A 142,248-nucleotide genomic window follows, 5' to 3' on the forward strand; every position below is an offset into this window, starting at 1 on the left:
AAAAACTGAAGAAACAAAACAGCAGCAGATTCACAGAACCCAGGAATGGACTAACAGTTACCAAGGAGAAAGGGACTGGGGAGGATGGCTTGGAAGGGAGGGACAAGGGGGAAAAAGGAGCATTACGATTAGCACACATAATGTAGCTGGGGGGTGTGATATGGGAAAGGCAGCATATGCAGTGAAGACAGTGTCTTGCTGTGCTGATGGACAGTGACCAATAAGGGGATATGTGAGGGGGACTTGATATTAGGGGGATTCCAGTGACCATAATGTTGTTCAAATAATTGTACATTAAAAATACCAAAATAAAGTTTTATAAAAGTAAATAAATAAAAATTTTTTTAAAATTCTCAATGTGGAGGTGGAGCCAAGAAGGCGGTGTGAGTAGAGCAGTGGAAATCTCCTCCCAAAAACACATAGAGCTATGAAAATATAACAAACAAAACTCTTCCTAAAATAGAGACCAGAGGACACAGGACAACATCCAGACCACATCCACACCTGCAAGAACCCAGCACCTTGCAAAGGGGGTAAGATACAAGCCCCGGCCCGGCGGGACCCAAGTGCCCCTCCCCCAGCTCCTGGAGGGTGGAAAGAAACCCGAGCAGTTTTTTTTTTTTTTTGGCGAGTGCTTTTTGGAAGCCTTAAAGGGACAGGGACCCCGTTGCTAGGGAGGCAGGGCGGAGGGACCGGTGAGCGGTGCCTGGGACCAGCGCCTGAGGACAAAGATCGCGCGTTTTTCCCTGCAGGACCGGTGGGCGGGTGCCTGAGACCGGCACCTGAGGACGGAGGAAATCGCGCGTTTTTCCCCCTTTTTTTTCTCTCTCTCTTTTTGGCGAGTGCTTTTTGGAAGCCTTAAAGGGACAGGGACCACATTGCTAGGGAGGCAGAGCAGCAGGACCAGTGAGGGGGTGCCTGGGACCAGCGCCTAAGGACAAAGATTACCGCGTGTCTTTCCCTACGGGACCGGTGGGCGGGTGCCTGAGACCGGTGTCTGAGGACAGAGGAAATCGTGCGTTTTTCCCCTATTTTTTTTTTCTCCTTTTGGCGAGTGCTTTTTGGAAGCCTTAAAGGGACAGGGACCCTGGTGCTAGGGAGGCAGAGCAGCAGGACCGGTGAGAGGGTGCCTGGGACCGGCACCTGAAGACAAAGAATATCGCGCATTTTTCCCTGCGGGACCGGTGGGCGGGTGCTTTTTGGAAGCCTTGAAGGGACAGGGACCCCGGTGCTAGGGAGGCAGGGCAGCAGGACCAGTGAGCAGGTGCCTGGGACCGGTGCCTGAGGAAAAAAAAAAATCGCGTGTTTTTTCCTTTTTTTTTTTTTTTTTTCTGTTCCCTCTCTCATTGTTGCTGTTGTTGTTTTGGTTTGGAGAGTGCTTTTTGTAAGTCTTAAAGGGGCAGGACAGGACACTTAGACCAGAGGCAGGGAATCTGGGGATCTCTGGGCACTCTAACCCTATGGGCAACAGGGAGCACAGAGGCCCCTTACGGAGAAAAATAACCTCCCAGCCGCTCCCCCTCCAACGGGGTTCCACCACTTTGGAGGAGCAGCCCCAGCCAGGCCACGCCCAGAGTAACAGTGGAGATAAACTCCATAGAAAACGGGCAGGTAGCAGAAGCCCTGTCTGCGCACAGCTGACAAGCATAAGCCACTAGAGGTCGCTATTCTCCCAGGAGAGGAAGGCCACAAACCAACAAGAAGGAAAGCTCTTCCAGCAGTCACTCGTACCAGCTCTGCAAACTATCTCTATCACCATGAAAAGGCAAAACTACAGGCAGACAAAGATCACAGAGACAACACCTGAGAAGGAGACAGACCTAACCAGTCCTCCTGAAAAAGAATTCAAAATAAAAATCATGAACATGCTGACAGAGATGCAGAGAAAAATGCAAGAGCAATGGGATGAGATGCAGAGAAAAATGCAAGAGCAATGGGATGAAGTCCGGAGGGAGATCACAGATGTCAGGAAGGAGATCACAGAAGTGAAACAATCCCTGGAAGGATTTATAAGCAGAATGGATAAGATGCAAGAGGCCATTGAAGGAATAGAAGCCAGAGAGCAGGAACGTATAGAAGCTGACATAGAGAGAGATAAAAGGATCTCCAGGAATGAAACAACACTAAGAGAACTATGTGACCAAACCAAAAGGAATAATATTCGTATTATAGGGGTACCAGAAGAAGAAGAAAGAGGAAAAGGGATAGAAAGTATCTTTGAAGAAATAATTGCTGAAAACTTCCCCAAACTGGGGGAGGAAATAATCGAACAGACCATGGAATTACACAGAACCCCCAACAGAAAGGATCCAAGGAGGACAATACCAAGACACATAGTAATTAAAATGGCAAGGATCAAGGACAAGGAAAGAGTTTTAAAGGCAGCTAGAGAGAAAAAGGTCACCTATAAAGGAAAACCCATCAGGCTAACATCAGACTTCTCAACAGAAACCCTACAGGCCAGAAGAGAATGGCATGATATACTTAATGCAATGAAACAGAAGGGCCTTGAACCAAGGATACTGTATGCAGCACGACTATCATTTAAATATGATGGCGGGATTAAACAATTCCCAGACAAGCAAAAGCTGAGGGATTTTGCTTCCCACAAACCACCTCTACAGGGCATCCTACAGGGACTGCTCTAGATGGGAGCACTCCTCAAAAGAACACAGAACAAAACACACAACATATGAAGAATGGAGGAGGAGGAATAAGAATGGAGAGAAGAAAAGAATCTCCAGACAGTGTATATAAGAGCTCAATAAGCGAGCTAAGTTAGGCAGTAAGATACTAAAGAAGCTAACCTTGAACCTTTGGTAACCACGAATCTAAAGTCTGCAATGGCAATAAGTACATGTCTCTCAATAGTCACCCTAAATGTAAATGGACTTAATGCACCAATCAAAAGACACAGAGTAATAGAATGGATAAAAAAGCAAGACCCATCTATATGCTGCTTACAAGAAACTCACCTTAAACCCAAAGACAAGCACAGACTAAAAGCCAAGGGATGGAAAAACATATTTCAGGCAAACAACAGTGAGAAGAAAGCAGGGGTTGCAGTACTAATATCAGACAAAATAGACTTCAAAACAAAGAAAGTAACAAGAGACAAAGAAGGATACTACATAATGATAAAGGGCTCAGTGCAACAAGAGGATATAACCATTCTAAAGATATATGCACCCAATACAGGAGCACCAGCATATGTGAAGCAAATACTAACAGAACTAAAGAGGGAAATAGACTGCAATGCATTCATTCTAGGAGACTTCAACACACCACTCACCCCAAAGGATAGATTCACCGGGCAGAAAATAAGTAAGGACACACAGGCACTGAACAACACACTAGAACAGATGGACCTAATAGACATCTATAGAACTCTACATCCAAAAGCAACAGGATATACATTCTTCTCAAGTGCACATGGAACATTCTCCAGAATAGACCACATACTAGCTCACAAAAAGAGCCTCAGTAAATTCCAAAATATTGAAATTCTACCAACCAATTTTTCAGACCACAAAGGTATAAAACTAGAAATAAATTCTACAAAGAAAACAAAAAGGCTCACAAACACATGGAGGCTTAACAACATGCTACTAAATAATCAATGGATCAATGAACAAATCAAAATAGAGATCAAGGAATATATAGAAACAAATGACAACAACAACACTAAGCCCCAACTTCTGTGGGACGCAGCGAAAGCAGTCTTAAGAGGAAAGTATATAGCAATCCAGGCACAGTTGAAGAAGGAAGAACAATCCCAAATGAATAGTCTAACATCACAATTATCAAAACTGGAAAAAGAAGAACAAATGAGGCCTAAAGTCAGCAGAAGGAGGGACATAACAAAGATCAGAGAAGAAATAAACAAAATTGAGAAGAATAAAACAATAGCAAAAATCAATGAAACCAAGAGCTGGTTCTTCGAGAAAATAAACAAAATAGATAAGCCTCTAGCCCAACTTATTAAGAGAAAAAGAGAATCAACACAAATCAACATAATCAGAAATGAGAATGGAAAAATCACGACAGACTCCACAGAAATACAAAGAATTATTAAAGACTACTATGAAAACCTATATGCCAACAAGCTGGAAAACCTAGAAGAAATGGACAACTTCCTAGAAAAATACAACCTCCCAAGACTGACCAAGGAAGAAACACAAAAGTTAAACAAACCAATTACAAGCAAAGAAATTGAAACGGTAATCAAAAAACTACCCAAGAACAAAACCCCGGGGCCAGACGGATTTACCTCGGAATTTTATCAGACACACAGAGAAGACATAATACCCATTCTCCTTAAAGTGTTCCAAAAAATAGAAGAAGAGGGAATACTCCCAAACTCATTCTATGAAGCCAACATTACCCTAATACCAAAAACAGGCAAAGACCCCACCAAAAAAGAAAATTACAGACCAATATCCCTGATGAATGTAGATGCAAAAATACTCAATAAAATATTAGCAAACAGAATTCAACAGTGTATCAAAAGGATCATACACCATGATCAAGTGGGATTCATCCCAGGGATGCAAGGATGGTACAACATTCAAAAATCCATCAACATCATCCACCACATCAACAAAAAGAAAGACAAAAACCACATGATCATCTCCATAGATGCTGAAAAAGCATTTGACAAAATTCAACATCCATTCATGATAAAAACTCTCAGCAAAATGGGAATAGAGGGCAAGTACCTCAACATAATAAAGGCCATATATGATAAACCCACAGCCAGCATTATACTGAACAGCGAGAAGCTGAAAGCATTTCCTCTGAGATCGGGAACCAGACAGGGATGTCCACTCTCCCCACTATTATTTAACATAGTACTGGAGGTCCTAGCCACGGCAATCAGACAAAACAAAGAAATACAAGGAATCCAGATTGGTAAAGAAGTTAAACTGTCACTATTTGCAGATGATATGATATTGTACATAAGAAACCCTAAAGACTCCACTCCAAAACTACTAGAACTGATATCGGAATACAGCAAAGTTGCAGGATACAAAATTAACACACAGAAATCTGTAGCTTTCCTATACACTAACAATGAATCAATAGAAAGAGAAACCAGGAAAACAATTCCATTCACCATTGCATCAAAAAGAATAAAATACCTAGGAATAAACCTAACCAAAGAAGTGAAAGACTTATACTCTGAAAACTAAAAGTCACTCTTAAGAGAAATTAAAGGGGACACTAATAAATGGAAACTCATCCCATGCTCATGGCTAGGAAGAATTAATGTCATCAAAATGGCCATCCTGCCCAAAGCAATATACAGATTTGATGCAATCCCTCTCAAATTACCAGCAACATTCTTCAATGAATTGGAACAAATAATTCAAAAATTCATATGGAAACACCAAAGACCCCGAATAGCCAAAGCAATCCTGAAAAAGAAGAATAAAGTAGGGGGGATCTCACTCCCCAACTTCAAGCTCTATTCAAAAGCCATAGTAATCAAGACAATTGGGTACTGGCACAAGAACAGAGCGACAGACCAGTGGAACAGATTAGAGACCCCAGAAATTAACCCAAACAAATATGGTCAATTAATATTTGATAAAGGAGCCAAGGACATACAATGGCAAAATGACAGTCTCTTCAACAGATTGTGTTGGCAAAACTGGACAGCTACATGTAGGAGAATGAAACTGGACCATTGTCTAACCCCATATACAAAGGTAAACTCAAAATGGATCAAAGACCTGAATGTAAGTCATGAAACCATTAAACTCTTGGAAAAAAACATAGGCAAAAACCTCTTAGACATAAACATGAGTGACCTCTTCTTGAACATATCTCCCCGGGCAAGGAAAACAACAGCAAAAATGAGTAAGTGGGACTACATTAAGCTGAAAAGCTTCTGTACAGCGAAAGACACCATCAATAGAACAAAAAGGAACCCTACAGTATGGGAGAATATATTTGAAAATGACAGATCCAATAAAGGCTTGACGTCCAGAATATATAAAGAGCTCACACGCCTCAACAAACAAGAAACAAATAACCCAATTAAAAAATGGGCAGAGGAACTAACAGACAGTTCTCTAAAAAAGAAATACAGATGGCCAAGAGACACATGAAAAGATGCTCCACATCGCTAATTATCAGAGAAATGCAAATTAAAACTACAATGAGGTATCACCTCACACCAGTAAGGATGGCTGCCATCCAAAAGACAAACAACAACAAATGTTGGCGAGGCTGTGGAGAAAGGGGAACCCTCCTACACTGCTGGTGGGAATGTAAATTAGTTCAACCATTGTGGAAAGCAGTTTGGAGGTTCATCAAAATGCTCAAAACCGATCTACCATTTGACCCAGGAATTCCACTCCTAGGAATTTACCCTAAGAACACAGCAATCAAGTTTGAGAAAGACAGATGCACCCCTATGTTTATCACAGCACTATTTACAATAGCCAAGAATTGGAAGCAACCTAAATGTCCATCGGTAGATGAATGGATAAAGAAGATGTGGTACATATACACAATGGAATACTACTCAGCCATAAGAAGTGGAAAAATCCAACCATTTGCAGCAACATGGATGGAGCTGGAGAGTATTATGCTCAGTGAAATAAGCCAAGCGGAGAAAGAGAAATACCAAATGATTTCACTCATCTGAGGAGTATAAGAACAAAGGAAAAACTGAAGGAACAAAACAGCAGCGGAATTACAGAACCCAAAAATGGACTAACAGGTACCAAAGGGAAAGGAACTGGGGAGGATGGGTGGGCAGGGAGGGATAAGGTCGGGGGGAGAAGAAGGGGGGTATTAAGATTAGCATGCATGGGGGGAGGGACAAAGGGGAGGTTGGGCTGCACAACACAGAGAGGACAAGTAGGGATTCTACAACATTTTGCTAAGCTGATGGACAGTAACCGTAATGTGGTTGTTAGGGGGGACCTGATATAGGGGAGAGCGTAGTAAACATAGTACTCTTCATGTAAGTGTAGATTAAAGATTAAAAAAAGAAAGAAAGAAAGAAAGAAAGAAAGAAAGAAAGAAAGAAAGAAAGAAAGAAAGAAAGAAAGAAAGAAAGAAAGAAAGAAAGAAAGAAAGAAAGAAAGAAAGAAAGAAAGAAAGAAAGAAAGAAAGAAAGAAAGAAAGAAAGAAAGAAAGAAAGAAAGAAAGAAAGAAAGAAAGAAAGAAAGAAAGAAAGAAAGAAAGAAAGAAAGAAAGAAAGAAAGAAAGAAAGAAAGAAAGAAAGAAAGAAAGAAAGAAAGAAAGAAAAGAAAGAAAGAAAAGGGGGATTACTCCTTGATAGGATAAAACTATTGGTAAATCAAAGATCAACGCATGCTTTAAATATCCTTAATGTTGATCACTTAAAGGGTGTCAGATGATCAGCTATGGAGGTACTCTTTTCTGATAATATTCCTTTCTCTTAATAATAAAAAAAAAAAAAAGCAGTCCCTGTGTGCTGACCTCCAATGAGTTCTGCACCGTGGTATAGAGGGCATGTCAAAGTGTGGGCAAAGGGTCTATTTGTTTCTATGCAGAAGATCAAGGCCTAGCTTGGATACCCAGAAAATGAACTAAGATATGATATGAGGAGGAGCTTCCGGCATCAGCACTCTCTGGAGGACTCGTGCCGGGGGATGATCATCAAAAAGCCTCAACAGGGATCCGGGTGATGCTGCGGTCGTGGCTGCGTCCACCCCACCGTTTCCTGGACTTGCCATTGGAATGAGGAGGGAGATGTCTAGGCTGGCATGTGCATACAGTGAGACAACGAATTTGACTGGATCTGTACTGTTGGAACTCAACCAGGAGTTGAGAGGGGTGCAAGGTGTAGCACTCCAAAATCTTATGACTATAGACTATCTACAGTTAAAAGGACATATGGGAGGTGAACAGATCCCAGAAATGGGCTGCTTTAATTTGTCTGATTTCTCTCAGACTGTTCAAGTATAGTTGGACAATATCCATCATATCATAGACAAATTTTCACAAATGCCTAGGGTGCCTAAATGGTTTTCTTGGCTTCACTGGAGATGGCTGGTAATTATAGATTTGCTTTGTTTATGTCACCGTATTCCTATTATGTTAATATGTGTGTGCAAATTAGTTAGTAGTTTAAAACCTATACATACTTAAGTTACTCTACAAGAAGATATGTCAAAGAAATAATCAATCCTCCCATGTTTTCTTCCATATGCTACCTCTATAGCTTTTCTTCTTCCTTCCTAATTACAACCCTTAAATAGAATTCGTGCCTCATATCGAAGTTACCGAGTATCATAATTCCTCCAGGTGGTAAAGATACCTCGAGACAAGTGCTGGGCATAGAAGCCACAGGGCATAAATCTGCAAAGAAGTAAAAAGCTAACCTTTTCAAACAATATGGCTTCTCTCTCACTTACCAACTTTACATTTCCCTGTATGGCCCCGGAAGATGACTGGTTAGCCAGAGACGGGTAAGATTCCTCAAGGGAGGAACAACCTAAGACAGGCACAGTCGCAGGGGGGCCATCAGGTGAGAAATTGGGGATCAACAGAGGTGAGGCTCAGAACCTCATCCCCCCTGCTTTGAGAGAAATCTTCTGCATCTGTGGATGGTTTATTACCCTTGTCTAGCTTGGATTAACACATAGTCTACAGGCACACACCTGATCATCTACAATTGCTCTCCTACAACACTAAACTATGTTTTCTACCTTTATCTTGCATCTAATTATTATTAAAAATAATAATAATAATAAAGGGAGAAATGTGGGATCAACATATAAATCAAGTATAAAAATCAAATGAATATTCATATTTGACCTGATTGTTTATAGTTCATAATGCGTGATCAAAACCGAAAGTTTCTGTGATGAATGCCCTTGTACTGTTCACCATGTAAGAATTTATTCACTATGTAAGAATTCGTTCACCATGTAAGAACTTGTTCGTTATGCTTCAGAAGATTGGAGACTGACGAGAGTTAGGCCTGAGATGGATTAATGATTGTACATTGAGCATTGACCCCCCTATACTGAACTTTATTGTTGTTAACAACCATTTGATCAATAAATATGAGAGATGCCCTCTCAAAAAAAAAAATTCTCAATGTGTTCTAACTTCTAAAACTGTGCTCATCACAAATGTGATATGTAGAACACAGGGCAGGGAGAAAGACTACAGGAATTCCTCCTTGACAAGAAGGAAGTGCCTCCGTGCAATGCTTCCTGGCCTTTATTTCATGAGCAGTACATTTGACTAATGATGGCTATGAGACTGAAGCACTTCTAGGGACTTTATGGACCTCAGCACAGATGTGAAGGATCCAAGCTATGTACGATGCAGGGGACAGCCACAGCCACCACATCACCCAGTGTATCCATCACATTTAAGAGCTGCCACCCAGCACATAGATTTGGGAAATTCATGTTAACACTGTTTAAGACTAGGATCAAATCATGTTGCACGACATCAGCAGAGCCTCTTGATTGTTTTATAATATATTCTACATTTATTGAGATCTGTTACTGCCCAGCACCACGCTAAGTGCTAGAGAAGTAAAGATGAATAAAATCCAGTCCTTGCTCTCCAGCAGTTCCCCCACTGACCTCTGCAGCAGCCTGGGGTGTCCTGAGCCACAGAACCCACTAGTGCAAATGGTACCTTTTGTATGATTAGGATGAGGAACCCTTTCTGGACAGATGTAGTCTGGTAGGCACACAGTCTAATGAACAGATCACAGCTGGCCATTGATCTTCTTTCTGCCCTTCAACCCTTGCACAGTGAACAACCTGTGCAACTCCTCCTGGTGGTCATAATGGGAGGCCAAATTTCAATAATGTCAAACATGTATTTTTGCTCTAATAGAATATGCATATTAACAATATCTATGAAATAAAACATGCCCTGAGAAGCAATGTGACAGTGGAGAGGGGAGTCAAGTGGCTATGAGAGGAAGCAAGAGATGTGAAATCTAGCCAAATTGGTGTTTATTGAAACATAAGAAAATGTAAGATGTGAGATACACAAGGGGATGTACTCAGAACAGCAGACTAATGTTAAAAGGAGACCAAGTGATAATGTGATAACAGTGGATGCTTTTATAGTCACTGAGAGACCCAGTTATACTGCAGCAGTAATTGCATTGTAATTATTCTTGACTCATTTTATCTGTTTTTAGTAATTTAATGCCACACACACACAAGAAAATTAGTAACATACACTCAAATTAAAAAGTTGGAAGCCACTAGTCTGGTGGGAAAGAGGTGTAGAAGGAAGGAATTACAGCTCCATGATTAAGTTCTTACTGGAAGCATGAAATTAATAGAAGCAAGGCACTTGGTTCTACCTAGAGAGGCCAAGGAGGGCTTCCCAAAGGAGGTGATAAATAAGTTTTGAAGATCAAGCAGGAGTTGTCACCCAAGCAGACAGGGTGAGAAAGGGTTCCAAGAAATGGGGACCACTTGTACAAATGTGTGGAAGAAACAACAAGTTTTATGTACTAACTGCAAACTGAGAAATGGCTAGAGAGGGAAAAGAGTGTCAAGAGTGATGGTGAAGCCAGCTGACAAGAGAGTGCTGAAGACATGACCCTGGTCAGATGCTTCCCCCCAGACTCAAACCCCCACCCAACCCCTGCAGAAAAGTAAATTATTCTGAAGAAACATAATGGAACTTTCTCTGGGGTAAGCAAAATGCTGCAAACCTTGATCTTTTAACTTAGGTGGAAAACACAAACCACTAGCTAAGCATTTTGCAGAAATATCAAGGACTAAGCTCTGCAGAATAGAAGCCTGTAGTCAAGATCAGTTCCCTGTTTTGTGCAACCCAATGCAAATGTGGGACCTCTTGTTCAAAAATTACTAAGAATTTCGAGAGGGCACCAGTCGAATGTTCAGTGAAGTGCAGGCCACTTTTAAGCACACAGGTTGCATAACCATGAAGCTAGTGCTCTAGTTGAGGGAGACTTTATTAGAGCATTTTACCTTATTGGAATTGGACTATTTCTTTGGGTATGAGAGAAAGATGCGGTGGGCGGAAGACTGAGAGGCTAATTCAAGGCATCAAAAACCTTTTCTAGCAGAACTTTCAAAATTTCACTAACAACAAGAATCTTGGATATTAGCAACCCTCCACAACCATATGATTTGAGAGTTCCCATTTATTGAAAAATGAATGCATATTTTACATTCTTTTTTTAACTGAGGTATAATTGACACCTAACATTATGTTACTTTCAAGTAAATGACCTAGTGATTCAATATTGCATATATTGCTAAATGATCACCACAATATGTCTTAATACCCATCACCTTACATAATCACAAAAAAAAATTTTTTTCTTGTGATGACAACTTGCAAGATCTCTCTTAGCAACTTTCAAATACGCAATATAGCATTATTAACTATAGTCACCATGCTGTCCATTACATGCCCAAGAGCTGGAACTTTCTACAGTTTGACCCCCTTCACCCATTTCTCCCACCCCCAGCCCCTGCCTCTGGTCACTACCAATCTGTTCTCTGTATCTAGAAGCTTGGTTTTTGGTTTTGGTTTTTTGGATTCTGCACATACATGAAATCGTATAGTATTTGTCTTTGTCTGCCTGACTTCTTTCATTTAGCATAATGCCCTCAAGTCCCACCCATGTTGTTGCAAATGGCAAGATTTCATTCTTTTCAATGGTAGCTGAAAAATATTCCATTGTGTGTGTGTGTGTGTGTGTGTGTCACATTTTCGTCTATTGATGGGACACTTAGGTAGCCTCCATATCTTGGCTATTATAAATAATGCTGCAATGAACATGGGCGGGGATGCATCTTTTTGAGTTAGTGTTTTTGTTTTCTTCAGATGAATACCTGGAAATAGAATTGCTGGGTAATACTGTATTTCTTTATTTATTTTCTGAGGAACCTCTGCACTGTTTTTCCACAGTGGCTGCACCAGGGTACGTTCCCACCAATAGGGCATGAGGGTTCCCTTTTCTCTACATCCTGCATTCTTCTTAATGACATATTCATGTTTATTTTAATAGGTGAGATGTTATTAATAAAAGGACTGGTTATGAGACAAATATGCAAAAATTGACATCTGTTGATGGAATCAAGACATCAAGACAGATTAGATACTGTAGGGGCCAAGAGCAGGCCACCCCAGGATGTGCCATTGTGACATGCAGGTTATTTCAGAATTGAAGACTATCAAGACCCAAAAGACTCAGAAAGAAGCTTTGACACCCCCACAACAGCATCAAAAGAATTTAGACAGAGGACCTGAGGACCTGCCAGGAAGAGAGCTGTCACCATAGCTGACTACATCATAATACAACCTAGTGGTGGTAGACAGGGAGGGATGTGCCAAAGTCTATTAAAATTCCTCTTTGTCCCATTGTTTCTGTGTGGTGTACCAAACATTTGTTTACCAAACACTTACTCTTTCATATTCCTGTGAGTTGCTTCCCTCTTCCTTTGAAGTCTCAAACCTCTACCCACTTCTCGGTTCAGGCGGACATACACACTTCAGTTTCCCTGACTGCCTTTGGAATCTATGTCTGTGGATTCCCTGCACATACATAACTAAACTTTATTTTTCTCTTTTTTCTATTAATCTATCTCATGTCAATTTGATTCTTAAACCAGCTAGAAGAACCTTGAAAGAGAGAGGAAAGTTCTTCCTCCCCAGCAATACCCACTTCTACATCCCCATCTACTCAAAGTCCCATGAAGTAACAGGAATAATATTTTGAAAAAGAAATATATCTATAAAGTTGCTGGAAATCAAGGAAGAATGCTACCTGAAGACTAAAAATACTGAGTTTTTTTTTTAAAGGTATAATTGGATCGATGAAGAAATAATATGAAAAAACCCTCAAGCCAAATGTGAGCTGGGGAAAAATGGTTCCTCAAGCTAGGAGTGGTCAAATCCACGTGGAGTAGAGCCTGCCGCCCTTGTCAGCATTATCAATTGGATGATTCAGAACAGCTGGGCCAGGAGGCCCGCCCATCCCATCATCAGTAAACAGGGAGCAGTTTGTACATAGGGCATTTCCCTGGGAAGCTGTCATCACTGCTCTCTAACGGGGAATTCTGACTCACCAATCCTGTGGGCTGGGCCAGTCAGCAGGGTTAGACCTCCAGTAATGTGGGTTCCTCTGTCTCCCCACATGGAGATACAAGGCCCCCAAAGGGACTTGCTATGCAGAGAACCCACCTGCACAGACACCTCCCCACAGTCACTGAGAGGACAACACATTTGGAACAGGCAACAAGGATTTCCATGGGAGCTGTGAGAACATACTGTGGTTAGATATCAGCCTATGTAAGAGCTAGTTTTTAGATATTTTTTAGACCATGCGGCTATGTAACTGATCAATTTATGAATATAGCATGAATGTTTGAAAAGAATGTAAACTCTCTGATAAGTCAGAATACTCCCTTGACTAATATATTAGTCCATACTTATTAGTTGTAGTACTCAAATCCTCTTCCGTGCTGTCTGATAAAAATATTATGTGAGCCACATCTGTTTTTTTAAATGTTCTAGCAATCACATTAAAATAAGCAAAAATAAACTGGTGAGATTAATTCTACTAGATTTTATTTATCTCAATATATATCTAAAATATTATCTTTTCAATATGCAATCAATATTTTTAAATGTTATGAGATATTTTACATTATTTTTCATGCCAAGTCTTTGATATCCGATGTGTGTTACAGCATGTCTCAGTTGGGGACCTGCCATATTATAGGTCTTCAGTAGCCTGCTGGCTTACCAACTATACTAGGGGGCATAAATTGGTGACTGAACTGGATAGTACAGATCTAAATCCTTGGTTATTTTTTGTCTACTTGAGCTGTCATTTTTGCTTTATACATTTTTTAAAATTGCACAAAGATTTGAAAGTTGACAAGAATAAAACAAAAAAACCTCTTGATGGACCATTAATTCTTTTGGGCTTTGAATTTTATTTTTTTTTAAATATTGGCATACCTGTTTTCTTGGTGTTAGCATTTCCTTGGCTAATACATCTTTTCCAAGCTTTTATTTTGCAACTTACTGGGTCTTGTATAACTGAATTTTGTTACCCAATATGAGAGTTGCTACCTGTCGATAAAGCAAAGTTTCCTATGGCCAGGATCCTCACCTGAACTTAAACTACTTGATGATGTAACTGGCCTGCTGCTAGGCTACTGCTTCCACACCTGCAGGCAATAAGCTATTACTGACTAAGTCACTATGTAAAGAGCTCTGCCCAGTGCTCTGGGCAGCGGCAGAGACAAAGGAGGATTACAGACCTGCAGACTGTTGGATGCAGATGTAATTCTAGTGCTCAACCTATCGCTGGGAGAACAAGCCAGGTAATGAACCCTTTCACCCCAAGAACATTCCATTGTCATTCCTTGGTCTCACTGAATGCATAGTGAACTTACCTGAGGCTAAAACCCATTGATAAGACACTACCTTTTAATGGAGATTTTAACCAAATCACATTAAATTGTGAACATTGGCATATTTGGACTTATTTTGTCCATATACCTGTATTGTCCACTTACTCTGCTTTCTTGCTGTTTCTTTTCTTTTTTCAATTCCTTACTTTTGTTGTATTGATCAAACTTTTAGGTATTGCCTTTCTTTTTTTCTTTTAGCAGTTTACAGTGTATATATCCTGTTGATGAAAAATTCATTAACATCACCTTAAAAATAAAGAGAATTTTGTTTGAGCAAGAATTTGGACCTAGACCCAGGAAGATAAAAGTCATGCAAAGGTTTTATATCTTGGAAGAGACAAGCAAGAGAGGACTTCACAGGGGTATACTTCATTTAAATAAGATATATTCTGCAAAGAAAAGGTGGGGCCAATACACATCCTCTTGGGCAACTGGATCTGGGAGAAAATTAAGAGGAAAGGTGAGCATTTTGCTTATCCTTTAATAGGAATGCAGATGCAAAGATGGTCTTTAGTTTTTCATGGGTGCCCATTTTGAGATTCCCAGAGTGAATGAAACCCTCAATATTTAGGCCTTAGAAATCTTTCTGGTGGTCTCCAGTATGGTGGTCAGTTTTTCTTTGTTTCAAAATCCTATTTCTTTTCTTCCAATATTTACCTTTAATTTTTTTCAGCAGATGAGAGCAGTTTTATTTCCAATGATGAGTGATTGTCAACTGATAACTACTTTATATTGTCCTTTTTGTTATTGTTACCTTTAATTTTCAACTAATTTTAAGTTACACAGATATTTTCTCCTTATGAAAACAAATATTATGGATTTTGGTAAAATTCCTCTTTGATGAGATTTGAAAAAAGATGGCGGTGTGAGAAGTGAGGCAGAAATCTCCTCCCCAAACCACATATAGTATGAAAATATAGCAAATACAACTATTCCTATAACAGTGATCAGAAATAAGATTGCACCAGCCAGTCTACATCTGAGAAAAGAGAACATCTCACAGAAATGATTAAAGTAATAAAGCTGCAACCCGGCAGGACCCAAGCACTTTTCCCCACCCCAACTCACTGGTGGGAAGAAGAGAAACAGAGAGGTGAGGTAGTAGAAGGCCAGGACTGCTAAATTCCTAGCCCTAGAAATCTACCCTAGGAGCACAAACCCACATTGCATGGTGCTCTGGAGACTAGAGGGGCTGAAAAACAAAGTCAGAGACTGAGATTCGAGCCACTTGTGGAGAACAGGTTTCCACAACTGGCTGCTCTGGGACAAGAAAGGCAGGTGCTTTGAAAGACTTCCCAACAGTGAGAGGGCTGCTAAAGGGGCAAGGATTACACAGAGCTTGCTTCTCCAGAGAAGGAACAGGTGGACAAAGTCATCCTGGCACACTCAGCCCAGGAGGTTGGGAACTTACAGGAGCTTCAGGAGCTCCATCTCCCTGGCTGGCAAAGCAGCCCCAAGGGCCCCACCACCATGATAAGCAGCCTGCCACTCCTTCCTCCCAGCCAGCACCTGCATGCAAACCTGCTGCTCCCACCATCATGCCAGGCCAGCTGGAGGGCAGCCCCAACTACAGCAATTACAGCAGCTTCACACGAAGGCTTCTTCTTGCATGCAGTTCACTGGCCCTGACAGCAGAAGCAGGCACTGCAGCCAGGAAGCAGGAAAGAGCTCTGTCCTCCTGGCAAGCACTGGTGAGGCTTGCCTGTGACCCCCACCATTGCTACAGGGCAGCAGGAGGGCAGCCCCACATATGGCAGCTTGGGGGCTTAATGAAGAGGCTGCTCCCTGCATGCAGCCCACTTGCTCTTAAAGCAGAGGTGGGAATTGTGGCCAGGAAGCACAAAAGAGCTCTCTCCTTAGGATAGGCACCAGCACTGCTCACCTGTGACTGCCATCACTCAAGTTGCTGAGCAGCTCTGAAAAGCAGAGATTCTGGGCACTAGAGAATGCTGCCTACACAAACCTAATATTTCTCAGTATCCAATAAGATTACGAAAAGGCAGAAGAACCTTGTTCAATCCAAAATCACTCAAGTACCAGAAAGAGGGCTCAGTGAAATTGAAATCACCAATCTTTCTGAAAAAGAATTCAAAATAAAAGTCATAATCATGCTAAAGGAGCTACAGAAAAATATTCAAGAGCTAAGGGATGACTTTAGGAGGGAGATAGACACCTTGAAAAATACAGAAGCTAAAATGAGACATACAATGGAAGGATTGAAAAGCAGATTATATAAGGTAGAGGAGATGATAAATGGAATAGAAATTAGAGAACAGGAATATAAAGAAGCTGAGGCAAAAGAGTAAAAATGATCTCTAGGAATGAAATAATATTAAGAGAACTGAGTGACCAATCCAAATGGAACAATATTCTCATTATAGGGGTAACAAAAGAAGAAGAGAGAGAAAAGGGGATAGAAAGTGTGTTTGAAGAAATAATTGCTGAAAACTTCCCCAATCTAGGGAAGGAAATAGTCTCTCAGGCCATGGAAGTGCTCAAATCTGCCAACACAAGGGACCCAAGGAAGACAACACCAAGACATATAATAATTTAAATGACAAAGATCAAAGACAAGGACACCGTATCAAAAGCAGCCAGAGAGAGAAAAAAATCACCTACAAAGGAAAACCTATTAGGCTATCATCAGACTTCTCAGTAGAAACTTTACAGGCTGGAAGGGAGTGTCATGATATATTTAATGCAATGAAACAGAAGGGCCATGAACCAAGTCTACCCAGCAATATTGTCACTTAAATTTGAAGGAGGGATTAAACAATTTCCAGATAAGCAAAAGTTGAGAGAATTTACCTCCCACAAACCATCTCAACTGTGTATTTTAAAGGCACTGCTCTAGATGGAAGTGCTCCTAAAGCTAAATAGCTGTCACCAAAGAAAATAAAACCACAGCAAAGGAAATAGACCAATTAATTACTAACCAAATGCAAAATTAAATAAGCTACCCACAAAGTCAGTCAATGGATACACAAAGAGTATAGAATATGACACCTAACATATAAAAAGTGGAGGAGGAAGAAAAAGAAGGGATAAAAAAAGAATCTTCAGATTGTGTTTATAATAGTGTAATAAGCAAGTTATGTTAGACTGTTAGATAGTAAAGAAGCTGCCCTTGAACTTTTGCTAACCATGAATCCAAAGCCTGCAATGGCAATAAGTACATATCTATCAACAATCACCCTAAATGTAAATGGACTGAATGCACCAATCAAAAGACATAGAGCTACAGAATGGATAAAAAAGCAAGACCCATCTATATGCTGCCTACAGGAGACTCACTTCAAACCCAAAGACAAACACAGACTAAAAGTGAAGAGATGGGAAAAGATATTTCATGCAAATGATAGGGAGAAAAAAGCAAGAGTTGCAATACTTGTATCAGATAAAATAGACTTCAAAACAAAGAAAATAACAAGAGATGAAGAAGAACATTATATAATGATAAAGGGGTCAGTCCAACAAGAGGATATAACCATTATAAATATCTATGCACCCAACACAGGAGCACCCAAATATGTGAAACAAGTGCTAACAGAATTAAAGGGGGAAATAGAATGCAATGCATTCATTTTAGGAGACTTAAACACACCACTCACTCCAAAGGACAGATCAACCAGACAGAAATAAGTAAGGACACAGAGGCACTACACAACACATTAGAATAGATGGACCTAACAGAACACTCCACCCAAAAGCTGCAGGATACACATTCATCTCAAGTGCACATGGAACATTTTCCAGAATGGATCACATAGTGGACCACAAAAAGAGCCACAGTTAATTCATAAGGACTGAAACTGTATCAACCAGCTTCTCAGACCACCAAGGTATGAAACTAGAAATAAATTATGCAAAAAAACACAAAAAGCCCACAAACACATGGAAGCTTAACAACATGCTCCAAAATAATCAATGAATCAATGACCAAATTAAAACAGACATCAAGCACTATATGGAGACAAATGAAAATAGCTGAATGCTCCAACCTTTGTGGGACACAGCAAAGGCAGTTCTAAGAGGAAGTATATAGCAATTCAGGCCTATTTAAAGAAGAAAGAACAATCCCTAATGAACAGTCTAAATTCACAATTAATGGAACTGGAAAAAGAAGAACAAATGAGGCCCAATGCCAGTAGAAGGAGGGACATAATAAAGATCAGAGAAGAAATAAATAAAATTGACAAGAATAAAACAATAGGAAGAATTAAGGAAACCAAGAGCTGGTTCTTTGAGAAAATTAACAAAATAGATAAACCCCTAGCCAGACTTTTCAAGAAAAAAGTCTACACACATAAACAGAATCAGAAATGAGAAAGGAAAAAATCACAATAGACCCCACAGAAATACAAAGAATTATTAGAGAATACTATGAAAATTTATATGCTAACAAATTGGATAATCTAGGAGAATGGACAACTTTCTAGAAAAATAAAACCTTCCAAGAGTGACCCAGGAAGAAACAGAAAACCTGAACAGACCAATTACCAGCAACGAAATTGAATCAGTAATCAAAAACTATCCAAGAACAAAATTTCCAGGGAAGATGGCTTCACTGATGAATTTTATTTGACATTTAAAGAAGACAATACCCATCCTCCTTAAAGTTTTCCAAAAAGTAGAAGAGGAGAGAATACTTCCGAACTCATTCTATGAGGCCAGCATCACTCTAATACCAAAACTAGACAAAGACACCACAAAAAAAACTACAGACTAATATTCCTGATGAACTTAGATGCAAAAATACTCAACAAAATATTATCAAACTCAATTCAAAAATACATCAAAAAGATTACATCAAGTGAGATTTATTCCAGAGATGCAAGGATGGAACAATATTTGAAAATCCATCAACATCATCTACTACATCAATAAAAAGAGGGACAAAAATCACATGATCATCTCCATAGATGCTGAAAAAGCATTTGACAAAATTCAACATCCATTCATGATAAAAACTCTCAACAAAATGGGTATAGAGGGCAAGTACCTCAACATAATAAAGGTCATATATGACAAACCCACAGCCAACATCATACTTAACAGTGAAAAGCTGAAAGGTTTTCCCGTAAGATCAGAAACAAGACAAGGATACCCATGCTCCCCACTTTTATCTAACGTAGTACTGGAGGTCCTAGCCATGGCAATCAGACAACACAAAGAAATAAAAGGCATCCAGATTGGCAAGGAACAAGTTAAACTGTGACTGCTTGCAGATAACATTATATTGTACATAAAAAACCTAAATAATCCACTCCAAAACTACTAGAACTAATATCTGAATTCATCAAAGTCTCAGGATGCAAAATTAATACACAGAAATCTGTTGCATTCCTATACACTAATGATGAACTAGCAGAAAGAGAAATCAGGGAAACAATTCATTCACAATTGCATCAAAAAGAATAAAATACCTAGGAATAAACTTAACCAAGGAAGTGAAAGACCTATACTCTGAAAACTCTTGAGAGAAATTAAAGAAGACACTAATAAAAGGAAATACATCCCATGTTCATGTTAAAAAGAATTAGTATTGTCAAAATGGCCATCATGCCTAAAGCAATCTACAGATTCAATGCAATCCCTTTCAAAATACCAACAGCATTCTTCAACAAACTAGAACAAATAGTTCTAAAATTCATATGGAACTACAAAAGACCCTGAATAACCAAAACAATTCTTAGAAGGAAGAATAAAGCTGTGGGGATTATGTTCCCCCAACTTCAAGCTCTACTGCAAAGCCACAGTAATCAAGACAGTTTTGGTACTGGCACAAGAACAGAGCCATAGATCAACAGAATAGAATAGAGAGCCCAGACAAAAACGCACACATATATGGTCAATTAATATATGATAAAGGAGACATGGACATACAATGACAGCCTCTTCAACAACTGGTGTTGGCAAAACTGGACAGCTATGTATAAGAGAATGAAACTGGATTACTGTCTAACTCCATACACAAAAGTAAACTTGAAATGGATCAAAGACCTGAATGTAAGTCATGAAACCATAAAACTCTTAGGAGAAAACATAGATAAAATTCTCTTGAATATAGACATGAACAACTTTTTCATGAACATATCTCCTCAGGCAAGGGAAACAAAAGCAAAAATTAACAAGTGAGACTACAAACTAAAAAGCTTCTGTACAGCAAAGGACACCATCAATAGAACAAAATGACATCCTACAGTATGGGAGAATATATTCATAAATGACATATCCAATAAGGGGTTAACATCCAAAATATATAAAGAGCTCACATGCCTCAACACCCAAAAAGCAAATAACCCAATTAAAAAATGGGCACAGGATTGAACAGACACTTCTCCAAAGAAGAAATTCAGATGGCCAACAGGCACATGAAAAGATGCTCCACATCGCTAATCATCAGAGAAATGCAAATTAAAACCATAATGAGATATCACCTCACACCAGTTAGGATGGCCAACATCCACAAGACAAGCAACAACAAATGCTGGCGAAGATGCAGAGAAAGGAGAACCCTCCTACACTGCTGGTGGAAATGTAAATTAGTTCAACCATTGTGGAAAGCAGTATGGAGGTTCCTCAAAAAACTAAAAATAGAAATACCATTTGACCCAGGAATTCCACTCCTAGGAATTTACCCTAAGGGAAAGGATCACAGATTCAAAAAGACATATGCAACCCTATGTTTATCACAGCACTGTTTACAATACCCAAGACATGAACGCAACCTAAGTGTACATCTTTAGATGAATGGATAAAGAAGATGTGGTACATATACACAATGGAATATTATTCAGCCATAAGAAGAAAACAGTCCTACCATTTACAACAACATGGATGGAGCTAGAGGGTATTATGCTCAGTGAAATAGGCCATGTGGAGAAAGACAAGTATCAAATGATTTCACTTAACTGTGGAGTATAAGAACAAAGCAAAAACTGAAGGAACAAAACAGCAGCAGACTCATAGAACCCAAGAAGGGACTAGAGGTTACCAAAGGGAATGGGGTGGGGAAGGTGGGTTGGAAGGGAGGGAATAAGGGTATTAAGGGGTATTTTGATTAGCACACATAATATAGGGAGGGCCTGGGGAAGGCAGTTTAGCACAAAGAAGACAAGTAGTGACTCTGTAGCCTCTTACTATGCTGATGGACAGTGATTGTTATGGGTTATGTGGTGGGGACTTGATAATAGGGAGAAATGTAGTAACCACAATGTTGCTCATGTGAAACCTGAGCATAAGATTGTATATCAATGATAACTTAATAAAAATGTTTCAAAAAACAATGAATAAAATGAAAAGTCTTCCCCCTCCCCACAAAAAATTCCTGTTTGACTGTGTCTTGCCAATGGGTTTAAGCCCTGGGCAAGTTCACTATGGATTCAGTGAGACAAAGTAATGAAAATGGAACATTTTGGGGGTAAAAAGGTTTATACCTGGCTTTATTCTCCTATCAGTAGGTCTAGCACTAGAATCACATCTGCTTCCAACAGTCCACAGGTCCATAATCCACTTCCATCTCTGCCTCCACCCAGAGCACTGGACAGAGCTCTTTATACAGTGACTCAGTCAGTAATAGCTCATTGCCTAGGGTGTGGAAGCAGTAGCCTAGCAGGAGGCCAGTTACATAATCGAGTAGGTTAGGTTCAGGTGAGGATCCTGGCCATAGGAACTTTCATTTTCCTCACAGACTGTCTCCCCAATATATTCAAGTTTGAAGCATACTCTTCCAACTTTTTCTATGAATTATATGTGTATATATTTGTATGTGTGTGTGTCTATCCACACACACAAAACATGGTATTTTCTGCTTCCGTTTTTAACAACTTATCATGAAGAAATAGTTAAATAAGGAAGGAGAGATATATGTGAAAAAATGTTTCAAAACCATATCGGAAATATTTTTTTTAATTGAAAGCATCTTAAATATCCACCAATAGGGGATTAGTTAAATAAGCTTTGGTACATCCACATATTATACCAAAAATGATGTAATGTATTCTCAAATCCATTGACATAAAATGATGACTAGAAATATTCTAAAATGAAATAAATCAGGTTACAAACATATACAACTGAAAGAGTATTCATCAAAATAATACAGACATTATTTCCGATGACTAAGATTTCAGGTAATTTTACAGTCTTCTTTAATATTTCATATTGATCGAATTTTCTACAATGAGCATATATAAATCTGTCTTGCCAATGGGTTTCAGCCCCGGACAAATTCACTAAGGATTCAATGAGACCAAAAAATGACAATGGAACGTTCTTGCGGTGAAAAGGTTTATACCCAACTTTATTCCCACAGTGGCAGGTCAATCACTAGAATCCCGTCCACTCAGAGTGAGTCTCTCATCTGGGCCTCTCTACCCACATGCAGCCGTCTCAGTCTCTGTCCTCTGTGCTGCCACCACTCCAGTCTTGTCTCAGATCTCCTGCAGCCAAACCACCCTGTCGCCCAGAGCACTGGGCGGAGCTCTTTATATAGAGTCAATAGTAATGTATTGCCCACACAGTGTGTAGTGGGCTAGCCAACCACGGCCAGGTAAGAATCCTGGTCATAGGAACCTTCACTTTATTCACAAAATCTTATACTTTTGTAATTAAAAACCTTATTACCTTATTCCCAAAAAAATAAATCCCAGCATAGATGCTCCAGGAACATTCACCCTGTTTATCCAAAGGCTTCCTATCCTTCCCAGCATGTGACCTTGAATTTAAGTGTATTTAAATATCATTTTGCATCTTATTATATATTTGCTCAGCTGTCTGTATTTATGTTTTCTGCACCCTAGTTGTGTTTTTCTATGTTTTGCCTTAAATAATATTCTACTGGGAAAGAACCGGGCTGTAAAGTCCTTCACATAGAATACCGGGAGCATGACAAGCAGTTGGATATCTGAGCGATTCTTTAAAACTGTTAATGAAGATCAATAATTACTTTAACCACTAATTGGTGCAACTAATATTCTTGGTGTTATTGGAAGCATGCATTACAACAGTTTAAAAACTCCTACTTTTGGAGTAACATCTCTCTCATGGGAATTATACTTGAGATTGTGGTTCAATTCCACAATCTTTACCTCTAGGGAGCATTGCAAAAATGAGGACGCTCAGTGATTAAGTCCATAGTTAAATGCAGGTTGAATTCAAGCTATTCTAAATTATCAAAATTTACCACCTGGTCATCCCCAACTCCTTTTGGAAGAGGAAAAAATGCTGACCAGATGCTATTTAGCATAATTTTTCACATGGATGAAGAAACTAAGGCCAGTTTCCACTCTCCAAGAGAGTAGGAAGAATCTTGGGAGGAGTTTCTCCCCCCTGTAAAGATGGGGAACAAGCTGGGTCAGACAAGCTATGTGATGTGGAGGCAGAAGGAAATGCCTTCCACCTGGGTCTTTCTTTGTCCAAGAACACAGCTGTTTTTCCTGGGAATGGCTCAGAGCCCATCCCAAGAGCTCTTATCAGGATGCCATCAGGGTGGCAGCTTAACCAAGCAGGAATGTCAGTGAGGTGGCAGTAGAGGCTGTCAAGGGAATCTTGGCTTCCTTGCAGCCCTCCTAGGTAGCGACTGGAAATAATTGTTTTGAAAGACAGGCTTGTGCTCAGGGGATGGAGAAATCCAAATTTGACATTTCCTGGCCTATAAGAATTTACAGGGCAACCTGAATGCTAAGCTAAGCTAATATGCCATACCTCCTGAGGATGCCAACCATACCAGATCATACTCTTCAGTGTGTGGGGTGTGTATGTGTAATGTGTGTACCCATCCACCAAAAAAAAAAGGAGAGAGATTTTCTGAATGGCTATTGATACTGTTGCTGGGAAGCAAAGCTCTCAGGCCCTGTGCTGGCGTGGAGGCGATCCCATAAGACTTGCCCTGGACCTCCAGGTAACAGATGCAGGTCATTTTAGAGCCAAGAAGGAAATTTAAGGGTTATTAATATTATTTTTACATCTCTGAAGGAGTCTCTGAGACTTCCATCACTCCAGCATCCCCTGATGAAATCTCCCTCAGATGTAAGACAGGCAAACAGTGCTGGCGTGCACCCTGAAAGCAGCAGCAGGCCAGATGTGCTCCCGGCCTGGGTGAGGAGATAGGTCTCCAAACCCAGGACTCAAAACCTACCCTTCACAGTAGCTTCATGTTCAGGATCCCATTTTTTCCCAAATAAGAGACTCCTCTACCCATCTTGCAGATGCAGGAAATGAGGCCAAGACCCAGCAGCCACACCCAAGTGTCTGTGACTCAGCCAGTGCTAAGAGCTCAAGGAAAACTACTAAAAGGGGGGATCATGGCAGCAAGAGCTGCTCCGTGCACTGTCAGTTCAATCTCAGGGCGCCCAGCTTGACAAAGAAAGCCTAGCATTCCTCATGTGAATGCAGAATAACAATCAGAATGGAGGGCTTCCAGCTCACAGGTCATTGTCCTCAGCCCTCTAAGCCAAACCTGCATGTCCCTTCCACAGATGCTGGATTCTCAGCCTTCTCCCTGATCGTCTTTGAGTGGGCTCTGCAAGGTACAGTGGAAGAGATTAGTATCTTGTTAGTGGATCAGTGCTGGGTGAGAGCAGGGATCCATCCTTCCTAAAAGGTGAGGATAAAACAAAGGCCAGAATCCAGAAGCCCAGGAATTCCTACTCTAGGCGTGTGTGTTCTCATAGGTGCCACTAGCCACATGGAGCTGGTGAGCGCTGGAGATGTGCCAAGTGTGATTTTTATCTCAATTAAATTTAATTGGCTTATATTTAAATTTAAAAACTGATCACTGGATTCAGTTATTGGAAAACATAAGCATGTTTAATGTGTAAATCTACTTCAACAATCATAAATGTTATGAAATCGAGATACAGCTCAGATATTTCCAGTGAAAACTGAGTATCTGAACTCTGCTGTGCTGTGAGTGCAAAATACACACCAGAGTTGGCAGCAGGAAGAAAATGTAAAATATCTCATTAATATTTTTTATACTGATGCATGTTGAAATGGTCATATTTTAGATATATTGTGTTAAATAAAATGTATCATTAAAGTGAATTTTGCCTCTCTTTTTTTCTATATTTTAAAATGTAGCTACTGGGAAATTTTCAATTTCATATATTTCTGTTGGTTCTCTCGTCTAGATGGTGGATGTTATTAGGGATAGTGCTGAGAAGGCTGTTTGGTCCAGAGGTTCATTTATCATGTGTCTTCTCATGCTAAAACATCCCTCCAAAACGTTTTCCCACACTCCCTTCCCTCATGCTGGCTTGAATGTTAGCAGTGGTAGTGAACATGCTCTCCCTGCCCCCCACCCACCGACAGCCCTCTTCTCCCTCTCAGGCCTGCTCTGCTCTTCTCCCCTCTGCTTCTTTTGAAAACCCACGTCTTTATGAATAACTCTCCTCCCTCTTCCCATTGCTCAGTCTTTTCCTTTAACACCAGCTCCTCTGACTTCTGAAAATTTGTCTCTTGAAACTGCTTCATTAGAGGTCAAGGTCTTCTACATTAGAAGCCTTAGAAGCAGGTCAGAGGGAGGCCACCACCCGGGCTTGTGCAAGCCTGTGTCCCACCGTTGCTGCTGACCTTCCTCCCTAAAGCTCCCGCTGGGTGTTCGAGCCCTGCCCTTACCACTGTCCTACCTGCTCTTGCTGCACTCACCCTTTCTCAGTGACCCCATGTCCCAGGTTGAATTCCAGGAACCAGGCCCTGCATGGTATGGAGGTCTGCATGTAGGAGGTATGAGGGTGGTTCTCTTAGGAGCAATACCTGTAAGGAAGTGAGGACTAGGACTGGGGCAGGAAGTGAATGTGAACTGAGAGATGGTTTCCACAGAGGCCTCAGCCAATCCCCAGGAGGCTCTGGAGCTAGAACAACCCTTAGGGTCCCCTCAGATGGAAGCAAGGGGACCTGATTTGTGTCCCTGCACCACCAATTGGATCTGGATGCCCCCAGGCAGGGGCAATTGGTGCTGTACTCCCCACCCTGGAATAATTCAAGAGGCCCCAAGCCTCACCCTCACTCTGTTTTCTGGGGTGCCTCCCCCAGAGGGGGGCATGTGGGCATCCCTTGCCCTGGGTCCTGGTGCCTGCAGGATCCTGGCCCTCTAGCCCCTCTTCTGTCTACACCTGCTCTGCCCCAGGCCGGCCCCTCACCTTATCCACACTCTCCATCTGATCTCCCCCTGCTGCTCTGGGTGCTCCTCTGGACTGCAGTCATCTACCCCTGAAAGCCCCGCCCGCCTCCCTCTGCCAAGCCTTCCTCAGCAGCCTGGGCTGTTCAGACTTGGTGCCCCGGACTGGTCCTCCTCCGCTCGCCCTGCTTCCAAGGCTTCCCTGACCAGCATCCTGGTCAATGGGTAACCATGCTCACTGCAGTCAAGCTTCAAAAGAACGTGATTGGATAAGCACAGGCTTGGGGAAATAACGTGAAATGCAGGCCCGCTAGGCGGCTGTGCACCTGTTCTCAGACCTGGCGGAGGTGGGCCCCATGACTACCCTCCCTTTTCTCTCCAGTCTAGGAAGAGATCTCGACTCTCCTTGAGCCCAGGAAACGCAGAGTCGAGGGTCCACAGTCTCTCAGGGGGACAGAGCAGTGATTGGGGTCTTCCTTATGCACGATGGGGGCGGTGTGGGGGAGAGCAGAGCCTGTGAGCAGAGGTGCTTGTCCCTAGAGTCCCTGGGCACCCCCAGGGGCCCGCGTCTGCCAGGACCCTGCGGATGTCCCTCTCCACCAGGCGCCAACCTACGGGACAGCAGGCCCGAGAGAGGCCCTGAGGGTGGGGGGGTCTGTAAGCCGCCGCGACCCCGTCCTTCCCCGCGTCCTCGCAGGGTCCCCCAGGCCACCACACCGCTGTCCCCATCTCCACTCAGTTCGCTACGTGTGCTCCGAACTGCAGGGAGGCCCGCTCCCAAACAAAGGCGCCGGCCCGGGCTCCAGGCGGGGCGGGGGGGCCGGACCTGGGAGCAGGGGCGCGGGGGTGGGCGCGGGGGCGCGCGCCGCAGGGCGGGGCCGGGCGGCCGCGCGGCGGCAGGAAGTGCCCGGTGCGGGGCTGCGAGGCGGCCGCTCCTCTCCCGGTGCAGCGCCCGGAGCCGCGAGCAGCCCCCTGCCGCCTCCCTCTGCGCCCGGAGCCCCGCGGCCACGGCCGGTAAGTGCGGGGCGCGGCGGCGGAGCGCGGGCCCGGGCCGCCTGCGGTGGGGCGGGGGCACGGCCTGGCCAGTGAGAGCAGGGGTCCGGGGAGGAGGGGGCCCGGCCAGGCCCGGGGAAGTGGGGCCCTGGCGGCGCGGGGAGGCGGGAGCCGGGGGTCCGGGTGGGGGCGCCGGAGTGGCGGGACCCGGCCAGGCCGAGGAGGAGGGGGCGCCTCCACACCTCCCTGCCCGCCCCGCGCTCCCGGAGCAGGCCGGTGGCGGGCCCAGGCGGGCAGGGCAACAGACTTTGGATGAGGAGTAGGGCAGGAATCCTCCGGACACGCTGGATGGACGTGTAGGCGCCGGTGCCCGTCCCCGGTCTGCAGCATATGTGTCTGTAACTCTCCTCCTTGGTCTGCCTTTGCGAGAGAGCTCTGGACTCAGTGCCTTGTGCCGCTCAGGGTGTTCAGTGCACGTATGTCCCTCTTCAGGATGCCATTCTGTCTGTGGATGGCTCTTACGCATCCGCCTGAGGTGACAGGTCCAGAGTGATGCTAGCTAGAATTGCACAGTCCTTGGCTTGGTACCCCATGCACAACAGAGTTTGCTAAATGCAGCTGGTGTACTTCAGTGGGTCTGGTCTCAGCACAGTTCTCATCCAGTCTCATGGGCACACCTGTGGATTGTGGGGACATAGCTGTGCAGGCCCTGTCGCATGTGTCTGTCCATTCCTGCATGTGCAGTTGGTTGGTTTGGTATGGAAGAAGGAAGGTGTGGAAAGTTCTAGGCTGTATCATTTTCACCGGAGATGTGTGGGTGAATTGGCTGGAAAATATGAAAGGGAGGAGGGCTCAGCTGGGTTGGGCAGGAGAGCATCTCCACGTGAGTCTAAGTTGCTACACATCTCCTGCACGTCAGCACACATTATGAGGCAGGGGTGGTGTAGAGAGAAGAGGCAGCTTCTGGAAAACCTCCCCAAGTACACCCCAGGGCACAGGATGTAGGTGGCAGGGTGGAGGAGAGAAGGAGGGTGGTATTAGGCCAGGGTGGATAGTCTGTGTTCAATTTGTGGGCTGATGGGTTCTAGTGGGAAGAAGCTACAGCTGGGAGTCTGGAGACCTGGGTGTGAATGAGAACTTAGTGGTTGTTACTCTGTCAGTAGTGATGTTCCCTCCACAGGTCTCTGAATGTGACACCTCATGTGTGGAGTCTGAGGTCTGGAGAATGCTTTGAGGCCGTGCTGCTGGGTTTGCAGGTAGTAGAGGGAGCCATTTGCATGCTGCTTCTGTAATGCTCAGCATAAGAGGCCTGCTTTGGACCCCTGGTGTGTGAGATCCGTAGGTCTGAGTGGGCCCTAGTTCTGTGTGAATGCCTTCTGCCGCACCCGGGTCAAACTGGCTTGGCTGCCCTTTAAATTGTAGTGGCTAGAGCAGCATGACTTTCCAGAGAGACTTTCCCCAGGCCAGCCACGTCTTACTTTCATCCTCATGGCCCCAGTGGATGCCGTGAAGAGCCCTTTCCAATTTGCAGCCAGGGGGACAGGAGAAGAGGGAGCTTTTCCAGCCCAGGCCACGGGTCTGCAATGTCAACCTGTCAACTGCAGGGTGCAGTCTTGTGGGTCACAGAGCCCCCCAGGCTGTAACCAGCTGGGGAGGGCAGGTGGCAAGATTCATGGCAGACAGCCCTGAACACCAGTTGGTGGTTTGTGGGCTCTTGGATGTAACTCTTTGCATGTGCAGCTGTTTAGTAAACACCGTGACAGGGAAGAGCCCTGGCTGGGGAACCTGGAGGTCCCGTGGGTCAATCCCCGGCTCAGCCTCGTACCCGCTGGGTGACCTGGGGAAAATCACTTCACCTCTGTGGGTCTGCTTCCTTTTGGTCACATCAGGGCATCTTTCCAGATCAGCGGTCTGCTCTCATCTCCTATGTTCCTTTCCTTGGAGAGGCCTTTCTGGATCCCCCATCTAAAGTAGCCTTCTCCTGGCCACAATCACATCTCCCTGACCTAATTCCCACATAGCACTTACTTTGTCCGATCTCCTTTCTGCTGCATTCTGCTGTGCACTTCGGCAAGGCAGGACCTCCCTTGTCCTGTGATCTGCTGGCTCGCCAGCACCTGGAACATATTAGGTACTCAAGAAAGGTTGTTAGTGAGTGAGAGAATAACTGAATAAGGAAATGGCTGAATGGTCTTCAGTTTGCGCTCTTGGGAGCTCTTGAGGGAGAAGCAAGCCCCATAGGCAGGGCCACAGTCCCTCATGCTAGCAGCTCGGGGTTATCTGAGTTACAGATTGGCTTCCAGGGAGGATTTCCTTTGTAGAAAGGGCCCTCCCACTAAAATAAAACCAGAAAACTATTTTATCAGAAGAGTCTTAAGGGCCAGCTCTGAGTGGAAATGATTGTACTACTGCATCTGGAAGTAATGCACTCTGGGTCCTGGAGGAGGACCAAAGGCAGGGATGCACACAACCAGGGTGGTAGGCCTGGGGGCTTGGGAGGGCACCTAGTTCTGCCTGGCCACTGACTTCATCATCTGGCTGGTTTTTTGCAGCTGGTTTAATTTCCTGAATTTTGGATCAAGGTTAATGGGAAAATAATTTTGCCCCCAATACAGCAGTGAGGAGTATGTAGGAACTCTGGACCACATGTGAGATGGGCACTAGACCACGGGGAGGAGCCACACACTGAGGTCTGAGAGCTGCCTGTTTAGGGTCAGTGGGCCTGTCACTTGGGTGTGTTCCCAGGCAAACTGCCCAGACAGGCTCCTCCTCCCTAGGAGTCCGCACAGCATTGTTTCTCATAAGTGGCTGGCAGTGTAGAGGAACCCTTCTCTCTGGGCGATTCCTGAGCCTAGAGGACATCCACGTGGTGGCACATCCTGACCTACACTTGGAGCGCCCGTGTTGGCCCCGCGGGAAACACGCTCATGTCGTGTCTTCCTGTGAACCATCAGCAGGGTGCACTGTGACTCCTGTATCCAGACGGTTTTTGGCCCAGAATATGTGCTCGCCACCACATACTATGATATGGTTATATAATATATATACTATTACATACATATGATATTGATATAATATTAATGTTACTGATTCATAAGTATATCCAGGAAGCGAGGAGGACGTTGAGTTGTTTCTTTGTGTTGTTTTAGGCAGGCGGTTGAGGACAGGGACTGTGAGGAGACACGAGACACACTCTGGCTGACTCTTGCGCGTTCCCAGGGTTGTCAGGTCTGTACTGACAAGTCAGTGCCCTGCACGGCGGATGGAGCTGATGCCTGCTCTGAGCCTCGCCTCTCCAGACCTGAGAAATTCATAAAGACCTGGCCCCTAAAACCCAAGAGTCTAGTTGTTGAGATTAAACTCACTCCCAAAAAATGTTAACAGCTGAGTTCAGACTGTGTGGCACTCGCCCAAGCTACAGCTGGAGCTGGAATTCAGAGAACAGGAAAAACCAGAGAGCAGAGAGCCCAGCTCTGGGGCAGACACTGTGACCAGGAGTCCCAGCTCTGCCCCTTCCTCTCTGGGTGACCTCCCTTGCATTGCATGACCTCACCAAGCTTCAGTTTTCTCAGCAATAAACCGAGGAAATGATCTCTTACTCCCAGCCTGGGTACAGATGCCTGAGTTAAGCTTGAGAAGGTCAATGTACAGAGCAGCTCAGAGTGCCCAAGCAGCCGCTGACAGCAGTACACACTTGGGAGAGGGTGCATGGTGAGAAGGGGCTCCCCCAGTGGTGACTGCTGTGCAGCTGTGTCCCTGAGTCCCGTTAGTCATCAGGAGGTGCGTGACCGCCTGCTGGATACGTCCCCAGTCCAGTCAAGCACCCCTTTGCTCCTCTGGGTGCCTTTCCACCTGGCCCAGTCCACTCCCCACACACAACCACGGGGAGGAAGGGAGGCAGCAGCTGGGTTTCAGCAGCTTCTCTCTCCCCACCCACTGCCCCTGCATGCACGCACACGGCCCGTCCTAAAGGCTTAAGGAGCTTTACTGCAAAGTACCAAGAATTCAAGTACTGAGGATGTTAGAGGTTCAGGAAATGTAACGGGAAATTGCTGCGTCGGCTCCCTGATCTGTCTTGATGTAGTCAGTGACCTTTGCTCTTTGATGGTAGTGGGGGATGACCTGCAGTGGCTCTCACCTTTGTCCCAGTTTACGGATTCTTCTTTTTTTTTTAAAGGATCTCATATTTAGAAAGGTCTTTCTCAGCCAAACTTCATTGCAAATGAAAATTTGTTTCTTCTTCTGAAAAAAAGAATCACAGGCCATATAAATGATAGTGATTTCACTATGCAGTGTCCACCTGGCTGCATTTACATTTTTAAAAGATAAGCTTAGGTCTTTTTCTGACAAATCCTAGTGTGTTTAAAAGGCTCAGAAGAGAAAAGAACAATGCACAGGAGTGGAGTGGTGCTGTCCAGTGTGTCTGAGGTCTGGGACAGATTGCAAAATCAAGGAACAAAAAGCGTTATCCTCTTTAACCATGCAGGTGTGGTAGCTAGACTCTGAAGCCTCTTTGACAGGAAAAGGTCCAAGATTCTGGTACGTGTTCTTGAACTATTGTAAAGAAATTCCTCCCTCAGAAACCCATTTATAGGCCAGTACTAGTGTTTTACATTTGGAGAACAATATCCCATTCCTAGCTTCACAATCATATTGCTCACAACTACTTGAGGACAGAAATTATATTTACTGTTTGTCCCTGGCAACTAGCACAAAGCAGGACAAACAGAAGGCATTCAATCAATGTCCATCGAACAGATACTTCAGGAAGAAGCTTATCAGTCATCAACGAGATTCTGTCTCAAGGAGAAGTCCCCCAACAGGGCTGGCTACATAATTTTGTGGAACCCAGTGCAAAGGGAAATCGTGGGCCCCTGTTTCAAAAAGCAGGAAAAAGTGCCATTAAAGGTACTAACACTAAAGCTTTTTCCTTTCTTTCATGGTCTCTTTCTTATCATGGTGATTTTTATTTGCATTTTAATGCATTCTCAGTAAAGAACAATTGAACGTTTTAATTATTAGCACAAATTTTATCATTCATCTTTATGTTTTGCAATGCCAGTCTTAAATGCAAATATGTGAGCATTTAACTTGTGGAGAATCACCAACAGTACATGTGGGGAAGTTGGGGCTCCTATGGCCAGGATCCTTACTGAACTTAAACCACCTGATGATGTAACTGGCCTGTTGCTGGGCTGCTGCTTCCACACCTTTAGGCAATAAGCTATTACTGTGCTATATAGAGAGCTCAGCCCAGTGCTCTGGGTGGAGGCAGAGATTCTAGTGCTCATCCTACCGCGGAGAACAAGCCGGGTAATAAACGCTTTCACCCCAAAGAACGTTTTGCTGTCAATTTCTTTGGTCACACCTAATTCATAGTGAACTTGCCCAGGGCTGAAACCCATTGGCAAGACAATTGGCAAAGTCGGCAGGGTTCATTGTTGACCAAGGAAAAAGACAGGCTGCCCTTATGGGAGGGGTGCTTCAGCGGGCTGCCCCTGTGAATGGGGAGACAGTGGATTGCCCCCCAATGGGTATGTGGTGGCTTGCCTCCTAGAGGACTGGGCCCCACCCCAGGACTGGAGGCAAGTGGAGGTGACACCTGAGGCAATACAGATAGCCCTTGGTATAGTAAGTAGGTCTTATGGGAGACAGAGTGCCCATGAGGCAGCGGGGATTTTGGGCTGGCTGCTTCTCACAGTATTGAAAAAGTCTACAGAAGAGAAGGACATGCTCCGAAAAATGACAATGGAACATTCCTGGGTGAAAGGGTTTATACCTAACTATGTTCCCACTGTGAGGTCAATCACAGAATCCCATCCATCCATTCAGAGTGAGTCTGCGTGCAGCAAGCTGGTCTCTGCCTCTGGGCGTCTCTGTCCTCAGCTGTCAACACACCAGCCTGTGCTCTCATGCAGCCATCCCACTGTGTCACCCAGAGCACTGGGTGGAGCAGTTTATATAGAGTCAGTGGCAACATATTGCACACACGTGTGTAGTGAGCAAGCCAACCAGGGCCAGATGAGAATCCTGGCCACAGGAACCTTCACTTTATCCACAGTACCTATTTGGTAAATGCAGAGACTTAAGCACTTCTGAACTATCTTGACTTAATCTAGATAAATATCACATGTGCCTGGGTAGGTAGGAAAGCCGTGTTGCTGACCTGCACCTGTAACGACGGGCGAATTCTGTTACCCCAGCTGTTCACTCTAGGGAGGACAGGTTCCCTCAGGGTTCCTTGATCAGTCGCCTGTCCTCCCAACAACAGAGCAGGGGGAGCATTTATACAAATACAACGGGATTGAATAGCCTACGATTGAGAGTCAACTATGTGCCAGGTGCTGTATGAGGTTTTAGCATACACTCTCCTGTAATGATCACTGCCTTGTAAAGTCAGTGCTGTTATCCGCATTTTACAGATGTGAATGGTGAGGCACAGAGCAGTTAAAGATCTTCCCCAAATCCCACAGCTAAGCAAATGGCCAGGCTGCAATTCAAACCCAAAGGGTTCTGGCCACAAAATTGGCCACAAAATTGGGGGTGGAGGTGGGAAAGCTGGCCTAGGATCAGGCATGGCATGGCATTTCAGTAAATCTAAGTTGGTTGAGCTTGTGAACACCTAGAGCAGTTATCCTCAGCTTGCCTAATCCTTGCCCAGTGTCCTGTGTGCCCTCAGCAGGGTGTAAGCCCACACCATCCAAAGGTTGGATTGCTAATTCGCCATTTCAGAAAGAATTCAAGGACAGAAGACACATGAATAGCAACCAGAGGCAACCAGACAGCAAGTTCTATGCCACTTGCCAAGAATGCAGCTGCTACCCACAGAGCTGGCTGGGTCTTTAAGTTCTTCCTTCCTCATTTTGGAAATTAGCAGCCAAAGTGGTGCATAAATATTACATATTTCATATTATTATCATCACCGTCAATAACAACAAGGCATCCCTTTAGAGCTCTTCACATGTCCAAAGCACTGTGGGCACGTTAGCTTCTGCCATCCCAGCACTGCTGGGCATGGTAACACCCCGAGGCAGGGGAACTCAGAGACCATGGCATGTCGGCAGCACTGTGAGTGTGCAGCCCCCCAAACGCAGAGCTGGGCTGAGAACCAGGGCTATGGGTTTGAGTCAGGCTCTCCTCAGACTTGCTGGGTGAGAATGGAGAATTGACATCTAATCGACCCTCTTAGTCTCCCGGCTGACCTATGGGGGTGGACTGCTTTCCAAGGTTCCTTCCCTTCTTCCAGTCCTGGGCCACGAGGGCTTCCCAAACCTTGGGAACGGTGAGTTTATATAGAGTCAGTGGCAACATATTGCACACACGTGTGTAGTGAGCAAGCCAACCAGGGCCAGATGAGAATCCTGGCCACAGGAACCTTCACTTTATCCACAGTACCTATTTGGTAAATGCAGAGACTTAAGCACTTCTGAAATATCTTGACTTAATCTAGATAAATATCACATGTGCCTGGGTAGGTAGGAAAGCCGTGTTGCTGACCTGCACCTGTAACGACCTGATCGTGGTGATGATGTGGTCAGCGCGTGCCTAGGGAGTCAGTATGGGCAGCCTCCATGGTTCGCTGATGCCAGGTCTGTTTCTACAACATCCTCCCTCTGTAACTCATGGAACTGAAGTTCTCCCTTCTTTTTTTGGAAAGAAAGCATAACCACAGGGATTGTTGGTTAGCCGCCATGTGAGTGCATTATTTCTTTGCCCAGAATGGTCATGTAGCTTTAAAAAGACAAATACCTGTGTGCTTGGCTCTCCTGCAGGGAGGAGATTCTAATGCTTTTCAAGAGGGTTTCTAAATCTGTAGAAAATATGTTTTCACAGACTTGAGATAAGGAAACATGGTTTATTTATCAGGGAGCTTAGCAGCTTCAAAACACTCTTCAATAAATTACATCACCTTCTGGACTGAAGACCTAACAGATTTACATCCGAGTCCCACAGTGAAAATTGGAATTTAAATTTGGATGCAGGAGTGTTCTCTGCCTCATCGTACACACAGATGCACATGCGTGCATGTCTGTCAGTCTATGCGGTGTGGCAGAAAGCCAGCTGGGTCAAGGGTCTGGGTACCTGGGACAGCCGGCTCCTAGCCCCATCTCTGCCTCTGCTGGCATCGCTCGGGTCTACTGGCCCTAAGACACAAACCTGCCCTTGGGAGTTGAGAGGCCAGGCCCTGTCTATACCTACCCAAAAAAGGAGTTTAACCATTCTGTAGGGGGAAATCAGAAACCTGTTTGGGGATCTGCTAAAACCTGTGGAACCCCAGCACATAAATGGTAACATTTTTCATACAACTTCAGGGGCCTTCAAGTTGTCAGTCCTGGGAGGGAAGGGTCTTTTAGGCCTACTGCTCTGCCATGATATCCTGCTCAGAGACAAGACAGGTACTATTTTGTGCAGATCCTCTGGGAAAGGAGATGAGCTTTTGTGTCATTCAAGCTTTTTTCTTTTTTGCCATTTGCTGCTGCCTGGAAGGGAGTGTCTGCACCTTTCTGCTTCCCAGTGAGCAGTTGTGCATGTGCTCCAGCATAATGTAACGTGCAACAGAATGCAGGCCGTGGGGAGTCCCTCCTCCAGCCTGGCTGACCCCTGCCAGAGCACAGAGCACCTACACTCTCCTCTTGCCCCCGCTGCCAGCTGCGGCCACCGCAGGCATCATGGAGAAGGGGCAGGCGTGAGATACTGCAGTGTTTACTGGCCTCACAGTTGCACTCTGAGATCTTGACCCTCTGTGGATAAAATGAAGGTTCCTGTGGCCGGGATTCTCACCTGGCCCTGGTTGGCTAGCCCACTGCACACGTGTGGGCAATACGTTGCTACTGACTCTATATGAAGAGCTCCACCCAGTGCTCTGGTCAACACGGTGGCACGGCTGCAAGGCTGCAGGAAAGCAGAGCAGAGGCTGGAGTGGTGGCAGCACCAAGGACAGAGACTGGGACAGCTGTGCAGACAGAGAGGCCCAGAGGACAACTATGTGGGCAGAGACCAGCTTGCTGTGTGCAGACTTGCTCTGAGTGAACGAGATTTTAGTGATTGACCTGCCACTGCAGAAATAAAGTTGGGTATAACCCTTTCACCCCCAAGAATGTTCTACTGTCGTTCCTTTGGTCACATTGAATTCATAGTGAACTTGCCCGGGGCTGAAACCCATTGGCAAGGCACCCTCTTATCCCCATAGGGCAGAGGAGGAAGCTGGCTCAAGTATATTGGTGACCTACCCAAGGTCACACAGCTGGTAAGGGTGACATTAATTGTCCTTCCATGTACAGGACAGGCAGACTTCAGAGGCCCAGGCTTCCCTTCACAGTCACTTCCAGGCCCTCCTCCCAACACCAGGGATGGTGGAGGGGACAAAGCCCCCGCCGCCTGCACTCGGGGTCTTGTATAAGCCACCCCACGAGGACCTCATCTGAAGCCCATGGTGTCCTCTGTGGGCTCCAGCCAGTCATTTCCCAGCAAACTGTCAGAAACTGTCAGGTCAAGCAAACAGTGGCTGTGGCTGTTGGTCCGGGGTGGGGGTTTGCCCTCAGCTGGGGACCCTACCCTGGGGGTAGGGGGGCACAGCAGTGATGTTGGGGCCCATATATCTGAGGACCTGGGACCCTGAGTCAAACCCGGTGGCACGTCCTTGTTGAGTCTGGGAGCTGAGAGCTTTGTTGATCTGGGGCCCAGGGTGCCTCTCACACTCTCTAGCCTGCTCCAAGCAGCCGTGTCTCTGCCCTTCTCACATGTAGGCAGCAGTGAAAGCACACCCCTCCAGGTCATGGTCACCCAGCCCTTCCATCCCAAATCTCTGTAAGGCACTAGCACGTGGCTGTTGGCTGGACCACTCATGGTACGTGGCAGGGTGGCAGGGAAGGCCTGTGCCAGGAGCTTGCATCCTAACTCTGCATCTGGGAGGAGCAGAGCAGACCCAGCTGGAGTGAGCATCGCTGGCTGGCCCCCTCCTCTGGACCTGTCTGCAGATGGCAGCTTTCTGTCTTGCCATAGTTACCTGGCTTCAGACCCCAAGGCCCTGGAGTAGCTCCCAAAGACCCAGCACGGCCTTGGTTTCCTTTGTTGGGTACAGGATCTGGAAAGCTGCTGCCAGCGGTGTGAATCCAAAATGAGCTGGGAGCTGCCCTGAGGGGGAGGCAGAGAGCTGGGACCAGTCCTCATTCCCCAGCATCCTGGGGGCCCTGGCTGACGGCACAGGGCAAGGGCTCAGCTGCACCAGAAGCCTCCTGGGAAGAGGCAGTTCTCATCATTAATGGGGAGCTGGGCACTAATCAGAGAGGCCCAATGCAGTGATACAGAGGCTGGAAAGCAGCCCAGCCTCTTGAAATGGCCTGGCAGAAACCAAACCAGGATACTCCTGGGAGGCAGGCTCCAGGAGCCTGGGCAGGAAGTCTGCCAGCCTGGCACTGGGCCAGGGACAGGCCAGAAGGCTCTTTCCCAGCAGCCCAGGGGTGGATTTGTAATTTAGATTAGGCTGAATATCAGGTCCTAAGAGTGCCTACCTCTCTTAGGAGGTATTGTAAGAACTATTATAATAATTATGTCATTATTATTCCCATCATTTGTGCAAGTAATCCATGAGCCAAGCCCGCTAACCACATGTCAGTGAGGCTGGGCTCACTTGCCCAAGGCAGATGCCATTCCCAAAAAAAGAGGGGGACTGTGGAGGGCAGTTTGGTGATTCCTCAGTGAGTTAAATTAGAGTTACTATATGACCCAGCAATTCTGCCCCTAGGCATTACCCACTGGAATTGGAAATGGGTTGGAACAAAAACGTATGCATGGATGTTCATAGCAGCTCTGTTCACTATAGCCAAAAGGTGAAACCCACATGTCCATTGACAGATGAATGGATAAGCAAAAGGTGGTGCTTCCACACAAAGGAATTGTTCAGCCATAATAAGAATCACATGGTTGAGTATGAATGATCCTTGAAGACATTATGCTGAGTGAGAGAAACCAGACACAGAAACCACATGGTGTATGATTCCACTGATATTAAATACTCAGAATAGGCAAATCCATAGAAACAGGCAGTAGATTAGCAGTTACCTGAGCTGGGGGCGGGGACCAACTGATTGCTAAGTGGGTACAAGGTTTCTATTTCTGGTGATAGAAAAGTTCTGGAACTAGATTGTGGTGATGGTTGCACAGCATTGTGAATGTACTTAATGCCCCTGAATTGTGTACTTTAAAATGGTTACAGTGGGAAATTTTGTGTTATGTGTATTTTACTGCAATAAAGAAAAGGGAAAAAGTGGGGTGGGGTTGTGGCCAGGTGGGGGTCAGTAGAAGTCGAGGCATCTGCAAAAGGAAGGGCTTTTCAGATGGTCTTGGAGATCACTCCAGCTCTAAAACACCTCATGGGTCTGTGGTAGAGATTCAAGGGCAGGTGACAACATGCAATTGAAGGGTAAAAAAGTTGATGCCTGTGTGCAGGTCTCATAGAGAGTGGGCTGACTTCTTGCAGTTCCAGCTTTAGGGTGAGTATGGGATGGGGAGGTAGCAATCGATGAGCTTGGAAGGGGGAAGGGGGCCTAACACACCCCTTCAGCCAGAGAAGCTATGCTTCATCCATTTTGTATATCAAGATTCTGCATATAAATGTATTTGAAAGAATGTACTTCCGGAACACCACTTTCTCACTGAGGCACAGGCAGGGGCAGTGAGTTGCCCAAGGTGCTGGCAAGTGGAAAGGGAAATCCTGACTCTGACGTTCCTTGTCTGCTGACACCTCTATAAATGCCGCACTGCATCCTTTACGGGACGTTCCTAGCATCGCCTTGACAGTTCCCCTTTGTTTGGGTTCCAGGGCACACACTCTCCCATGCCCAGCACCAGCCTTCCCTCGGGTTGGTGACCAAGCCCCCCACCCACACCCACACCCCCACCGCTGGGATAGGGCCTCACACATCTGTCTGCCTATGGGTGATGAAAGGAGCGGCTCTTTCTCCATGGAAATCATAGCTCCTTCATTCAAGAAGATTGAGGAAACTATAATATAGATCTGTCTCTGAGAGTAGGAAAAATTATAGACTGTATTCCTCACTATAATTAAGCTGGTTTTAGTGGGAGCACGAAGAATATTAGGCAATGCGTTGTTCTTTTGTAAAGGTGTTTTTGAAACCCAGTTTGTCAAAATTAAAACCCTGTTAGTTCCGAGAGACAGCAGTTTTCCTGGGTGGGTTTAGGGTTTCACTTCTCACCATCAGCCTCCTCTGCTCCCTGGCCTGGCCCAACCTTGAGCCTGGCGTGTATCTGCTTTGCCACTTTCCTTGCTGAATTCCCACCCATCCCTGAATGCTCTCCCCAGCAGTTCCCGCCTCAACGCTCCTGTACACGCTTCTCTCTGAACTCCATGCAGTGTGCTGAGTCACGTTGATATGCTCTGTCCCCGGCTGTGAGTTCTTTGAGGTCAGGGATGTTTCATTCTTTCTCCTTGTCGTCGGCACCTAGCACATCATATGCCACATAGTGAGGCCTAAATAGTCAGTGGGTTCACAGATGAATTAATTAGTTACTCTCAGAGGGAAAAGCCTTCTATGAACAACGAACCAGAGCACTGAGGGGTAGACTTATGGCAGGGCAGTAGCAGGGAGAAGAGAGGAGTGGATTCACATGAAGTGGATTGAACAGCTGCAGAAGACATCTTGGTGAAGCATTACATATGGTGGGAGGTGGTGGCACTTAGAGGAAAGGACTGAACAGTCCCGAAGCTTGTGCCCTGGGTGAGTGGGTGGCTGGGCATGTCACATACTAAGATTAGGGTCACAGCGGGGCTGAATTGGTCAGGGAGATACTGTCCTAGTTTTGGATGTGCTAAATGTCAGGGACCTGGAGCCACGTGCGCCTGGAGGTTGGCTGACTTCTGAGAGTCATCAGCTGGTTAGGCATAGGTGGGGTTGGGCCTGAGTGAGGTTGACAGGGAGAGACAAGAGTCAAGGCACCAGGGATGGTGCCTTCCTTACGTGGAAAGGATGCCAGCCTTAAAGGGGTGAAGAAAGAAGGGGACCCACTTGACGAGACTGAGAAAGAGGATAAAGTCGAGGATGTGAAGGCATCTTCAGATCCAGGCAAACTGGAGCCCCAGGAGAAGGATCAGGAGCGAGTGTGCCAGGAAACTAGCCATGGGGAGAGCTTCAGAAGGAAGGTACGGCTCACAAAGGTTTCAAATTCAGTAGAGGGGAAGCAGGATGAGGTTTGAAAGGCTGCCTTAGGTGCTGGCAGAAGTGCCTTTGGGATGGGTGGAGGTGGAGGAGACTGGGGTGGGCTGCAGATTGACTGGACAAGGAAGTGAAGCTTCAGACTGCCAGCTTCAGGTGGGGAAGAGAAGGAGGACCTGGCAATAACTTGGGAGGGAGACAGGACCCAGAGAGACGGGGGAGACTTGGGAGATGCCTCCCCATGAGCTAAAGTGTGGCCATCTCACACCTGTTATCCTGGCTCTGGGTTGGTCTGATTGTGGACTAATTTGTTGCCCCTAGAGGTGGGGATGGAGTAGGATGTTTTTCCTTCTTGTTGTGTGGGACATCATAGAGAGGGCTCTGACCCCTAGAGACAGGAGTCCATTAGGCGGGAAGCCGAGCTGCTTTACCAGAGACCCAAAAGGGCAGTAGCTTAAAGAACAGTTTCTTTTCCTCTCATGTAACAGTCCAGGACAGGCAGGCTGGTGTGCTCCAGGCTCCTGCCATGTCGTTTCTCTACCATCCTCGAGGACAGTGTGTGACCTTGTAGTGTAGTCCTAGTCCTCAGACCAGCAACATCAACATCCCCTGGAAATTTGTTGGAAATGCATATTCTCAGGCCCCACCCTAGACCTGGTGAGTCGGAATCCCTGGGGTGGGGCCCAGCCACCTGTGTTTGTAAAAGCCCCCTAGGTGATTCTGCTGGACCCTAAAGTTAGAGAACTGTTGCTCTCAGGTGTCCTCATTGTCTGCATGGTTGAAGCTAGATTTCAGGTACATCTATGGTCCAGCTGTCAGTGGGGATTGTGGAGATACATAGGGGCATCATTTTAAAGTCCAAGCTTGGCAGTGGCACAGTCACACACATTCCGTTGTCAAGAACTGGTACACAGCCAGACCTAGCAACTTAGAGGGCTGGGAATCATAGCATGAGGTGGCCACATGCCCAGCTAAAACTCCATTATAACGGAAGGATGGGGAACAGCTCTGGTAGACCATCAGTAGCCTTGGCTATCTTATGAGTCAACCTTAGTACATTTTAATGCACCTCTCATCTTCCAGAATAAAGTGGGGGATGGATTTCTACCTGCACAGTGCAGTTGAGGATATTTAAAATGGCCCATGGGGTTAGTTGGCCAGGTGTTCCAGTCCCCAAATGTCTACCCACCCTCTCTGGGCTCGGGCAGTCTGACCTTCAGACACCTACCTTACCTGCTCACTCACGAGACATGGTGCTGCCCAGTGCCTGCTTGTAGACTTCCAGGAAGAGTCAGGATCTCATGCAGTGGCCCCAGCAGAGGGAGGGCGCCTGGCTCAGCAGGGAAGGATGGGTGGTAAAGGTTCTGGTTTACTGGGAAGGAGAGGAGAAGGGAGATGACAGCTTGATGAATGAGCAGCTGTGCACACCTGCAGGGACTGTGCCCTGCACAATGCCAGGGTGGCCGCTCACATGGACGCCAAAGGCTCCAGCTCCCCTTGGAGTTGGGTGGTGTGTCCGCCCTGTCTGTGTCTCATCCCCACACCACCACCCCCTCTGCTGGACCCCAGCAGTCTGGCTCTAGGGTATTCCTGCTGCTGCCTCTGATCCTGAGCTCACCCTGAGTGGGCTGCCTCTGAAACCCCCATACTTGCTATGAGAGGCTGCTTAGGAGGCGCCTCAGAGCTCCAAGGACTGCACCTGGACAGAGAAATCAGCTCTGCATGGAGTCGAGCTTTCTTTCCTCAGAGCCTTCCGAAAGCCCAGACATGAGCGGCCTCTGGGACGGCACCAGGACTTGCTTCTTAGCTGGGCTGGGGGAGCCTCAGCATCCCCGTTGATACAGTAGAGGTGATCACTGAGCCCTGGGACCACCGAGTGAGAGAGCTGGCCCACTCCTCACTGGCCAATGCTGCAGGAGCCGGGGTCTCTGACCACCAGCCAGGAGTGTGAGAGAGGTGCTAGGGCTGGAGGGGGCTTCTCGTGGCCTCCAAACACCTTGTCCCCATGACTAGAAATCATGTTTCTGGAACAGAGGCAGAACGACCTGCTCCCTTGGATCTGGCATTTGTTTATTTAACGAGCTGCTTTCAGATCCGGCTCACGTGCACACTCATCTCTAACAGCCTGGCTCGCGATGCTGAGCCTGCTGCAGGAGGAGGGGGTGCTGAGATCCCACTGGGTGGGCCCAAAGGGCTCTGGGCTTTCCCCGCCTCTGCTGGAGGGCCATCTTTCAGGGCTGGAGCAAAGGCAAGAGAGAGAGGGCGCGGGGCTTGCCAAAGGGGCTCTGTGCATGTTCCTTTCCCATGCCCGTCAAGGCTGCGCCCACTGCTGTGGCTTTTTGCGAGGTCTGACTCCTCTAGGGAGCCCCCAACTGTGCCCCAGGGGCCTCCCACCTGTGGAACTGTCCTGTTCCCATGGGTTCTGTGTTCGGGTTATTTTCAAAGGGATTTTATTCTTTGATGTCCATGGACGTAGGTCTCTGCTTTGTACCTGAGGCTGGAATTGAAGGACGGGACGACCATGCAGGGAGGACAGAGAGAGCTCTGGGGAGAAAGACACGAGGAACACTTCCTGGGTGGGCCTGGGAAGCCCTATGCTCTCCCTCCTCACAGAAGTGTCCCCCACACTCAGGTAGCTTCAGGTCGTAGAAGGGGTGGTGTATGCTTTGCTCTCGCTTGTCTGTCATCTCTGACTTAGGTGTCTGGGGGCCTCCGAGTGCGCACTTGGCTCTTTACTGCGCATGCTCCTCCCCTCTGTCATTCATTCAGGTTTAGTGACACCCAGGCCTCAGGTATGTGGGGGATGTTCAAGGTACAGAAAAGAGCTCAGATTTTAGCAAATAATGTAGTTAAAGGAAATGCCTTTGGCTCAATTATGGGGGTGGGGCCTCTGGGTGTGAAGAGCAGGAAATGGGCTGGGGACACTGTAGTGTGTGATGGGCAGGGGGCAGGAAGATTATGAGGCCTGAGGAATAGTGAATATTTTTAACAAGCATAATAACATAGTGGTGAAGATGTTGCCAAACCAGGACATTGTATGAGTGAACAGGGGGCACTATGGACAGCCAGGCCAGTAGGTATAGCCAGGACTGTCCTGGAGAAACAGCATTGTATGGGTGGCCTGGAGCACACTTTGAAACTAGACTGCCTGACTTGGGATACCCCCACCACCAGCAAGGCCCCTCTATAACCTCTATCTACCTTTCCTCATCTGTACCGTGGGGCTGTGCTCACGCCTACTTAGAGGTTATTGTGAGGATTGAAAGAGGTTATACCAAGTACATAGAACCATACCTGACTCATGGCACGTGATCAATAAATAGCAGCCATTGTTATCACTAGGCACACGATCATATGCACAGAGCCTTCGATGACACAGAAGTAGATAAAAATTACCATGCCAGCAGGGAGTCTTGGAATGGAGTGACATCTTTCCTTAACCCGGTGGGGGAGATAGAGTCCTTCAAGTTTTATAGATAAGGAAAACTGAGGCCTGAAGTCATGGAGCAATCTAGAAGCAGAAGTGGGAGCAGAACCCAGGTCTCTGGGTGCAAGTTCTGGGAGCGGGGGCTGGGAGTGGGGGCTGGGAGCCTGGTGGGAAGGGGGGCAGTGAGCAGGAGGGCATCCATCACCTTCTGGGCTGAACCATCACTAGCCCTGATTTGATGGCAGAGGCCCTCAGGTGCTGCTCCGTGGGGTCCACCTCAGCTGCAGCCCTGCCTTTGAGGCCCTCCTCCCGCCTCCCTAAGGGTGCCTCTTGGGCGGAGCCTTGCATGTTGAGAACCAAAACAAGGTGCTTAATGTTCACCACAACGCTTGCTTTTTCCCCCTTCTTCCATTTATTTTATCTGTAGGAATATATGTTTTAATAACATGATTAACAAAACTGGAGAATACACATTCTTTTCAATGTACTTGGAACATTAACTGAAAGGATTTTCTGAACCATAAAGCAAGTCTCAACAAATTTTAAAGGACTGAAATCATACTGAGCGTATTTTCCAGCTACAGTAGGAACAAGAAAAAGACAACTAAAACATTCTCAAAAATGTTTGAAAATCAAGTAACACACATATATAATTTTGGATCAAAAAAAAATCACAGTGGAAATTAGAAAATACTTTGAAATGAACAGTGAAAATACAACAAATCAAAATGTGTGGAAAGCAGCCAAAGCAGTACTTAGAGGGAAATGCATATATTCACTTTGAGAAAGATCGAGCCGTATGCTTAAGGTCTCTGCACTTTATGTTTAGTAAAGTCCAATTTTAAAAGTTTAGGAAAACAGGAATCATCTCATTTAACAAATTCACACTAAAATACAAATGACTGATAACATTCAACTATATATACCTTCTAAAAAAGATATATCTAACTAAAATGATAGTTGTCATACTCTCAAGAAAAATGCCATTACAAACTGGAAAATTTCAGGTGGTCAATGTAGGAGAGTTTAGAGACCTTTCAAATGGGCTTTAGGCTAACCATCCAGCAGGAGGTCATATAAAAATTGCATTTTAGGGACAGAGTTGAGTGAAACAGAGCTTGGAAAGTAAAATGTTGATGAATGATAAAAAAGGAGACTAGGAAAAAAAATACCTGAATATATTTTCTTAGGTTCAGAATTAAACATGGTAAGTGAAGCTGAGGGAGCTCTTTACTGGGGTCAAGTGCACTGTTTTAGGATAACTCTTGGCAAAGATCCCTTTCAATTCTCATTTGCCTTCTGATATATAATCTTAATTGATTTCTCTGTAATTCTGTAGAGAATATAATTATCCTGCATTCACCACTGGTTATATGATAGGTTCTGTGATTTTAAGGCTCATTTTAATATTAATCTCAGTTAAATATTTTTCATATTTGTTTCCCCCTATTTCTAAAGTAACTTTTCTGTCTGGACCAGCTTACTTAAGTCAGGTCTTGATTTTCTGCGAGTGGATCCTCATGGCATCTAGGGGAGTCTGCTAGCAGGCGGGCGGGCTGGGATTTAGAGGCCATGAAAGCTGTGTTCTCAACTCTCAGCTGCTCTGCCTCTGGCTGGTGTGTCCTGCAGGGTTACCCACACATTGTCTCTCATTAAAGGAGCTCTTACAGTGTTGGTTGTAATAATTCCTTTAACCTTGTGGCACTGAGGCCATAAAATTATGGTACCCACAGTTCTTGCAAATTCTCCATCCCATGTGATCCTCATGAGCACCCTGCCAGGGAGACAAAGCCAGACCAGCTTCAGCTCAGGGGGACACTGATGCCCGAGAGGTCATGTGACTTTCTCGGGGTCACACAGCTTAGGTGACAACTGAGGTTCACCCCCAGATCTTCTAGCCCATTTTAGTACTGTTTTGTTTGTTTACTGACTCTCATCATAAGCCCTGGGGAGGTCCATTTCACAGGTCAGATTGCAGTTTTAGAAAGGGACCCAGGAAAACTATAGCAAAGGCTGATAGCCATCCACAGGCAGAACCTCCAAAGAGTGTGTATGTGTAAACGCAGAGAATCCGGAGAAAGGAGCCCTGGCTAACCCAGATGATGCATGTTGGTGCTTGCAAATGAAGTAAAAAATAGTCATGTACTTTGGAAAACATATCTCTCAGGCATAAAGACTAAGAATTCTTAGTGCTGGGATTTTAATTCAGGTTCTGCCTACAGCGCCATCCACATGACACTGTAGTCAGCTGTTGAACCCTAAGCTTGGTCCAGAAGCGTTGCCTGCATTCATTCACCAGCACACAACAAACAGGTGCCATAAAAGCAAAAGGCAGTGTTCGCCCAGAGGACCCAGGCCAGCCCGTGCCTCACTGTAGGGGTACTGGCTGCCAGATCCCTGGCCCCAACGTCAGGGAGGTAGAGGGCCAGGCAGAGGAGCACAGCCCCTGCAGGGGGCTCCCTGGGCAGTTCGGTAACTGGTGATGATGGCCTCCATGGCACTCCAGACCCAGGTCCTGCCAGGATCAGCCAACACTGGCCCTGCCGCCTCCCACAGCCCCGACTGGGGTCTGCCCCAGGGAGAGTCCTTCATTCTCAGTTCAGCCAGAGGCCCAAACTAGAATTGCCCAGAGAAAAACAGAACATCTGCCCCCACCCTGCACATCTCTCTCCACTTCCTAGTTCTCTGTGTCAGTGTCCCTCTCCGCAAAAGGGGTAATAATCCCATCACAGGGTTATTTTAAGTACTAAAGTAAGCAATGCACATATAGCATTTAGCTCAGTGCCTAGCACTTAGTTAGCATGTAGTAAATGTTTGTCATTAGTATCAGCCATTCAGAACCTTGGCGGTGGCTGTGGGAACAGCAGGCCAGGTCCCTGCTGCTGGTCTGCAGTGTGACTTTGGCCGCAATACGAACCCCTCCCCTCACCCCCCATCCCTGGGGTCTTCTCACAGGGGCTCCTTCCAGCTGACCCATTCAGGGGGTCTGAGGAAGCCCCGCTTTTCTGACTGCTTCTGAGGGACTGCCCACCTGTCAGGAAAGGTTAAGCAAGGGGAAATTAGGTGAGAGGGAACCCAGGAACAGGACGCCGAGGCTGTATGGTTGGAGGAAGGGGCCACACCAGGAGGGGCCTGCAGGCAGGTTTCATCAGGAGCCCAAATCGAGGTATAAATTAAGTGACTTTGCCTGCCGTTTGCTTTCCAGCTGTTTTTGACCATCATGCAGGCATGGCCTCTTGTTGGCCAAGAACCCAGAGGTGGAAGCTGGCACTTACTCAACTGAAGGGGTGGGGTCTGGTTTTCCATAGCAGATACACACTAGTTTTTTTTAAATTTTAGAATCACAAAGCTCCCCAGGAGCCCCCTCCCCACCACCCTAGATATGGGTGCCTTCCCCTTAGGGAACAGAGTCAGGGCACCCCAACCTGAGCCCTTGTAAATGGGAGCAGACACATTGGTGAGATCCCAGGGGTAGGGATGTGTGGAAAGGGGGAAAGTCACACCTAAATGCAGCAACGAGATTGTCCACAGGCTCCTTGCCTGATTGTCCAGCCTTTTCTGCAGCCACATGCCCAGGCATACCTCTGGGCGTTTGCTCCACTGGCCCTCTACCTGAGCAGCCTTCCCTTCTTCTCTGCCTTCATTCCTACCTGTCCTGAAGGAGCAAATGAGATGCCCCTTGCCCCACACCATCTCAGTCTGGCAAAAATTAATGCTACTTCCTCTGTTGCCATCAGGGCTTAGAGGTTATCTATATGCCTGCAGTGAGCTGCTTAAGGACTAACTCTAGTAGTTGGAAGTACAGCTCCTAGCATGTAGTGGGGCCTCAGTGCCCGCTTGCTGAGTGAGTGAAGGATGTGGCTGGCCCAGGGCTGACAGTGCCTCATAGGTATGTGCCATTTATATAGTCAGCTCCAAGCACTCCCTGCCCCTGTTACCCATCCCCACTATAGGGCTCGGCTCTGCCCCACTCTGCTCTGGGCATTGCCCCAGCTGGGCCTTGCCCTGCTTCCTGGGAGTTCTTGCACATCTGGCCGGCCAGCCAGCCGTGCTCTTTCTACAAGTCCCTCATTTTCTCTGCACTTTGCAACTCATCTTCTTGAAGGGCAGGAGAAAAGACAATAGTCCCCAAGTCTCACGGCCCATGACTTTACCCATCCAGCATGATAAAAGGTAGCCCAGTCCATCCCTGCACCATGACGGCATTTGCAGTTGCTTCTCTGAGATGGCACCCAGCACGGGTCCTGACCATGCCATTAGCAGCCCCCAGGCCTGCAGGCTGCCCCTGAATCCCAGCTTTGTTCTGCAGTCAAAGCCTTGGCCTGGAGGGCAGGCACCCTGAAGCTGCATTCCTAGGCTGTCTGGAAAATCTTTGACATCTCCCCGGGAACTGCGTCCTTAATGTGGGTTTTGTGTGAGGGGCCATGCCCACCCTGTCTCCCCACCCCACTCATTCAGTTATGTCTGTTAGATGCAAAGGATAATTACAGGGCTGGGTCGTGGGCTTACCAGACTGGGAGGGGCTTTAAAGAACACTGATTCTCTGTGGTTCCCAGACCCCCAGCAGCGGCTCCTGGGAAGAGGGTGACCAATCATCCTGGGTGCCAGGGATTATCCAGAGTTAGCACTGAAAGCCTAGTATTCTAAGAAATGCCTCAGTCTCAGACAGATCAGGCCATTGCCACCATGGGGAGCAAATTTCCCAAGATCCTACCCCAAGCCCATTAAGTCAGAAACCCTGGGGTGGGCCTGAGCAATGTGTTTTAATAAGCCCTCAACAAAACCACTGCCCCATCCTGCAGATGGGCAAGCAGATATCCAGGGAAGGTCTGAGGTTCACCCCCAGCTCTTCTAGCCCGTTTTAGTACTGTTTTGTTTGTTTACTGACTCTCGTCATAAGCCCTGGGGAGCCCAGGTAGCTGTCAGGGGGCAAAGCCAGGAAAATTGACCCCACCCCTGTGCCACACAGCTGCCCGGCTCAGCAGACCTGGGCCAGACTCACCGAGGTCCAGTCAGGCAGCCTGTTAGAAGCAAAAAAGGCACTCTGTTTCCCAGAAGTCCTAAGACACGCCTCGGAGCTCGGTGAAAATGGTCTTGAGGGATAATTGCAGCCCGTCCCTCCATCAGAGGGACCGGTCAAGTAGCCTGTGTTTTCTTTTCCCCTCTCTGGGGCTAACTTGACCATCAACACTCCCCACCCCAGCCCCCAACCCCTCCCGCCACGCATTACGTCCAACCACAGGGGAGGACATTAGGACAGCTGCCCATCTGCCAGGGATCCCATCTGGAACTACTCGGGGCATTGGGCTCGGAGTGGTTGCTTTAAGGGACACTTCAGGGTCACCGTCCTTCAGCCTTCTCCACCTATCCAGTGTCCCTAGCTGTAGAGGGAAGTGCATGGACTGTGGAATCAGTGAAATGTGCAACTCGCCTTTACCCTAGGCCTTCTCATTGGAAAAGCCCTACCTCTGAGTCTCTATTTTCTCCTCTCCTTTTGAGCTCAGCCTCCCTTGATCTGATCCCCACTTAACTGCAGCCCTTCAGCTCTCACCCTTCATTCACACTCTGCACCCATTGGCCCCAAAGTGGAGACAATCTACTTAAAATTCCTAATCCTAATTATTTTATCTTTTAGAAAAACTAAGCTTTGATGATACTTACCATGTAGGTTGACAATAATACATGAATAAAATTTATAAATACACACACACACTTCAGTAATAAGAGCATGTGGATAAAAGAGCTTGGTGGCCACTACCCAGAATCATTCCCTGGTATTATTGTCCCATCTACAGTGCCCCATACACCATGCCCTTCTCATACTTTTGTACCCACTTCTCCCTCTACCATCAGGATGAAGTTTGGGTAATAGAATTTCCAAACATGTACCTTAAAGAAGCTGTGTTTGTTGTTTCCTCATATAAACTAAGTCTGGAGGTGAGCAGCCCCATGATGCTCTGGCAGCTCCAAAATCCTCTGAGAGCCAGACTCTTTGAACTGATTGCTCTGCCCTTTTCAACCAATGGTTTCCAGCTCATGGCTCAAAATGGCTGCTTGAGCTCCAGCCATTCCGACCAACGAGAAGAAGGGAAGGGTGAAGAGAGGCATACCCCTTCCTCACTTGAAGGATATTTCCTAATATCACTTGAAGGATATTAGAGGTAAAGAATGACATTTATTAATGATGAAGAGATTGCTCTACTGGGATGATGTCACAACTCCAAATCTGTATGCATTCCGTAAAATAGTTGCAAAATACTTGAAACAAAAATAAACAGAATTAAAGGATAAACAAACAAATACATGATCATAGTGGGAGTCTAATATACCTTTTTCAATAGATGGTAGAATAAATAAACACAAAATCAGTTAGGATATAAGTATGAAAAGTACAGTTAACAAATTTGACCTCATTGACACATAGAGAGTTCTGTACCCTGCAATGACAGGATTCACAGTCTTTTCAAATGCTTATGAAACATACACCAAAAAATGATACATCTAAGAAGTTGCATACTTGGCCAGGAGTTAATCCTGGCTACACCTAGCAGAAAGGTATGCTGGGAAATGTCTGCTCCAGGTGGCCAAGGACCTGGGATTCTAGTCCTAAGGCAAGAAAAAACAAGTATCAGGGAAACCAGAAGTCTCTTCCCCTCCCTTCCTCACTTCCCCTTGAAGCTCTGGTCCTGAGAACATTGCACAGTGGGTAAGAGCTTAGGCCAAATCAGAAGCTCTACATTCTGTTCTGGCTTTGCCACTTATTAGCTATGTAATTTTAGACAGGTTATTTAAGTATCAGTTTCCTTTTCTTGAAAAATGGAAATAACCCTGCTTCATAGAGCTGTTGGAAAGACTGAACAAGGTGACACATGTAAAGCACTTAGTCTTGTGCCTGGCACATACCAAGTGCTCAGTAAATATTAGCTGCAAAGAAAGGTTACTTAAGTTGCCCGAGGTCACACAGCTGGTAAATGACAAGGTTAGTTTTCAGATCCAGGCATCTGGCTCCAACCTGCTATTGACACTTCTTTGGGGCCTCTGCCACTAGCACAGAGCCCCACATATGATGGGGGCGCAGTGAGGGAAGGAGAACTGAACAGGGGAGATAGGAAACTGCTACCACCAATTAGCCTTATGACTTTGGAGAGTGCTGATTTCCTCATTGCTTCTGGAAAAGGGTGAATTAAGGGAGCCCAAAGGTTTCCCTGACCCTGATATTCTGTGGTTCTGTCTTATATACCACTAATGGCTAAAATATTACCACTAGAAGTGAGTTTCTTTTTCTTAAACCCTGTCTTCTGCTGGGACCCCTTTTTTAAAAATGTCCTTTTCCCTTAGAGGGTCCTGGCCCCTTGGCTTGCAGCCTGGGAGAAGGTTCTGTGCATGAGCCCAGTGGGCAGGCAGAGGCAGAGAGGGTGCAGACAGGAGAGGGTCGGCTCCGGACAGACTTGGTCATTGTACTGATGGCCCCTGGTGGCCCAGAGCATCCCTTGTCAGGGCCACCTGGAGAATGAACATGTAACAGCTCCCATTCCTGTCACCTGGCTGACCCCATATATCACCATTTTTTACACTTTTTTATAGAATTCCTTTTTTCCTTCTGTATTTTTTCCACTACCCTGCCTTTCAGACTAAATTGGAGGAAAATGGGTTTTGTCTTTTTTTTAACAAGAAGACTGAAAGTCTTAAATTACCTTCTTCAAGGTCTGCAAATAGAAATCCCAAATAAGGCAGCCACTTTTCCTTTTCTCTCTTCCTCTCTCCCTGAGCCTGTCATGAGCTTGAAATAAAAGGCAGAGCGGAGACAAGGAGGCCGCTGTTGGAGGTGGGGAATGAGGCAGAAAGAGATGGAAATGGGCAGAGCCAGTGCCTCACTGCTTATGCTTCGGCGATCAGACGTCCCTGTAGGGGGACGGTTCCCTAAGGGCAGCTGCTCTGTGAGTGTAAGCAGGCACCCGTGGCACACGCAGCCCGAGGAGAAGAGGAAACCACCAAGGCCATTGTTCAGACTTCCTGAGAAGTGAACAGGATCACTGGGGACAGGCGCCTTCCCTCCCTTTACCACCCCATTGCATCACATTCCCAGAGAGGCCATCAGAGAGAGCGTGGTTCTGGGGCAAAGACTGGGAGTTTTAGGGCTGGAGTCCTGAGCTCTAATCCCTGCTACATGTAATAATAACTAACATTTATTGAGGACTTACTTTTTGCCAAGGACTATGCTAACACTTCCCAAGGATTATCCTGTTGAGTTCTCAGAACAACCATGCAGTGTAGGTATCATTACCTTAAATGAGGATGCTCAGGGGTGGGAGGGCACATGACTTGCCCAGAGTCTCCTGTGTCTTGTGACAGACCATGGTTTGAGCCCAGGGAGTCAGGCTCCAGAGGCCTCGTACTTGCACACCAGGCCTGCCGACCTCCTTCCTTATTAGAAAGCCGAGGTGCAGGGACAGGTGGGGTCCACTGGGTGATCAGCTAGGTCCTTCCCAGTATGGACACTCTGATTTGGGGCTTATGCTTCACCTATGCATGCAGAAGTCCTGTTCAGATGATGCTGGGCAGGATTCCAGTGCCCAGCTGGTTTGCTGACTGTGTGTATGAGTGTGTGGAGAAGGGGAAACCTGTGTCCTGCAACCCCGATGAGTTGGGAAGAGAATAAGAACACAAGCAGGCCAGTGAAAAGTCTGCAGAAAGACTTGTAGGTTAGAACTGTGTGGAAAAGAAAACACCAAGATCCTAAAGTCTAGAAAGTTCTGTCCAGTTCACCTCCATTGTGCATCAGGTAGCCTTTGCATTTTACTGATCTTTGCTCCAGCTTGCAGACCCACATCCTTAGGCCCACCTGGCCAGATAGGCTTGTAAGCCCTTTGCAGGGAAGCTTGCAGGGAGCTCTGTCTCTGGGGAGGGCAGGTGGTTCTCCATTGGATGCCCCAGCCCAGCACGTGTCTTCTTTGCAGGCCCAGCAACCATGGCCCATTACAAAGCTGAACAGGACGACTGGTTGATGGTCTACCTGAAGTATTTACTCTTTGTCTTTAACTTCTTCTTCTGGGTAAGTGAATTCTGCACACGTCCCCTTCCCCGGCACCACGTGAGTCAAGACACCTTTGTTTTTTTTGTGACTCACCACACAGGGTTGATTTCTTCCCAGTGAAAGACCACCCATGGGCAAATCCTGCCTACTTTAGAGCAAATATGTACATTTGCTACTGAGGGGGAAGAAAAGAATCTGGTCTGCAGGTTGGCATGGAGTTGGTAGCACATGGCATCTGAATAGAGGATGCAAAATCATAACAAAGAGCTTTATGTTCCATCCGCTGTACAAAAGGTCCAGGTCTTTCTTCCCTGCTAACATGTTGTACCAGTGCCTTGTGGGAAATGTGACTACCTGAAATAATTGTTTTACACTGAAGCCAATTTGCTTTCATGGTGAACATTCTCTGGGCCCAGGGCAGAGACCAAAAGTCCTGGGGGCCAGGGGCTGCCTCTGCATGCGATGGGGATGGCCCCTCTAGCGACTGACCCTCAGGAACCCTGCCCAGGTGAGGTCTCCCCAGAGGAGTGGAGTCTGTCCAGTTGAGGCAATTGTCGGAGTAATAGGTAGCAGAATATGATCAGTTCCCCAAAGGCCCAACCCTGAAAGGTGTGTATTTTGTATTACAGTCTCACTAAGTTTGGAGAAGCAGAAGAGTACTAAGAGGACAGGCTTTGCAGTCAGCCAGACTCACACTCTGCTACTTACTAATGGGGTAGCCTTGGACAAGCCACTTATACTGGCTGAATCTGTTTCCCCTGCTACAAAACAGGGATCATTTCTAACCTTGGGCTCTATTAAAAATAAGACAACAGGCCCCAAATAGAGTCACTGAGGCTAAGCCCCAGGTCACCAAACAGATTTGGACTTAACTTAATCACAGTTGTGGCTCTCCAGGAAATAGAATCTTACACCAGTTGATCAGGAGTCACGTGAACAGCCATCCCCTACAGGAGAGTAACCCAGCCATGACCAACCTGCCTTTTTGCTTAGTAGGACTCTCTTGTTCCACTTCTCTCTGCCTATGAAAGTCCTTCATTTTGCTCTGCTCCTCGGGGCTCCTTTCTGCCTGCTCAATGGGATGCTGCCCAATTTGAATCGATTTGTGCTCAAACTCTTAAAATGTTTAATATGCCTCAGTTTATCTTTTAACAGTTCATTTAGTAGATGCCCTAAAATGGTATATGTCAAGCTTAGCTTAGTCTGTACACACAGAAGCTACTCACTAAATGCAGTATTTCAGATATCTGAGAGGTAGAAGGCCCGGAAATACCACCCAGGCAACCTGCTGATAAGGCAGCCTGAGTTTCCTGCTGGCCACGGTGAGGGGTACACCCCCTTGCCGAGTCATAGAAACAGCTCAGAAAGGCAAAGGCAGAAATGGGATATGTCTTCGTTTTCAGGGTCTTTCCCTGAGATTAATGAAATTGCTTAAGACTGAGAAGGGTCGTGGTCTGGCCATTGAGGACTGGTGGACACAGCAAGGCCAAGTTTTGAAGGTTCTTGGATAGTAGACAGTGACTTGATGATGTCTATGAAAAAGTTGGACAAGTTGATGTTTGTTCAAATGTCTTTTGCAAAGTTCCTGAAATGAACAATAAACTTATTTGCAACTTTTATCTTCCTGGAATAGTGAAGTCATGTTGATGAAGACAGTGAAATAATATAAAGCTGTGTTGATGTGATCAGTAAGCTGTGCGCATGTAGACAGTTTCCATCCCCAGAGATAAATCCAATAGGGTGTTTAGAATTCTTACTGAGGATTTTTTTTTAAGAATAAGTATGTTTTTCCTGATCATAAAAGTCTTATGTGTCCACTACAGAAAATTTACCTCTAATAAAATACTGAAGAGTATAAATAAACACATAAAAGTTGCCCATGTCTCACTGTATCAGATTCCTAGAGGTCCTGTAACAAAGTATAAGAAACCAGGTGGTTCTAAACAACAGAAATGTATTCTCTCGTAGCTCTGGAGGCTAGAAGTCCAAAGTCACGATGTGAGGAGGGCCAAGCTCCCTCTGAGTCACTGGGGTAGAATCTTCTCTTTCCTCTTTCTGGCTCCTGATGGTGGCTGGCAATCCTTGGCATTCTCGGGGGGCAGCTGCATTATTCCAGACTCTGTCTCTGTCAGCACATGGCATTCTCCCAGAGTGTCGCTGTCTTTGCATGGAATTTTCTTCTTCTTCTTAGGGCCCCATTCATATTGGATTATAAGCCACCCTAATCACCTCATCATAACTTGATTACATTTGCAAAGATCTTATTTCTAAATAAGATCACATTCATAGCTAACAGGATTAGGACTTAAACAAATCTTTCTGGGGACATAGTTCAACCCATAATACTGACCATCCCAGGAATGACAACTACTGACACTTCCTCTAGACATTGCCCTGATTAGGACAAGAGATGGTGGTGACCTGCACTTTGGGAGTGACCACGGGGATCGAACTGTTTAGAGTGTTAGGGATTTAGGAGGTAAAATTGACAAGATTCAGGCATTAACTGGGTGAGAGGGAAGAGGTGTTCAGAATATGAAACTCCTGGGTAGAGGGTGGAGCTCTTCCCTGCAGCAGGAGGTGGAGAAGGGCAGCAGTTTGGGGTCAGATATAGGCACAGTGCGTTTAAGTCGCCAGGAGACACCCTAGCAGGGATGTCAGGGGAAGTTAGCTCATGGGTCTGGGTCATCCCGGATGGTGGTTGCAGCCATGGAAATAGGTGAGAACCCTCAGGTAGAGGTGGAGACTGGGAAGAGAGACAGGAATGAGGTGTGGCACATCCCAGCGGTCAGGGGTGAGTGCAGGCCCAGTGGCAGTCCCCATTTGCCCTGAAACGAGGGAGCTCCGGAGATGGGAGGTCCTGCTGCGCTAACACCAGGAGACCCCCAGGTGAGCTGGAATAAGGGGTCCCCCCAAGGGAGCTGGGGGAGGGCAGTCAGCCGGTGGGAGGAAAAGCGAGAGAACAGGCTGGAGACCAGTGCGGGCAGGCAGTGTTCAAGGGGAAGGCCACATCAGGTGTCCAGGGCCTGGAGGGCGGCCCCTGGGTTTGGCCATAAGCCCTCATTGGTGGCTGTGGCAAGAGCACCCTCCGGAGAATAGTGAATGGGGGTTGGGGAGTGGGCATTAGCATGATAGCACCTGCCGGGCACTGGGGAAGGGGAGGCAGCAGCAGCGGGGTTGGAGGACAGATGTGAAAGCCCAGCCTGAAATACCTGTGCAAGAGCCCTGACCTTGTGCCTCCTGCTTGTGCCCTAGGAGGGAGTGGGCAGTGCATGGGGTGACCCACCTCAAGTCCCCTTCCAGCCAGAGTGGCCTCAGGGTCTGTCCCTGCAAGAGTGGACAGGAGAAGGGCACGTGGGCGGCAGCGCAGGCAGGTGGGCAGCACGTGTGTTACCAGAGCAGCTCCTGGGGCTGGGCTTCCCCATATAGATCTCCCTGCTTTGGGTAAAATAGCCCTGCCCGGGGGCCTGGCTGCGCACAGACAACTTCCCACAGCCCATTCGGACACGCCTCATCCCCTCATGGGGATGATCAGTTCTCGGAGGTCCGGGCCTCTGTCTCCAGTCCGGGGTGTCCAGGTATCTGCCCCTGGACCTGCTGCCATCTCCTCAGAAGGAGGTAAGCCCGCCTCCCGTGGCAGAGCACAGCGGCATGTCCACTGTAGCGCACCAAGTCCTCTGGAATTTACCAGAATTCCCCAGGGAGGGGCCTTATCAGTGAGGCTCTCTTCCCCCAGAGAACCTTCCATCAGGACCTTGGGGTCCAGGGGCCGAGGCTCCTACCTGAGCCCCTCTTACAAGATGTAGCACTGGAATATTGCACAGAGCCACAGGGAGAGTTCTAAGGCAGCCACCTGCCTGCTGAGCACACATGCCACCTCCTGCCACCTGCTCAGAAGGGGCGTGCTGTCCCTGTGTGTCACCTTGCCCACTCGGCTGAAACTCCACAGAGAGGACAGGGAAGCCCAGGACTTCCTGGCATTGGTCACGCCGCCTGGTGCTCATGAGGCTCGCTGCTTAAAGGCCTCCTGTAGATGATCTCATGTGATCCTCAAATCTCCCCTCATGGTGGGATCGCTGTTGCCCTCATTTTCAGACCGGGGACAGGCTCGCCCAGTTCAGAATCTTGCCCAAGGCCTGGTAGTGGTGATGAGCATTGTTCTAGGCACTCAGAATCCCTGGGTGACAGAGCCCCAGCTTTCATGGAGGCTGCTTCTTGCTGCTGTAGGCTTTCTCTGGCATGTCTTTCCACTGGTTATCCTCCCAGTGCCCTGGCAGCTGTGAGCAGCTCTATTAGAACCCCATTTTAGAGTGGAAAGAGTTTGCCCAAAGACCCCCAGCCGGAGCCTGCTGGCTCTCTAACCACCAAGCCTACAGGCTTGGCCCAGACTTTGTTTCCTCCAGCTCCAGATCCTGCTCTGTCCCCCATGTCTCTGGAGCATGTGTGGGTTAGTGTGGGAGCAGAGCATGCTGGGGAGACCCAGGCTCAAATTTGGGTTCAAATTCACATACCGCTATGTATTTGCCATGGACATTAGGTGCTGTGGCTGAATTGTGACCCCTCAGAAGTCCCAAGCCCCAGGGTTGGGGTTAGGATTAGAGATCAGGCTTTTAGGTGATACTTAAGAGGACTGGGGGCCATACAAGTAGAGAAGAGAGAGCTCCCCCCGTAAGCACGCAGAGAGCAGCGGCCCTGTGGGGCGCAGCGGGAAGGCAGCCTCTGTAAGCAAGGGGGTCCTCACTGCCCTGGATCAGTCAGCGCCTTACCTGGGGACAGCCTCCAGGACTTTGAGAAAAATAAATAAATGCATGTTGTCTAAGCCACCCAGCTGTGGCATCTAGTCATGGTGACCTGGTCCAACTGGAGCATTTGGCAAATCATGTCATTGAAACAAAGCTTCCCTTCTTCCTACGTTACATGGGGATGTCAGTGCCTGTGAGAACTAGATGGACATTTAGGAAGCATTTAGCACGGTTTCTGACACATGCTTGGTGCACATGCACAGCGCAGACACACAGCACTGTTCACTCCTGAAACCATGCTTAGCCTCACTGTGCAGTGCACTCTGGTATGTTCTATTCTATTTTGTCGTGTTTTGTTTTGCTTTTTGTCTTTTAGTATAATTTTCAGCTCACCAAATGTATTTCACAGCTCTAATGGGTTACTTCCAGTGTTTGTAAAACTCTAATCTGATCCTCACAACCACTCTTCATCTTCATTCCCATTTTCTAGATGATAAAACTGAGGCTCAGATGATTGGCAGAGTTCTATGTCAGTTCTGGGTTTTCGGACTCACATTGTGTTGCTCCTCCCATTGCCATAGACCCCTGACTTGTTCATATTCACAGCTTAGACCCCCTGCTCTGATGCTTTCTGGGAATCCAGAATGTCCCCAGGGATTCGGATGAGCCTGGATTTGGAGGTTATGAGAGTATGGGCCGTCAGACCCGCAGAGCATGAAGAATGTCAGCAAAACACAGCAGTGTCCCAGTAGACACCACATCCTGTACCTAAACTCCACCCCTGCAGACCCCAACCCCCGACACTCAATCGATGCCTGAACCCCATCCCTCACCATCACCCCATCTTGGAGCCCCACCCCACCACTACCTTGCATATCGATTAACCCAGCACCAGTCACACCATCTCACTGAGCAGGGGAGCCCCCCTTGGATATAGTTCTGGGTTGGGGACCAAACCTGCCAACACATTGCTGCCCCAGTCATGACCCTAAAAGGTGTGACCCAGCCTTTCCCACACAGCCACCTAGGAAATGCTTCTCTCCCCGCTCCCATTTCCTGCAGTGCCCATCTTCCCTCCAATATTGTTCTCCAATTTATTACTTTAATTAGCCACTTGGCTGTTTTAATAACCAAACTTCTCCAGCCTCCCAGGAGCTATGCTGGCCTACAGGCGAACTGGGGAAGCAGCTCCCTTGACAAGAGGGCTGCCCTCTGAGCCCAAGCTCTATCCTGGCCAGGACACCGGCTGAAGCACTGGTACTTCCCTTGGGGGCCGGCGGAGCCCAGCCTCCAGGGAATCCCTGGGGTCCCGTAGGGGGAACATGGGCCACAATGGTACACAGAGAGGATGGGGGACTCGTAGCCTGGCCAGGGGAGTGAGGTGGCTGGAGAACACTGCCACCTTGTGGGACCCCCAGGGGCCTGGTAGGGAGCAGCTTCTTCCCCGGAGGTAGAAAGCCCTTCACTTGTGTATCGCCATCCCCTTGAACATGGACATGGCCTCACCCTGCCTCCTGGGCATGTCACCTGAGAAACAGTGGGTGAAGGGCCCTGTGTTTGGTTTTCTGCTGCCCCACCCCCACCTCCCCCATCGCTGAGGTGCTGAAGCCACAGGGCCCATGGTGGCCAGGCTTCTCTGCCCCTGTGCTGTCAGGGTCGGCTGGGAGCAGGCTCATGCTTGAGATGGATGCATATCTGATCTATAGGGCCACTGCTGGTGAGACCCGTCAGAGGTTAAGCCGGTGGTGACAGCCCTGAGCTGCCCCTGCTGTACTCAGGGATGCTAGGCCTGGCTCTGGCCCAGACAACAGGTGGCTTGCTTCATGGACAAAGCGGCTTTTGTGGGCCAGCAGCTCAGCTGGCAAAATGGGCTCCAAGCTGGACAATAGAGTTCCTAACTCTAGTCCCCACTGTGTCCTGGCTACTTATGGGAAATGTCACCTTGCTTAGACCCTGTCTCCTGGGCCTCTCCCCGAGCTCCCACCTCTCCTTTATCACAGTCACCCTCGTGATTAGTCAGGGTCTTCCCACCCAGATACCTGCCAGCAGCACGGGACAGGGACAGCACCACGCTCCTTGGGCCCCACTACTGGCAATGTGCCTGGTCTTAGTAGGTGCCTAATGGATGCCCATTAAAAAAAATGGTGAAGCATTGGTCTGGCATTAATGACCCCTCGGGTGCTATGCCAGGCCATTCCTCAGGCTTCCTGATGACCTGGAGAAGATTCTGTCACCTCTGAAACTCAAACTCCCCCTGAAATTAAAAATTGCCAGAAAGCAGGGAGAAGTCCTCAGTGTGACCCAGGGACACGGCCTGCAGAGGCAGTGAGGGCAGCGGATGGCCTTTTCCCTGGCCCTCTGCACTGGCCCGTCCCACCGGGTGCTGCTGGGCCAGGACTCCGGAGCATGGGGCAGCTCCTCGTCCATGCCGAGCACTCACTGGAGAGCAGGGGGAGGAACCGGCCCCGGAAAGGCAGAGGCAGAAGCCGAGGTGCAGAGAGCACCTTGGGGAATGGGGGGCAGCGGGAGACAAGGAACTTGAGGCCAGAGCAGCTGTGCCTCTTGTCCCGATCCACACAGCAGAGGGGTCTGGGATTCCAACACCCGCCACTTGCCTTCTTCGCCGTTCTATTGCCATGGTTATTGGGTGCCTGTCATGTTTTCAAGAAAACAACAACTTAGTTCATAAGTAACCCTTAAAGCCCAGGTATGGAGGAAGGGAAGTCACAGAAGACGAAGCCAAAAATCAGTCCAGATGCTGAAAGGCTGGAGTTTGGGCCTGGTGCTCTGGGTGATGGGCAGCTGGTGGCACCTCTTCGGCGAGCCCAGGCAGATCAACACCTGAAGCATGCACAATGGCCACTGGCTGGAGCAGGGGGCAGGAACTGACCCAGGGGCTGGGGGTGGGGGCCAAAGCCAGGCAGTGTGTGGGGTGTGCGAGCAGGTGGCAGCTGGCATCCAGTAAGGATGAGTAAGGAGTGCAGAGTGACTTGGGGGGGTTTAGGACCCAGTGGGTACCAGTGCCATTGATGAGACTGGGGAGGCAGGCCCCAGGTGGCCAGTGTGGCTCTAAATGGGTGAACACACTTCCAGCCCAATACCTTCCCAGGCCTGCATGGTGCTCGGCACCTGGGAGGGCCCAGCAAGCCTCACCTGGGTGCACTGCACTGCCTCCACATGCCACAGGCTCCCCTCAAGGCAGAGAGCTCCCCTGCCCAGGGCTGCTTCCCTAGCAGGGAGCCTTCCTTGTTGGTAGCCCCACAGGCCTGGCCCCTCCTCCACCCCACTCCTCCTCCCTTGGGTAGCCTGACAAAGAAACTCCTGCCCTTTGATGCTCTCTGCTTTCCTTCAGGTCTGCTGCCTGATGTCAGTCAAGACCCAGGCATGTGTGGCTGCTCAGGCTAATCTTTCTCCCAGAGAAGAAATGAGTGACTTTTTGGCAATGTTACATTTCTATAAATGGGAAGTTCCAAAATTACACCACGTGGGTGACCTGCCCTGCCCACCCCCGCACTCCCTGCCTGCCTGTGTCCTCGTTGGTAAGGCCGGCTTCACCCTCTGCAGGATTTTCTGGTTAATTGGCTACAAGCTATAGTTTTGAAAAATGGAATTAATATTCCACACAGAAAACAAACCCAGTTTCTGTAAGAAGCCAAATACTGTCAAATCAACTCTATGCAAATAGCTGTTGATAGCTCACTGGGCTCAGATCTTTCCCCACCTCAATGAGCACCTCTCAGTCCCTCTCCCACCACTCTTTTTGCTGACCTTGGCAGTCTCCAGACAGCTTGGCTGAGAGCCACGGGTCCCTGGTCTAGAAGCATCTTACTGGTAATGTATTGGCGAAAGGCTTTTCTCCTGGTAATAAGAGGTAGGTGTGTTTTGTCCGTGTGGAAGGGACCTCAGAGACATGCTCATCCAAAGCCACCATTTTACAGATGTGAAAACTAAGGCTTAGAGAGGCCAAGAGTCAGACACACAGTCACATTGTTAATGCTGCACACAGCTGGGGCTGGAACCCAAGCCTACTGACTTCCACCCTCCCAGCACAACCTCTGATGAGCCATTCAGGCTTGTAGCTGCTTTTACTTTTTCTGTGCAGAGGAAAGATTGTTTCCTAAAGAGCTGACAAGGTTCTAAGCAGGAGAGTTCCCAAAGGACATGCAACCCTTCTGCTCCTGATGGCAGATCCCACTCGGAGTCCACTGCAGATGCTACTTCTCCACCAGCCGTGACATCCCTGGGGAGGGTTGGGGTCCCCACTGACTCACCTTCTGAGTTCTTCTGGACATCAGAATGGGTATGGGTTTGTTTTCTAGACCTTAATCAGGGTGGTGTATCCCTCCCAGGCCCTGCCCTGTGGCCAAGGACCGCCTGCTGTCACCCTGGCTGATTTGCAGGCTCTACTGCTTTGCAAGATTCCAGCCCTTTCTATGATGGCAGGGGCTCTGGAAGAGAGCAGCGCTCCATTAACGGGTCAGTACTGCTCCTCCCGCAGGGCTGCATTTCTCATAACCCCCCATTCCCTCCCCTGGGAGCCACATATTTTTTCTCTTTTCTTGCATAATTTGATTTTCATCCCTTTGGGGTGAAACATTCCGCTCATTACCCCACCTTCTACCCCAATGCTCCTACCAAATCAAATGCCGTAACACAGATAGGGAAAAGGATGGAGTTCAAGTCCTGGACAAAGGTCCCAAGCTCTCCAGGCAGCTGCCTGCCCTGACACCCTAACCCAGGGGTGCAAAGCTTCCAGGAAGCAGTGGGTTCTGAGATTCAGTACAGCACCACCTACTGGACAAAAGGGACAGCACACTTTGACCTTAAATACGAAACTCGGGCAGTGGTTCCACCTGGGAACTTAATAAAATGCTCATGCCTGGGTCCCACTCCCAGACTTTCCAATTAGCCTGGAATGTGGCTTCAGTTTTTCAGAGCTCCCCACATGATTGTGCTGTCAGACAGGCTGAGAAATGCTGCCTTCAAGGAGTGTGAGGAGGCAGAAGCCTTGGAGATTGTGGACACCAGGGCCCACTCACTGCATGGTGCAAGATGAGACTCTAGCCCTGAACTGGAATGTCTTATTTTATGTGGATGACCATTTCTCTGGGCAGCGGGTCCAAAGCTTTTTATCAGATTCTCAGTGGTTTCCATGTCCTCCAACAGATTGGACCCAGTCCACTCTTAATGTGCCCCTTTCAGTGGTCCCAGATCCAACGCTTGGCCTGTGGGATTGATGAGCCTAATGGATAATGGATGTGCTTATTTCTGTAAGGGAAAACACCCATTAAAAGTTAGATCAGTTCAGTGTGGTCACATTGCTGCAAGCTGCTCAGAATCTCTTCCTGGCAATACCCTGTGCCTTTAATAAAAAATGGGAAGGATTAATTAATGCACTCTGGTAGGCAAAAGCCCTCAAAACATAAGAACTATTGGAAAAAGTAATCAAAGAGGCCCTTGGTTATTATAGGTTTGGAACAACTGGTCTAATATAACCTCCTTATTTGAGAGATGTGGAAATGGAGGCCCAGAGAGGTTAAGGGACTACGTTTAAATCACACAGCTAGTTTATGCAAAGAAAGTTATTACCTTCACCCAGGCTTTCCAGGGATGCAGGGGGCAGAAAGAATGTGTGCAGGATGTTCTGGAAACCCTCACCTCACACAATTCCACTGACCAAGACTCAGGAAAGTCCTCACTGGTTGTGGAGGTTCTGTGAGCCAGAGATAATGCACACTCCCAGAGAATTTAGAAACCCATTGTAGTCCGCTGTGTCATTGCATCTAAGATACCATTGATTGTAAGATACACCATTAAGAAAATGTGCTTTCAATAACTGTAAGATGCAATTAATCATAAGGTGAATCTCAATTTTAAAGATGTTAAAATGTGGAGAAACAGGTGTGTCGTGGAATTGAAGAAATGCAGGCCATTAGCCTCTCACCTTCCATTTGGAGCAGCACAGCTGTGTGATTTGTTTCCACCTGGTTGTCTTCACCTGCTGGAGGTGCTGAAAGGGATAAAGTGGCACTTGGGAAAAAACAGAGACGTCTAAAAAGAGGAAGAAAGTAGGGGGCAGGCCTGGCCCAACATGTGGAATCCGAGGACCAAGTCCTGGATTGGCTCTCAGGAGACATGGGTTTGAATCTCAGTTCTGAAACTTCCCAGTAGTGTTGTCTTGAGCACATTCTTACTCTCTCCAAGCCTGTTTCTTCGTCCACAAAACAGGTGCTATGTGCCCGCCCACCCACCCTGCCCTGTCCTCAAAGAGCTATTGCAGAGCTCAGCAGAGAAGGTGGTAAGTCGAGTCCTGAAGGTGCCTAGTGCATATTAACTGCTGAGGACCACCTTCCATGTGCCTAGCTGATGTCTGTGACCGCTGAGAAAGAGAACCGGGAAATGAAAGGGTGGGCTACACCGTCATTCTGGGGCAGATGGTCAGGCCTTGCAGGCTGGCGCAGGCGTGGACTGAGGCCTGTGAGAGTCCTCAGGGAATGCTCACCACCCATCTGAGGGAGAGAACCGTCCTCAAATGACATGGTGAGACTGGGGGCTGGACAGAAGTCTGCCTTCCCAGAAGCAGATGGCCGAGACGATCCCAGGTCCCTGGGTCCTGCCTCCCCCAAGGATGCCAGGCACAGTCTTAATACTCCCCATGTGGCAACTTGAGGACACAGCACACACTCACTTGTGCTGAGCACAATAGTCACAGGGAGGTTTCAGAGTCACTGCAGAAGGAACCCAGCAAGCGAGCCCTCAGCTGTGTGTCCCAGGTGCCCTTCCTAAGGAGGCACCCCCACCCCCACCCCGCAACTGCCAACTAGCAGCATCCTGTCCCTGCCACTTCTCAGGGCTGTCAGCAAAGAAGTAATCTCTCCTCCTCCTCAGTCCCGTCTGCCTCCCAGTGCCTCCAGCTTGGGGAGAACAGTGTCCTTTCACTGTGGGGGCAGCGTGGCTGAGCAGGCAGACTGTGCTCTCGCCCTGCCCCTAAGTGCCCCTGAGCGGAGGCAGGGCCTCAGGCAGTTTTCCTTTCCTCTGTGCACCTCAGTTTCTTCATCTGTGGACCCGAGTTGAGAAGCCTGGCCTTGATTCTCCCGTGGGCCAATATAAACATGAAATTGGGCAGCCTGTGAAAGTGCCCAGCCCGGAAAGGTGGGCAGCAGCCAAGGAGAACTCTGGGAGAGAGGAGGCCTGGGGGGAGCCCTTGGGGATGAAGGCCCAGGGTGGCCAGATGGGGAAGTGAAGGGACTCAAACGCTAAGTTCGCGGTCACACCTCTGGCCTCAAGACAGAGACACAACAGGCATCTGGTGTGTGTGGAACTGGAAATCAGACCTGGATTCAAAATCTGGCCCTGCAAGTCGCTCAGGTGTGTGACCGCGGGCAAGTCTAGCTCCCCAAGCCTTGCCTGTAGAACCGGGTGCCCACTCTGGTGCCCTGCTTTGACGCATTTCCCGCAGGTGGGCGGCGCCGCTGTGCTGGCTGTGGGCGTCTGGACCCTGGCGGAGAAGAGCGGCTACCTCAGCGTCCTGGCCTCCAGCACCTTCGCTGCTTCGGCCTACATCCTCATCTCCGCAGGCGCTCTGGTCATGGTGACGGGCTTCCTGGGCTTCGGCGCCGTCGTCCGGGAGGACAGGAGCTGCCTCTCCACGGTGAGTGCCACCTGCCCACTCTGCCTGCGGTGCCCTGGGTGGAGGCCGGGCCACCTACCAGAGCCCCCTCACCACCCACCCAGTCCTGCGCTGGGCACCCACCAAGCAGAGTGACCTCCCTCCGAGTGGGAGGCCTGGGGAAGCCGGAGGGCGCAGCTGCACAATCTCCTTCCTCAGGACTGAGCCCCAGGGCGTCTGAGCCAGAGGCAGCTGCTGCCGCTCCTCCCCCTGCACCCTAGCCTGCCACTTCCCTCCTCCTCCTTCCAGACCTTATCATGGTGATTTTCAGAGACCTGCACAAATGAATGAGATGACAAGCTCTTTCCCACCAGCCAGGCTCAACAGCTATCCCTAGCCAGCCCTGCTCTGCACCCTCCTGTTCCCGGCACCCCAGACATGATGCCCTCTGTAAAGGCTCCAGCGTACTCCTCTCAAACCTGAGGATCCTTTTTAAGCAAACATGATGATACCACTATCACACCTAAAAACAATTAACAGTCATTCCTTAGTATCATGAAATAGCCAGCGCAGAGCACAGGTCGGCACAGTGGCTCCTGAGTAATCACATCCGGGCCATCAGCCTCTGAAATTATTGAGCACTTGATTTTTTAAGCTAAGAAGGTGGCTGGAGGACCTTTCTGGGACTAACACGGTAGGAATTTTAAAACCCAGGCCCCCAGTCAGAGTTTAGAGGTGTGGTTAAGACCGCTTAGAAGTGCTCTGTGGTTCCTGGAGGCCCTGGGTCTCATTTCCTTCTTCCCCCCATGTCTAACCCTTTTGAAATCTTCATCAGCTAAAGGCTGAAGGAAACACCAAAGGAGGGAAGCAGTGAGTCTCTCTCTAGACAAAGTGGTCCCCAAAGAGGGAAGAGGACGATGAAAAGCCAGGCATCCAGCCTGGAACCGGAGCAGCGAGAAGCCTGACCTCAGACCTTCCCCCAGGCCCACTGGAGCAGCGTCCCCTCCCGGGGGCCGGCCTCTGCCCCTAGCTCCCTGGCAGCCCCGCCAGGCCCCTTTCCCAGGAAGGCAATGGTCACTGGCGAAAGGAATAGCACATTTTTGCTGGTGCTGAAAAGATCACTTGAGCACCAGAAATCTGCAAAGGGGGGAAAGGGAATGGGGTTTAAATTATTCACACCAAATCTTCTTTTTTAGCAAAGGCTGCATGAGAGGGCCAGATTATTCAGGCCATCTGAGCCTAAGGCCGATGACCAGGACAGATGCCACCCTGGTCAAAAGAAAGGGATATTTTTAGAGTTTTGAATATTGGCTCTGAAAACTTTTCTATATTCAGCCAAATGAAGATTATGATGGATGGTTCTGGCTAAACTGGGTCTATGTCAGGGTTACTTTTATATTTAGGAGATGGATTAAAAAGTAAGTTCTAGAACCAGTTTCTTAACATGAGGGGACTCCAGATTGCAACACGTCCATCAAATATATCCAGACTTGGTCAGCGATAAGGTCTAGAATCAAGACTGCAGATCAAAAAGCAGGTCACAGCACAGCTTGCACAGCTTGCCCTGGACCCCAGGGAAGTCACTCGGCCACTCGCGGCCATCCTGGTATCCCCATCTTCATTCGGGGATGAGATGTGAGGAGAATGAAGTATTTTAGGTCTTAGGAAACGAGTCACCAGATTATATAAAGATCATAAAGTGGCTATAATTATAATTTACATCACCAATACCATGACCAAGCTCCTTGGCGCTGAAACTGATCATTTCAGCACCAGCAAAAAATAAATGGAGTTATTCTTCGGGCCATTACCCCCGGGTTCCCCACAGCGTGAGCTGGGGAGGGAGAAGGATGCAGAGCCCAGGGGGTTGACAGTGCCTTCCCCACAGCTCACATCTCAGCCACACTTCACTCTGTCAGTGCACCAGCAGCAGCCACCCAGCCAGGGTGGTCGTGGCCTCATCTGCTTGGTGGCACTTTGACCTGTGAGTCAGCTGCCCACACGCTTCAAAGGAACAGATCGTGCAGCCATGGCTTTTAGAGCCCTGACTCCTCTGCCCAGAACGAGAGAGCCTTTTCTCAGGCAGCACAAGGGGCCGTGGAGGTAGGGAGGTGGGCAAGAAGGCTCTTGCCAGGCTCCTTGGGAAGCAAGATACAAATACACTCAAGAGCCAGCCTTGAAATGCTGCACAAAAGCCCACGGCTGAGCTGTGCTCCACCTCTCCAGCTGGGCAGTCAGGAAAGGCCTTGGGCTGAAATCAGCTCCATCCCTGCACCCAGATGGCCACCAGCTAACTGATGGAATGCGGCCCCTCCTCTTCCCGAGACCCTGGCAGATCTGTCCCTTCCTCCTCACTGGCCTCAATTCAGGGGCTGTGCAGAAGAAATGAATGCCAGGTGGCCCAGAGATGACCTCTCCGCCCGCCTCCTCAGCCATAGAAAGAGACGTGCCTAAGGTCCCACAGCCAAGAGCCGGCAGAGCCAGGTCAACCCCCAAGACTTGGTCCAGGGCTTTTTCTGCTGTCCCAGGCTGCTTTTGATCCCTCCTCCTGGGTGCCTCCAACACAGGGAAGGGGAACTTCCTTTTCTCCTAACTCAGGACCTACGGTTTGCATTCTGGGTGAAAAGTGAATCACCTGAGTGAGAACTGGGGGCTGGTTACCTGGCCGCCTGCCACGTGATCCACGCACAAATGAAGTCACATGCAGGTGCCAGCAGTGTGGGCAACCAGCTCTGTTAGCCCACCAACAAAGTGTTAGAGAAAACTTTAACTCAGTTATGTGTTAAGATGATCGCCCCTTAGTGGGGCTCTCTGACCCCCTGAACCCCCAGTCTCAGAGCAGGGCTGACCGAGGAGGGTCAGAGCATGTGGGTGTTGCAGGAAGGCAGCGGTGGGTGGGGGTGGGGGGTTGGTAAGCAGCGTGTGCTTCCACAGTCTGAGTTTATTTGGGGATTACACCCTGCCTGCGCATCATTCGGCTCCTGTGTCCTCTCCCTAGCAGTTGCTAGACTTAACCTGTAACTGGAAAGAGACACTACAGTCCCTCTGACAGAATGGGCAGCACCCTAATACCTGGGCCCTTGAGGGAGGGGCACCGCAGAGCAGACAATCTGAATGGCATCTGGTCCTTCAACAAGCTGGGAGCTCATGCACATGCAGGTGTCTTTTCCTTCCCAGGACATTTCACTCCTGTTGATGTTAAAATGAATCTTACTCTGTAAGCGTAACACCCACCTAAGGATGGCCTGGAAGCAGCCTGGCGGTTGAGGAAAATCCCGTCCCGAGGCCCCATGCAGGCAGCTGCTGAGGTTGATGGTGCAGTTAGTCCCACCATTCTGCTGTGATGGGGCTAATGGGACAGATGGCCTGTGGGGCCAAGTGAGCCATTCAAAGGATCATTGCATTTGCCCCCTTTGCGTTGGGCTGGCCGAGCTGGTCTTAGCTCCTCTCCAGGGAGACAGCCTGCTACCTTCTCTGCCAAGAGCCCCCTTCCTTCCCATCAGTGAAGTGCACCTGGCCCTGCACCCTGGGACCAGGACAGGAGCGGTGGCCAGACAGGCATCTGGACATGCTCCTCGCAGGCCAAGGCCTGCCACTGGCTCTGTCCCGGCACTCAGTGCTCCACTCCATCTCACCACACAGCACCCTGAGGTTTTAGGGGAACTTAGAGTCAATTGAAAAATAAGACCCAGGAGACAGAGACAGAGGTCCAAAGGTCATCTTTATTACTAATGAAGCTGACTGGTGTGTGTGACTTCATATCTGCAGCCAGAAGCCTTAGCGACTCTTCAGCTCTGGTTGGGACAAGCTTGTGTGTCTAAGAATGCCTCAGTAATCTCAGTGCACGGTGGAGAGCAGAGAACATGGCCTCCTGAGGACAGGAAAGCCCCCTTGCCAAACAGATAGAAGGAGCAGCGAGTAAGGAAAGGGGGAGGAGCTGCAGGTGCTCTTCTGAAGGCCCCTGCAGGGAAGTGGCAGCCCAGGACAGAGGAGGCACGGTGCTGATGCTGCACCGGATGGAACCACAGTGCCAGGACTTTCCTCCCTTCTAAACCCCTCATTACGCAGAAGGCTCAGAGAGGGTGAGGGACTCGCCCAGGGCAAGCTGGCCAGGCTTCTTCTGCGGCACCACTCTTTTCTCTGAGCAGCACCATTCTGGGCTCAGCATCCACCTTGCTCAGGCTGCAGTGGGTGGAACACCTGTGCCCACCTGTAGCAGCAAACTTTTTGTACAGAGCAGTTTTTACCACCAGCGCATTTCCAACACCTCCTCCCCTCCAATGTTCGGCAACTTGCACTCTGGGTTATGTTGATGGGGCTGCCTAGTTCACTGGCCTCAGCAGGCATTTCCAGCACATCCCCAGAATCTCCTGCTCTGCTAGGCACAGAGCTGGGTGAGAAGGGAGAAGACACCGCAGGGATTGAGACCCAGTCCAGGACGTGGAGTCAATGAAGAATACGGGGCACCTGCCCTGACGGGCTCGTGTAGGTTTCAATTCCTGTCTGGACCTGGTCAGAGCCTTGGACCTGTCTGAGCCCCAGGACATTTCCTAGCCTCCAGGCTTGTAGGAATTTCCCCTGCTCAGCCTTCCTTCCTCCTCCTTCCTACCCTGGTCCCACACACAGTCCCACCTGTCCAGGTGTATGCACAGCGCTCATAGGCCACACCATCTTTCTCTGGCAGCCTATGAGAAGACAGCCAACATCTGGTCCCCTGGTGGTGCCCTGCTGCCCAGCCTGAATCCTGCTCTCTCAGCCTGTCCACACTGAACTCTCCTCAGTCCCAGCATGCAACCCTGTGATGCCTGTCTTTGGCCTTTAGTCCTGGCATGTGTGCTCTCTGTGACTGCCCGCAGTGTGCTCTTTGGACCCCCAACATTTTGGCTTGCACTTTGGATGGTCTCTGCCACGTTTACTTGATGTGTCCCAGAATGTCTCCTGCCTCCCCACAGCCCAGTCCTCCCTGTCTTCCCTCTGCCCCTGGCGGACCCGCCTTCCTCACCCTGGCCCTGCTTCCAGCCCCTCAGGCCACAACGGGTATTAGCTCAGACATCAGCCAGAGCACCCCTGGCTGAGCGCAGGCCCTTCTAGCAGCCCCCAGCAGGAGTGGCTGCATCTCAACATCAGCGTGGCTGTGGCTGGATGGCCCGGGCTGTGAGCCCTGGCTGGGGTCACCGTCATCCTTCCAGCACTGACATCTTGTTACAGGAATGGCTTGAGGCTTCCAAATCCACATCCTCTCTCTTCTGCACAAACAGGAGGGCAGCTGCACCTCTGAGCACCCACAGCCTCCAGCTGGTGGTTAATTGCCAGAAAGTAATGTGCCCTGAGGTCATTGCTGCTTAAACAGCTGGCTCCATCTTCTCCTGTGTGGCCTGGTGGTGCTGAGTTCCCTGACCCGCTGTGGCCTGCCTCCGTGGTCACCCACCATCAGGCAGGAGCCGCAGGCTGGGCTCTCCTCCCTCCAACTTAACCTCGGCAGCACCTCAATTATTCGCTTACTGTTGCCACACTGCTCTGAGAATAGGCTGGGACCGCTACACCAGTCCCCACCTGCCTTGACCCCAAGCCTCAGTCTGGTTCGGTTTCCATCTTTGATTGTGCAGAATGGCAGAGGGGACAGAAGATGAGGGATTTGGTGAAGCCCCTTCTTTGTGGCAGAGTCAGTCCAGTGGAAAAATTCTGAAAGCCCAAGTGTATTCAATTCTTTAAACTTACATCAAGGCCATCATCAGCTGGTGTCACTCTACACACCAGTGAACCTGCCCCAGAAACTCTATCTGGGGCTCAGCTTGCCCCTCTGCAGTGCAAGTCCTTCTGAAGACTCTACGTCTAATTAATCACCTTAATGCCACAATGAGAAATATCTCCGCATAGTTCCCGCAGAGCTGCTCATTAAAGAAAGTGTTGGTTTGGTTCAGAGAGTGCCATGCTGTTCCAGCTTCGTTTTGGATCTGCAGTTTTAGAAAACAGCCAGCTTTGCTCCTGGTTCAAACTGTTCCATTAGAGAATTAAAGAAAAAAAACACTTTAGTAGATGGTCCAGCAGGGAGATGAATGTTTGGGGCCCGTTCTGTGCTTACCAAAGGGTTCCTTCTGTGTTTGGGGGCTGGCTTTGTGTAATGTGAAATGGCATCATTCTTCTGGAGGGCAGAGGCTGTAAGAGCTTTCTTTGGAATTCTCATTACTGGTTTCTATCAGACCAAGACTCAGGTGGTGGCTTCTGGAAGGACTGGAGGCAGGGACAGGCCAGTCAAAAAGATAAGAGCGGCCTAGACGTCGGGGAGCAGGTGGTGTGGGGTTGGTTCAGTTCACACTGAGGTGCCCAGGAACAAGAGGCAGGTCAGAGTGGGAGGGCAGACGAGGGTCAAAGAATATCAGGCCTGAAGTGGAAAGCACGAGGCCCATGAGGCCCACAGCAGTTCAGAAAGAAGGCTGTCAGCAATGAGGTTGTGGCCAGGATCTACTGGCTCAGGGGGACTTGGGGAGGCCTTGCCCGCGCTGAGACTTGACAGCTAACAGCTGAGCAGCACAGGCATGGCTGGGGCAGCAAATCCCAGGCACGGGCATGGAGTGCGCAAAGGCCCCAGGCTCTGCTGTGCACGTACACAGGAGTGCCACAAAGCTTGTGCAGACAGTTACTAGACTCAGAGACAGGAATAAGGTGGGCTGAGTAAAGCACAGGGGGCCAGGGCAGACGTGGGCATTAGATCCTGTGGCTGTGAGCCCTGCGCAGGCGTGAAGGAGCAGGGCCAGGCAGGCAGAAGCCAGCGCTGCACCCTGGCCAGCAGGGCCCCTCGTGGAGGAGGGCAGCCTGCAGGAGACGCCCCAGGACTATGCCTGGCCTGCCCTGCCGGCACTGAGGGCTAGGTGATGAGTGGGGCCGGGGAGAGAGCCTCCTGCACCCAGAGAAGGTTCCCTGGGTCCCCTTTGTCTCCTCATCAGAACACTCTCGTCCCTCCCCTGCCAACCTGTACCTCCCCTGCCAGCCAAGTCCACCCTCTGTGAGATCAGTGAGCCCCTCCGTCCTCCCATGAGCCACCCAGCAGGGACGACGGTGCACAGCAGGCAAGCAGTCCAGCTTCGGCTGCGCGGATCCCTGCGTTCAGTCCCAGACTCAGCCATGCTGGTGCTGTGTGGCCTTAGACAAGTTACTTAGCCTTGCCACACACGGAGGCGAAGGCTGACACTCACATGGCAACGTGATGAGCAATGCTGGGCTGACCTCCGCGGGTGGCTGGGAGCAGCCACAGGAAGTGTGTCCCAGGTGCTGTCACCCCAGAGGAGCCAGCAAATGTTGGCCACCACCACCTGGAGCTCCCATTGTGCACTTGGGGCCACTGCAGTGAATGAGGCTCTCACTCTGCCAAGGAAGGATTGTTTTATTTTTTGATGGAAGGGGTGCCTTTCCACTGCTCCCACTATAGAAAAACTGCATCTCCTCTGCTCCTGAGGAGCAAGGCTGGTGCACCCCCATTGGGTCATCACCTCCTAAGCCATAGCTCAGGAATTCTGGGAACCCCTCAAGAGAATGGTGGGCTTCACTGCACGGTTAGCTAGGAGCAGGGCAGCACAGGCCTAGGAAGTCCCGACTCTGAGAGAGGACTCCTCCGGATTACACGCAGGGTATCTGAGGGTCTCTTGTTGACTTTTAGTAATTCAAAACCAACACCTAACCAAATTTAAGGGAGGCAAATTTACCTCCAGAACCTTCTTTATGCTCCCTGGAGTCAACCTGTTACACAAACACACCCCTCCCGGGCTCACTAGGGCAGCTGGAGGCTCCAGACAACAGATTGTCCCCAGGGACCCGCCCAGAGCTCCTCGGACAAGCAGTGCTCTGCGGGCCATGGGTCCTGAAGTATCGAGCTGAAGCCATGCAGGAGCACCCGTCCTTCCTGGTTAGAGTTAGCACATTCCTGTGCAAAGGGCCCTCCAGTCAGGCAGCTCCCGTGCACTGGTGGCCTTTCAGCCACATCCCTGGCCTTGCCCACTAGGTGCCAGGCTCAAACCCCCAATGTTTCTAGGCTTCGCCAAATGTGCCCTGGGGGCAAATTGTGCGCCAGGCTGAGAACCACTGTATAAATTAAGGTACACTTCTGTGGCCCCCATGGATCAGAGCAAGGCCAGCTCCTGCCCCAAGCGTGGGGTCAGCGTGTCCCGGGCAGTCCCCACTGTCTCACAGGCATGTGTGCATTCATGCCCGTAGTCAGGGATGTTTACCAGGCACACTGTACCAAGCACTCAGGAAGAGCCCACAGAACTTCAGCTGTGGTCCCTGTCCCCCAGAAGCTCATGGCCATTCTAGGGGGACAGCCTGGTCACACCTGAAGCCCCAGCACCCTTTACGGGGCAGTGGGCAGGTATGCCCCTCTCCCAGTGAAGGGATCTGTGTGAGGAACAGTGTGGCCGGCAGGGTGAAGGGGGCAGACCAGAGTCCAGTCAGGGGACACAGAACGAAGCAGAGTGTCTGGGGCCTGGAGATGGAGGCTAAGGAAGTACTGGAAGCACTAGGGCCGGGGGCCCAGGAGGACTAGTGGGGGCCGCGGCTGAGCTGGGTGTTGGGCAGGCAGGCACTGGAATTTCAGGCAGGCGAACAGCGGGAGGCTTGGCCTGTGTCTGGATAGCTGTAAGGAGGAAGGGGCAGCGGTGCACAGTGCCTGTGCTGGAGGAGGAATGGGTGATGAGGCTGCACCGAGGGGTCCAGGAAGGCTTGGAGAGGTGAAAGGCTCCGAGGCGCCCATTAGAGCTCACGGTCTCATGGGGCAACACCCCACACCAGCCTGCCCTCTCACCGACTCTAGCCACCCGCGGCCGAGCGGGGCTGCCCGGGCCTCTGTGCAGGAGGATCCCAGTGAGTGGGACCCTTCGCTGCCCTCCGAGGGTCACCGCACCTGAGCTGTGGTTCAGGGCCTTCCCCACCCAAGTGGTCACACACCTGTGGCCCTCCTGCCGCCGAGGCTGCAGCCTGGAGCCGGTGCCCATGCCCACCAGCGCCCAGCTGCTTGGCTCCCCGGCACCCCACGCTCATCCCCCGAGTCCCAGCCTGGCCCTCACTTCCCTACAAACGGCATCTTTACAGCTGGAGTCCCTCGGTGGTGGGCAGCGCCCTGCCTCTCAGAGGCCCTTCCCCACTCCTGACAGCTGCTTAGTCAGGTTGGATAGCCTGTTGCAGGCCTCTTTGAGGCCCCCGAAGCATCATGGGGCTGGCAGGTGCTGCTGGGCCTGCCATCGGTCGTGTGGGCCAGGCTCTCTCCCTGTGAACCCTCCCCCAGCCCAGCTTCACTAGCAGCTGTGGCCGTGGCTCCCCGGGGAGCAGCATGACACTGCCGTGGCCTCCGCACTACCGTCCGTGTGTGACTTCCGCTGAGAGTGGTGACAGAGCAGCAAGGAGTCCCTCCCACCCCACCGAAGGAAGGTGGCACAATGCCAAGGCATCGCCCTCCTAGCCACCAGGGGGTGCTCCACACATCGGGGGCTGCACCCAGGAAGTCTGGGGAGTGCCTGGCAGTCACTGCCCGGAGGGTCCTGTGGGCAGGGAGCCAGCCTCAGGCACTGCAGCGGGCTGGTCTGGGGTGGTGGGGAGCTGGGGGAGGTGAGACTCCCATCAGGAAGGCAGCCCTGCCAGAGAAGCTGAGGGCCCGATGTAAGCCCAGAGAGGGACGTGCTGTCTGTCTGGTGGGAGAGTTAACATCCGGACCTGGGCAAGTAGCCATCCTGGCTGACTAGCCTGGCTCCCCTCAGGCTGTGGCCGTGAGCTCCGGGAGCAGGTCAGGCCTAGGAAGCACAACTCCCTCCCTTTGCGCCCTCTCACCCTCTCAGGCTGGGCAGACACTGCTACCAGCCCCATCCCCTGGCTCAGTCCCACTGGCATGGCCACCACATACGGCCCCAGAGGTTGTGTCCTGTACAGGGGACCAGGGGAGCCTAAAGTCCAATGCACCCAACTTGCTGAGCCACATTTTCTCTTTGGAGCACATTTTTCTAATCCACATCAAGGCTCCAGTGGCCGCCCACCAGAGCCAGCAAGTGGCACAATCTGGACTCAAGCCCAAGCCCCAGATGGTCCCCTTTCATTCTTCGGGTTCTCAGGCCCTGTATCTCAGAGGATCCTCAGGCAGAGAGGGCCCACCCGCAGACCTCTGTGAGCCTCCTGCCTTGGCTTACCTGGATCCCACGTGATACCGTTTATAGACCCAGGGCCCCGTGCCACCTTCCTGCCTCCAAACCCCTCCCCATGGGGCCCCTACCCTCAGCCACATCTGCTGCCCCCACAACCCCAGCTCAGATGCTCTGTGCTCATTGCACGCTCCATCTTCCCACGTGCTCTCCCCTCCACCTGGCATGTGCCTCCCTCCTTCACCTGCCATCTCATCCTTAGAGATGCCACTCAGGTGTCACCTCCCTCTGGAAGCCTTCTCTGACTGTCCTCCACCACCTGGGGCTTCCCATTGTTTCTAGGGCTTGCCCCCTGGTAGCATTTACAACACAGCATTGTAACCACTCACTTACCTGTTCCCCCACCAACAACAGCTTTGAGGGCAATACCTGACTGACTTGTGATACCTGGCATATAGCAGGTATTTAATAAATATTGGCTGGGTGGGTGGATTAACAAACTGAAAGCAGACCAGTGGGTAAAGGGGTGAGTGGGGGCTCCGTGCCTGCAGCCAGGAGAGGCGGGCATGCCCAGAGCTGCTGGGAAGAGGAGAGGATGGAGTGGTGCTGGGCTTGCCTCACCCCACTGCTCTGGGGAGACCTTTGTCACAGAGGCCCACCCAGGCCCCATCCCAATGGTGACCACCTTCTCTCCTTGTTCTAGTATTTCTGCCTGTTGCTGGTGATCTTCCTTGTTGAGCTGGTGGCTGGGGTCCTGGCCCACATGTACTACCAGAGGGTGAGTGGACATGTCCTCACTTAGGCATTCTCCATGAGCGCCCGCAGGAGACAGCAGCATGGGAGGAGGGTGTCCAGGGCAGGAGATGAAGCAGCCATGCCCGGGCCGTCCCGTCTCCAGCCCTGACATACACAGCCCTTCTGGGTCCCACATCCAGCAACTCTCTGCTTCATCTGTTGGTGCTGGGAGCCAGGGAGTGGGGGCTTCCTACGGGAGGTGAGGGGTCACTTAGGTAGAGGATGAATCCGATGTCAGACCTCCACGGAGAGAGGCTCAGCGACGTGTGCCAGACCATGAAGGCAGCCCCAGGCCTTGCCCGCGTGCACAGGACAAGGATGAAGTGCCAGTCGGGTCCCCTCCCACGGGGTGCTCTCCGAACTGGGGATTTGAGTTCATGACCAGGGCGATACTCGACTGGTAGGGACAGACGACTATGCTGGGGGCTTCGGGACTGAGCCGACAGGATTGTGATTGTATGTATGTTGAATATTGCCTCTTACTCAAAATGAAAAAGATACTGAAAAGCAACCCTGTGCCCAGCCTCACCACTACCTTCCCTCCAGTTTGGAGTTCTCCCTTTCCCAGCCTCCTTGCCTCCAGCTCTGAACCCTCCCCTCCCTTCCCCAGCCTCCTCGCCTCCAGCTCTGAACCCTCCCCTCCCTTCCCCAGCCTCCTCACCTCCAGCTCTGAACCCTCCCCTCCCTTCCCCAGCCTCCTCGCCTCCAGCTCTGAACCCTCCCCTCCCTTCCCCAGCCTCCTCGCCTCCAGCTCTGAACCCTCCCCTCCCTTCCCCAGCCTCCTCACCTCCAGCTCTGGACACTCCCCTCCCTCCCCAGCCTCCTTACCTCCAGCTCTGAACCCTCCCCTCCCTTCCCCAGCCTCCTCCCCTCCAGCTCTGAACCCTCCTCTCCCTTCCCAGCCTCCTCCCCTCTAGCTCTGAACCCTCCCCTTCCTCCCCAGCCTCCTTGCCTCCAGCTCTGAACGCTCCCCTCCCTCTCTAGCCTCTGCCTCCAGCTCTGAACCCTCCCCTCCTTCCCCAGCCTCCTTGCCTCAGCTCTGAACCCTCCCCTTCCTCCCCAGCCTCCTTGCCTCCAGCTCTGAACGCTCCCCTCCCTCTCCAGCCTCTGCCTCCAGCTCTGAACCCTCCCCTCCACAGCCTGCTTCTCAGGATGGCCCCTCCCTCCTCTGCCTGGGGTCACAGCCCAGCTTCTGCAGCATGATCCCCATGAGCTCCAGCCTCTGTGCAGTGTCCCCGTGGCAGTCCCACTACACCACTGGGGAAACCTCTGCCATGGCACTGTTCACAGCCCATGGTGCTCTAGAGTTAGCTGACGTGGCTTTGGAGGGGGCCTGGGGACCAGGATCGGGGCAGCTGGGCCAGCTGATGCCACCTTCCTCTCCACCCTCTTCAGCTGAGTGACGAGCTGAAGCAGCACTTGGCCTGGACGCTGGCTGAGAACTACGGGCAGCCAGGAGCCGCGGAGATCACAAGCTCTGTGGACCGTCTGCAGCAGGATGTAAGCACCTGCCCTGGGGGCTGAAGGCCGTGCAGACGTCGGTTCAAATCCTTGACCCTGTCCCTTGCTGTCTGTGTGACCCTGGGCAAGTTGCTTGCCTTCTCTGGTCTTCATTGGCCCACCTCTGTCATGCAGCAGCCTTGGCACGTGTGAGCACTCAGCATGACCGCACATGGAGCAGGCCCGCCGCCAGGGCAGGTGGCTCCTGAGCCCTGGTCCTCTCTTTCTCCTCCCCTGCCCTTGCCCCCGCCACGGCTGCCCTGACTTCTGCCTCCACACCCCACCCTGCGCCAGCTGGGGTGGGAAGCTGGCCGCACCAGGGAAAGAACTCCATCTCCTGGCCTGGGCTCCTTCCGGCAGGAGCTGACAGCTGAGGCTTCTCAAGTGAACTGTAAGAGGCAGCAAGACTTCAGTTAAGCTGCTGCCAGAACTTTCCAGCTGTGGGCCACTGGGCAGAACACTATGGGACAGAAAGGTGGTCTGGGAGGGGGAAACAGACCTCAGATCTGTGCTGTCCTATATGGTAGCTATTTACATTTACGTTAAATATAAAATGCATTTCCTCAGTCACATAGCCACATTTTAGTGCCTGGCAGCCACACGTGGCTAGTGGCCACCAAACTGGACAACACACATCTAGGGCATTTCCACCATCACAGACAGGTGTTGGACAGTGAGGCTCCGGGACCCTGTGGTTCTGCCTCTGAAAATCCGAGGCAGCCCTGCTTGCCCGCTCTAGTGCCCCTTCTCCTGCCACCCTACCCCACCCTCAGCCCATGGTCTCTCCTCCCCCCTGTATCCACAGACCCCACTCTGGGCCCAGGGAATTAGTCTCTGTGCCAGAAGACCAGGGAAGTAGAGGTAAAGGGGGGTCCCTGAGCTCCAGAGACATCCTAGCACAGCTGGGAGGCACCTGCCCTATTCCCCCAAGACCGGCTCAGCACCCGGGTAGCTTTGGATGGAGGGCCCCCCTGTCCTCTGGTCCAGGGGCCAAGGCACCCATGTGCACACACACCCACACCCTGGTGCTCAGCCCACACACACCCTGCTGGTCAGCCCTGTCCAGAGCTCAGTGCGCACTTGGGCCTCCCACGTGTGGAACTGCCAGAATGCCTGCCCTCGGGGCCCTACTCAGGACCCCAACACACCCCAGGTGACTGCTGCCAGGGCTGGGGTGGGGGGCCTTAGCTCGGAGAGCTGGGCTGGGAGGCCAGCTGGGGGGCCAGGTGAGCTCAGGAAGGAGCGCCAGGCTTGCTCAGGGGGAGAGGAGAAGAGGGGCCGGGGGGATGGGGAACAGCATGAGGAAGGGCATAGCTGGGAGCCCTGTGCCTCTCCCAAGGCCGTGTCAGAGCACAAGGACACAGGTCCTCATACCTGCCAAGAGCAGTTAGAGACGTGAGGAAAGGCGGTGGCTTCCAGCCGGCCTCCAGGCCACACCCCACATGTCAGTGGCACCTGTGCCTGTGTTCACAGCACCATGACAGCAGTAGAGGGCGTCTCTCACTGCCTGCTCTGCAGGGCTCTCTCCTAAGTGCTTTACTCAAGTCACTGCCTCCTTCAGCCCTCACAACAGACCGGCCTGCAGGTACTTTGTTAGACCCATTGCACAAGAGAAAAAGCCCAGAGAGGTTTATAACCTGTCCAGGTGACACTCAGATGCACAATCCCACTGACTCCTGGCCACACCATGCTGTTCTCTGCTCTGTGTGCTGTTCCGTCCTACCTTGGGGCTCCTCCTCTTCCTTTGGAACCTTTCCTGACCCACCAGCAGAGCCGTTAGTGCCCTCCTCCTGTGTGTCACACAGCTGTGGCTGTCTCTCCTACTAAGGCTACTCAGCTGCAGAAAGCCAGGAACACACCACTGTATTGTAGGGCCTAGTAAAGCTTCACTCCCGGCACGTAGCAGGGGCCTAACAAAGCCTTGTTAGCTGGACTGAATGCACCTCCCACACCACCTGTGCACCCGCACCCCAGAGACAGCCTCAGAACAACCATATTCTGTGGTCTGTGTAGTGTAGGTACTTTGTGTCTCAATCCTCCGACCTAGAAGGGCAAGGGGTAACTAGTTCCGTGTTGCCGCTGGGTAACTGTGACCTGGGCAGGCGCATCCCTGCCCTGGAGTGGTGCACGAGACCGTGCGTCTTACTCAGCACTCCCATCAGCCCCTCTGGCCAACACTGACCTGCCTGCAGTGCGGCCGTGGGGACACCCTCCGTGTTCCTGCAGATCTGGGGGCTCTGAGGCTTCGAGCCCTGAATGGTGCCCTCTGACGAGGCGGTGTTCCCATCCCTGGGGTCCTGCCTCCCGGTTTTGGCCTGCCCTCGGGTGCACAGACCATTCTCTCAGGGACCCACCTACATCTGTCTCCCTGCCATCTTCTCACAGGCCCTCCCTGCCCCCAGGACACCCAGCAAACCTCCTGTCCTTGGTGGATAGAAATCCCAGGGGGTGCACAGGTGTCCTGCAGCCAGCTCCTGCAGCTGCCTGGAGAGAAGAGCCCCAGATACACCAGCTCCCTGGTCAGAACAGGGGAAGGGAAGAATCATGGGAAGACCCATAGGGGTGGGTTGATATTGTCCAGCACACGCTCCTCACCTCCGGCCTCTTCCTCTTCCCGCAGTTCAAGTGCTGCGGAAGCAACAGCTCAGCCGACTGGCAGCATAGTGCCTACATCCTGTCGAGGGAGGCCGAGGGCCGCCGGGTGCCTGACAGCTGCTGCAAGACCGTGGTGACTCACTGTGGCCAGCGGACCCACCCCTCCAACATCTACAAGGTGGAGGTGAGCGCCCAAGCTCCAGCTGAGGCACACCGAGGGCCCCGCCATCCAGGCTCCCCAGAGGGGCGGGCCCAGGTGGATGGGCTGGGGAAGCAGAGCATGGTCAGCATTGGCAGTGGGACAACTGTGGGGCCGTCCAAGGGTCCCACAGAGCTCTGGGGGCAAACAGCTGCCACGGGACATCGTGGTGTGCCCCCCAGCAGCCCCCAGGTCACCCACGGGGCCTGTGGGCAATTGGAAGGCTGGGTGAGACCCTTCAAGGCCCCAATCATCCCTCAGTGAGGCGGACACATGCCACACCAGCCTTCCCCTCCCCCCTTGCCCACTTTCCAGCCAAGGTGTGGGTGTGACCTGCGTTCCCTTGCAGGGCGGCTGCATCACCAAGCTGGAGCAGTTCCTGGCCGACCACCTGCTGCTCATGGGGGCAGTGGGCCTCGGGGTGGCCTGTCTGCAGGTGAGCTGGAGCAGGGGACTAGGAGGGAGTTGTCGAGGAGAGCTCCAAACCCACCTCCCGTTGGCTGAGTCTCAAGTGACCACCCCTTTGCACACCCATGCCCTGCCCTCCCTCCCTCCCTTCCTCCTCTTCTGTCCCCTTCCTTCTGCAGCCAAGGCTGAATCATGTGGTCACTCTCTTCCCCAGACACTATGAAGGAAATGCCCAAGGGCCTGGGGGACAACTTGAACTTGTAAGAGACCTGACAGGAGTATGTGTGGGCTCAGGTATGTGTATGCACCCTGTGTGTGTGCACGGGGGTGTGTGTGCACAGCCTGCTGTGCTGTGTCTGTGGGTGTGTCTGCACACACGAGGCATCATACTAGGGATTGTATGCACGTATATGTGTTTAAGTGTGCTTGTGCATGCATGTATGTGTGTGCATGTACATGCACCCATTCCTTTGTATGTAGGTATGTGTATGTGTGTGTGTGCATGTCTGTTCACATCCAGACCTCTGCTCTGAGGATGGGCAATGCCTTTACTCTGTTTCACCCTCTGCCCCTCCCCAAACCGCCATCCAGGGAGTCAGTGTTACGCTCATGGGCTGCTCTCCCCAAGGGTTGAGAGCAGAGAAGTCAGGAGGGGCACCTTTGAGGGCTGGGGCAGAAACACCCTGTGTGCCCACCTCACCCAGTACTCCTGCTTTAGCCCAGTGGGTTCTGGAGTGAGCTCAGTCCTGCCCACCCTTCCTACCCCTGGTAAGGTGAGCCCCATCCAGGGAAGTGACAGGAGCCGTGGCCCAGGCAGCAGAGGACCTGGGTCCGATCCTGCCTCCGTTCCTGTGTCACTGAGAGCACTCATTTTCCTGCCCCTCAACTTCATCTGCAAAGTGTGCAGCATTTCCCCAAATGCAGAGAGGGCTAAGTAAGAACACGGTGGTGTGCAGCACACTCAGGCTACCCTTGGCCAGCCATCAGTTGACGTCAGAGTGGCTTCAGGTGCTTGCTCTCCTCGGATGCCCACCAGGCCAGACAAGAAGTGGTGCTCTCCCCATTTCATAGATCAGGAAGTTGAGACCCAGAGAGGTGACTCACCGAGGGTCTCGCATCCTGAACTGGCACCCAGGTCTCTTGGTTCCTGGTCCTTTGCTTCCCCCAACACAGAGTTGCATGGAAAGAGACACCAGGCTGGTGGCGGCAGAGCCCCGCGGGTCACCATGCTGCCTGCCCACGTCAGTCTGTGTGCTCGAGGACTCAGCTGCAGCCTCGCCCGCTGGGCCCGACCCTCGGGAGGGGGACAGACAACCTAGGGCTGGTTCTTTCACTCTGAACCTCAGCTCCTCATTTGTGAAACGGGGCTGGTTATACCTAGTTCGGTGACTTGTGAGGACTAGCAACGCACATGTAAACCCCTGGGCTCATTGCTGAGCAGATGGCCAGTGTTCAATAAGTAGTACCAGCATTATTTTTTCATTTCCACATGCCCATATTGTCCCAAAAAAGCCCTAGTTCTGTCCAGACCAGCCTGCACCCTTCACCTCCATTCGTGGGTGGGCCAGGAGCCCCAGGGGCCCTGAATAGAGCCCCTCCTCCTACCCCATGGGCTGAACCCCAGTGACAACTGGGGAACGGGCTGCTTCTGTGCTCCAGCTCCTGGCTCAGCTGAGGTTTCCAGAAACCTCTCCGCTGCAGGTTGGGCTGCTCTGCAAGGACTCTGGCCAGGCCTGGGCAGCACTCCGCATCCACTTCATGATTCTCTCTGGCCTTGAGAGCCTGTAGAAGCCAAAGACAAGAGCTGGGAGGTCAAGGGCTGGGAGGGGCCTGTCAATTCCACGGGCCTAAGGCCAAGGTGGAGCCTGTGTGGCTGTAGAAGTAATTCTGAGTAGGCCGGGGTCTTGGGCAGGGTACCTGCAGGCCCACATGGTCCCCACACAGCCCCAGCCATAGCCATGAAGTCTCAGTCCCCCACAGCCCACTGTGCAGTTGCTCCTAGTGTCCCTCAGACAGCCTCAGGTGGCCACCGCCACGGACCCCTGCCCTTCACCCAGTTTCCCGCCTCCATCGCGCTGAGGCTGGCCCAGCAGCCCCGGGCCTCGGGTTACAGCTCCCTCTGCTGGCCCCTGCTGGAACTAAGCGGCCAAGTCCAGGGGCTGCCAGCCTTCAGAAAGGGCTCAGGCCTGTCCGTCCCCATGCTCACAGTCATCCTCCCACACACACCCCGCCTGGCACTTCAGAAATCCCCAAGGCCATGTTGATATCATAGTTCCCTCATCCTCAGGACTGGAGGACATCTCAAAAGTCACAGGACCCAAATCCCAGACACAGCTCCCATCTCCCTGTGTGATCTTGGGAAAGTCACATTTCCTCTCTGAGCCTCTGTTTCCTTACCTGTAAAATGGAGGCGTTGGATTTTTTTAAGCCCTTTTTCTAAGCAGCATCACTCTCTTATGGATGGAAATCTCACATAGGAGCCCAGTGTACTAAACGTGAAGGCGGGCTGATCTGATAGAAACGGGGTGGGCCTGGAGATAAGCCTAGTGTAACCCCACTCAGGAAGCTTCTAGCTTTAATGTCCCATGATGTTTTGGTAGCGATCTCGCCTCAGTGACTCCACAACACATTAAGGCAGATGTGTTCAGCAGCATGTCGCTTGTTGCCTTGTGGATGTGTGGTCCGACCACTGATATGGTCAGGGGAGGTCGTGGCAGGCTGGATGACCATGCTGGGGGAAGGAGGCAGGATCTCCCCAGGGCCTCCAGGGCAGGGGGCCTCAACCTCAGCAGCCCGTTGGGGTCACCTGCTAAGCTTTAAAACTGCCCGAGGCTAGACTGCGCCCAGCACAGTGAGATGACGTTGTCCGAGGCTGGCACCCAGGCACAATGTGCTTGTAAAGCTTTGACCCCCATGTGCAGCCACAGAAACACTGGCCCACATGAGCAGCCCAGCTGTGGGGGGCCTGGGAGTCAGCTGGGGGGGAGCTCAGGAGCCGGGGAGGAGACCATGCCATCCCAGTCTCTCAACACCCGGGGGGTGGGGCAGGGAGGCTCCTGGGAGGCTCCAGGTAGGGGCAGGGGTGGGATTTACAAGGAGGCAGGTTGGGGAGCTGCCGGACTCTGTGGGATTGTCCAGGGCAGTCCCTGTGGGGCCTAAACCCTCCATGCTGCATGCTGGAGCAGAGGTTGGGGTCCAGCAGGGACTGAGGGGCAGTCCTGCACTGATAGGCTGCAGGCCCCTCCCACCCTGGTTGTAACATCCTGGGGGTGCACCTGTAGCAAGAGCCTGCAGGGCCCCTCCATCCATCTAGGTTGTAAAACTCACTACACTGGATTTTCAGATCTGAAATTAATAACTGGGGTCTTGAGGTACCCCCAGACCATAGACTCTTAGTCCTGGAAGGACCTTACCAATCACCTAAGGCAGTGCTCTCAGCCCTGGCTGCACCTTAGAATCAGGTTTAAAACACCATTGCTCAGGCCCCATCTGCACAGATTTCGGCTGAGATTGTCTGGATGAGGCCTGTGCGCGCATTTTGTAAAGGCCTCCAGGTGACTGAGTGTGCACTCGGGCCCACCCTACTCACACACGCCTGAGGACAGCAAGCCTAGGGATATAGTCACAAGGCCACCATAGTGGAGCTGGCGGGGACCCCAACCCCAGGTCTCCTGGCTCTACATCAGCTCCCCTTTTGTGGTGGACCCTAGATGCACTCCACTTTGAGGTAATTTTGCAAGCAACTTCTAGCATATTCTGTCTGGGAAACCTCTATCTAAAAAGGATGTTGCGGCTCAGCTCCTTTCTCCTGCTGCCCTGCTCACACACAGAATCTAGGAGGCTGCCACCCAGAGGCCGTGTAGAGGGGCCAAAGGGCAAGCGCTCTTGTCAGGAGAGCTGCCGTGTGCCAGGCACCATGCCCAGTGCTGGGGCCGTACCAGTGGGTAGGAGGTGGGGCCTTCCCTCCGGGGGCTTTCACCTGAGGGGAGGAGGCACACAGAACACAGGGAGCCTCGTGCAGTCATAGGCTCTGTGTTAGTGTGAGCCTGGGCTTTGGGGGAGCATATGGGGACCCTGACCAGTCATGGGCAGTCAGGAAAGGCTTCCTGAAGGAAGTGACATATACTTAAGTCTTGAAGTGTTTGACAGGGAGAAGCAGGAAGGGGAAGAATGCCAGGATGAGGGAATTATATGTACAATGCCCTGGCTGGCCAATGGGGAGGAAGGGTCTTATTCTGAGGGCCCTGGGGAGCCACTTCCCATCCCCTCAAAGGCTCGGGGTGCAGGCCCAGCTGAGTGCTGTGGTGATGGTCCTGTCATCCTACCTTTTTTAAAGAATCTCACCAGGGAATGCTGTGGGCCAGTGAACAGACTAGAGGTTTTCCTATTGGTAGAGGGGATTTGAGCCTCAGAGAAAGATAAATTGTACCCAAGGTCACACAGCACCAAATAGAAATTAACCCATTCCCAGTCCCATCCTGACATTCCCACGCTGTAGCTTGGAAACATTGCAGAGCCCAGAAAACTCACAGGACAGCTGAGATTAGCATCAGCAGGTCATTAAAAGGGAAACTGAAAGATCATATTGGAATGGCTTTCTGGGACCTCCCTGGCCCTTCCTTGCTGCTCTTGATGACAGCCAGGTGCTGGCCTGAAACCCTCAGAATAAGCTGAAAGCATGCCGGCCTCCCTGCTCAAAATGCCCCATCTGTGGTTACTGCTGCATCCAGGCAGCCTGCTCGCAGAGGGCACTGCACCCCAGGTCCCATGCAGGCTGGGCCCAGCAGCGCGTCCTGACCCCCTGCCATCTGCTCCTGCTGTCAACTTGTGTGTTTTCTCTGCTCACCCCATGCTGGCCACTGCCCATGCAGGGATCTGATGTTAGAGCCCGTTACCCCTCTACATGAAGCCGGGTGGCATGCGTGCTCACCTCATTTTACAGATCAGAAAGTTGAGACCCAGAGAGGTGACTTACCGAGGGTCTCACATCCTGAACTGGTACCCAGGTCTCTTGGTTCCTGGTCCTTTGCTTCCCAAACCCCCTCCCCCAACACAGAGTTTCATGGATAGAGAAGCGGGGCTGGTGGTGGCAGAGCCCTGCGGGTCACCGTGCTGCCTGCCCTCATCGGTCTGTGTGCTCGTGTGCATACATGTGCACACATGTTGATGAGCACATCCTTGACCCCTCTGCATGTATCAGGTGTGTATGTGTGTACATGCACTGATGAGGTTCTCCCACTCACCTCTACCCTCACTGGGGTTCCCAGGAGGCACCCTGGGACCTCTCAATTTATACCAAAGTGCACTTGCTGGGGGCTCAGCTCTCCCTGGGTCCTCAGCCTGCCATGTTACACTGTAGGAGATGTGGCTACAGGTCTGAGTTGGTCCAGGTGTTCCCATCTGGCCTCCCCTTTACCAAGAATCAGAAAGATCTATAGGACAATTTATCAAACCGCAAGGTGGGTCAGGGAAGAGGGAAAGCTGCATGATGCCTGGGCGGAATGGCTGGAAGGGCCGTCTGCTGAAAGCCAGTCGGAGACAAGATCGCCTCTTAAGCTGCCTTTCAGCTTGTGGGTCTGTGTCCCCAGGATGGATTAGCACTGCTTTTAGCACCACATCTAAAAGCTGAAAGCTGTGTCCCCTTGCTCCCCCGTCCTCCCACACGGGGGTGGACAGGAGGGAGGGAGGGCAAAGGGCCCCCCGCCCCTGCTACCGCCTTAGGTTAGCCTTGCAAAGAGAAACCGCATGCTCCCGGCCTGTAGGCGTCTTCTCTGGCCTGTCCTTGGCCCAGCTCTGTGCGCATCAGAGGTGCCCTGGCACTATCAGGTCAGCGACAGCTCCTGGGAACATTTGGGAAAGATGGGGCATGTTTGCCATATGTGGGGACCCCACTTTTGCCTGTGTGCAAAGGACAGTTGTGAGGCTGCCCTAACAGTGCCCCTCTCCTGTGGGCAGGAGTCAGGACCCGGTGGCATCATTATCAGGAGCATGATCACGGTCCTGGGCCTCCTCGTCTGGACGCATCCTCGTCGGCTTGTCTCGGTGTCTCCTTGGGTGGGAGGGAGGAGAGGACGGGATTGGGGGTGGGGGAAGGAAGGAGGAGGCAGGTGAAGGGCAGGGCAGGGAAATAACAGGCCCCTGTGTTTGGAGAGGGGGCAGGAGGCTCCAGCCCTCCCTGCTCAGTGAGTGGGTGCGACAGCGGGGCTGGCGGGCAGGCTCCTAGGGCCTGAGCCTGGTGCCACGTTCTAGGCTGGTTCACAGGATGAGCTGGTGACAGTGCTGGGTGCTGCCCTCAGGGCCTCAGTTTCCCCCAGTCAGCCATAGACTCGACTAGGGACCTTGACTGTGCTCCGGAGTCTGAGAGCAGCAGGATGCAGACAGACTCTCCTAAAGAAAGACTGCTTCACACAGCAGTGAGGGGTGGAGATATTACCAGTAAAGCGGAACACCTCTGGAGTAGATCTAGCACCACAGACCAGCAGCAGGGACTGGGAGCTCATGAGAAATGCAAAAGCTCGGACCCACTTCCAGGCCTGCAGAATAACCTGCTGTATGCAGGGCCGCAGGTGACTCTCAAGGCTTGTCCCCGCCTCCACCCAGCATCACCTGGGAGCTTGTTACGAATACAGAATCCTGGGTCCCACCCCAGACCTCCTGAGTAGGAATCTGCCCTTTGCCAAAGGGCCCACGTGCACCCTCAAGTGGGCGAACCCTGCCTTAGGGCACGGCGCACCAGCAGCTTCGTGGGGCTTGATTTCACTCCACCCCTCTGCTCTCTCCCCCTGGCAGATCTGTGGGATGGTCCTCACCTGCTGCTTGCACCAGAGGCTCCAGCTGCACTTTTACTAGTGGCCAACCTCATGCCCCTCCAAGCGCCCCCTGTAAGGACAGATGCTCAAATCCCACCCACCAGGCCTGCATACTCGGCATCAGCTCGCCAAGAAACTCTGAGAGATGCTTTCTACTCTGTGCCCAGCCCTCCACACCCAACAAGTGCCTGAGCCAGGGCTCCTGGTCTCAGCCAGGCCAGGGACCCTGGGCGCTCCACCCACCGCTGAGTGCTCGCTGCTGTGTCCGGTGGCAGCCGAGCCCCTTGCAGGCACGGAGCTCGCGGGGACCATAGGAGGGTGAGGACTGGCCTTCTGCCCCTCCCAGCTTCTGAACCAGAATGAAGGGCTAAAAACATTGACCCTTCCAGGACCCTACACCCGGCACGTGATCCCCACCGGGCTGAGCACCCCCTCCTGCCTCTGCTTGGTGTGCTTTCCCCTCCTCTCTGGGAAATGCCTTGGAGTGGGGCAGTTTGGGGTGGCAGTGTCCCCAGAAAACCCAGCCTTTTGATCTGCCTGTCCCCCACACCTTCTCACCTGGAAAGCAGTGTCCTGATGGCCTGGTTCCTTACTGTAGGGCCTGGCGGTGGTAGGCCCATGCAGTGGCCAGGGTGGGCGCAAGGCGGTGGTGCCGGTACACCAGCGCATGCAGCCCCAGGACCTTGCACCCCATCTGGAGGCCTTCCCTGGGAGAGGTGCCCCTGGGAGACCGCAGCCCCAAGCCCCAGTCTGCTGTAAGATGCCCCTCGGCAATCTCCTGTCTGTGGCCTGACTCTCAGGAGTGCCAGGTTTTTACCAATCTTCAACTCTTAACATTGGTAAAAGTAAAAATCTTCCCTAATTAGATAAATTGCAGACCCTGCAAAGCTGAAGCCACTGGGAAGGCGAAGCTGCTAGGGGGCGCTCTGCCCTAAAGCTCACTTTTCCTGGGCCCACACTCCCACCCGTGACCACCACCATGTTGCCTCTAGGGCAGGATTACATGCTTCCCAGAGTGGAGACAGTCCCTCCCTTTCGTTCTTTATTGTATCTCTGAATTAGGTAGTGAATTTTCAGGAGAACTTCCCAAATACAAGGGAGAACAGAAAGAAAAGGCTAGAAAATGCAGAGTAAAAATGCTGGCAGTTTTCCAGAGAAACATGTATCAGCTGAGAAGCCAGAGGTTCCCTCCTCCAAATGGCTATGACAGGTGGGCAGCTCAGAACCTGAGAACCCTATACACGGCTTCTCCACCTCCCAGGTCCTGTGCTTCCCATCCTGGGGACCCTCTTGTGTCCCACTCGTGAGAGGGTGGCCCCTTGCAAAGCTAAGACCAAGAAAGGTCACACCATGCCCCCCAACTCATTCCAGGCCCCGGTATGATAAACACAGCTCCTGTTGACCTGGGTCAGTCCTGGGTAAAGTGTTCTCTCTGCTGTCCCCAACACAGCCCTCAGCTTTAGTCAGCTGTGACCCTCAGAACAGGGATTACCCACATGCACAGAGGGAAGACCAGCTTGCTGGGCAGATTGCTTCCCCTATCCAGGGGATTCTCCAGGGACTCTCAGAGCCCTTGCTGGCTTATCAGCTCTCCCTAGAGGGCCCTGTGGCTGCCAAGGTGGATTCTGCAATTTCAAACTGCACCAAGGTCAAAAGAAATGATGGTGTGATTATCTTTGCTGCCCTCCAACTCTCTGGGATCCGTGCAGATAATCAGAAAATGACTGACTCCCAAGCTCTCTTCAGGGCTGAACATCAGGCCAGCAAGTCTTACCAAATGAGGGCTGAAAGCTGTGTTCTTTCTGCCTCGGGGTGCAAGGGAGGCAGCGATGGGCAGGGAGGTGCTGTGGCCCTGGTGAGGGTCTGGTGGAGATGGGTACAGTGTGGTGGGTGGGTGTCACTTGCACAGTCGTGTCCTGGTGGAGGCACAGGAGAGTCTGACTTGGCTGCCCTGGCCCTCCCCCTCCAACCACCACCCCAGAAAATCTTAGAAAGTGCAGAGTATAGATGCATCGGCCGGCAGAGCACAGGATTAGCTGAGATGCTGCCCCAGCGTCGTCCCGCCCAGTTACTGGAGGATGGCTGGTCCAAGCCGCATGGAGTGAGAGAACAGGCGGAGCTCGGGGGACTGTGACCTCCTTGTTCAAGCCAATAGCCTGGGAGGTGAGACAGGGTTACAGGAAACAGGCCCAGGATATGGCAGGCTCCACCCAGGGCACACAAAGGGCTGGGGTCGGAGCTGCGGTTGCTGACCCCAGTGGGGCAGGGCCTCTTGCCTTCAAGGGTGCGTATCTGTGCTCAGGCCCCTGCCTGGAGGCTGCCACCATCCGAGTTCCTTGTAGGGAGAGCAGGGCACACCTGTTGGAAGCTGTGATTTGTCCTGTGTGAGCAAAAGGCCCTGCACACAGAAGTCCAGAAAAGAAGGTGGCATTTTGTAGAGGAGCCAGGAGGTGCTGGAAAACCATGCAGTGAGGTCACCCCAGCCTGGCCTTTCCCTCCCTCACCAAACTGCCCTTCGTCCCCTCAGCTCACAGGGGCAGCCACTGAGAGGGCCACACACCCCCTGCCCTCAGGTGACGTGTGTTTGGGGAGAGGAATGAACCTTGGCCCTTGGTGAGGGGAAAGGCCTTTTTAAGATGTTTGTGATCATTCTTCTCTCCCTCTCCAACAGCCTGGCCCCAACTCTAAGGGCGCCTCAGGGACAGCCGCATGGGAGTGTCCTGGGCCCTGTGTTTACTGGAGGCCTACTGTGTGCTCACGGTGTGTTAGTCACATAAGTGCATTATCTCATAGTGGTGGCAATGGTGGGTATTATTCCCCCATGGTATTGACAAGGAGATTAAGAGCAGCTCAGAGGTTTGCCAGTTGGTAGCAATGGCTGCTGCCAGGCCACTCCAGCCCAATGGAACCAGGGAAGCTGGGCCGGAACCCCCTCTCCTCAGTGTCCCACGGTTCTCCATCTCTGTTACAAGCTGTCAGGAACAACACGTCCCTCGGGGCCATCGTGGAGAGCAGCAGCCCAGCACCCCTTCCTAGCCTAGACAGAACTGTCCACTTGGCCCGGCACCCTGCCCACTGGCCGTCAACAGAGAAGTCTGCTTCCTCCAGGCTGACAACTGGACCCTCCTGGCAGAGGGGCCCATCATCTCAGAAGCCAATGCCACTACCAAGAGAGGGCAAACTAGACCTGTGATCAGAATCCACAAGTGGCATGGACTCTTGTGCCTGTGTCGAGATGGCCGACTGTGGGCATGGGGGGCTGGCAAGGGTCCAGCATCTCCTGTCCCTGCCCCATGTGGGGTCCCAGCAAACCTTGGGTTACATGTGCCCACAGAGCCGCCCTGGGCAGCAGGGAGGCGTCCTGGGGCAGTGAGGCTGACCTGCTCTCTTTCCCTCCCTGTACTGTAGGGCTGAGGCTCTGGGTGGGCATCGTGTGAGCTATCTCGGATCTCAAGTGAGAATGTCATCAGGCCACTTACCCTGTGCACAGCCATAGACGTTTGGACCTGGAAGGGCCTGACACAGCCCCAAGGAGGTAGGGGGAATGTGGCCCCCCCCACAGGACCCTCATGCCCTGCAGCCAGTTTAGGGTCTTGAATCTGCCCCTCCAGGTCACATTCTGAAGGTGGCTTCAGGGGTTTGCAGTGGAGGAAGTGAACTGAGTCCTTTTCATCACCAGCCCACCATCAGCCTTGAAAATGTGCTCTATACTTACTTACGGGCCACCTTGGGCCTGGGGAGAGACAGGGAGTGGGTGGGGAGGGCAGTGTGACTGGCTAAGGAGAAAACCCGACTTCTGTGTCACCACTGGGTGGTGCCCATATTTGCAGAGGATGCTAATGATGATATCTAACAGAGGTTCTCAGCCTTGAGCTGCATCGGGTCATCTGGAGGCTTCCCAACACAGACACTGGAGCCACTCCAGAGCTTCATTTCCAAAGGGCAGGGCCAGCAACTTGGGTTTCTAGCAAGTTCCCGGTGCAGCTGCTGCTGGCCCTGGAGCCACACTTTGAGAACCACTACCCTGGGCCATGGCTCAAAGGAGGACCTTGGCCACCTTCCTTTCTGTCACAACCCCAGGCCCCAGAGGCCCTCAGGGTGTCCAGCTGGAGCCCCACTCTGTTCTCTGTGACAGGGTGGCGTGGGCATCACTGCAGCAGGCAGCCCCCAGCCAGCCCGGAAGGCACCCCTCCTGTGGGGCCCCCTGGCAGCGCCTGCCCTGCCCACTGAGTGGTCTCTGCCCTTGGCTGGGAGGCCAGGCACACAGGTCCTCTTCCCAGCAGGGGACGCGTCACACTCACAGCCCCATTGCCCCACCAGCTGTGTGCCTTGGGGGAACTCCACTCCCTCTTTGTCCCCATTTTCTAGGCCAGCATGTGCCCAGCCCTGTACTCCACTCCCAGCCCCCATGCCCCCACCCCCCTGCTCATGCACCTGAGGCGCCCACGCAGGTGCCCTAACGACTCCAGGTGGCCCGGGATTAGTGAGGGCAGACGGGCTCCTGGAACCAGCCGGCCGTGGCCATTCTAGAGTGACAGCCTGCCCTCACCTCCTGCAGAGGGAGAAACGGGCGCCTGTACCTGCCCCTCAGCCGGCTGCAGAGCAACAGCCTGTGTGCCAGCTGGCAGGGTAATAAAGGAATTGTGCCTCGGACCACCTGCCGCCGGTGTTTCTCCTCCTCAGGGGAATCTCAGGCTATGGTTCATCACGTGTGTTTTGCCCACTCTGCATCTGAAGCAGACACTAGTCACGGGCAGCAGGACAGACCGGGAGCCCTACCGGGAGGCCCACAGCCACACTGACTCGGGCCGCTTACTCCTCTCTTGTTTGAACTGACCTGCCGCCTATGAGTCCCCTCGGCCCCTGGCTGCGGGCAAGGGCGGGGCTCAAGCCAGTAGGCCTGAGCTGTGCTCCTCCCAAAGCTCTCTCTCTGCCTTCGGTCTGCAATTTCCCCACACCCCTCGTGGTGATGCACAGCCAGCCTCTGCTAAGGAGCCTGCGCTTGCTCGTCCTGCCGCGGGCGTGGGCCTGTGCGGGCCCTGGTGGGTGCAGGGTAGGGAGAGGGGAGCAGGGGGCTGCCCAGCTACCATCAGGCTTCCAGCTGTGTGTTTCAAGCTGAGACACACACTTCCACTACCATCTGGGGTGATAGCATTTCTCCGCCTGGACCGGCTGGTGTGTCCCCATCCCAGACTGAGTGGGATACTTCATCCCAATGCAGAAGGACTTCAATCTTACGACTTGGAGGAGCCGAGGACACCAGCTTGCCCAGTCTGAGCTGAAAGGAAGTAAATCTTTGTCTTTGATGACATGAACCGCTCATTCTGTTTCACTCACTGTTCTGTTTAGAGCAGCGGGGCTGGGGTCAGTGGGGGAGCCTGCAGAGTACCTGGGAGAGCTGGGCTCCTGGGGTCCCAGGATGGAGGGACCGGGCTGGGGGCGAGCTCCCACCTGGTGAGGGCCTGAAGTGGCTGGCTGCTTTGCAGCATAAGCAGAATGACCTCCCTAGGGAAGTACCCGGGTGGGTACCACTCGCAGGGGGGTCTACATTCCTTGGCCAGCTCTCCTATGTCCCCCTGATCCCCTCTGTCAAGGTCCTTCACTGAACACTCACAGCGGGAGCCCTCCAGTGACTTGGCTAGTAGGGGAATGAACCCAGTCTGGGCACATCCGAGGTCATCTGTCTTGTTGGACCCAAACATCTGCTTACCTCCACACCACTGAGCATGAGTGTAACACTTGTACACACACACGTGCCCCGGTAGATACAAGCCCCTCCAGCCACTCCCTGCTGCATGCCAGCAGTGCAGTGGGTGGTTGTCACTGCTGGTCCCGCTGGTAGCAGATGGCCTGGTCAGGTGGGTGGGCAGCAAGAAGCCTTTGTGAAGCTGCCCCCTGGTGGCCACTAGCTGGCCTGCCAGCTGCCACTACATCCCAGCACGTGCTGATGCTGCTTCTTGGCCCCCACTTCTTGCCATGCCAGCGGAAGGTGGGCTGGTCTGAGGTGGGCCCTGGTTCCCATGCCCTCTCCCCTGCTGAGAACAGAGAGGTTGTCGGCAGGGGTGGAGGGAGACACGGGGACCAAAAGCCAAGGACATTCCACTTACTTTCTTCTTAAAAACAAATACACAAGAAACCCCTACTTCCCCTTCTGCTTCAGACCTGAGGAAATCAGGCCTCACGGTGACTTAGGAGGGACACATGGGGGTCATTTGGATCAGGCCAGGGGTGAAGGGGGCAGTGGGTAAAGCTTGAACCCGGCCCTTTCCATCAGCAGGGTGCAAAACAATGTCACTACACTGAGGGCACAGCCAGGCCGGCCAGAACAGTCCCCACATGCCACTGAAATACTGAAGGTAGCTGATGCACTGGGGCTTAGAGGACAAGTTGGGGACCAGAGATCAAATTCAGCATGCTCTCCCCTAGTGGCGCACCAGTAAATAAGAAAGCTGAGTCCATTCAGGAACTGGGGTCTCTTTTGAGAGAAAAGAAATATAGTGAGATTCCAGGAATTCAGGGGAGAGCTGGAACGGGGGGAAGGAGCCCAAGGGCAATTCGTGCTGCCATTAAATAAGGGAACACGGGCTCACCTCAGCCTCAGGTTGGATTGGCCCTGCTTTATGCCAGGGCTAAACCAGAAGAAAAATGTCTGGGCAAACACTCTGCCTACCAGGCCCAGCCCCAGCACCCCCTGTGCCCCCCCTGTACTGGCTCCCTGCTCTCCTCTGCATAAAGGGACACTGAAGGAAATAGCGGCATCCTAGGTTTACCCCAGCGGGCACTCCACTATCAGGAAGTCTGTGGGCCACAGAGGAGAGAGTCCAGGGGGCAGCTGCGATCCGAGCGCCTGGCCCAAGCATGGCCCCACAGGGTGTCACTATTCTTTTTGTTAGTTTAGAAAGACAAAAAAGGCCATCTCTACAGCTGCCATTAAATTCAGCAAAAACGAGAAGGCTGAATCACTAGCCTGCCAGTCTGCGCTGAATGCTTTAAAAAGGGACCATTGCAATGCCGATATTTTTGTGTCCAAAATGACGTTATTTTAATCTGACTCCATTCTCACTTCTGTGGATTACTGAATGTTGCTGGGCCAGCCTAGAGCAAAGCTGATGTATGGGCGAGGCTTGCCTGCCCACCAGCCCACACATCTCCTCTCGATGGCTTCCTGTGCCCCATATCCCGGCTCCTGCTTCCAAACCACACTCCTGCATCCCCAGCTTCCAGCTAGGTGGGTGCTCTTCCTTGGGGTTCCATCATTGAGGACTCCTGAGGACCCAGATTTGACCAGCGTCTTGCCAAGCACTTGCCTTGGTCCAGAAATAAGCTGGGCATCTTTGCACACATGCCTTTTTTTGGTCCTTGAAGCACATCTGTAAAATCGGTATTATCCTCATTTTGCAGATGATGAAGACAAGTTCAGGGACTACCCAAGGCTCACGTGGACACTGAATGCAGAGCAGGAACTTAACTGGGGCCTCCATCTCTCAAACTAGTGCTCCTCCTACCCAGACGTGGTCCCTCTCTAACCATGGAATTTCAGGCATGGTGACAGCTGATAGAATAGTTGTGGTCAGGAGGACCCTGGGTAATGAATATGAAAGCATCCTGAAAGCTGTGAAGCTCAGTACAAAATGAGGGAATTAATTACACCATGCTGGCCCCTGGCCATCTCCTACATCTGAGCACCAAGCCCAGAAAACACTCACTCACCTTCCACTTGGTGCAAATAATTGCCTGTCTAGGGTGACGGACATCATGCTGGATGAATGGCAAGAACGCTTTTTCTCCACCCCATATCCCTGCGAGCTCCATACCCTCTCACCTAACCACCAAAAAGCCTCTCCCTGGGGTCCCCCCAGCTCCCCACCCTGTACATATTCTCCTTGCCGCAGCCAGGGTGAGCATTCTCGGGCAGAGCTGAGCTGGTCACACTCAGCTCCAGGCCTCTCAGTGGCCTCCTGTTGCTCTTAGCTTAAAGTTCAGATTCCTCACCCTGGCCTACCAGGTTGGGATTGGGTAGCTGCCACCTCTCCCGACGTCCTTCCCTCTGTCTTCAGTTCTCAGCTTCGCCAGCAAGCGCCCCCAACCCCCCGCCCACAGTGGGGTCTGTGTCAGTCACAGCACTGGGCTGCAATCCTGTGTGCTCTGCTGTGGTCCCCATCGGACTGGTGGCTGTGAGCACAGAGGCCACCAGTGTCCTGGGTGCTGGCACAGGTTAGTAGTATTCAGTGAGTCTGTGTGAACAAACATCTTGTCTTGGCAAGCCCTGGCTTTGGCCATTTGGAGGCAGTTCTCATTCAGGCACCAAGCCTGTTCAGCTTCTGCTCACAGACCTTCCTTTCCCAAGTGCCCTTTACTGAGTGGGAGGCAGCCCCACATCGCACCAGGATGCGGGAGCTAACGAGGGGCCCCCAGACCCATCTTAGCCATCCCCTCCCATGGGCTGAAGAGCCCAGCCCCCATTCCAGAAGGCTCTGGCCTAGTCATTACAAGTCCCCAGGAGGAAAGATGTCCAGCCCTGCCCTGGCAGGAACATCCCTCCTGCCTTTCATGGCTTAGCTCCTTTGACTGGAGCCCAGTGCTGACCGGGTGGCCAGTGTGTCCCCTGGCCGTGGTGCAGACAGCAAGGGACCCGGCGGGCATCCTAGAGGGTGTGGCCTCAGGCTGGGGGGCAGGAGCGAGAGCAACAGGCACAGAGGAAGTGGTTTCCACCCACATTCTTCTGATGCCACAGGCCCTCAGTGGATGATGGCCGCCCGTCCCTTGGCCATAGCCACCCCCTGGCCCCTCAGCCGTGTGGTCTTCTGGCCACATACATCTCTCTGTGCAGGTTCTCAGAGGCCCCGTTCTGGCTGGATCTAGCAGAGGGGTGCCTCATACTCCTCAATCTCTTGAGGCTTCAGGACACAGCGCTGCAGGACGGGGAGGAGTTGGGATGAGTGTGTGCCAGCCCCACTCTGTTGAGGAGGGGGGGACAGCCCTACCCACACACAGGTTTAGAGACCCCTTGCCAGTGCCAGGCCCGCACTGCACATCCTTTGTGCCAACCCCCAGCCCAGTCTGTGTGGTGCCATGATGGCCAGGGTGAGGGTGTCCAATTTCTCCCACCTGTGACTTGTCCCTGTGGCTGTGACAGCCAAGGAAAATCCACAAGCCAGAGCCCCAACCAAGGAGGCTGGGAGACACTGTGTGGTGAGGTGGCAAAATCAGCAGGCTCGTGGTTCTAAATGCCTCTCTCCTTCCTTGCTGACCATCTCACACTGACTCGGTGTTTCTGTTCCCTCTTTGAGGCCACTCAGCCTGGGCCAGGCCACAAGGTGGGGTCCCTCAGTCCTGGGGGAAACAACAGTCCCCAGTAAACCATAGGAACATCAGAGGGGCTGGGGAGAGAGTGTACCTAAAACTGACGGTCCTGCCCCACAGGAGCCCTGACCTTGCCGCCTCCCCCAGCACACTCGTGGGCCCGGCCTGCAGGCCTGGCCATCTGTGGCAGGCGAAGAGGTGGGGGTTTGCTGGTGCACAGGGCCAGGGCCTCGGGCTGGCTCCCAGACAAGCCTGCCTCTGGTCACCCAGCAAAGGGGGAGCTGGGACCCCTCAGGTACCCAGAGAGGACTGGGCCCGCTCCCACTGAGCAGATCTGTAATCTGGATCCAGAAAGGGAGGGTGCCTTGCTGCTTGGCAGGTGGGGGGTTCTGGAAAAGGGGTAGGCCTGGAGCCTGGTCCCCCTCTGGGCCCGCACACCATCCACATGCAGCGAGGCAGTTATGGTCTAGGGAACACAAACTCCATGGAGACAGCCTGCTCGTGCTTTTTTGACACTTGATCAGATTTTATTTAAAAACATGCTAAAAACTTGGCGTTCAATAAAGCCAGGACCAGGGTGAAGGAAACGCGCAGATACGGCACTGCAAGCAGAAAAGTGCATCTGAAACCAGCAAGCGTGCTCTCCCTGCTCTCCTGGCCCAGGGCAGGGCAGCGTGGGCACGAGGCTTTGCTCTGCAGGAACCCGTCCATCCAGGGAGGTGGGGATGTGGGAGGACAGACCCCAAGAGGCCAGACCTGAAGGGCTGAGGGACAGAGCACTCCCCTGGTCCCCAACATCCAGCTCCCATCCTATGCCAGGTCCCTGCTTGTTAGCACCTCCACCACCAGGTGGGCAGGGGGCCAGAGAGGAGGGGACAGCCCTTTCCATCCACCTGACTGCTCTTACACCAAAGTGAGGGGAACAGCCACCTGGTTCTGAGTCAAACCAGAACTTGTGTGTGAGGGTCTGCAGTGCAGTGAACAGTCTTTCCAGAGAGAGCTCAGGATGCAGGCCCGTGCTGGCGGGAGAAGGGGGACAGTGCTCCAGTGGGGTGCACCCACTGCAGTCCCCTCCAGGCAGTTCTCAGCCCCTGCTCGCCCCCCTCCTCTAAGCAATGGCTGCGGAGAAAGGCTGGGTCTGCAACATCCCTTGACGTTGTCTGCAGAAGCTTGGCCTTCTGAGTCAAGTCTGCCAGCTGCCTGCGTCAAACCTGATGAGACCAACTCCGACTGTGGCAAGGGAGGCCCACAAGTGAGGGATTCGTTGCGCTAATTCCATCCCGATGGGACCGGAGTCAGGAGAAGTAAGAAGACACCAGGCCACCATCACAGAGCAGTAGAGGGCAAGGGGCTTGGAAGGGCACCCCCACCCTCACGCACGGAGCCTCCCACCTGGTGCTGCCTAGGCCAGATGAAAAAACAGCCAAGCACATGAGGCAACAGTCAGTCTGGGGAACTGTGGACAAGGCTCTGCAGACAGACATGAGGTGGGACTGGTGGGGGGCGGAGGGGCTGCGGCAAAGGCTCCAGGCCAGAGGACACGCTTAGAGTTCCAGAGACGTAAGATGGCTGGGGTAGTAGGGGTACACCCATTTCCCAAAGTGCTAGGCTTTTGCTGTTGGCTTTAACAAAAATTAAAAATTGCATTGATAGGCGTAAACAAGCCCCCCAGCACACACTCATTTTGCACCAGGCCCCACTGTGCCACTGAATGCTTGTTTGCTGAGGGCCTCTCTGGAGGGGCATGGTGGTTTTTCACCTGGAAGCAGAGGCCAGGGCACCCAGGAAGGCAGCTTTACTCAAACGTGCACTTGCCCCATCCCCCACCCAAGGACCCACCTTCCCGCCTTCCCCTTGGGCATCAGGGCTGGTGTCTCAGGGATGTGGTCTTTACTCTGCGAGACTTGCTGAGACCATCCTACTTTCCAGTCCTACCTGCCAAAATTGTGCATCCTGAACACACCAGAAGTCCCACCTGTGTTTCCCTTAGGGGAGAGGATGGGTTGCTGGCCGGGTGGCCAGGTGGCAGCTGGAGAGATGTGGGCCCAGTGGGAAATCAAGGTAGTAAGTCAAATGGAGTAGGAAAGGTGGCCCCCCGAGAGGGTGAATCCAGGGAAGTGCACGGTATCCTACCAAGTGGGCAACCGCTCCAAGCTCAGTCCCATGGATTCTGGACTTTAGGTTTTTAAAATGCAAAACACGCCCTTAGGCCAGCATGAGTGCTGGCGAGGGTACCCTGCTGCCATCCAATGCCCCATCCCGCCTGTCCACCAACCATGCCGTACATTGGCTGCCCCCTTCCTGGGGCCACTGTAACCAGACCCAGTCTGGCCTCTCTGCCCATCCACTTGTGGTCACAGAGGATGTGACTGCCCCACCCACCCCACCATCAGTGAACCCCAAGGAAGGAAATGGAGGTCCTGAGACCCGGATGGACACCCCTCCCACCTCCCAGCAGGCAGTCAGCAGCCTGGTGAATCTGGCTGGAAGGGTCTTGGGCACTAGTCCCACCTTCCCCACCCCACGGTCATGAGTTCTCTGCCACCGTCTGAGCAGTAAACGTAAGGACTGCTTCCCCTTCCAGAAGCAATGTGAGAAAGTGAGCAGCATGTGAACTAGAGAGGTATCTGTCCGAGTTTCTAGCAGGAATGTCTGTGAAAGTGAACCTGTTGCGGAAGTGCCCACAGAGGGCGGAAGGGGGAGCCTCTGATGCCAGTGGAGGGCAGGAAGAAGGAAGAGGGAGAAAAAGGAAGAATTGCTCCTCAGTGACGTGTCAGAACCCACGACAGCCCTGGCCCCGTGCCTGGCAGGGCACTCTGCAGGCCCCGGGGGACCCCTGCTTGGGCCTTGGACGCCGCACGCGTGCCGCTCCTGTGCCGGTGCCCCTCCGCGCTGCTTCATACTCCTCCACATCACCTGCCTCTTCTAGGCTGGGGTGCCGCAGACACCCGGTCCTGGCCTGCGCCCCCTCCCTCGCAGGGTGTCCTGAGATGCTGGCACGTCTCACCCGGGAGCCCCTGAGCGGTGCACAGTGGTTTGTCCTGACTGAGACTGGACGGACATCCTCGCTCCCCACCCGACAGGAAAAAAATCAAACCGTTACAGAAATCAACGCAGTACAAAGTTATAAATCAGAAAGCTAACCCTAAACTTATCTGAGAGATAATATTCCTGAATAATTGTAATCAGAGTAAAATAAAATAAAAAAGTTACACTGTAAGGTATAAAAAGCCAGGCGAGACACTCCAGTGGCCTTGCCCAAGGCAGTCAGACCCCTGCCCCGCCAGCCCTGCAGCCCACCCACAGGGTGGCCTCCACCAGGCAGTCTCTCCACCAGGAGGGGGCACTTTGCTCCCCAGCCCACAGGGGACAGAGTATCAGGATGAGACAGGCAGGGCAGAGACGTATCAGTGCTGGGGGGCTCCTTGAGTGCACCCTGGCCCACACTGTCTTCTTTGGCAAATACACAGATGCAGGAATCCAGGCCCTCCAGCACCGCGAGGTCTCTGCACCTCCTCCGCACTGGCCCTCCACCCACCAAGAAGGCTGGTGCAGAGCCAGGAGGGTGGGCTGGGGAGGCAGGTGAGGGTTCAGCAGTCTGGAGAGTGCAGGCAGGCAACACAGAGCTCCAATCAGATCCTTCCCGGCACAGTGTCCACATGGGGCCTGGGTGCCCCCGGCCGCAGCTCAGGCATCATACTTTTTGCCAGTCCGGTGGATGTGCTGGAAGAGGGTCATGGAGAAGGCCATGCCCAGAATCTGAAAGACAAGGGGGAGAGGACCATGGATGGGAGCCCCTGGGCCCAGGCACTGCCAGGGGCCCCCAGAGCAGCAGGTAGGATGTAACCACTGTGTGCTGGAGGAACGCTGATGGGATGAAGGCTGGTGAACAGGGCAAGTCACACACAGGACCTCACCCCCACAGGAATGTCTGTCATTGGACCTCTGAGGCTCAGGACTCACTGGCCTATTTCCAAGCACAGCTGTGAGGACTGAATGCACAATGGACCTGACCCTAAATGGCAGCGAGCAAGGAACTGAGGAGTGGGGAGAAGGTGGCAGGCGCATCACAACGCAAGGCATTTCTGTTTGGTTCTGGAGTGCACAACATGACGTCTCTAGCCACAGTAGATGTATCTTACAGATGACATGTGACAATAGCATTACACTTGTGCAATGTCCTGAAAGGGGGTGTGACCCAGAGCAGTGCAGGAGGCAGGAGGCGGCCCGCCTGTGGCCTCACGGTCACCGCAGAGTACGCCGCGGACATGCCATCAAGCAGGCGACCGGATGTTTCGCGTGCCTCTCGGCACTGTTGCACTTGGAGTCTGAGCATAAGTGGGGGACAGCGTGGCTGGAGAGGTGGCCCCAGCATTCTGGTCCAGCCCTGACCACAGGCAGCCCTGAGATGAGCCCCATTCCCAGTTCTGAACAGGAGAGAGCAGCTCCACCCGCCAGGATTGAAAGCTCTTAAATAGACGAGACATGGTCGGACCCCCGGCCCCGAGTTAAGGGTAAGAAAGTTAACTTCAGGCAGGATGTCGGCCATCTTCCTACAGACCAACCAGTCCAGTTCGTGTGCTTCAAGAAGAATCAGGTACTGAAGACTGCTCACCTGGGGTAGAAAACCACATCTAGGTGGGCAAAGGAGGGAGTCCAGGAATGCTCATCCCCAGAAAGGTCAGGAGCTCTTGCTCTCTTCCAGCCATGTCAGCCTCATCCTCAGGAAGGGAGTCATCCCTTCTCATCCCTCCCCATCACCTGTGCAAGGACTCGCAAGGTGGAGCTGCCCACTCAGTGCTTGCTAGTAACAGTTAATACTTACTGAGCACTTCCTGTGGGCCCGGTTGCTCCAGGCCCCATGTTACATTTATGTTCTGTGTTAATGCTAAGAAGTGGCACAATCATATTATGCCCATTACACTGATGTGGAAATTAAGGTGCAGAAGCTAAGCAATGGCTCAGGTCCCATATTTCTAACATAGATGTGAGGCCAGGACAGACACCCATGGGGCCTGGCCCATGAGCCCATGCTCACAACTATTAGCTGAGGACTCAGGTTTCAGTCAGTTCAGCCACAGGGTAAATGTCCCCATGGAGTGGGGACAGTTGTGGTCACAAGCAAACCCACACTGGGGCTTCATGCAACACCAGCACCAGGCCCAGAGCTCAGACGGGAGCCTGCAGGTCAGGCCAGGCTGAAAGGAGAGGCTGCTGGGCCGGGACAGGGCAGGATAGTGCCGGGCTTCGGGCACCCGGGTCAGTCACACAGTTTGCGTGGGTTTCCTTATCCCCTCTGGCCGGGTCCAGCTGGAGACCAGCGAGACGCAGGCAGCCCTCTTACCTGCATGATAAGGATGCACATGCCCACCGTGCCAAGCACATGCTTATTGTCGTCAAACCACATCTTCACCTTTTCATAGCAGCCCTGGGGAGTGAGGACCACAAGGGTAAGGCTCTGGCATGACCATGGGCATGGCTCCTGCCCAGCCCACCTCACAGTCCCCTCTGCCCCATCCTCGCTCTTTCCTCCTGGCCCTCCCTGACCTTCAGCCCCCGTCTTCCTGCCTGCCTGCCTGCAGGCCCTGCCCTTCCCCTCACCCAGGCTCCGCCTACAAGGCCCCCAGTCCACCCCCGACCCCTGCCCTCCAACGCCCTCAGCTGTGGGTCCAGCCCCCAGGGGACACCTGCTTTGGCGTCATCCAGCCTGCCCTCCGACCGCACGCCCAGCCAGTCCCTCAGTGTCCCTCCCAAAGTGTCCTCTTGCCCATCTGTCCACCCCACAGGCTCCTGAACAGGGGCCTCACCGTCCTCCACAGCGGGGTGGTGGTGTTGTGCCCGCAGCCCTGAGAGTTCTCCACGCAGCAGCGGTCGGGCACTGTGTTCTCCCCCAGCACCGGGAACCAGTCTGTGTAGTCCGTGACACCACAGCAGCGCATCTGGGTGGTGGGGGTGGGGGTGGGGGACACGGGGTCAGGCCTGCGGCAGCCCACCCAAGCCTGGCCAGCCCCAGACTCACAAAAGCTGCCACCCTGGAGCTCAGCACAAGAGACAAAGGCCTTCTTCCTGTCCCTTCATGGGCCTCAGCGGGGCCTGCAGGGAAGGTAGGGGACAGCTCCTCCCTGGAGGCTGGCATGGGGAGAAGGCAATGCCACCTGTCTGAGCTGGGTGCTGGACCCCTGCTGAACTCAGCTCTCTGCTCACCCGCCAGTCCAGAACTGGCTGCCAGCCCCTCCCCAGCGCTTGACGTGGGGCCTCCATGACAACTGACTCGTTTTCCCCTTAGAATCAGAGCCTGCTTGCCTGAGCCCTGATCAGGGAGGCAACTCTGTGGCTAAAATACGTTATGTCTTTCATGCCAGGCTTTCATGAAGAAAGCCTTGGGTACTCTGCCCTTGACCCGTCCTTCCCTGTTCCCTGTTCCCCATCAGCCACAAGCCATGGCTGCCCAGGCCTGCCACACTGAGGTCCAGGTCCTTCTTGTCCCTCTCCAGTTACAGCCCTCTGTGTGGTGTCCAGCCAGGCTGCTCTTGGTTAAAATCCAACCTGGTCACCTGGTAGTGTCCAGGGTGCAGGCCACCAGCCCTGCCCCTGCCATGTGTGGTCAGCAGGGCTGCCCGACCCCTCACCTCAGCCTGGATGATGTTCCAGGCATTCTTAAGGCCCACGTTGTTCTCTGTGTTGTACAGCAGCAGGCCGTCTTTCAAGTCCTGCCTGGCATTCTCATTCACCTGTCCGGTTGAAGGTGAGCAGACAGGTTGGTTGAGAGGTGGCTCTTCTTCCCAACCTGCCTGAGTCACAGAGGCCTGCTGGCCACAGCTCTTCCAGGTTGGGGAGCAGAGGGGAGGCCCCTGGTCACAGCCTTGGTTCCCACACACCCAGCTTTGCTCTGCGGTCTGCCCTGATGCACCCCCAACGCCCAGGGCAGCAGAGCTGCTTGGACCAGGGCTGTGACGCTCAGAGGCAGAGGGGGCCTCAGCCTCGCGGACCCCAGGTCCAGCCCTCTGCCCCCACCGCACACCTTCCCCACAGCCTGCCTATCAGAACACGCCATGGGAACGAGAGGGTGGCAGACCAGGTGATCTGAGGTGAGGCTGCCTCTTGCCTCTGCACTGACTGTAACAGTGCAATAATGTCTACCTTGGGTTGTCATGAAGGTTCAAGGGAACGGCCATGTAGAGCTGTGCTGTTGTAAAGAGCCCAGAACCGGTGGCTCCAGAGGGCTCTCAGCATCACTGCTTCCCTTTCACACATGCAGAGGAATTACTCTTTCTTGCTCCAGTAATGACCACCTGCAGCGTGGCCTGGGCAGCTGCTCCTGGACCCAAGCAGCACACGCAGCAGGCTTCCAGGGTGCAGTGCACCACCAGTCTGCCAAGCCCTAAGAGGCTGTGTGCCAGGCCAGCCACCTCCCAGGGCTCCCACTGTCCCACTGGGAGTGGCTGCCCTGACCTCTGAGGTCTCAGGGAAGGAAGCGTGGCCACCATCCACTGTTAGCCCAGCTGCTGGTGTCACCGGGACGTTCCTCCCTGTTTCCAGTGGATCGCTCTCAAATCATCCAGCTTAACCACCCAGGGAGGTCTGAATCCCTTCTCCCAGTGGTCACACTACTGTGCTTGAATACTCCAGGTGACGGGGAGCTCACTAATGCCAGAGGCAGTGCACTGTGTCCCTCAGTACTCAGGGAATTCCATTACCTAAGACTACACAAGGCGATGGGCCCCGCTGCCCCAAGCTCACCTACCCTGTGCCACCCCCACCAACCTTCCCTCTGGGTCTGCTCCAGCCGCCTGCCCCAGCCGCCCTTCCTAGTGCCCAGGCCCATTCCCCTCTCGCCCTTCCTCACAGGTGTGACCCATCAGCACTTTCCCTCTGGCTTGCCCTGGCCCAACCCTAAGTCAGGGGAACTCCCTCCTTGTCAGGCTTACCTTGTCCATGTAGACAAAGAAGAGGATAAGCAGGATCAGCTCTGCTAGGAGGATGGTCAGCAGGACAATGAAAAACTGCAAGGGAAGGGCCAGGCATGGGCTTGTGACAGTGATCACGGCCAGAGGTGGGGTGCAAACAAGGATGGCAGGGAGACAGGGGCCGGGCAGCACTCAAACAGGGCTTCCCAGGTATGGGAGAGGCCGCCCACTCCTGAGGAATCCAGGTAGATAGGAGAGGGAGATAAAGTAGCCAATCAAGGACTCGGGGGACAACTAGGGCAGGGTGGCCAATCACGAGGAAGAGGGATGTGGTCAAAGAATATGCTGGAAGCAGTTTCCCTGGGCTCAGGCTGGGCACCCAGCTGGCAGACGTTCTCAGGCCTTGCCTGACTCCCTGGCCCAAACACAGAGAGACCAGGAGTTCAGAGGGTTAGGGATGCAGGGACTGACTTACACTGAGGAGGAGGCACTTGTTTTCCTTGATGGCCCCCAGGCAGCCGAGGAAGCCTGTCACCATGACGACGGTCCCGATGGCAATGACCAGGTTGGCTGCAGACAGTGAGGGGAAGCTGGGGGAGAAGGTGGCGAAGTTGCCCTGGGACACAGACAGCCAGATGCCCACTCCAAGCAGCCCACAGCCACAGAGCTGGGGAGAAAGGAAAGCCCATTAGACCGGCATCGCTCCGCACATGTCTCCAGGGTGCTCCAGAGGGCGTGTGTCCCCACGCTCAGCTCTGAGACCCAGAGGGGCAGGAGCTGGGCTCCCAGCCAGATATGGTCACAGACCAAATTGGGTCAGCTGCACAACCAAACTCAGCCTCTGGTGTCTCTGTCTCCCCACCTGGCAAATGGGACTGTGTTTCCTGAGGAGCAAGTTTAAGAAGACACAGGTGAGATCACGTAACAAACATTGATAATCCTTGACACATATGAGCAGTTTGGGTCACTGCCCCTGGCAGAGGAGAGGCCGGAGCACTCTGGGTGGGCGCATGGTAGTCCGGGAGAGCAAGTGAGAGCCTGTCTCGGGGGCTGGGAGGAGAATCTCGGAGTCCATTTCCTCAGCGTCAGACCTTCTGGTGATTTTGTCCTGTTGCCTCATCCAGAAGGGCTGTTTGCACACACCCCCTCACCCCCATCCCCCATTCTCAGGAGCCTGAAGAACAAAGTCCCCACAGATGGAAACAGACAAGAACTCAGTGGGCTGTCCTAGGGCCTGGTGGCGTGCAGGGCGTGGAAGTCCATCACCGCCTTCGCCGTCCTTCCAAGGAAGCTAGCAGCCTGCCCAACAGACCTGAAACTGTCTGTACCCCTGGGGCTGCTGGAGTGGCGAGCTTCACCAGGGAGGCTTCCATCTCATGGGCTGCAGATCTCCACACTGCCTTATTTTATGCCCATATAGCTGACACTCCCCCCGCCCTCCAGCAGCTCAAGGGAAGTTTGCTGAGTCTGAGGAGCCAATCAATCAGCCAACCAGTATTTACTGAGCACCAGCAGCATGCAGCGTTCTGTGCCAGATGAGCTACAACCACGGTAGAGACCTGCCTCACCGGGGCCTCGGCTCTGGCTGCACAGAAACAATAAAAGAGCATCTGCCCCGGGCAGTATATACTGGGGCCAAATAAATGGTACAAGAGTTCGGAGGAGGTGCTGTCCTGGTCCAAGATGCTAGTTGCAGGAGGCAGTCCCCAAAGAACGGGTAGACTTGGGGCAGGTGGACCAGAGCATTGCATCCAGTGCACCAGCAGAAAGGTAAGGGTGTGGGAAGCCCAGACGGGAGCCAATACCCGGCTCCAGCATGTCCTGGTGGTGCAACCTTGCAAACTCCTTTATGTCAAGTGAAAATATCATCATCTACCTTTGGGAGTGTTGGAGGAATTTAAATGGAAGCATGCAAAGTAGGTGGCCAGTACCAGGCATAGTCGCTGGAGGCATTTATTACTGAGCAGTTCCTACATGCCAGGAGCTGTGCTCTGACTTCACTAATCAAGCACAGCTCTGTTCTTGGGCTGCTCTCACTCCAGACAGGAGACACAGACGCACAAAAGATAAGGCAGTCCGGAAGGAGGCAGAGAGCGGTTGCCACGTGCAAGCGGGGGAAGGTCGGGGCAGATGCAGAGGCCCCTGAGGAGATGGCCCTTCCTTCCCTTGCTCAGTACACAAACCCAAACCCAGCACCCTTTAGTAAGTGCCAGGCCCTTCTGAGCAATGGGCTGATGGTGATGGTAAACAGTGCCGGCAAAGACCTGCCCTGGTGAAGGCGGGACTCTTACGGGGACACAGATGTTACATAAGCAAACATACAACAGAATTTCAGGCATTGGTTTGTGCTGTGAAGAAAAATCAGGATGGCAGGGAGCTTGAAAGTAACTAGGGACAGAGGGGTCAGGGAAGGTAGCCTTTGAATAGAGACCCAAATAAAGAGAGGAAGTGAGCCACATGAATATCTGGGGGAAGAATGTTCTAGATAGAGGGAACAGCAAGTGCAAAACCCTTGAGGCAGGAATGAGCAGGCCACCCGAAGGAAGAGCCAGCTGCCTACCCATGTGGCTGCAATAGGGTGAAGGGTGACAAGTGGTAGGGGACCGTGAGGCAAGGGGCGGGGGTCGGGCGAGACATGATCTTGCAGACATCAGTAAAGAACACATCGGTGTTGTTCTCAGTACACTGGGAGGCCCCTGGAGCAGGAGACTGACATGATTTATGTTTTTAACAGATCATCCTCCCTGCTATTCAGAGAACAGACCATTGGAGAGCAACCAGGAGGCCTGGCAGGGACCCGGTGAGAGCCAGGGGCAACCTACACCAGGGGTGATGGGGGGTGGTGAGAAATGCTCCAATCGGAGATATATTTGGAAGGTGGTGTTGATAGGGCTTACTGGGCTCTAAACAATAAGTAGGATTTTGACAGATGGGGAACCAGAAACGTGGTTCAGATGGCATGACAAAGTGGGGGTGTTTCCATGTATTACTAAACAGGACATGGGTCAAGGAGCTGGAGGGGGACAGGACAAACAGAGCAGCTGCCTGCGTCCCCCACACTGTGGAGAGCAGCCCTGCGCCTCCTGTGCCCTGGAGCACTCCCACAGGAACTAGGTCAAAGCTCCCACGGCTTGTGCACACTCAGGCCCGGGGCGTCCGCCCCATGGAGCACCTACCAAGCTTTGCAGGTGGATGGGTGCCACCACCCCCTGCAACCACTAGGTGGCGCTCCAGGCTGGGTCAGAAGCTCTGGGCTTGTCACGGAGGCACAAAAACTTTGATCCAACTTGTCATGCTGTCTTCAATCCAGTCACTTTCTATGCTGCTGTCTCAATTTTTCTTTCATTAATCATACCATGGAAATCCATGATCTTCATGCTGAAGATGTATGGCTCTAAAAGCCAGACCCTGGAATGAATAAGGGGAAAGCCTGCTGCCACCAGTCACTCCTGCGGATAGAAGAGCTAAAGACCGGCCTTCGGAACCCTGGAGATGCAGGATGCCCCCACTACCCTGCAGCCAGGCACACCAGGGCCCCAGGGCCCTCTGGGCCTGGAAAAGTTCTCCCAGTACAGCTTCCCCCAGGAGCCAGTTCCCACTGGGAGGGGGCCTGGTGGGGTCCCGCTCCCCAGGGGAGGTGTAGGCTGCTGTGAGGCCAGGAGCCTCGATCTGGGAAAACCTCCGCAGTTCAGAAGGCCCCAGGAGCTGGCCACGTCTCTTCAGACTGCTTCTCTGACTTCCCACACCGCCTCCTTTGACTGGGTCTGCACACTTCCCAAGGCCCCACAGGGGAGCCTCTCCCACCACAGAGATGGGCGCTGTTGCCCTGTCCCCACATCTGCTCCCCTTCTCACGTCCTGTCCAAGGCCCCACCAGGCCCCAGGCTGGGTCCCAGCAGCCTGTAACAAACCCCAGGGGTTGGGGACGGGGTGGTCACACACTACGTCCGCTGAGTTCTTGAAAGAGGCTTCTGCACTGCCAGGAGGGGCTGCCGCACACCCCACTGCCCCTCTTCCTGTCAGATGGGGTCTCTGGCTGGGGGACCCTCTGTTCCCGTCTCAGCAACCCAGAACCAGCAGAGCCTCCAGGCAGCAAGAAAACAGCCAAGACATCAGGCCCTTAATTTGCAGACAGGGACACAGAGGGACAGGGGATGGTCACACGGCTGGGCTGCGCCCAGAACCCAGCTTCTGGGCTTTCAGTGGAGAGCCCCTCCCGCACCACTGCCCCTGGAAGACTGTGAGCTGCACCCCCAATGGGAGAGGGCACCAAGACCACAGCGTCAGCCTCGCCCACGTCCAGATCATGGCCACACTCCCCACTGCCTCTGGCCTCTGCTCTCCATCCCAGTCTGCACAGACCTGCCTGAATCCTTCTGAAAATGCCTCTCTCGCTATGCTGCTCCCCTATGTGACCTTAAGATTCTTTAGCTCTCTGAGGCCCAATTTCCTCTAAAATGTGGGATTTGGACTGGAGAACTTCTCAGGTCCCTTCCAGCATGGGCTTAACCAGGTTGAGAGACACAGCTCCCATCCCCTAGCCCAGCGGTTCTCAACCAGGAGTAATTTTGCTTCCCTGGGGACCTTCCTGGTTGTCACAGCTTGGGGAGAAAGGCTGCTACCAGAATCTACGTAAGTAGAGGCCAGCATTGCTAAATGTACTACACCACACTGGACAGCCCCACCATGAAGAGCCATCCCACCCAGCTGTCAGGAGAGGGTGAGAAACCATAGCTCCCCGAGCAGACGGCCGTCAGGGAAAGAGCTTGGTGTGCTCCCTCCAGGGGTGGGAAGAGCCATACAATGTAAAAGGAGAGAGGTGACAGGAAGGCTCCGTGGGGAGCTGGCGAGGACCCAGCGAGGACCTGGCAGAGCGATTAAGGGAGGCAGATGCGTGGTGCATGACGATGGGCAGGAGAGAGGAGTCCACAGCAGCAAAGGTGTGCCAGGGAAGGGTGAGAAGGCGGGAAGCTGACCCCTGAAGCCAGACCAGGCCAGCAGGGAGGCAAGACAGGAATGGGAGTGGGAGGAGGAGCAGGGGAGCTGCCCATGCTGAGGGTGCCAAGCAGAGGAAGTGGCACAGCCAAAGATGAGTGCCATAGAACTTAGCTGATGGCATTTGGGAAAATTCCCTTCCAAAACCAGAGAGTTGTCTCAGCTGAGATGACCCAACTCTAGTCAAGCCCAAGGCAGGAAGAGGAGCGGGCGAGGCAGGGTGACTCAGGGGACCAGGACCCAGCCAGGACGAGAGTGGCTGCCAAGGGCATCAGCCCACCTGGGCCAGCCAGGCTGGGGCGGCACCCCTCTGCAGGCAGGGCCCACCTACAAGCCTCTCCTGCCTTGCTTCGTCCCCCAGGTGAGGGCATTTCTAGATATTTTCATTTCAGGGGTCCAAATAAATCCAGAAGCAAATGGGAGAAAATGAGTTCCTGCCCTTGCAAGTATCCATGGCCTGGACCTCTGTGAGGGCTGCCGGGATTTGGTCTTTTTTGTTCATTGGTAAATGCCCAGCACCTAGGGCAGTGCCTCACCCTCGGCAGCGCCTCTGGGCCTCCCTCCCACAGGGCTCCCCTGGCTGGGCCCTGCACCAACCATGCAGAAGAGAGAAGCGGGGGGCCCCTTGGACGGCCGCCTCGGGATCCTCCTCACCCTGAAGCCCATCCACCAGATGCCCAGCAGGTCAACTGAAGCCCAGCCAGGCTTGGCCAAACAGTGAGCAAGCACTTCAGACTCAGCTCATTATTATTCCTGCTGTCATCAGCCTAATGACCCCATGGCATTTTTCCTCATCTTCGATTTGAACCGCATGAATTTGCAGTTTTAATATACGTTTCTGCCACATGTCCTGTGTATGCTTCATGCAGGCATCCCATTTCTCTGGGATTAGGCTCATAATTTCCCCTTCAAACCAGTTCCCTCCTCAGCTTGTACCCCAACTGGAGCACAGGGACAGCCACTCCCTGCTATCCCTTCATAGCTGCCACGGGTCTCCCTGTGCAGAGGGGCCACCCGACGGGGGGTGCTCAGAGCAGCACATCAGGGGCCTGCCCAGCCTGGAGTGTAGAATTGCTGCCCACCTTCACTACAACCAAGCTCGTCCATTTCTCTTCTGCTGTAGGCCCAGAATACGCCTGGACTGCTACCTAAGTACTTGCTCAATGGTGGACGGATGGATGGATGGATGGATGAGGAGGTGGGAAGGCCTGGGTAGGCCACAGCCTGGGAACAGGACCGAACCCTGACATACAAACCCACCTGAAGAAGCAGCCCCCTGTACACCCTCACTCCCTGCTCCTATCCCTGGGGTGCCAGGGCACTCCCAGCTCAGCCACACAGCCCCTCACTTGCCTACTTAAGCTGCCCTGCTCTACCTGTTGCAGCCCCTAGAGCTCGGCATTCCCTCTGTGTCTGCCTCTGGTGTCTCTGCACAGCCCCCCAACCCAGGCCTGCCCTCCACCAGCCTCCTCCCCCTTGCTTTGCAAGAGTCTTTCAAACGCTAGGTCTCAGCACTCCCTGACGCCCTCTGTAAGCCAGGGCCCAGCGCAACACATGATAGCATTTAATAAATTAGTAGATGCAGAGGATAAAAAAGAGAACCAAAATGACTTCAAAATTTCACAGCCCAATGTGCAGCTAGTAACGATCCTGGCTCTGAGAGAAGCCAGCCTGCCACGAACTTCATCACAGGCGGAAGGGACAGCGCAGTGCAAGAGTAGGGCCGCGGCTTTGTGTTTCAGATGAAGGGGTCCCTGCAGCTCATTCATTGTCACAGCCATAAAGGGGCAGGGTGGGGGGAGCAGACAGGGTTGCCAGTTCTGCATGGAGAGAAAGGAAGGGACAGAGTCACAGAAGTGTCTTTGCTGAAGTCAGCGGCAGGCAAGAGGCACAGAGCACCGAGGGGCAGGGTCACTCAGTGAGGTCATTGCCCCTGACCCGCTGGAGCACCAAGGGTCCTGGTGCTCGCCATGCGACAATAACCTGCATTCCATTTCTGCACAATTCTGATTATTCAAGAATTCTGTCTTATTAACTCAAGAATCCACTTCCCTGTGGCTAACATACATCAGTCCTAGTTTTGCCCAAGAAGCCCACCAAGAACGAGTGTGACAGGCCTTCAAATATTTGAAGGCCTGTTTCCAGCATCCTTCCCCAAGCCTTCTCCGGAGCCTTCAGAGCTTTCCCCTCAGAGTTACCCCACTGCTCATCTCTGCCCCAAATTATAGTTAGATTCCAGCTATGGAGGGACCAGTGCAGAGTACAGAGATACCTCTGACACTCTGAACTCTCTTTTTCCAGTAATCTGGCCTAAGCCCCCATTGGCTTGGCTGGCAGCCACCACAATTTCAGTTCACATGTAGCTTGTGCATAATTTAAAGCCAAACAGCATGATTCCTCCGTCATTCTTTTTTTGACCTCACACTTTCTCGCCAAGTCTTCAATTTCTTCACAACTTCACAGTCCCCACTATCACCAGCTTACACAGGTGACAGAGATCACACCCATTATTTCTGAGCTGAATTTTCCCCCAAATAAACATTACATACAGCATTTGCATATCTAAAACCCAGTTACATTTTGATTATTGCAGAATGAGGTTATTTTTTACCTAAGATGGTTCTAGGGGAGAGAATTAAAACAAGGCCAACCTGCATGGATTTTGTTTTGGGGTGCTACAAGCCTCTGAGGTCAAAAAGCTCTTAATGACATGTTTCAAAGCCCACTTCCCTCCAGAGAACTCTGTGACACCAAGATGGTGGTAGCCCCTGCCCTGTTTGCCAGAACACCTTGTCCGCTGAGAGCAGATCCTGTTTCAGTGCCTCTTGCACTGTAAGACTCTAAAGCACGTGGGATGAAGGCGTCCGGGTGAGGGGGCTCCCATCCGAGACTTTGAGGACAGCCCCTGGCTACTCTCCAGGGGGTTAAGGGCCCTGGGAGGGGGCAAGTTCCAGCCCCGGCCCCCAGCTGGCTGTACTAGGGGCCTGGTGTTCTCTGGCCCCAGTAGGGTCAGTGAGGAGGAGGCTGAAGCACTGCCCATCTGTTTGGGCCTCCTAGCCTGGCCTTGGCACGGAGGGCATCTGGCCTACCCAGGGACTCACTCCAGCCAAGGCATCTGTTGGGACTCCAGGTGACAAGCTCTGCAGGAGGGAGAACCTGAGTCTGTCCCTGGAATTCAAAGGCCAGGTAGGGGTGCCAAGGGCAGGCCCGGTCCCCAAGACAGCAATGTCCGTAGAGCCAGGACAAGGACTAGAGCTGGGCAGGAGGGGTGTTTGCCTTGTGCCACCCTGACTTGGCCCCTTGGCAGTGCTGGTCTCCCACAGCACCCCGTGGGCAGAAGGCAAGTGGCTCACCTACCCCACCTCCACCTGTACACCAGTTCCTAAGCTATCCGGACTCCTCAAATCTGGCAGCAGGTCCCAGATCAACTTTCTCAGGTGCCAGCATCTTTTTTCTACCTGTTCAGGGGGGCCAACTTTGTGGGGAAAGGGAAGAGGAGGTGGGGCCAAAACCAGAAGCTCTGAAGGGGGCTGAGATGGGACTGTGGCTGCGGGAAGGACACAGCCCAAGGAGCAGCACCCGCGGGACCTCAGCATGATGTGTGGGCTGGCTGCCCAAGAGTGGTGGATTGATGCAAAGCACCTGCCAGCCTTGTAAAGAAGGCGTGATCACTCACCAGTCCATAAACATCGATTTGCATCACCACCACCTCCTGGCCCTTCCAGGCAGGTTCCCAGGCAAGCACGCTGCAGGCAGGTGGGGGGGTGGCGGGCAGGAAGGAGGACACCCTGGAGCACCTGCACGCAGCACCCCCCCAGCTCCATCCTGCATCCCGCTCTGTTCACTGCGGGCACTGGGAGGATGGAGGCCCTGACGGAGGCAGTCTGCTCAAGGACCTGCAGATTCTGCACAGGAGAGCACGCAGCTGTTTTCCAGCCCTGAACGGGAACACTCAAGAAGAAACAGGCAAGATGCTGATGGGCGGGGGCGCAGGCACAGGAGCCTCGGCTGCTCCAGAGGGTTCTGCACCCTTTGCAGGGAGTGTAGGGGAAGATGACCCTTGGAAGTGTCTTTTCCCCAAACTCTGGGACTTGTCAACACTTAGCAGGAAGTAGCTTGGAGCCTCAGGCCACCAAGGTCCATAATGCTCTGGGGCAGGATGCTAACATGGAAGGCATCTCTCTGCTGGAGCAGGAGGGCCAGCCCTGCACCCCTGGGGCATGGCTCCTCAGCCGGGCAAGCCCTGCGAAGACGGCCCACCTGGGGCCATGGCTAGAGGCACAAACTCCCAGGGTCACTGTAAGTCAGGATGGGAGGGGCCAAGGACTCAGAAGAGCTTATCAGAGGAGTCTGGTGAGAGAATTTTCCAATCACCAGCATACTTTTTCCTTCCTGCATTTGTTTTATATTGTGCATCTGGGGAGAAAGGCATTACAGCATCAAAGCCCGGAGTAATACGTGAAGCCAGGGCCGCTGTGGAAGGTAGGGACAGGCTTAAGAAACCAACTCTGAAAGCTCACACTGAAACTGGCAGCCACCTGGGCTCCCCTGAGAAAGCAGAACTATCGCCAACCTGTGCCTCAGAACTCAAAGCCTCAGAGACAGTGATGCGCTGTGCAACTGTGGCAAGCCACTTAGCCTTCCTGGGACACTTCTAAGAGACCAAGGGGGAAAAAGTACTCCCACCACCCTCCATAGCACAAGGGGACACCAAGAGGATGAATAAGATCACGCCTGCTGAGCGCTCTGTGTTCCTTGGAATATAAATATCTCAGGAGGTATTGTGCTATTATTCAAACTCTTTGGAAATGCAGGGAACAAGACAGGATCCCTTGAATTCACATCATATCTTTCTGGAAAAGAGCTCAAATGATCTGGGAGACTATAACTCATTCTATGGAATGCAGGGGACCATTTTCTCTCTGTTTGAGGATAGGAGCCCCCACCCACCACACACACACACCCCAGCCCCAGAGGGGAAGGAAAATCACACAGTAGAAGTATGTCCATTACTGGGTGCCTCTCCTTCAGTGAGACTGACCTCCATTCTGCCTATCACGGGACGGAGGCCCTTTTAATAATGTAATGAGGACAGTATTCCATGACTGGAGTTCAGCAAATAACATCTATAATTACACATAAAGATATCAGGAAAGATCTAAGCTGACAACCAGATCCATCTCGGGCCCAAGACAGCCACCCACACACTTTAGCTGTAACCCCTGGACATGGTCAACACATGGCTTTCTCTAGGGATCCCACAGCCTGATTATTTATACTGCCAGCTGGAGCCGTGTCTACCCATGCCAGGATTTGGCATTCCTGACATGCTTTGTAGGGGCACAAATTAGTCAAGTTCAGGTCCCTCTGCCAGAGATGGTCTCAGCACCAAGCAAATGGCAACCTGAGCTGCCTCCTCACCCCACGCCAAGCTCTGCCCATCTCTTCGTCCTTCTGGAATAACAGGAGACCACAGCCCGCCCCTACATCTGACACATGTACCACAATTCAGTTTACTCTGCTGAAAGCTGCTTGTCTCTGGGCTCGCCAGACACATGTGCCCAGGGTCACGGGGCTTGCGGTGGTGGAGCCGTGCCTTGCTCCAGCCCCCCTGCGGCCTGGCTTCCCTGCCTCAGGCCTGATGCTGGGGCCCTGCGACGGCAGAGCACTCATGCTCCCGAGTGCCAACCGTGCGCCAGCACGCTTCCCAGTGCTCTGCCTCCTCTGACTTAATCCTCCCAACACCCAGTGGGGGTGGAGGGAACTATTTTTGTCCTCCCCATTTTACAGATGAGAGAACAAAGGCACAGAGAGGTTAAGTGGTGAAGTAACCCAGGAACTCTGACTCTGGAAACCATGTTCTGACCCACGGGCCCCACTGTTTAGACCCAGTTCACCCCAAATAAGCCAGAAAGGATGTCACCTAGACAAGGTCCCTCCTTGGAGAAAGGAAGGCTAGCTATGGTGTAATGTGCAGGAGCAAGCCTCTCTGGCCTGGAAGCCTATTTGTAAATGAGAGGGGCAGGGAAGAAAGCAGCAGCAACGAGCCTGATGATAATGACAGTGATGATGCTGGTGATGAAGCCAGGTTACTGATCCCAGGACACGTGTCAGAAACTATGTCATCCCCTTCCCACAAAAGCCACACAACGTAGTCACCATTATTTCCCGTCGCTTTGCAAACAGGAAAATGAAGCCATCAGAGGTTAAGCGTGCTGTCTAAGCTCACATATGGAGCTGGCAGACCCTAGAGTTTAACCCAACTTGATGTGGCTCCAAACCCTGCAACTGAAACCTCTCCGTGCCTCCCACAGACCTAAGACAAATCCCAGTCTCATTTCATTGAACATTTCCAGCAACTTTCTAGCCCAATCTGAGTGGAGGGAGGTGGGGTGGGGTGGGGTGGGGGAGCGCAGGGACCCAGGAGCACAGCCCAGCAGGAGGGAGTTTAGCACACAGTGAGGCCAGAAGGGGTGGCGGGCAGGGTCTCATCCCAGCACCAGGGGCACCGGGTGGGGTGGGGTGGAGCAGAAACAGTAGATGGGAGCAGAGGAGGTGGGCAAGAGAGCGAGTGGAGAGGAGGAGGGCAGGCACACCCGTGGGGGCAGCCCCTCCGCAGGGAAGGGTGCGTGCTGGGGGCAGAAGTCCAGCCAAGGTAGGCTCCCGACTTCGCTGTGAAAACTGTTATCTGTTTCTCTGCCAGCAGAAGCAAGAAGGAACAAAATAAACTAATTTGAAGCTCGATGAACCTTCTCTTTGTGCCTACTTTTCCACAAAGCAGGAGCTTCTGGAAATAATCACAGTCCTCTGCTGGCTGTTTTCGAGTGCGTTCTTTCACGGTCTCATGAGGGGCTGCCACCGACTCTCAAGTGGGTGCTACAGCTCACAGGAGCCAAGCCCTCACCTCACTCAGGGCCTGCAACCGACCCACGTGGTCAGCAAGGGCCTCATCTGACCCACCAGAAATGGAGTTTCACAGGAACTCAAGAAGCGACTCAAAGGCCTCCCGTTCTTTGAGAAGGGAAAACAAGGCAGCCTGACTGAAACCTGCTCTTCGGAGCCCCAGCCGTCAGTCTCCCACCTGGTGCCTGGAGGTCCCTGACCTGAACGAGCACCATGCCTGCCAGGGTCGCACCCAGGAGAAGGAGATGGAGAGCTCCCACCCCAGGAAGCGCCATGCCTGCTGGCCCAGCAAGGCCAGGAGAAAAGGGCAGCCACAGTACAGGGGTCCCAGGCCAGTGTCGAGGGTCTGGATCAGGAGAGGCTGTGGACAACCCAGCCTTGGAGCTGGGCAGACCAGGTTCAAGTTCCTGGTGCCCTCATTTCTCTTGCGGGTGGGGTGGATCATAGAAAACCACTTTCCAGTGCTTGTGTTTTAAATGAGGGATTAATCGTACCTACCACATAGAATTGTAGCTGGGATTAGATGAGATCCATGAAAATAAACTTCCTAGCATGGTGCCGTGCACAAAGCTATAAACGCGAGTCATTATGAGTATTTATGGCCTGCAATCTTCATTCATGCAGGTTACGGAAACCCAGCAGGGCAGCTACAACTGCAGGCCCAGCGGTGGGGAGCAGGGTCCTCCTGCTCAGGCAGGAGCCCAGCTGTTGCTGGCTGGCCCCCCTGCCCTGGGGGCGCTCTGCGGGCCTCCTCGTCCAGGCAGCATGTCTCTGCCCAGACACGCCTGACTCACTCGGTCGCCCTCTCTCAGTCCCCAGCCACCCATCCCCGGGAGGCAGCTCGCTTTCCGATTTGTGAGCCTGCTTTCTTTTGGCAGGGAGCTGCCGCCGCCGTCTGTGCTCTGGACCATAAAACAAGTTTTCATCAATAAATTAAGATAAGCGGAAAGCCAGCTCAAGAGGAGGCGGGCTGAGGCAGGCAAGCAGGCGGGGAGAAGTCGCTCTGTGACCCAGAGGGAGCCAAAGTGAGCTGGAAGCAGCGCTGGGCTCTCCGCCTCCTCCCCCTGCCCCCAGAGCCCTGTCTAGCCTGTGTTTCTCAGGCGGGTGGCGGGGGACAACCAGGCCCATCCCCGCCTCCCGCAGGTCCCTTCCACTCTCAGGGCGAGTGAGCGAGTGTCTCAGGTGAAGCCAGCTTCTCAGCAATCTCTGAGCCCTAGTAGTGATCCCAATCACTGGGTAATAGCAGCGAAGTCTAATCAGACCCTTGCCTGCTCAATCACTAACCAGAGAGACACCACTCTGGGGACAGACACTCACGGAGCTTCCCTGCTCCTCAGTGTGGCCTCTCGGGTCCCCCGAATGCGTTTCAAGCACCTCTGCCTTCACGCCTTGCTCACAGCCTCTCTCCCTACCCAAAAAGTCATCCTCTTCCTTCTTCAGCTTTCTCAACACAGCCCAGGCCTTCAAGGCCCAGTAGACCTCCTCTAGTCTGCCCAGCCATGCCCTGACCCCAGTCTGACATTCCGCAGTGGTTCTGACTGTCTGACCACTCACCAGCCTTAGAACCTTCTCCTGCGTTGCCAGGACCGACCTTTGCTGGGTGTGTGTCTGACCTACAAATGGCTGCAGGGAGACGCACCTCCCACCCCGACCCTACAGTGCATTTCCCTGGCATCCAGCTGAGTGCTGGGCAGAGATGTCCTTGTTTCTGAGCAGCCAGGCACTGAGTGAGTGAGTCCAAGTGGATGAGGGGTATGGGAACATGAAGAATGGCTAGTTTTCAGCTCGGCAAAAGGAGTGCCTCCCCAACCCTGGCACGATAGTGCCTGACCCTGTTCCATCCCTAACGCTCTTAACCAGGCCAGAGCATATGGCAGGAGAAGGGCCATCTGTCCATTCAGCACCACCCATGGCGAGATGTGTGGCTCTGCATCTGCTTATGAGCTAATGGACAGGTGCATCTGCAGACGACGCAGTGTGATGGACCCAAACGTGCACAGCACCCTGGCCGGCAAGCTCTGCTAAGTGGATTTACACCCCTCTGCTGCCCATAAGACAAAAGGGTGACCCCTCTGGCCCTAGTATCCTAGGATTTCACTTCTGCTTAACCCTCACCCCAGGGCTGTGAGAAAGATGGGATGGGCTCGGTCAGTCACTTCTTGGGGGAAAAGGCTGCGGCCTTTGAGCTGAGTGAGGTGCCCTTGAGCTGGGGGCTGGAATCCCCCCTTCTCCCAGGATGGGGAGCAGGAAGGGAAGTGCCAGGCCTGACCTGGGCCTGGGGGGCACTCTGTGATTTGCTCCCACTCTATGATCCGATCCCCCCAGTGAAGGAGACACATGCTGGGAGAGGAGACTTGCTCAGGGTCCCCCAGCCCAGGGCCCAGGCAGATGCTGGGCAGCCTGCCTCAGGAGCCAGCCATTCCAAAACACCCAGACGGAGGGAGGAGATGGCACAGTTTCAGACCACAATGACATTAATCAAGACTGCTAAATATACGCCAACCTGGATATAGATCAGAATCGATTAATTCCCCTACCTGGAAGGAGCAGAGTATTGTGAGGCCTGCTGTAAGGCAGATCCCTACAGGCCCCACCTCTCATCCTGGCCTGCTCCTGACTGTGTGCGCACACACACACACACACACACACACACACACACACACACACACACACACAGGTAAGCACACCCTCCACGGAGACCTGGAGGGCCATTTCATAGAGGGCAAGCAGGGGGAAATGACCTATATGTTAAATTGTGAGTTGGCAGGAGTTGCTGAGAACAAAGTTAAATGAACAAAATAGAAACATATTGACAACAGCAAAAAGAAACAATTACTCTGCATTTTCATATGAGATACAGAGGAATAAATCTGCTCTTGCTTCTGCTTATTCAACAGAAAGGGGAAAGAGAGAGAGTGGGCAGTAGTCGGGGAGGGATGAGGACACCGCAGAACGCAGACGCTTGCACTTCAAGGCTCCACATTTCCCTTAAGCTCTCAAAAGTGTTTTTGGAGATACTGGCTGACATAGGAGTCAGAAGAAATAATGTTGTAAGTGGATAGATTTAGGGTGCTGCCTCCAGGGCACCCACAAAATAGACACCCTCCAATTAACCCAGAGAGCTGCCACTCCCATCCCCTGGGAAGCTTGGTACCTTTGGAAGTGGAAGTTCCTAAAAAAAAAAAAAAAATTTTTGACTTAAGAGTTGGAATCTTTAGCATTCAAGGCACTAGCTGCTCAAGGGAGCTTGAGTCCAGCTCCATTTCAGGAAAGCTCTGACCTCTTTTGCAAAAGTGAGCCCCTGATGTAGGCCTATGGATTCTGCCCCTTGGCAGAAAGTGGGTCACCAAGGCCAGGAAAGAGGTGGAGCTCAGGCCACAGGGAACCTGCCAGTGACCATGACCTCCCTTGCGCCCCCCATCACCCATCAGCAAGCTGTGTGGATTCTGCCTCCAGGGTCAGTGTCCGGCCCACCCGCTGCCCTCCCTCCCTCCCTCCCTCCCTCCCCACTGCTACCACAGCCTCCTCTTTGAGCCTCTGCAATCCCTTCCTGCTTCTGGTGGCCACCCTGCCCTGTGGCTTGTGCTCCTTGGAGCAGCCAGCCTGGTTCTTGTTCACATTTCCAGCGGTTCCCTCTTGCGTGCAGAACTAATTCCAGGTCCCTCCCATGGCCTTCAAGAGCCCGCCCTTCTGTGCTGCTCCCATCCTGGCCTCTGTGAGCTCCCGAGGCACACCATGCTGATCTGTACTTGGGGTTGCCTTTGTCCAGAATGTTCTCCTTAGGCAGTCACGTGGTTGGTCCACACCTACTCTCGGGTTCTCCTTCCCATCTTGTGTGACAATCCGCTATTATTTTCAGTGTTTATTTCCATGTGCCTTCCCCAGTAGAGGGTGAGCTCCGTGAGGTCAGAGATCCCTGCATGTTCCCCATGCATCCTCCAAATGTTACTCTGTGCCAGGCACCACGTAAAGGCTGCATAAATCTGTGGGAGGGGTGAGGAGGGTGGAGACCAGGCTTTGGACATCCTCTGTCCTTGAGAACTTTATAGTGGCATCTAGTCTGTGTGGGTTAAACTTCTCAGGCATCACCAAGCCTCTGGGAGTGGCAGCGGGTATTGAGCTGCAGCTCAGAGAAAAGGCTGTAGGATGTGAGAAGCTCTGGCAAATGAGAACAAGAGGAACATGGGCTATGAAGTCAGTGGACTCACATGAGTTAAAGTCCCTGCCCTGGCCACGCAACCTTAGGAAAGCAACTCTCTCTAGGCCTTAATTGCTCATTTACAAAATGGAGACACCACCCCAAACTGACAAGGTTGAGTAAGCCCAGCACCTGGTACAGGCAGATGCACACATAAAGCTCTCGTTTCCCAGCATGCTGGGAGCTCAGAACCACACACTCTTTCGTTCAGTTCACCCTCCTGCTCCCCTAGCGTCCCCATCACTTACGTGTCAGCTGCCTCATCTTGTCGCCTCATCCCACCTAAAGGACATGAGACAGTGAGGCGGGGGCAGGGGCACTGTGGTGACACCACCGCGGGGCTGTAGGAGCAGGTTGCGCTATCCACTGACATCATGAACACACTAGCATGTGCCCTCAGACACCAGGATACCCCTGCTGGGACTCACCAGGGGAAGTCTGCTCCCAGACCAGCCCATCATTCTCAACTAGGGCTTGGCAGACGAGCCTGGGAGCAGGCACTGGGGGGTGGGGCATGGGGGTCCCGGCACTGGGGTCCTGGTGCCCAGCACTCCTTGGGTCCTAGGGTTACCCTGCGCCCTGGTGAGAGGGGGAAGAGGGAGCATAAGAACCAACTTGCCTGACATCTTGGTCTCAGACATAAAACAGCAGCTCACAACCAAAGGAAGGGGTCAAGGCTCCCTCCGCCCTCAGTCACTCCCTGAAGGAGAAGACAGGCTACTGCCCACCCAGAAATGCTCACTGAAGTGTCCCTCCCTCCAGGATTCTAGGACCTGCCTTCTCCTCCTCTATCCCAATGGAGGGGACACCAGGGAGATTTTGAGTTCCAGAATATATCCTTGGGTGAGGAGGACATGACCTGGGCTCACAGCACCCAGACAAAAACCAATCTTGTCACAATGCTCCATCTTGCAGCCCCAAAGCCTGCAGCTAGGACACCAGGGTGCAGATTCAGCCCAAGCCAGTCAAGCTGCACCTGCAGGCGGCTCAGCCCTCAACTAGCCCTGGAGACGCCCAGTCCTCGCCAGCACATGCAGATCCCTCTCTTCCCCACCCCCCTTAAGTGTTCTTCCTAAAACTGCCTTTACAGTACCATTTTCATGCTCAGGATCTTCACTGGTCCCCTGCCTGCACGAGGGGCCCAAGCCTGCTGGCCTGACTGTCAAGGTCCTCCCCCAGCCGCCCACAGGCCCATCTCCCTGTGTCCCCCATAGTGAGCCACTTCGTTCCGGCAAAACAGAGAGGCGAGTTCATCCCTGTGCAAACACCCCCTTGTTTGTGCAAAGCCTCTGTCTGGAAGGAAGCTCCTCCTTCTCCTGACTCACCCTGCACAACCTGCTCCTTTGAAGGTGTCTTTCCCTGGTGAAGAGCATAGAGACACCGAAGGAATAAAATCCAGTCTTCTCCACTTCTGGGCACCTGCAGCACTAGTCCTCTGCCCAGAGTTTCCCGACTTGCCACACTTGGTGGTGAGAAAGAGGCCATTGCAGCACATAAGAAGGGCATGCGGATAGGGACAGGATGGGGACAGATCACAGGCTGGTTCCAGAAACCCTGCTGAGATGCCAGCAAGAGGAAACATAGGAGGTGGCCGTGGAGGGGCCTGGCTCTGAGCAGGAGAGCTTGCTGGGGATAATTTATTCCTCCAGTGTCTCAGTGGGTTTCAGCTGGTTGAGTTTATAATGGAACAAGTAGTTGCTCTTGTTCCTGAACGCGGCAGCCCTGTGATGGGGGGTGAGCGCCACAGAGACAGCCGCTGTAAATAAGAGGACAGCCCAATGACAGGGGGCCATGACACCCTACAGGGGCCAGATTTCACAGTCCTGGAAAGAGGGGGTTCCGAGGAAGCCGTGAGCATGGCCTGCCCATCTCGGCGGGTAATGGGGCAGGGCCCTGCTCAGGGAAGGAGGGGCATCAGCTTTGGAGAAGAAATCAAGACACTCGAAGGGAAAGGAGTGAGTGCCTCCTATGAGGCTGGCAACAAGCAGGGCTAGAAACCTACTCTTGCTCTGCAAAAACCCTACAGTGTTATGGCTCCAGCAGATGGGGTGGCAGTGGGAAACCCCAAAAGCCCAGTGAACTGCTGAAGAAGCTTTCTGCTTTTACTTACAGGAGTCATTGGAAACTTGATGGGGAGCAGTTTCCTAACTCATCAGACTATGGATGGAGTTGAGATAAGGCTGGTGGAAGGAAATCCTGACCTTCAATGGGGCCAGGGTGGCACCTTCCACCCAACTCACCCTGACATTCAGCAAAGCCAGGTTCCTGGGGCCTAAGCTACTTCCCAGGGAGCAGCAATCTCCTTCCTCATTACCTACAGAGCAGGGCTTGGCCCAGTACTGTCCTCCCTGTGGGGTGGTCCCGTCAGACAGATGGTCACGGAGCAGAGCCCATCTGGCATTGCAGGAACACGCCCTCCCTTGGAGGGACCCTCCTGAAGTCCAGTTCCACACTCCTGCTCTGGTAGGTGATGTGGAACAGTCATGACTTCGGGGTTCTTCTGCAGTCCCCCCGAAAGAGTTAATCTGGCCTCAAAGTCAAGATCAGGGGCGCCGCTACGGAGCTTATCTGACCTCCTGAAGGGATTAGCACCCAGCTCAAGAAATGCCAATCAGCCAACAAGGCCGAATTTAACCTCGTCCATCCCTCCCAGCCCCAGCCAGGGCACTCTCAAAGTTGACGATTACGCTAGAGGCAGCTCTCCCTGCAGTCCATCATCGGCTATTTATAACCCCTCACCTTCTATGGGGAATCAGATACCTCCCATCACAGCAAGGTGCCCAGCGCCAGGCCCATGGCCTTGGCCTCAGGGACCTGGGCCGGACCCTGCTGGAGGCCCTTCCTCAGGTCCCACGGGGCCCTGCCCCATCGCCCCTCAGCCACTGGGGACTGTACTCAGCAGGGTCCCTGGTTTCCAGGGCAGCTCCGTGGGACACTCCGTGGATGTGGCTCGGTCCCCCAGCCTCTCCCACCAGCCCACCACCCAGCAACCTGGCAACCTGCCCCTCCAGCTGCTGGCTCTCCCACTTGCTCTCCTCCCTCCTCCTTGTTTCTTCATCACCTCCCTGGCTCCTGACAACCCAATGAATCAAAAGAAAGGGCAAAACAGGAAAAAGGGTGGAAGTGGGTATGGGTCAGGGCCTGGTGTGGGCCTTGCACCTTCTGTGAGAGGTGGGTGAATGGATGCTAACCTGCGGTCCACCCCAACAAGGGAGGAGTATTCACAACTGAGCAGAAATGAGCTCTCAAGCATGAAGGGACATGGAGGACCTTAATGCACATTACTAAGTGAAAGAGGCCAGTCTGAATAGGCTAAATGCCATGTGACTCCAACTATACAATGTTCTGGAAAAAGCAAAGCTATGGAGACGGTAAGAAGATCAGTGGTTGAAGGGGAGGGGCACAGAGGATTTTTAGGGCAGTGAAAATACCCTGTATCAGATTCTAATGATGGATGCATATCACTGTACATGTGTGAAAACACACAGAATGCACGACACCAAGAGGCAGCCACCCAGTAAACTACAGACTTCGGGTGATGAGAGGTCCACCTCGGTGACAAGGTGCCCCTCTGGTGGGGGATGTTGATACTGGGGAGGCTGTGCACGTTGTGGGGTTGGAGGTCTGTGGGAAATCTCTGTATCTCCCTCTCAATTCTGTTGTAGACCTAAAACCCTTAAAATAAAGTCTTAACAAAAAAGAGGCAAGTGACCAGCTGACAACCTTTCCTGCAAGGATGTGACTGGCAGGAGGAAGATTGCTCTCGGCCTCCAGGAAACTAACAAAGGCGATACACATACCTCAGAGATACAAAGGGGCATCCAGCTTTGTCCCTACACGGCCCATACCTCTAGTGAACTGCCCTGTCACCTCTGGACCCCTGGGAATGCCATGGCTTCCAAACACTGCCACACCCTCAAGGGTTCATTTGTTTGCCCACATACAGGCTTCACCTAAAACATGTCTGTCTAAAAGATGCTCACCTCATCCGAAGGGTAACCTAAAGGGAAAGGCTCCTTCTCAAAGCTAGTCGTTCTTCTGCTACCGAAAGGAAATCCCATCAGTAACAGAATGAAAATAGGCACCCAGGCCGTGCTCCCTATACCAGCTACAATGGCCATATCCTGTGGGGTGGCACGGGGACAATCTTACGAATATGGTGGCAAAGACTGAGTGGGGAGAAAGTGCTGGAGAAAAGTTTAATAATAGAGCTGGGTTGGGTGCGGCCGTTTCCTTTTTCAGTCACCCTGACTGGCTGCTCCCATTACGCGATGCGGCTGTGCGCAGGGCCGGTCAGCTGCTGGGGAGATTCAAACCCAGGTCAGCCCAGGGGCCGCGTCTCCTCAGGCCACCTCTGCGAAGGGTCCACACGCTGCAGTCAGATGAGGCCTGTGCACAGACTCCCTGGGCTCGCCTAACGCAGCCTCTCTATAAAAAGCCTGGGGCTGGCGGGGCAGACAGAGCCAGGCCAGAAGCCCCAAGGCTGACTGTTCCGCACCTAGCAGCCCTCCAGCCCAGCCTTGCGTCCGGCTCCTTACTGTGTCTGTGGACTGTAGGCTGCTATTTTGGGCTCTGGGGGACAAAGGGGAGCTGATGACTGCAGCAAGCCCACATAGTGGGCAGGCTGGCGTCAGAGCAGCTCTCCTGGCGACAGGGCAGCTGCTGCCCTCTCTCCAGCCTCTCCCTGTCCCCTGGAAACCAACAAATACAATTTGCTCAACAGTCAAGACACGTGTGTGAGGAGCACCCCATGCAGTGCTTACAGACTGCAGAGAGACAGGTCCATGTGGAAATATGTGGTACGTGCTTGCCACCATTAATGGGCCACTAAGGGAAACTGACTGGGGATCAACATTAAAAGAATAAAATTGGAAAAGGCACGTTTGAAAACCCAGCCCTGAGCAAGTCCATCGGCAACTCACTTCCCATGTCTATTAAGTGGGTTTACTAGCAGTACCTCCTTTGGGGCTGTCACAATGTTAAAATGAGTTAATGTACAAAAAGCACCTAAAACAGTGCCTGGCACCTAAATCAATGGTCTACAGGCATTGGGTACTGTCATCATCACTGCCACTGTCGTCATCATCATTTGGATGGACAAGATAGCAGGGGCGGGAAGTGTGCTGAGCATGTGGTCAGGGCCTGGACCTCAGGACCAGGCTGGTTTGGAGGCCACCGTGGACCTGACCCAGGGGTAGGGCAAAGCCGAGTGTCAGTGTCCAGTTCGGTGTGGACCTGCCCTTGGTTCTCCTGCTTCTCCTCACATCTAAAATGAGAAGCACCCCCCCTGCATTTAGGCCCCGTGTGGGGATGTGGGGGGGAGGTGTGGGGAAGAGGCAAGGGTACCTCGACATTGACAAGGTCTCGCACAGCAACTGGAGCTCCGAAGGCAGCAGCACCTGGCTCAGGAGTGGCCCCCAGCTGTGCTGCAAAGTCACACCACTGCCACCTTTTAGGGAACGAGGCGCATGCCTGAGGCTCTGGGCTGGGTGTTTCAGCTGCATTATTCTAGTTCCCCCTCTCAAGCCAGTCAGGGGAGGTGGGCACTACTACCCAAGCTCGGCAGTAGGGCCAGGATCCACCCCCGGCTCTGTCTGACTTCACAGTCCTTATCCCTCCCCTGCGGGTGTCCGAACCCCTGAGAAGGTCTGTGACACTGCAGATGCTCAGGAGCTGTGCATCAGAATCTCCAGAGCTGTAACCACCCATCTGGCCAGCCGGGAGGGGTGCTCCCCTGGGCTGAGCCACCCCCAGGGCCCTATGCCCCTGAAGACCTGCTGTGCTGGGGCCCCTCCCCACATACCCTCTAGACAGAATGTCCTGCCGCTCCCACCACCACAGGCATCCCACCTCCACGACAGGGCTCCTGGGGCAGCAACCAGATTCCAACAAGTGGCCTTCTGGGAACCTTTAATGGGGAATGACTGTCTTCTGGCTAAGCTGATCCTGGGCCAATCAGTGGCTTCAGCATCACTGCGGTGCCACCCATCTATGAGGGGATTCTGCGACTCTGCGAGTCTTTGTGGGTGAGGGGAGCCACTGCAGTGACCAGCCCACAGAGCACTTCCTCATGGCAGGCCCCTGCCCTCTACACCCAGCATCTCACTGCATCCCCACTGCAGCCTGTGAGGTAGATGTTGTCATCATCCCCACGTACATCTGAGAAACTGCAGCTCAGAGGGATGAAGGAACTTGCCTGATGAGAGGCTGGGCCAGTCAAGTCCAGAGTTCAGGCTCTTACACACTAAGCCCCACTGCATCCTTCATGAGTGACTACCATGCAGTTCAGGGCCGCCAGGCAGCCTCACAAGGCATCAAACAGCCTTTACAGCCCATTCTATTGCCTGCTTACTGGGTGTTCTCAGGAAGCCATGTCTACTTAGAGTGGGCTCTGCCTCGGGGAAGAGGGACGCTGGCAAATGAGGAACAGCTGGGGAACAGGAGCCATCCCCGGGGTGCCGACGACCCTTCCCCCAGGTCACAGGAGCACTCTGAGAGGCGGGCCTCGTCCAGGTGAGCCTGCCTGCCAGAGGTGAGAACAAGCAGGTCAGGCCACTTGCTCACACACAGTCACAGCAATGCGGAGGGGGCATCTCAGGGCCAGTCCAGGGCTCACCAGGCAACTGCGAAGCCCTCTCCCAGAATGCCCTGGAACAGCCCACCTCCAGTCCCGTGCCCTCCACCCAAGACAGGGAGAGTGGCACACACCCAGCAGCCCCACGAGGGAAGGGTCCCCAGCCCAGCCTGCGAGGCACCTCTCTCAGCTCCCTTCAGTTTAAAATAGGCCACGAGGATGCCTGCCAAGACCCAGTGCTCCTGGCAATCAGGAGGGTTATATTTCTGGCTGTGCACTGTGAAATGCTGGACCAGGGAGGGCTTCCCAAACCAACAGCTGACTCCGGCTGTGATGACAAGACGATCCTGAGAGGGTGGCACAGGCCCAGCCAGCAGCAGGCTCCGCTCATGTGTACAGTAGGTGGGGGCCGTCCCTACCCTGAGCTCTGGGCACAGAGCAATGGCTATATATGGGCATGGGGCTGGGGGGAGCCCAGGGGGCTGGGATTTCTCCCTGGCCCCAGCAAGAGCTCCACTCACACAGGCATGCACACACCTGCCGCGGATAACATTCCCGCCTGCCGTTCCCTGGCCTGGAATGGGCTTCCCCCTCTCGCTGCCATCACCGTACCCTCCAGTCGCTGCTCTCATCTCCACCCCAGGAAGCCTTGCCAGGGGCCCCATGACCCAGCCACACCAGCATCGCAGGGTGTGGAAATCATGTTGCCCACAAGCAATGGTGTGGGAACTGGGGGTGTTTGGCCTGAAAGGGCTTGGAGGATGTGGCAAGGGGCATGGGGGCATGTTTGAAGCATAAGGACTGCTGTGGCTCACAGTGTCTGGACTTACTGTGTGAGGCTCTGCAGGACAGAACAGGATCCAGGAACTAGAATCGCAAGGTGAAAAATGAGGCCTTAGCCTCACTCGCCCAGAGACTCAGAGCTGACCAGCATGGCGATGGCCTCCAAAAGTGTGGGGGAGGCCCCACGGCCAGGTGCCAAGACCCTCTGCTTTTGGGAGGGGCCGTCCTGTGAGCGGTCCTGCTCACCTCCCCTCTGTGTCCCCACACTGCCCAGGAACTGCTAGGGGCAGGGTCTTCCTTTCAGGTTGGCTCCCTGACTCCAAGAGGGTGGTGGCCTAGTTCCTAGGGGCAGCCAGCGGGTGCCAGTGGCCGGTGCAGGAGAGCAGGGGCAGCCCGGTGGCTGCTGAGAACCCACTGTCCTCTGCATCTTTCTATTCTTTATAACAAAGGTGTCCTTGGTAACAAAAGACTCTCGTCCCACATACACACTGAGAAATTCATCAAAAGGCTCACAGTGGTCATCTCTCAGTGACGTCGTTATGAAGGATTTAATTTATGCTATTTTTTTACCTCTATTCCATCCAGTACTTTTCAGTGACCACATACTAATTTTAAGATCAGAAATAAACTGTTAAAAGAACCAACTTCCTTCTCTGGTTCAGATACCCTGTCACTGGCAGAGGGCACCCCCACCTGCGCACCCCCACCTGCCCCTCCCATGCCCCCAGCACACTCCCACACCCAGGGGGGCGTCACATGGGGACAGCGTCCACCTCTAGAGCAGCTCACCACCGGGGAAGCGCCAGCACCTGACTCCCATTTCCACGTGCCGGACGCTGTGGGACAGCATGTGCACGGAGTAGGTGTGTGCCAAGTGTTACCTTCCTTCCCACAATCACCTCCAAGACAGCCTTGCCCTTCAACGCACCTGCAGTCTTCCTAAGGAACCCTCGTGGCATGAAGCCAACAAGCCAGACACCCTTCAGAATGCTCATCTTGGGGTGGGATGGCACTACCGCATGTCCATCATCGTGATAACCCCAATGTGCAGTGGGGGGAGAGGAAGGGGAGGAAGAAGGGGAGGCGGGAGGAGATGAGTGGCATGGACTAGAGCACGACGTCATCTCCTCATGCCCCCTGAGCCCCACATGCTGTCTAGTCCACCTTCAAGCCCTCCAGGCTCCTAGCCCCTTCTTCGGGGCAGGCCACTGTGCCCAGTGGGGCCACGAACCTGGCCATCTCAGGCCTGGCAGCCTATGACTGGCACAGAAGTCTAGGAGCCGAGCTCTGCATACCTCTGGTACTCCATCACAGCTCCAGAAGCAGGTTGTCACGTCACAGACGCAATGCCGTGAGCCAGCTAACCTGGAATGGGCCACATTTGTGGCTGCTGAGAGGCCGACCTCAGCACAGGCAGGCTGGGCTGGGAGTGGGGCAGAGCAGGGCTCCACGTGCTCTGTGAAGTGGGGTTTCTCAGCATGTACTGGCTACACAGATCTAGGGGAGGGGTGGTGGCCTTACCCTCGGGTGCCCCAACCTAATGGGGAGACTCACTCTTGTACATCAAACACAGCAGATGCACAAGAGGCAAGGGACAATGTGAGATGTAAGGGGGGTGTCCCGGAAAGCTGTGAGCACGTCATTCTGGACAAACAGATCTGCAGAGGGTTAGATCAAAGTTTGTGAAATCATGAGGGACAATGGCAGAGCTGACAGAGACTTGTCCAACAGATCCCGAAATAGAACCTCAGGCATCCCTTGAAGCCAGAAAGAAATGATCCGAGGACAAATAAAAGGCAGTTAGCTTTGTGCAATGGGCAAAGTCAAGGGGCTCATTACCATGCAGGGTGGCACAGGCTACAAGCATGGCCAAGATGAAGGCGGCCCAGAGAAACTCATGGGCAACAGGCCCACAGCTGTGACCATTACAGCAGGGGTGCTGGGGACGCATGCTAGCTTCACACCGACAGATGGGCTGCTGACCCAGCCTGGGGGCCCCGTGGGCCATGGGAGTGGAGGCGCAGTCACCACCATGCAGCAGGTGCAGGGCCGGGAAAGCAGGCAGGATCCCAAGTCAGCCACAGAGTTCAAATCCACCTCCCTTGCTCACCAGAAGCTTTGAGTAAATGACACAACCTCTCCGGGGCCGTTCCCTCATTTGTGAAATAAAGGATGCTTCCAGGTAAGGGTGCTCTGAGGATTAAACCAAATAACACCTGAACCCCAAGGACAGAGCCTGTTACGTGAGAGGTGCACACAAATAGATGCTAACAATCCATATCCATTTCACAAGTGCATCAGACATGGTTCTGTCCACAGGGACATCAGACACACACACAAGTAACCAGGCATGGGTGAAAGCAGTGAGGGCTACAGAGGACAGAGACCGTGGAAGAGTTCAGGGGTTTGCCCTGAGGAGCTAGGGACAGTCCAGGGAAGAAGTGGCACTTGAGATGCAATCTTCAAGGAACAGGGAGGGCATCGGAGCACTGCCTGTGGGCACCCAGGGTGCTGTGTGTGACAGGTGGAGGCGGGACCAGACGGGGGTGTGGCCCACAGGGGCCAGACGTCATCCAGACAGTGACTCGAGGTGGGAAGGTCCAGGTGATGGAGATGGAGGAGCATGGCCTCTGCTGGTTTCTGGGTGACCATGGCAGTGGACTTCTATGCAAGCAGAGAGGCTGTTAGCATGGCTAGGGCCCTGGGAAGAGAGTCCAGCTGTCGTGAATCACATCAGCTACGAGAAACCGGGGACAAGGGGATCAGTGAAGAGCCTAAGGAAGGGCAAGGGGCAAGTGGGTCCCAGCTGGACAAAGGCAGTACAAACAGGCAGGCAGGGTACAGGAGGGCCAGACAGAGGCTTTGAGCCCGGGAGCCAGGCAGACAGGGGGACCTGTCACAGAACCAACTAAGAGAGGACAAAGGAGGGCTGTTGATGCAAGAAGATGACACTGGTTTGAAGAACCTGTGGGGGGTCACATGGAGCCCTGGGGTGTGGCTGGAAGCTTGGCGGCTGCAGTTTTAGCGTCAGAAGACCCAGCTGGGCCGCGCACTCCGTAGCCTCCAAGTCAAGTCCCTTTGGGAATGGGGTGTAACCCACCAGGCCATAGCCAGTTATGCTGTGCCTGAGTTCTGCCATGCAAAAAACAAGTGAAATATTCCACTTGGCAGTCTTGTAATGATGCGCTGCGAGCAACAGAGCACGCTATGTGGGGGACGCTGCCGGAGCTCACAGTTGAGACCCAGGGGCTGGACACGGCTGTGGAGGAAGAGCGAGAAGGAGGCAAGGAAAGAGCCAGTGGGGCTTGGGGGCCCATTACGTCCAAGAAACAGCCCTGGAGGAAGCAGAGAAGCAGAAGACAGACCAGGAGAGCACAGTATCTCCAAGTCAGAGAGAGAGTGAGGCCGTGCTGTCTCCAAACAGGGCCGCCCCCAGGCTTCCCTGCAGCCTGACCTCCCATAGCCCCGTGGCCCTGGGACCCACTCCCCTCAGTCTGTCCTGAAAAGGAGGACCATTTCAAAGGTAGGCAGAGCATGTGCCAAGGGGAGCTGCACACCTCAAAGAAGTAACAACTGCTGACAACCTAACTAGGGGGGTGCATGTCCAGGCGAGCAATCGCTCACCAAAATCCCAGTGGGTGGGCAGGAAGAGGCACTCGGGAGTCACTGGCTCCCTGATTACAATGAAGTGGCTGTTGCTCTAAAGTGCAGAGGTTGAGGAAGACAGTTCACCTGCCACCTGAGTAAGAGGCAGCGTCCTGCTCCTCACCCACTGCACTGCCCTCGGGCACGCGTGCACTGAAAGACACACCACCTGGTTCTGGCCACAGAACCTCCAGGCAGGCCCGAGCTTCCCTTCTCATGCTGTGAATCTGGGAGCCAGCAGTGGGACACACTGAGCACAGGGAGAGGTCCCCAGGAAAACAGCAGCTGCACCCTGTAGGGTCCAGGGAGCCAGGCAGCTCCCCAGTATCTGAACCTGCCAGGACAGCCTGTCCTCAAAACCAGATGGCCAACACAGAAGAAAGATGACAGTGGGGAATGAAGTGAACCACATCTGCTCAGCGGGTGCCCCCGGTGTGCTTCTCTGTGGACTGGACACCCTATTTCTCTGAATGTCTCCTTCCCCCACCGTGTCTGTCTCTCGGGAGGGCTGGAGACCTGGCCAGACATTTTTGCCCAACACTCTCTCCAGCCTTCCTGCACTTTCTCCTGCTCCAAGACTTACAGAATCAAAGCAAGAAGGACCTCCTCCTGTCCAGAAGCCCAGAGGGTTCTGGCCCCATCTCCTGCCCTACATGCCGACAGCCATCACTCCTTTGGGGGACAGCTGGGCCTGCAAATCCCATCAGCCAGAACTAGAGTAACTGAACCTCCTCTCACTCTGCCTTTAGTAAACTTCTCAGGCATTTGTCAAAATGCCTGCTTAACTGATTGCTCAGGGTCAGGCCTGCGAAAGGCCTATAGTCATTCTCAAGGATGCCTTCCCAATAAACCCAAGAGCGTTCAACACAGTACGCACTTACTGACCATCTTCTATAAGTCCAGCATGTAAGACACTCCCCTTCCCTTCCCTGAACAAACCCACGCCTTTCCTCCCACCCACTCCCCTAGGACGGCACTTGTTTCAGTTACTCCAGGAGCGATAAACACACAGCAGACAATCTACGCTGGAAGCTGCCCTCTTCGCCCAGGCCTCCAGCACCCATAGCCTCTCCGCCTGCACCCTTGGGAGCAGAGATTCACTCCCCTCCAAGCCCCAGGCCGTCTCTGTGAGCCGCCCTAAGGGGTGGGCTGGCAGGAGGGCCAGCAACACTCAGACAAAGGAGCTGGGGAAGATGCCAGGGTTGTTCTGAGTAGTCACCCACTCCAGTTTTGCTCTGCCCTGCCCCAAATGAGGCTATTACTAGGCCCAGAAATTGGAGAGTCATGGTCAGAGAAGATGTGGGCCCACATGCCCAGCTAATATGGCTTTGGAACAATGGGCTACTGTTCCGTGGGGCTGAGAAAGGAATGGGCTCAGAATCCTAAGCCTTTCAAGTGGGAAATTATGCCAGATGCCCATCTGCCTCCTTCCCTCTCCAGTGCAGGGAGCATCCTCAGTAGGTAAATAGAATTCAAGCCCTCTGCACGTGCGGCCACAGTCCTCCTGCCCCCAGGGCGGCTGCAATGAGCACGGCAGAGTCCGAGAAAGCAGGCGCTGGAGCTGGCGGTGGGGGGCACGGCAATGTGGGCAGCCCCAGTCCTCCCCAGACTTCGAGGAGAATGCCCAAGCCTGCCCAGCAGAGACTACAGCTCACTGCCACCAATCACAAAAGTGCACAGAGAAGACGCAGAACTGATCGTAATGCTGGCTATGCTTCGTGGCCCCACCTGCTGCACTGAGGCACTGTAAGCAAAGGACATTCTGGGGTTGGGAGATGCAGCCTAGGCCTCCACCACCCTTCTTTTGACCATTCTTCACCAATATACTGCCAGGAAGCAAAGCGTAGAGGAATGGGGAGCAGGCAGCCCTTCACTCAGTGACAGCTGGCTAGGTCCGGATCATATGGCACTGGTCCATGGTCAGCAAATCGAGGGCAAGCCCTGCCCAGCTTACTCCCTCTCCCTCCAACATGGCTAGACTTCCACCCAACTTGCTTCCCTCCTCTGGAACATTCAAAAGAGGTTTAAGAGAAAAAAGACCGAAAAACATTACTCTATCTTGGCAAGAGCCAACTTCCCCTTTCTGTTTTCCGTGTGGACACCCAGAAGCAGTTTTGAGGACATCAGTCTGTCCTTCCTACACCTCCCTTTGGCAATGGCCCGAGGACCGGAAATGAGCCTGGCACCTTCCAGCTGTTTCATCAGCTGGCAGGTGCAAAACACATGCCTTGGCCCAGGCATCTGCTTACTCTCCTGGCTGCCCCACGGTCCGATCAGAGGGGCCAAGTTCCAAAACCAGGTGCTGCTGGCGAGAGGAGCAGTGCCCACAGGGGCTGCAGGGGGACATGGATCATACCTAGAACTTTTGGGGTGGAGTTGTCTGTTCTTCTCCATCCCAGGAAGCCAGCACCTAGGTGAGCTGGGTCGCAGCACACAGATCCATCTTCTCTGGAAGATGGCATGCCCATGGGGTTGAGAAGCTAAGCGCAGAGAGGATGGGAAGCTTGGCAGAAACGGGTCCACAAAGCATCAACAGCATGCTGCATACTGAGAGGCAGAGCTGGGTCAACTGTCCTCAGGAAGAGGAGGGGAAGGAAGAGCCCACTCAAGGGCAGAAGGTTCCAGAGCCTGGCAGCGGCAGAACAAACCTAGTGGACCATACAACCCCTTCTCTGCTGTTGAACTCCAGCAAGATCTGGCTCCCACTAACCCTTTCTCCTCCATCACCCAAGCTGTCACACCCATGACTAAAGAGACCATCAACTAGATGGTCCCCTTCAGGGCAGCGGCTGGGGGCCTGCCACCCAGCAGGACCTGCTGCCACTGGCGTGCTCACTGTCTGCCTGGGGCACAGGAACCAGTAGGGCATGGGATGACGCCCAGAGCACACTCCTCCCAGGTGGCTGTCGCAGCCACTCCTCAAAGCCCTCACACGTGCATCTCCTACCTGCCTCTGTGCCCTGTGCCATCGGGGAGGGCTGGGAGGACAGGGACCCAGCTCCAGGGCTGTGGCTGGCAGGACCTGGCCACCTCGCCAGCTGGGGCAGAGGTAATGGGGGATTCCCACACACCTCACTTCCCGACAGCCACAAGCTTTGTGAGAATGGCTGAGGGGTTTTGGAGCTTCCAGAAGAGAAAGGCAGGCAGGGGGTGAGGATGAGGCCTGCTGGACTTTCCCATCTTGGGCCCAGGGTCCCCATGGCAACAGTCTCATGGAAAAGGAGCAAGAGTTTGGGTCAAGAAAGTTGAGTCACAAAGACATCTGCCTGCCTCCAAGAAGAGTGACAGGTCAGAAACAGCATCACTTAAGCGACTATCACCTTGGAGTACACTGTCTGGGGCAAAACATCCCCAAGAGCCCTGTTGCTAATGTTTATGCCCAGCAGTGCACTGTAGGCAAGCTGAAAGGGCACAGCCTTGCCCCAGGGCCCAGGCATGGCAAATGGAGGCCAGGACACTTACAACTGACAGCCAGAGCCTGGCCAGCAAGCCTCTGGTTACCAGGAATGCAGACCCAGAGGGAACACCAGGCCTCCTCCGGCAGAGGTAGTAACTCAACCAGAGGATGCATCTCAGAGGTAGTGGCCCTGAGCTCAGCTACCTCCTGCTGCTGCCGGCATTACAGGCCCTGGGGCCAGGCTTTCTGCTGGCCTGAGACCCTGTGTCAGATGAGGTAGGAACTCAACAGGGCCTTCATGTGCCTCCTCAGTCAAACCGGGCAAAGCAGGCCACGGAAAGGGGGCTTGAGTGGGGTGGCAGAGGCAGGGCCTGACACCTGGCTGCTCCCTCCTCACTGATGCCCGTGACTGAAGCTGTCTTGACCGTGGTCTGGTCCTGCATTAAGCAGCTTAGCTAACAGCCCTATCTCCTCTGCTGCAGGCTCAGCCGTCTGGGGCTTAGGGGAGCAGGGAAGCCTGTGGGAAGTGTGGGCTTTGGGCCAGGCAGAGCTGGTACCACCATGTGCCACTCAGAGGTCAGCAAGCTACTGAGCCCTCTGAGCCCCCTGTGATCAGCCCGCCTCTTGGGCTGCAGAGGAGGCAGCAAGAGTGACAGCCCAGCGCCAGGCCCGGCCCACGGACACATCCACAAAAGGTGGTGGTAACATGACAGATTAGACCAGCAGCAAGTGAGATGTGCACCCCCATCACTGTGCAGTGATCAGAGGAAAACAAGGTGGGCAAGCTCGGGGGCAACTAAAGCAGCCCTAGGCAGGCTTGAGGGACATCTCTCTACTGGGTGACCCTCTCTACTTTGGGTTTGAAGGCCCATCCTGAGCCCTCAGTCCCCCAAAATACCAGTTCACCTATCCCAACTTTCTCAGGCTGCTTCAAAGGCTGTGCTAGGAGGCGTGGGGACCCTCTGGCCTCCTCCAGAGCTCCCATTTGGATGCCCTGCCTCTGCAACAGGCACATACTTCACTCGTCTGCAACAGTGAATGTGTGCAGGCTGTGGGCAGCAGCTACCCCAGAGGACACGTGATGCCCAAGTCAGTGTTGTGGAAGTCCTGACAGGAGAGAACCAGTGCAGAGGTCCTCAGAGATCATGCAGAGTCAGTGGGGTGCTCAGGCCTGAGAGAGGGACTTGACCAAGACCTCAGGGCACATGCAGGGTACAGCTGGGACTCCACATACAGCAGCCTGGATGGGGACTGTACACAGGAGTCCCTTGCTTGTCCACTATGTTCTTTGTGCGGTGCTATGCAGTCAGGTAAGCAAGCAGAGGGCACAGACAGTCCCCGTCCTTGGGAGCTGGCAGGCAAGGGGGGCATGAAACACTTCACTCCTCTGCACCAGTGAATGTGTGCAGGCTTGCCCCCCTCCTGTAAGTACCTCTTCACCTATGGAACAGAGCCATCCTAGCTGGTGGCTAAGAATACATGACTACTGCTACAGGGAGGTGGGAGAGGAAGCTGAGTGCCGAGGGCAGGCAGATATAGAGCATCCAGCCCCAAGGCAGAAGGCACCCAAATCCGGGGAAGGGCAGGTGGCAGATCCCCTCCCAGGCTGCCCCAAAGCAGCCCGTCTCCTCCCCATCCTGACTCAGGGCTGTTAATCAGCAGCTCCCAACCATGGGGCCAACCTCAAGCTGGCTTCTCCCTGCCTACTGAGCAGCAGTCCTGCTGGGGACCTTACTAACGGTACCATCAGCCCAGGCCTGATGAAGCCCCGAGAGGGGAGCCCTGAGGCTGGGGAGCACCAGAGGGGGCCAGGGGCAGCAAGAGGGCGGCGACACAATGTCCACTCTCCTGATTAGTTCGCTCCCTGCCCGAAGAGGAGGAAGGGACTGCTGGTCCTCAGGTGAACTGGGGAGCTCCCCTCCCCCAGGCCAGCAGCCCCCCACAGGTGGGAGCCCCCACCCTGAGCAGCTGCCCGGCATGGCCTGTGAGGAGGCCTGCTCTCCACTGCTCCTCAGTCAGGACACGGCCGGCTGGCAGCATTCTGTTCTATACTGAGCCAGGTGACACAGCAGAGCCCAGGCTGGCAGCGTGCGACCACCTCCCCAGCCCCACTGGGCACACTGGCAAGACCAGGGTGTCCACCCAAGGTCAGGGCCCATGAAAGGCCCAGGGTGCACACCCACCATTCTGACCATGCAAGGTCAGGGCCCCAACGTCCACCTCACTGCTCTATGGGAGAGAAACTGAGGCCTGGAAGCACAATGCTTGTTCAAAAATTACAAAGCCCGTTTTTACAGGCCATTTCATTTGATTACCTTCCAGTCACATGCAATCATATACATGCACATACATATCTTTAAGACTTAAGAGCTTACTGTATTCACACTGTAGTAAACTATTTTTCTTCACTTAAAATTATATCATGTGGTGGCAGTTACACGACTGCATGTGTTTGCCAAAGCTCAGAAGTGTACACCAAATAGAGTATGTTTCACAGCATGTAAAACATACTACATTGTGGACATTTTCCCCTATGACATTTAATAATTTCTCAAACTCACCCACAGACCTATCATACTTTATGTAAATGCTCCTGATGTAGGACACTTTAAGTTGTTCTTAATTCTCCGTCATTACAAATTCATCGTGAGTAAGCACCCGGATGTATACCGTATTTGACAGCATTTCTGATTATTTTCTTAAGACAGAGTCTCAGAAGTGCCGTCACTGGTCAGAGGACAGGGCTGTTTTAAGGCTCTGGATAAACCTCTGCAAAGTTGCTCAGTGTGAAGTTTGAGACACTTGATACTCCCACCAGCTGGATTATAGGGCTCTATCGTATTAGCAATTATCAGCTTAAAAATCTGTGCACAATTGAAAGACAACAAATGGCATACTATTACTGCCATGATTTGGATTCTGATTCCTAGTGATGTTATACATTCATTCTCATGTTTGTTGATCACTAACATTTCTTCTTACACAAACATAATTACAGCAATAGCCGGCATGCCACAACTCTCAAACATCCATGCCATTTTAGTGTTATTGTTATAATATATCAAATACACATTTAACTACAGAGATAATATTATGCTCATATTTAATACCACAGTACACTAGAGACAGGCGTGGTGGGGTAGTATAAGGAGCACCAGATTGGAAGCCAGACAGCCGTGAGTTTAAATGCCTACATGCTCACTGCCAGCTGTGTGACCCTGGGAAAGTTACTTAACCTCTCTCAGCCTCGGTCTGCTATGGAATTATAAGACGAAACAAAAGTAACTACCTCTCAGGGTCCCCATGAGAACCATGACCTGTGGGTAGCCAACCAGAAGTGACAAAAATCCCAGTGGATGCTATGGAATGGCTGCATCTGCAAAGCTCCCACCCTGAGTGATGACAGGAGGGAGTCACCAGCATTCCCAGGCATATGTCCACGATGCTAAATGACAGTGGGGCATCAAAAGAAGGTCTTCCCTCTAGGTACACTGACAAACAGGACCTTTATCCTTGGCATGTTATCAGCAGGAAGCAGGGGAATGGACCCAATGACCGTAGTTTTTCCTCTAGAAGATAAGAAAAAAAGCTCAAGAGTCTCCATAAGCTACAAAAAGCAGCAAGAAGCTGAACAGGTAGGTAGTCCCTCTCCTGCTTAGAGGTGCCAGACCCTTGCAGAGGGCTCCGTCCTAGTGGAACTAAGCAGCAGGAGGGAGCAGTGCCTGGGGTGGGGGACGAGGCTGCCCCACCAGGAGAAAGGTAGGTGCTCTTGCTGGAGGCTGGGACTGGCTACAGCTACAGCTTCTGAAAGAGGAGAGTCAGCGGAGAAACCCCAGAAACAGCCTCCGGGCTCAGATCCCTCTGCCCTCCCTTCCCTAGGGCTGGTGGGGTGGGGGAGGGAGGGCATAGTGCAGCAAACTTGAGAGCTAATGACAGGAAGCCTAGAGCCTCCCCTGGTGCCCCACTTCCCACCAGGAAAGTGTCACCCTGGAGCCCAGACAGGCAGGTGGGGGAAGGAGCCGCCAGCCCACCTGGCCAAGAAAAGATCAGAATCAAATATCCCCTTTAAGCAAGAACACAAGCCTCTTAGTGGGCAAGGGAGACCCACCTCCCAGTCAGAAAGCAGGGCTACCCCAAAGGCCATGAGGGGCCAGGCAGAAGCAATTCTGATGCAGTTGCCTGTCTTAACACCCCTAAGAGACAGTGTAACCACAGGCAAGAACAGGAGTGCTGTAGGTCTGCGGCCTGGATTCAAATCCTCATGTTCTTACTGCTCAGGAGCCTCCATCCGCAGCCAGAAAATGGGAATGCCAACAAAATCATCCTCCCAGGACCATGTGAAGTGCCCAGAACAAGGCTTGACACAAGCAAGCACTCAATTAATATGCACCGTTGCTGGTGTTGGCCAGCGGAGATGGGGTAGCGCAGTTCTGGTAATCGCTATCCAGGGCTGGGCCCTGACTTCCCAGGCTGTCCGTCTTCTGGAGCTCCGGAACCTTCCAGGCTGCTGCTCCTCACACTCTCCACCTCGTCTCCAACTCACTCGCACCTTAGCCTGCAGTGGGGCCTTTGGAATCCATCCGCACCTCTCCAGGGGCTCGAAAAGGAGCTACAGGTGAGATGACAGGATGTCTGGCATCTGCTTTAAGACCCTCAGAGGACAGAGAGCGGGCAGGAGAAGAGGGAATAAAGGGAGCAGGACGCTGCCATTGCGCGAGGGCTGCATGAGGCCTGCTGCACTGCTCTACTTCCGTACATGTCTGAGAACTTGCACAGTGAAAAGTCAGGAGGAGAAAAGGAGGCACTTCAGAATGCCTGGCCCCACTTTGTCAGACCTCTGCACCCATGACTTCGGGGTGGCCTCCCTCTTCTTACCCTACAATACTTCAAAGTTTCCAAACCCCCAGCTGTTTCCCTCACCCCCTTCCTACCATCCCTCCCCTGCCTCGTCCCTATCGGATGCAATCAGAAGCTGCTGGTGACCATCCAAAGAAGGCCGAGTCCAGGGCAGCAGACGAGGGGCCGGGCCACCTGGGTCTCAGTCCCAGCCATGCCGCCATCTGCACTGGCCTGTGAAATTAACCTCCCTCCAGCGCAGACCACGTGGAAGCTCAGCAGGGACAGCAGACAGTCTTCTAAAAGGCCCCAAGAAACGAGCCCCTCTCTCCCCGAGCCTGTTCTCAGGCATCAGAGTCCAGCAGCTGAACTAGCATTGGGGGCTCCCACAGCAGACACTCCTCCCCTGCACAGGGCCCAGGAGATGGGCACACGTGCAGCAGCATCACATTAACAACGATAAAACTGAAAACCAAGAGGGGTGAGTGGTGCTGTCCTCTGCACGGGCGTGTGAGCACCCTTGCACGGGTGGTAAACCTGGGGCAGTCCAGAAAGGATGTCCCCCTGCCACTCACTCCCCATCCAGCTGCCCTCTGGGAAGGCTTTCTCCCCGTTTTCCACCCAGGATCATGGGAATCAGCCCTGGAAAACAGGCAGCTTTAGGATCGAGTGAAGGAATGGGAGCCGTCAGGTCTAATCCAGCCATGTCCTGCCACGCAGGCCTGTGGGGAAACTCTCCGACTCATCTCTGGGCTGACAGATGGCTACCTGATCCTCCATGGGGAGTTCCATGACTCTGGGGAAACAGGGGAGAAAACACTACAGGAAACAGCTGGGGGATCAGTCCATGGCCCCCCCACCATTTACCATGCGCAGGTGGCAAGCTCAGGACTGGGGGCTACTGTGGCCCAAGTTCTCCAGGAGCTAAGTGCCAATCAGTCTGTCTGTGGCTGTGGTCAAAATGGCCTTGGCCAACTTCTCCCAATGTGTCCACCCTGCCCCATTAGGCCTGGTGTTTGAAGGGTGATGACCTTCTGCCCCTCTTTTGAGTAGGGAAATAAGGGCAGGCGTTTTGCCCCAGAAAAGGCATAATGGATAGATGGCTTTAGGTTCTAAACACAGGGGTCCCAACTCCCAGCCAGGGCTCTCCTTGTGAAAACAGGGAAGTGTTGACATAGTTTTCTGGGGAACACCACCATTTGGGATTCAGTGTTCCTGCTCACAAAAGAGCCAGCACTGATAATTCAATAACATTCACAAAGGGCACCGTGGGAACAAACAAGTCGCAAGCCGCAATTCAGCACAAAGTGGGCTGTCCCCTGGCAGCTGCAGACTGTGGTTGGCCCACACATCCCGGGAGGCGAGTGGGGCAGGAGGGGACTCTGGCTGATGCCCAGAGAAGGAGTCTGTCCTGCTGGCCAGGACCAGAGTTCAAGGTTCGGCTCAGTTCTAACCAGAGCCTTGGGCAGATCACTCAGTCTTTCTGACCCTCCCTTTTCTTACCTGTAGAATAATGCATCTTCTCTGCAGGAGAACTAAAGTACTTAGTAAACTGTAAGTAACATGCAAAATAAGGGAATATCTAGTCCTCCCCTTGAGGATGAGTGGGGAGGGAGAGGGAAGAGGAGAGGAAGTCATGGGAAGGATCCGCAGTGAGGCTGAGGTGTTGAAACCCAGCCTGCTGGCTTCCCAGCCAGGCCCTTTCATCAGAACGGGAAACCTAACCTGTGGCAAAGGCACCCTGAGCTCGCCAACAA

General features: G+C 52.4%; 2 protein-coding genes across 15 annotated transcripts in view; one reads left to right on the forward strand and one right to left on the reverse strand.

Moving 5' to 3' along the window:
• The first annotated feature begins 27,422 nt into the window (after positions 1-27,422).
• Positions 27,423-93,267, forward strand: TSPAN11 (tetraspanin 11). Of its 11 annotated transcripts, none has more exons than XR_012125439.1 (9): positions 27,423-27,564; positions 53,100-53,194; positions 65,378-65,569; positions 76,349-76,423; positions 77,836-77,940; positions 80,561-80,719; positions 81,084-81,170; positions 81,357-81,436; positions 90,924-90,942. XR_012125439.1 is itself a non-coding variant. In XM_073222478.1 (9 exons), the coding sequence occupies exons 2-9, from the start codon at positions 53,111-53,113 to the stop codon at positions 91,142-91,144; spliced, it is 1,038 nt and encodes a 345-aa protein (XP_073078579.1). In that variant the 5' UTR covers positions 27,423-27,564; positions 53,100-53,110; the 3' UTR covers positions 91,145-93,267. The 11 variants fall into 11 exon arrangements, 8 of the variants coding, with proteins under 8 accessions (XP_073078579.1, XP_073078580.1, XP_073078584.1 ...); XR_012125438.1 differs by lacking the exon at positions 90,924-90,942 and adding an exon at positions 87,932-87,986; XR_012125437.1 differs by lacking the exon at positions 90,924-90,942 and adding an exon at positions 87,932-87,967 and having other exon boundaries at positions 81,050-81,170; positions 81,322-81,436.
• A 4,486-nt stretch (positions 93,268-97,753) lies between these two features.
• Positions 97,754-142,248, reverse strand: part of TSPAN9 (tetraspanin 9) — a 189,964-nt gene continuing 145,469 nt past the window's right edge. For all 4 annotated transcript variants that reach the window (XM_037009016.2, XM_037009015.2, XM_037009018.2 and 1 more), the window contains 6 exons: positions 105,637-105,828; positions 105,183-105,257; positions 103,884-103,985; positions 103,062-103,193; positions 102,599-102,682; positions 97,754-101,013 (listed from right to left, as the gene is read on the reverse strand). In XM_037009016.2, the coding sequence (XP_036864911.2) occupies positions 100,942-101,013; positions 102,599-102,682; positions 103,062-103,193; positions 103,884-103,985; positions 105,183-105,257; positions 105,637-105,828 (657 nt within the window). In that variant the 3' untranslated portion in view covers positions 97,754-100,941. The remainder of the gene's footprint in view (positions 101,014-102,598; positions 102,683-103,061; positions 103,194-103,883; positions 103,986-105,182; positions 105,258-105,636; positions 105,829-142,248) is intronic.

The sequence above is a fragment of the Manis javanica genome, chromosome 15 (genome assembly GCF_040802235.1).
Source record: "Manis javanica isolate MJ-LG chromosome 15, MJ_LKY, whole genome shotgun sequence".
NCBI lineage: Eukaryota > Metazoa > Chordata > Mammalia > Pholidota > Manidae > Manis > Manis javanica.

Bases quoted from the DNA above. Each gene is read 5' to 3' on its own strand.
- TSPAN11 (XM_073222478.1), top strand. From the start codon at position 53,111: ATGGCCCATTACAAAGCTGAACAGGACGACTGGTTGATGGTCTACCTG. The intron at 53,195-65,377 runs GTAAGTGAATTC...CATTTCCCGCAG, and splicing joins TCTTTAACTTCTTCTTCTGG to GTGGGCGGCGCCGCTGTGCT. The intron at 76,424-77,835 runs GTGAGTGGACAT...CACCCTCTTCAG, and splicing joins CCCACATGTACTACCAGAGG to CTGAGTGACGAGCTGAAGCA.